This window comes from Leucopleurus acutus (assembly GCF_964270905.1).
Source record: "Leucopleurus acutus genome assembly, chromosome: 14".
In the NCBI taxonomy this organism is placed as follows: Eukaryota; Metazoa; Chordata; class Mammalia; order Artiodactyla; family Delphinidae; genus Leucopleurus; species Leucopleurus acutus.
Genome location: NC_139156.1, coordinates 25,774,767 through 25,881,060, shown reverse-complemented (window position 1 = coordinate 25,881,060; position 106,294 = coordinate 25,774,767). Strand labels below are relative to the sequence as shown.

The 106,294-nt window shown below is 45.0% G+C and overlaps 4 protein-coding genes across 12 annotated transcripts; 2 read left to right on the top strand and 2 right to left on the bottom strand.

Moving 5' to 3' along the window:
* Positions 1-1,173: 1,173 nt before the first annotated feature.
* Positions 1,174-60,147, top strand: WBP1L (WW domain binding protein 1 like). Of its 9 annotated transcripts, none has more exons than XM_082854864.1 (8): positions 1,252-1,355; positions 8,169-8,389; positions 8,483-8,534; positions 9,327-12,648; positions 13,954-14,015; positions 46,040-46,142; positions 54,656-54,817; positions 56,236-60,147. In XM_082854864.1, exons 4-8 carry the CDS (start codon positions 12,573-12,575, stop codon positions 56,970-56,972), a joined length of 1,140 nt encoding a protein of 379 aa, XP_082710990.1. In that variant the 5' UTR covers positions 1,252-1,355; positions 8,169-8,389; positions 8,483-8,534; positions 9,327-12,572; the 3' UTR covers positions 56,973-60,147. The 9 variants fall into 9 exon arrangements, with proteins under 9 accessions (XP_082710991.1, XP_082710990.1, XP_082710993.1 ...); XM_082854867.1 differs by having other exon boundaries at positions 12,604-12,648; positions 56,236-60,146; XM_082854866.1 differs by having other exon boundaries at positions 9,327-9,360; positions 56,236-60,146.
* Positions 60,148-66,447: 6,300 nt separating this feature from the next.
* Positions 66,448-71,966, bottom strand: CYP17A1 (cytochrome P450 family 17 subfamily A member 1; the record flags this gene model as incomplete). The annotated part of the gene is made up of 8 exons (XM_082854187.1): positions 66,448-66,734; positions 67,241-67,344; positions 67,852-68,021; positions 68,345-68,560; positions 68,950-69,036; positions 69,631-69,860; positions 70,065-70,203; positions 71,670-71,966. 8 exons carry the CDS (start codon positions 71,964-71,966, stop codon positions 66,448-66,450), a joined length of 1,530 nt encoding a protein of 509 aa, XP_082710313.1.
* Positions 71,967-80,767: 8,801 nt separating this feature from the next.
* LOC309971815 (ester hydrolase C11orf54 homolog) lies at positions 80,768-81,944 on the bottom strand (the record flags this gene model as incomplete). The annotated part of the gene is given in 4 exon segments (XM_082855201.1): positions 80,768-81,064; positions 81,067-81,120; positions 81,341-81,724; positions 81,726-81,944. Coding segments are annotated over 4 exon segments (954 nt in total).
* Positions 81,945-96,160: 14,216 nt separating this feature from the next.
* BORCS7 (BLOC-1 related complex subunit 7) lies at positions 96,161-106,017 on the top strand. Its single transcript, XM_082853857.1, has 5 exons — positions 96,161-96,588; positions 102,838-102,900; positions 103,008-103,051; positions 104,019-104,039; positions 104,812-106,017. The coding sequence occupies exons 1-5, from the start codon at positions 96,292-96,294 to the stop codon at positions 104,861-104,863; spliced, it is 477 nt and encodes a 158-aa protein (XP_082709983.1). The 5' UTR covers positions 96,161-96,291; the 3' UTR covers positions 104,864-106,017.
* The last annotated feature ends 277 nt before the right edge of the window (positions 106,018-106,294 follow it).

Sequence of the window (106,294 nt, the reverse complement as noted above, 5' to 3'; positions counted from 1 at the left end):
AGCACAGTTCATTGGGGATCTCTTAACTGTTGGGTGTGAGCAGAATGTGTGGGAAATGTAGTGGCAGTAGGTGAGATAAAGAAGTATGCAGGTGTGAAAAAAAATACGCAGGGACGAGGACGCAGAAAGGACCACCATATTGATAAGTTTGGACAATAAATCCTGTAGGTAGTTGAAGTATTTTGAGAGGGGAAGCCCTGAGACGATAATATTTGGTTTTAGGTGGTAGAACACCCCTGCTGTGACATGTGAGAGAAATTCAAGAGGGAAGAATTAGCAACTGGCAGGACAGCAGGGAGACCGTTTGTATTTAGCCAGAAAATGAGAACATGGATTGAAGCAGTGGGGGTGGATTTCAGAGCTATTTCTGAGGAAGAGTCAGTAGAATTTCATCCCTCGAACTTGGGGTGACAAAGCACTGTGCTTCAGGTAAAGATACTATCTCATAGGAATTCAAAGTGACCGAAGATACTGCTTGAGCAGTTGAGAGGGACTCTGGTACTGGGGCTGTGCTTAAAGACAAAAGACATCAAAAGCTTTTTAGATTGCAGTTGTCTTTTTTGTTTTTACTTTTTACTTTTTGGCAGTGCCACCCACACAGGACGTGGGATCCTAGGTCCCTGACCAGGGATCAAACCGGGTCCCTTGCATTGGCAGCGTGGAGTCTTAACCACTGGACCACCAGGGAAGTCTCTGCAGTTGTCTTTTTTAAGAGTGCCAGGTTACTTTACAAAAGTAACTTATTTTCCAACACCCTTTGGAATTACCATACCCCTTTCCTTTTCTTTGCTAAACTGTGGAAATCTAGTACTTCCGCCACATTCAAGATGGTGGCACCAGAATTAGACTTTTCAACACACGTCTTGGATGGCCCCGCCCCTGATCAGAGCTGCTTCCGCCACTCTCTGCGCAGCGGGACGCATTTACGCCGCCTCGTAGCACTCAAGATGGCCCGGGTTCCTCCTACTTTCCATTGGCTGGATTTCTCCAGTTTTCCGTCTTCGCGAGGGGGCGGGACTTCTATTTGATCGACATCTTTCTTGACCAATGGACGAAGGGCAAGGGCCAATGACGCGCTGGAATTGGAGAACCATCCAAGTGTCTGGGAGGGCGTTTGGGCTGGGGCGGGGTGGAGCGGAGCCGGAAGCGGGAGGGGAGAGTGAAACAGGAAAAGAAGGGAAGAAGGAAGAAGAGGGAAGAGGAGGAGAGGGAGGAGGAGGAGGGAGGTGGCGGCGCCGTGGCGGAGGAGCAGGAGCAGGAGGGGGATGGAGAGGAGAAGGCTCCTGGGTGGCATGGCGCTCCTGCTCCTCCAGGCGCTGCCCAGCCCCCTGTCAGCCAGGGCTGAACCCCCGCAGGTAAGGGGGAGGGGGTGTCCGGGCCAGGCTGGGGCCTGGGGGGCGTCGAGGCCTGGCTGGAGGGGGCTGAAGGAATGTTGTTGCCAAGAGTTGCGGGGTCCCGAGAGGGGCACCCATGCCTGGAGTGGACAGGGTCTAAGGGGGCGTCGGTGTTTAGCTGAGGGACACCTGTGACGGTTTTGGTATCACGGAGGTGGCAGAGGCATGGTGCCAAGAGAGTGAGGGGCCTTTGAGACGGCAGTTAGGTCAGGTGGGCTGGCATGACTGTGACCGGATAGTGGCGCAAGCGGGGTCATGTGGGGTGCATTCGTGTCTTCCAGTGGAGCAGGTCTCCAAGGCAGCGATGCCGCGTGTATGTCTGTGCGGGTAGGGGTACGTGGGTTATTGAGCGGGCCTGAGAGGGAGGAGGGGCTGGCTGAGAGGATATCTATTTCAAGCTGGACCTGGGAAAGTTGTAGGGGCCTCTTGGCTCCATTTTTACTGGTGTTGGAGGCAGGACTCTTGGAAGGCAAGTGAGATGAAGTAGACTGGGACCGCTCAGCAGCAGGGCACACTTGAGCTGTAACAAGCTCTTACTATCAGGTTGGCTGGCCTGGGGAGCCGGTCACTGATGCTGATCTGGGCCAGCTGCGGGTTTTGAGCAAAGGGTCGTGCTGATGCCAATACGGGCAACAAATGGAGCACCCCAGCTTTTCTTGCTAAGTGGCTTGTGCTGATTTTAGCGCCGCTGGCACTTCGAAACCCAAATGGGAGCGTTACTCCTGGCGCCAGGTTGGGTGGGGTGCAGTAGGGGGGAATCACCCCTCCTTCCCTTCCTTGCATTTGGCAAGGCTTTACCATTCTATTTTCTTCAGTTTCTGTTCCCTTCAGTGTCTTTTCAGAAGGGCATATACAGACACACACAGAGCAAGATGGCAGACTCTATACAGCTTAGCACTTGAACTTTGTGTTGTGGTCAAGAGTAGAAGCAGAATGCCAGCAAAAAGCCTTATCATTTTTCCTAGGAGTTTATGAGCATCATGTTATGCCCATTAGTATCCTCTATATAAAACATTAATTTTTCAGGTGAGATGAACTTTATATAAACTGTTTAAAACCGTTTAACCATTTTAAAGTGAACAATTCAGTGGTGTTTAGTGCATTCGCAATATTGAGCAACCACTGCCTCTGTCGAGTTCCAAAACATTTTATCACCTGGGGAGAAAACCCTGTACAAGCAGTTCCTCCCTGTTCCCCCTTCCCCCAGCCCTTGGCAACCACCAGTCTGCTTTACATGTCTATGGATTTATCTATTGAGGATATTTCATATAAATGGAATCTTACAATACCTTTTGTATCTGGCTTTTTTTTTGTTTTTTAACCTTTTGTATCTGGTGTCTCTCCCTTAGCATAATGTTCTCAAGGTTTATCCATGTTGTAGCATGTAATTCATTCCTTTTTATGGCTGAATAATACTCCGTTGTGTTCCATAATTTGTTTATTCATTTATCTGTGGACGTATCATCTGCTTTTCCCAAAGAATATATTTATGTTTATTGGAAATAACATGTGAAAGGAATAGAGCTCATTTTCTGTCCCAGTACATTCCTTTTTCTAGGGCTGGGGCTCTTCTGTTTTAGGCTTTGTTGAGGTTCTTTGTTTTCTCAGTTAAAATCATGAAGTGGCAAGAGAAATAAATTTCCTTTATTAGAAAAGTTACAAAGCTAAGATATAGATGTTGAGAGAATAAAATATAGAACAAACTGTTGCTTTTCCTTTGCACCTGCGCCTTTCTGTAAGTATCTTTAAAGGCTGTTTCCAATAACCAGTAATTAACATTGCTAGGGGGTTGATTTAGGAACGGTGCAGGCTTTGGAGCCTTTTGAGGTGGGTGCCCTGGGCCTGTGGACTACATCTCCCCATTGGAGAGCAGTGGTGGGAACCAGATCCATTTCTTTAGCAGGAAGAAGGATGGAAAGTGGAGGTTCCTTCCCAGGTCTTGGAAGCCTGGGACGTGGAGAGAAGGTTTGGGTGGGGATCTTCAGTGTCATGCCCTAATTGCAGCTTGTGGATCACAGACCGTTTTGTTATCATTTCTCTGGCACTTCCGATACTTACTTGGGGGACAGGGTGGCTTTTGTACTTTGGTCCATTTGAATGGATGCTAGCACTGGCCAGCAGCTATTATGTGGTTACAGTTCCTGCAGAGAAGGTTAAGTTTTTAAAATGAGTAGGCTCTCTCCTTCTAACCCCCTTCCCCCTAACACTCCTAACCCCATCTCATAGCCTGTCTCTTTCTCTAGCCGAGTCTCAGTATCTATAGTGAGAATTGTGTTTTGAATTTTAACCTTTGGAATGGAAGTTACTCTATAATTATTAACTCTGAATCCGCCACAATTTAGTCAATTTAGTTTTTGTTTTGTTTTTGTTTTTGTTGATTTTTGGCTTGCAGAAATCAGTGAAGGAAAAAATATTTAGAGACCATTTTGGCTTAGAATGTACTTCAGGTACTCACTGTCCGTATTTCAACAAGTGGCTTCTAGCTAGCTCCGAATTGAGGAGGACTCTCTGTACTCCGTCTGTATTGAAAATTGTATGGGTACCTCACTGCATTTTTTTCCCTTGAAATGTCTCTATCAAGTACAGTCTTTTTTTTTTTTTTTTTTTTTTTTGTGGTACACGGGCCTCTCACTGTTGTGCCCTCTCCCGTTGCGGAGCACAGGCTCTGGATGCGCAGGCTCAGCGGCCATGGCTCACGGACCCATCCGCTCCGCGGCATGTGGGATCTTCCCGGACTGAGGCACGAACCCGTGTCCCCTGCATCGGCAGGCGGACTCTCAACCACTGCGCCACCAGGGAAGCCCAGTCTTTTTTTTTTTTAATTAAAGTATAGTTAATTTACAATGTGTTAATTTCTGGTGTACAGCAAAGTGATTCAGTTTTATATATATGTATATATGTATGTATATACATATATTCTTTTTCATAATACAATCTTTTTTTTACACATGCATTTAATATCAAATATATGATATTAGGCAGCTTGCTTTCCCTGGTTCCAGCTCTGCACTGGAACAGTCTTTTCTTGCCATCCTGACCCAAATAATTTCATCAGTTTAACTCCATTCTGTGATTAGGAACTTAGACTTAATTCTCCTATGGGTCATTGCAACTCAGATGTGATTCCTTGAATCCATAGAGAATAAAAAAGCAATAGAGTCTCCAAACAGTAAGGCCTTGGCATTTGTCTCTTCCAGTTAAATTATGATGGGATATGCGGAGTTTCTTTCTTTCTCTTGTTGGTTAGATTCAACAGAAAAATCTGACTGTAGTATTTAAAGTAAAGTTTTAGGAGAAATGTCTTTTTCAATAAAGTGATCCAGCCGATGGGCTGGGCGCAAATCTGTAGAGATGCAGTCCTTGCCCTTCCTCTTCCATGCTTAAAACTTTGAGTTGGAAGGGGGCCCTGGTTCATGATATTTTTTCTTCCCCCCACACCCTCCAATAGTATACCCCTTCCGCCCCACCTTTACTCTCCTCCATTGCCCCAGTTTTCAGTCCAGAAGCCCTGCTCCACTCTTCTTTCCTAAATATGGCATTTCATTGTGACCACCCTCATTCCTTGTAGAATAGTGGGATATGAGACTTTCAGATTCTTACCCTCTTTCTTTCACTTTCTTAGTCTGTTTTATACACCAAAGTGAGCAATTGTCTAAAGTTAACACCATGAGTTGCTGTAAATCCTTTGAGTAGAATCCAACAAACGTTTACCAAAATGTTCATTCTTTGCAGCAGGCTATTATTATTCCTAGGCACTGGGAACCCTCAAACAAGTAGCAGAATCCCTGTCTTCAAGGAGCTAATAATCCTGTGGGAAAGACAGATAATATCCACTGATATGTAATCTGGAGGGATCAGCGCTGTAATGGAAGTGCAAGCAAAGGATGGTGGGAACAACGGCTAGGGCTGGGGGAAGGTGGCGATTTAGGGAAGGTTTCATAGAGGGAGAGGCATTTGGACAGGGCTTTCAAGGTTGATAAAGATAGGTAGGATGTCTGTGGACTAGGAAGGGGGAAAGTTTATTCCGGCATGAAAGAGTGAAAATGGAGCTTTTAGAAGTGGCACATAGTCTGTGGTGGAAGCTTTGCCTGTGGGTGTGCAGAGGACTGTGAGAATAGCTTGAGACTTGAAAGGTGAGCTGCAATTAGACGATAAGGAGGGCTTTTATCCATTTGTCGAAATTCTACTGCTGACAGTAGAACTTTCTGTGATGTTGGAAATCATCTATATCTATGCTGTCCATTTTGTAGCCACGTAGCCACATGTGGCTATTGAGTCCTTGAAATGTGGCTAGGATAACTAAGGAACCGAATTTTAAATTAATTAATTAATTAAATTTTGGCTGCGTCAGGTCTTATTGCAACATGCAGGATCGTTTGTTGCGGTGCTGGGCTCTTCCTTGCTGCACGTGGGCTTCTCTCTAGTTGTGGTGCGTGGGCTCAGTAGTAGCCCCTTGGCATGTGGGATCTTAGTTCCCCGACCAGGGATTGAACCCACGTCCCCTGCATTGGAAGGCGGATTCTTAACCACTGGATCACCAGGAAACTGAATTTTTAATGGCATTTAATTTTTTGTGTCACCTTTATTGAGTTATAATTCACATGCCAAAAGATTCATCCTCTTAAAGTGTACAGAAAATGTTTTTTTAGTGAGTCAGAGGGTTGTGTGACCATCACCACTATCTGATTTTAGAACATTTTCATCACCCCACAAAGAAACCCCATAGCCATTAGCAGCCCTTCCCCATTACACCCCCTCCTCCCCCAGCCCCTACAATCACTAATCTACTTTCTGTCTCTTTGGATTTGCCCATTCTGGACATTCTGTATAAATGGAATCATACACCATGTGGTCCTTTGTAACTGGCTTCTTTCACTTAGCATAATGTTTTCAAGATTCTTCCATGTTGATGTATTTGTGTATCATCACATGTATCAGTATTTCATTCCTTTTTATGGCCGGTTAATATTCAGTTGCATGAATGTACCACATTTTATTTATCCATTCATCAGTTGATGGACATTTGAGCTGTGTTCCCTTTTGGGCTATTGTGAATAATACTGCTATGGACATGTGTGTACAAGTTTTTGTGTACACATGTATGTTTTCATTTCTCTTGGATATATACCTAATGGTGGAATTGCTGGGTCATATGATAACTCTATGTGTAACCTTTTGAGGAACTGCCAGACTGTTTTCCAAAGTGGTATGATATTCAGTTTTTAATTTAAAGTAAATAGCTACATGTGACTACTGACTACCTGTTAGACAATGTAGATCTAACAGTTTTCCAGCGTGGAGGTGGAATATAGTCTAATGTAGTGGTGAGGTCATGGGCTCTGGGGGCAGATTACCTGAGTTCCAAACTTGATTCTTCCACTTACTATCCTTGAGCAAGTTACTTTAACCTCTTTGTGCCTCAGTTTCCTCATCTATAAAATGGGAATAATAATAGCACATACTTTAGGGACTTCCCTGGTGGCCCAGTGGTTAAGAATCCACCTGCCAATGCAGGGGACATGGGTTCGAGCCCTGGTCTGGGAAGATCCCACATGCCGCGGAGCAACTGAGCCCGTGCATCGCAACTACTGAGCTAGTGCTCTAGAGCCCACGAGCCACAACTACAGAGCCCACATGCCACAAATACTGAAGCCCGCACACCTAGAACCCATGCTCCACAGCAAGAGAAGCCACCGCCTAGAGAAGCCTGATGCGCCACAACAAAGAGTAGCCCCCACTCGCCGCAACTAGAGAAAGCCTGAACGCAGCAATGAAGACCCAACGCAGCCTAAATAAATAAGTAAATAAATAAATAAATAAAGTAGCACGTACTTTATAGGTTTGTTGGGACCTGAAAAGATATATATGTAAAGCTTTTGGAATATACTTCATGGTTATTAAATATAATAATACTTATCACTGCTATTCTTATTGGTGATCCTCAAGAGTGCATTGTGGTTGGTAAGTTAGTGTCAACTCTCAAACTAGGTTCAGAAACTGAGATTTGGGGAGTTTGGAAGTGACTTCCTTGATGCTGTTCTATATCTGAGTTTAGGTTTGTCCCTGTGATCCTTTACCTATGTAGGTAACTCTTCACGGTGAACCTATGTAGAATAGTGGTTCTCAATTGGAGACAATTTTGCCCCTGCCTGAGGACATTTGTCAGTGTCTGGAAACATTTTTGATTGTCGTAACTCAGGAGCACTACTGGCATCTGTTGTATGAAGGCCAGGGGTGCTGCTAAATGTCCTCAGGGTAGTCCCCCACAACAAAGAATTGTCCTCCCCAAAATGTCAGTAGCGCCAAGGTGGAGAAACCCTTGTGTGGTACTTGCTGTCCCCTTACCAGCTCCTGACCAGTATCGTGGGATTTGAGGTCAGCCTTCCTATGAAAAGATGTGTGTGAAATAAGCGCTGATGACAAATTTCAGGTGGGACAGTTTAAAGCTTTAGTGTCCTGAATCCTGATGTCGCTCAGATTTGTTGACATGTGTTACCAGTTAGCTCATCATCATCAGCCAACATCAACTGTTTTGACAAAAGCACATTTTTTTAGTCTGTGGTTCAGTAAGCAGGTGAGCCTCCCTAAGTCACCCCATCTTAAACCTTCTTTCCTCTCACTTTGGTCTGCCTTTGTGGTTTCACTTTAAGAACGTTTGTCTTCATCCCAGTGAAAGCCTGAGGGCCAGTCACTTTCTTTTCTGTGTCCTCCATGGTCCCACCACCAATCTGAACTGAGTCATGTTCTTAGAACTTTTTCCTTTCCTCATTCCAGATCTTGGCTCTCCTCTCATTTTCGGCCTCACGAATGTTAGTTTGTTCTCACGCACGCTCAGCCTGCAGAAACCGTTAGATGTTCCCAGGTCGCCACGAGGGAAGCTGACGGTCCTGGACCTTACCAGAGCTGTGTCTGGAGGAGAGCCCTCTCTTCCAGGTCCAGGATGTCCCTCATCTGTGGGTGCTGGGCACAAGCTGGCTACTCTGTGGGTGCTGTGGGTAAGTTAGATGGCTTTGGATTCAGAATTCCAACAGCCTTTTGAATGCCTGGCCATCCGTACACCTGAGGGCCTCTTTCTTTCTTGCCTTAAGTTGCTGGACTGACGTTTGAGGGACCATCAGGACCAGGTGGAGCAATGACCAGGTGGGTTCATTCCTTGCCCTGCCACCCCAACTGTGGGCCCTGCTGGGGCCACCGACCCCACTATAACCGTACAGACAGAGCAGCCACTGGGTGACAGGGAACGGCGACAGCGGGTCTTGGTGACCTGTCCACTCAGCTGCATACAACAGGCTGAGGTCTGCCAGTGGGCATCTCCCTTTTGGCCCATCCTTTGAAGTTCCACTAGGTGGAGCAAAGTCTGGCCAAAAACCCACATGCAAATGTGGAAACCACAAACAAAGAAATACAAATAAATCCAGAACATTGCAACATGGGAGGTAAAGAAAAGGGAAACAAGTCTCATTCTATTGAATTCTGCAGCTTGTTGATACAATTCTGGGCTTTCCCAGTGTGGGAATTAAAATAGGTCATCCTCTCAGACTTGTCAGTCTTGCCTGGATGGGGTTTTTGGGGTTTGGGGGATACTTTCGCTTACTCAGCTACATTCCCATAGCTGGATTTATTTACTTTTGGTTTTCATCTTTCCATACTTTTTTCTGTGGGAAAGCAGATGAGCTGTATATCTTCTGTTCCTGGTGCCATCATCACCCTCATAGAGCCACGGCTCAGTTTTGATTCACCATCTTAGGTGTTTTAAAGAATTTAAACTTGTTTTGGAAGAGATGAGAGTGAATGTAAGACGTTACAAGAATATTTGTGGTTTGGAAAGGTGGATCCTAGAGTGAAGTTATCAAAACATTTCTGTTTTGATTTTTAAATATGGAGCAAGACAGATCTTACATTGTAACACTGTTTTGTTACACATTCTTGCAGATCAGAGACACGCGCGGTGCATGGAGAAAATGTGGTGCGTGGAGAAAATAATCATATTTTTCAAAATTGTACATACTGCTTTTTGTTCGCCGTTTAAAAATTAATCTTCCTCATCTAAAATTCCACCTGGCAGTTTCACTCCAATCGTATCAAAACCCAACCAAACACAGACACAATGAAAAACACCATAGCTTAGTTTATTGATCAGATTTACACTTTTGTGGTTTATTTGGGAGAGAAAGTTAATATTTGTCTTTCTACACTAGGATGTTGGAGCACGGTAGCTCTTTGGGACTTGAATATAGAGTCGAACAGTGTGAGAAGTTCATCCTGTGTACTTCTTTCTTTTTTTCTTGAGTCCCTTGTCTTTAATTATGCAAATCCCCTTGCTGCTGTTGCTGTGGGTGGGAGCTGGGAGTGGAACACCTGCACCGGCCTGATTTCTCATAAGGACCAATCTGGCTGTCTCTCGAATCCCTTTCTTAGACCCGATTGCTGCCTTTCTTTGGGCTTTGAGGTACCTTTTACCTTTTCACATCAGTTTTTAATTATACAAAAATAACACACGCTCATAACAATGGTAAATAATAGAGAAATACAAAAATACTTAGAGGAAAAAGTGAAAGTTTGTGGTTTGTTGTGTATTTTTGGTTTTTCTGCTTATGCTGCAAATTTATAGATATAGTAATATAACTCCTATGTATAAACTTATATCCATACACATATAAAATACATAAAGTTGTTGGTATGGGTAGGGTTCTTTATTTTCTTTTATTTGTTTTTAAAGCAAAAATGGGATAATTTATATGTAGTACTTTAACAACATGCACCTTTTTTAAAACCTTAATATATTGTAGACTTCTTTTCATATTGCATATATGCCTCTGATTTTTTTTTAATGCCTGTAATTACTTTAGACCATGATTTATTTGACTACCCCTCCATAAATTAACGTACACTGTGTCCAAGGTATTGCCATTTCAAGCTGTGCAGCAGTGAACATTGTTGCACTTATTTCTTTCTGCAGTTTGCTAGGTTCCTAGAAGTGGAACTGGGGACTATGGGATTATAGGGTATGTACATTTGGAATTTGGGGCCAATAGTGCCGAGTTGCTCCCCAAAACGGCTTTATCAGTTCACATTCCCATCAGTAGCGCATGCAAGGGCTCACTTCCCCACACACATGTGAACATCATTTCTTCACCTGCACCCTCTGTTTATCCTTGGAGATGTGCCTTCTGACTCTTAACACGGGCACCTGGGGAACATTTCAGTTTACTTTCTCAAAAGCCTATAGGTCTCTAATTGGCTTAGCTTCCAGTCTCCCTGTCTGCAAACTGGTTGCTCCCTTTGCTGTGGAGTAGGATTCACACAAGGGCAGTGAGCCTCTAGCCAGAGGAGGGTAGAAATGCCTGCCCATGTGCTGAAGGAAGTGGTTTGTGGTCCCTGGAAGATGTCAAGCAGGTGGCCTGGAGCTGTTGGCCAATTGCTGTGTGGTACACAAGTCTAATTTCATGCCCGAACTACCACCCCTCCGTGGTGGCCATCCCAGAAGAGACGCCTGGAAGTGGCATTGCTGAGAGTGCAGACTCTGGAGCCAGACTGCCTCCATATAACCTTGGACTAGTTAGTTAACTCAGTATCCTCATCTGTAAAATGGGTTAATAGCACCTAGCCTGTAGGGTTATTGTGAGGGTTAACTGAATTAATACTTGTAAAGCACTTAGAGCAGTGCCTGCCACATAGTAATTACTTGGCAAATGTTAGCCTTTGTTGTTGTTGTTGTTATTAATTATTTTAGGTCTGGGGAACTTTAAGACTTCCCTCTTCCCTTACTGACCCAAGGTTTGTTTTCAGTGGAGGAATTTAAGAATATATTTTGGTTCACTCCTTGTCCAAAATGCACGTGAATCACTTTCCATATCATCAGCCTTGGTGATCAGATGAGAGGTGTTTTTTCAACAACTATTTTCTAATAATAAGATATGAAATCATTTATTCTTAGAGCAGGTAAGTTAGGATATATGCTATTTTTCCGATACACGCACCACTGCAGCCTCTTGAGTGAGGAAAAGAGTGGGGGTTGTGGTTAGTCGTTCATTCTGACCACAGTGCTGCCACACGCAGATCTGTCTGCTCTCAGCACACAGTGGATTGTACCGAGCTGAGGGACTCCCTCGGGCTTCTTGACACCTGTCCCCAACCTCCATTTGGTACTTCCTGTTCTGAGGTGAGGATGGTTTCTTTTTTTTTTTCTTTTTTGTAATACAGCTTTATTGAGATATAATTCACATACCATAAAATTCGCTCTTTTAGAGTATACAATTTAGTGGGTTCTAGTGTATTCACAAGCTTGGACCACCTCACCACTAGGTAATTTCAGAACGTTTTCATCACCCCCAAAAGAAATGCTGTATCAGCGGTCATTCCCCCTCTCCCTGCCCCATCCCCCAAGTCGCTGGCAACCAATAATCTGCTTTCTGTCTCTATTTGTCCATTATGGACATTTCATGTAAATGGAATCATATACCATGTGCTATTTTGTGAGTGCCTTCTTTCACTTAGCATAGTATTTTCAAGGTTCATCCATGTTATAACATGTATCACTATGTCATTCCTTTTTATGGCCGATAAATATTCCTCTGTTTGGTTGTAACACATTTAGTCCTCAATTGATGGATATTTGGGCTTTTTTCACTTTGGGGCTATTATGAATAATGCTGCTTTGAACATGAATATACAGTTTTTGAGTGGACATATGTTTTCATTCTCATGAGTATACGCTTAGAAGTAGAATTGCTGGGTCATATCGTCACTCTATGTTTAACTTTTGAGGAACTGCCAGACTGTTTTCCATAGTGGCTGCACCATTATATATCTCCGCTAGCGATGTATGAGGGTTTCAGTTTCTCCACATCCTCGTCAATACTGTCTTTTTTAAAATCATAACCATCCTAGTGGGTGTGAAGTAGTATCCCACTGTGGTTTTGATTTGTATTTCCCTAATAACTAGTAATGTTGAACATCTTTTTTTGTTTGTTTTTTGGTGGTTTTTTTTTTTTTTGGTTTGTTTGTTTGTTTTTTGGTTTTATTGGCCATGCCATGCGGCATGTAGGATCTTAGTTCCCCGACCAGGGATTGAACCCCTGCCCCCTGCATTGGAAGCTCAGAGTCTTAACCACTGGACTGCCAGGGGAGTCCCCTTTTTGTGTTCTTACTGGCCATTTGTATATATTCTTTGGAGAAATGCCTATTCAATCCTTTGTTTGTTTTAAAGGCCCTTATCTGACTGACAGGACAGTGGTCTTCCCACGGAATCCCAGTGAGTGACTGTCCAAGGGGAGGTTTTCCTTTAAACTAGACTTTGTCAGAGCTCTGGCACTCTAGACCTAGCCATGCTAACATCTCTTCTCATGACCCTGGACCAATTACTTTACCTCTCTGAGCCTTCATTACTTCTATCAGCATCTCCCAGAGACGGGTCCGAGGCAGCCATTTCTGCTGTAAGAGGAAGAGGCCCTCGTGGTCCCAGAAGTCTACCATTTCTCGTGGAGATTCATGGTGCACATGCTTTACAGTTAAGCCTCTGAAGAGTCTCACAGTCAAGAGACGTATATAAATCCCTTATCAGATAAATGATTTGCAAATATTTCCTCCCAATCTGTCTTTTTTTTCACTTTCTTGATGGTGTCCTTTGAAGTACAACTGTTTTTAATTTTGATGAATTCCAGTTTATCTGTGTTTTTCTTTCGTTGCTTGAGCTTTTGGTGTTCCCTATTTGTTTTAAGGGCTCTGTAAAACTTAATATTATTTAGGGTCAAAAATGGACATTATTCAGAATAGAATCCTTTAATTTTTTTTTATTATGGAGTATTTTAAACATTTACAAAAAAAAAGAGAATGGTATAATGAACCAGCATGTACCCATCTCCCAACCTCAGCGATTTAGTGTCTTGGCCAGTCTTGTTTTATCTATACTGTATCCACTTTCACTTCCATTTATCCCCAGTGAAATTATTTTGAAGCAGATTTCAGACTTCATATCATCTCAACCATAAATAGTTCTGTTTGAATCTCTAAAAGATAAAAGGACTATGTTCCCGAACATAACCACCCTCCCATATCACACCCTAAAAAATTGACAATAATTCCTTAATGTTACAGGAGAGGATCTTGTGTGTGAGAATTTAATTTGGATCTAGGGGTAAAAATACTATTAGAAAATTCAGCTAATTATGATAGTTCTTCAGTTTTCATGAGTAATTAACCCTGTGTCACACTACTTTAAAAAAGTTACTCCCCAGTGACACGCTTCAATCCTATGAGTATCAAAAGTGCTCTTCCAACCACAGCTTTTTCTTTTTTACTTGAACAGGTCTAGTGGTGAAGTTTTAATCATAGCAGCCCGCTCCCCCCTTTCTCCCTCTCAAAACTTTTTTTTTTGGACACATATCCATTTCCAACCTCTTCCCAGTATATAAAGTGAAAGATTAACTTATGACTTTTGCCCTCAATTTCTAGTGTAGGGAGAATTTTTGGAAAAATCCTGTTCTTATCTGAGATTGCACAAATGTTCAGAGAAACCTAGGAAAATGAGGAGACCCTGTTTGCGTATCTTCTCTTTCAGCTCTCCAGGGCCTAGGCTGGGTGTCCCCATCCCGTGTCTGGCTGACCATGCCCACCCTCAAGGTACAGTACTGGCGGCGGGGGTGGGGGTGGGGGGGTGTCTCATGGCTAATGAGCAATGCTGCTGAGGGAGAGGTGGAACGTAGAATTTGGAGGCAAAGAAAGACACCGTAGAGATAATGATGCTATGAACAGATGTTTGGTAAGAGAGGCCGTGCCGTTTGAAATGTAGGAGATTTAGGGTTGAACAGGCTTCTTAATTGTGGGACCCTTCAGAGGCTTAACCGTAAAACACAGGCATCGTGAATCTCCAAAAGGGTCGGTCAACTTCTTTAACCATGTGAGCCTCTTATCGCAGAAATGGCTGCCTCGGAGCGGTCTCTGGGTGATGCTGATAAAAGTACTGAAGGCTCAGAGAGGTGAAGTAATTGGCCCGGGGTCATGAGAATAGGTGGTAGCATGGTAGAGTGCCAGAGCCCTGACAGAGTCTAGCTTAAAGGAAAATCTGCCCCTAGGCAGTCAATTACTGGGGTTCCATGGGAAGACCTCTGCCTCTTCAGTCAGAAACCCTAGGTCTAGTCCTAGGTCAACTCACACTCCAGACCAGTGTACTGCCCGGCAAGTGGGGATGGTAACTGCCTGGCCCTATCACCAGCTGATATAAGGAACAATGAAAAGGGATATGAAAGTAGTTTATAAACCTGAGATCTCTGCAAGGATGATGCTTTATTGTGTCTCTCATTGGTTAGTGCCACCTTTTCTATAATACTGGGAATTCCCTGGTAGTCCAGTGGTTAGGACCCTGTGCTCCTACTTTCAAGGGCCTGGGTTCAATCCCTGGTCGGGGAACTAAGATCCCACAAGCTGCATGGTGTGGCCGAAAAAAAAATGTAATTCTCAATAATACTGAGCACATCTTGCCAAGAAGGTGCATCTTGAGAAAAGTGAAGGACTTTGGAATGTTGGATATAAAATATCAGATATTGGCACCTGCTACTTCTTTTCAGGGAGGGAGAGTGACTTGTGCTGACTTCTTGCTGTGATGGGGGATGCTTTCTCAAAGGCCTTCCAGCGTTTTCCCCCTAAGTTTTCTACTTATAGAGTAGGGTCTTCCTGCCCACTTCTGCGTTGCTGTAGTGCTTTCTTCACGATTTGGACTCCGGTCAAGGTGTTTTTGCAAGTGCTGTCATCCTGTGTTGCCTCACTCTCTGCGGCCTGGGAATCCAGGGTTCAGGTGTGGCCTGTGGTTGGGTGTAATGTGACGGAAGGTCCAGCATCCCTGCATCTGGTGTGATTCCCTCTCCAGTTTCACCACCTTCAGTCATCATTTTACTTGGGGTGTGGACGTGCATGTTCCAGAAGTTTCCCCACTCCCTACAGCTTATGGGAGGGATAAGTTTTCATAAAGTTTTCCGCTGGTATTTTTGACCATGAAATCTTAGACCTGGAGTAGATTTGGTTACCGAACAGCCTAAGGAAGGAGGAGGTAGTATTTGATATACATAAGATCCAGGAACTGAGGGAAGGCCTAGTGCCAGGAGCTGTGTTTCCAACTAGGCCTTCCTTTTTTTTTTTTTTTTTTTTTTTTTTTTTTGCGGTACGCGGGCCTCTCAACTGTTGTGGCCTCTCCCATTGCGGAGCACAGGCTCCGGACACGCAGGCTCAGCGGCCATGGCTCATGGGCCCAGCCGCTCCGCGGCATGTGGGATCTTCCCGGACCGGGGCACGAACCCGTGTCCCCTGCATCGGCAGGCGGACTCTCAACCTCTCTGCCACCAGGGAAGCCCCCAACTAGGGGCTTATTAAGTTTCACAATCCTTTAAGCAAAAAAGGCAACTTCCAAGTGTTGCTAATGGAGTTTCTGGTGAACGGGAGGCAAAACCAGAAGCCGCTTCATCCCATTCCCCATAAAGGAAAAACTGTCATGGGGGCGTTAGATCACGTCCCAGCTCTGCCTGGAGGAAGGCAGTTTTGCTTTTGAGATGGCTTAAGTGCTTTAAATTCCTCAGCTGAGAAATTAGATAGCCAGAGGGTTTCGCAATCCCTTCATCAAGCCTCCTGAGCTCAGAGTACCATCCAGGTGCACTCCTTATCTCTTAGCTGTTTTTCAGGTTTCTGTGACCAGAAAAAGTCACCTGCCCAAATGTTTGGGGATTTAGGTGCATTAGCTTCATTTTTACCATCTTCTCTTTAGTCATCAATTCTCTTCATCCATGTAACCAGTTTTTCTTGAGGGCCTGCTTTGTGTGAGGCATTACTTGGTATTGTGAGGGACCAAGAAATGAAAGTTACCCATCTTGCCCTTAAGTTGCTTATACTATAGAAGAGGAGATAGGCCTGAGAATAAATAACTTTGCTGAATTTATGAGCACGTGAAAAAGGGAGTGGTACTACCAAATGTAAAATAGATAGCTAGTGGGAAGCAGCCGCATAGCACAGGGAGATCAGCTCCCTGTTTTGTGACCACCTAGAGGGGTGGGATAGGGAGGGTGGGAGGGAGATGCAAGAGGGAGGAGATATGGGGATATATGTATATGTATAACTGATTCACTTCGTTATAAAGCAGAAACTAACCATTGTAAAGCAATTATACTCCAATAAAGATGTTAAAAAAAAAAGAATGGATTTTCCTATAAAATCACAACCAAGATGATCTCTCGCTGGAGAGTGTGCATACTTGCTCTTATGGCTTTGCATCCAGGGGGCCCGGAGCTGCTTCCAGGGACTTAGAGTTGAGGTACCTTTAATAAAATGACCATGATGTTAGCCCTTTCCTTGGGCCTACCACCATTGCACCAAAAGTGGAGTCTCTCTCTACCCTGCCCTAAATTTAAATATAAGTGAAAGATGAAATCAGATTTAGTGGGGACCTTGAAGACTAATTTTCCTAAATGGAATTCTCTTTCCAAGTTACATGTGAGAGTGTATCATGTAGTTGGTGTGACCTAGGTCCCCCCCCCCCCTTTTTTTCTTATTCCGATCTTTGGTTTAGAGAGCAATTTGTGAGGAGACATGAAATGTTTCTGGGGACAGCCCTGAGTTGTAGCTTGCTGATATTCATGTAATTCTTGGCTACTTGACAGTTTGGTGAACTGTTTTCAGGGCAGGAAAAATGAACCTAGCATTTTGGTATAAAAACAAACAAGGCTGCTGTTGTACTTGGTAAAGCTGAAGTTGCCGATCCAGCAACAGCACACTAACCATCAGTGACAGCCCCCTGTCAGTGGTGAGTTTCGGAGACCCCTGGACTCTCCAGAGAGGGCAGTAAATGTTTATCCACGAAGGTGGTAAATATCAGAGGGGTGATTGATTGTCAGCAGGAAAGGATTTTCTTGTTAGGGGGCAGAGAAGCAAGAGGCAGAAGCCTTAGGAAGCTGTTGTAAACTGGTTTCAGCTTCCGCTACTTTGATTTTTCTCTCTTTTTATTTTAAAAAGTTTTTTTTAAAGTTTATTTGTTGTGATTGTTTATGAGCTATTTCTATATATATATTTTATTTCATTTATTTTTGGCTGTGTTGGGTCTTCATTGCTGTGCACGGGCTTTCTCTAGTTGCAGCGAGCGGGGGCTACTCTTTGCTGCAGTGCGAGGGCTTCTCACTGTGGTGGCTTCTCTTGTTGTGGAGCACGGGCTCTAGGCACGTGAGCTTCAGTAGTTGCGGTGCGTGGGCACCTAGTTGTGGCTCACGGGCTCCAGAGTGCAGGCTTAGTAGTTGTGGCACACGGGCTTAGTTGGTCAGTGGCATGTGAGATCTTCCGGACCAGGGCTCGAACCCGTGTTCCCTGCATTGGCAGGCGGATTCTTAACCACTGCGCCACCAGGATTTTTCTCTCTTTTTAAAGGGCTAAGGCTGTACCATTGCCATGGATGTCTTCTCTCCACCTCCCACATCCCCCCCCCCAAAGTCCACTTCAAGATTTATCATATTTTAGTAGTAGTCATCAGAAAGAAAAGGTATGCTGGTTACAGGTACTCAGTAAATACACACATGTATGCATTGTACCTCCAGCTGATCTTTGCCCATCGTCTGCCTTTCTCAGATGCCCCGTGTGCCCTTGTTTCCATGCTTTCAGTCATGCTTGGCCCTGCTTAATGTGTTCACCTTCTCCCCGCAAACCCTACATGATTTTTAGTTAGCCATCTCTTGGTAAAACTTTCTTTGGCCATTTTATCCCTCAATAGCTTCCTTTCTTCAAGCCCTTCGTGCATTTACTGCCTCTACTCCTCCCCTCCCATTTGTTGTAGGGTGCCTACGTTTGTCTCTGTGTCTGCCGTCTTTTCTCTCTAACTGTGTAATCGAATAAATCAGTCCTCCAGGGCCAGACCAGTTCATCCAGTGTTGCATCCTTCTCATCTCCATGGTATATCCTGGGTGGCTGGATGCGACTGTGACTGTCATGTCACAGAAGAGGGGGAAGTGACGGGTATAATATCAAAATACTGTCTCCATGCGTGTTCAAGCCATTCTGGAGCCACACAGACCTGGTTGTAATGCTGGCTCCACTACTTACTAGCTGTGTGTCCTTGAATGATTACCTAACGTCACTGAAGCTCATGTTTTTCATCTGTAAAATATGAGATATCAGCGTAGGTTAAGATCCTCCCTCTCTGAAATGTATCATTTGATGTTTAGCAAGTGATTGCAATTGAGGGCTGTTTGCCCAGACAACTTCTGGGAAGACTCAGTACAATAGCAGGAGAGCATCCACAGGTTTTCATGGACGCCTTGTAGAAGAAACAAGCCCTGTGACTTGTAGAACTCCTTGTCCTGCTCGGAGCCCAGGAGAGGTGTGTTTTCTTGCCTCGGCAGGCTTGCTACATGTCTGCCTTTGTCCAGCCCCAGGACACAGATAATCTAGTGTTCTTGGTTTCTGGCAGCTGAGCAGTCCTTAACATTTCTACTTGGCAAGGTTCTGCAAATCTTTGTTCTGGGCTTGGAATTCTTCCTATGGCATTCCCCAAAATAATTACTTCAGGATCCTTTTATTGATGCCAAGCCTGGCATTCATGACATGACGATATCTTGGTTTGACTTTGATTTTGGCGCTCCCATTGGTTTGGGGTTTGGGTTAGTATTCATTTCTGTGTTTTTTGAGTCAGAACTCTAGGGCAATTAAATGTGCTTGTGCACAACCCGAGAAAGATAAGAAAGGTCTTTTATTTTTATCTTAGATGTTCTGTGTCGACCTAGCAGCCTCTACTCAAAACTCCTGGAAATAAAAAGGCTTTAGGTCTGGAGATTATCTCCTGCCCTAGAAGCCTGGCAGTTGTCCTGTTCTGACAAAACCCTCTTTCTTCAGATTCCTTGATTGCGAAATGAGAAACTCGGGGGCCCTCAACCCTAGTCTCCTTTAGCCTCCACTGGCCAGATGACAAGCACTTCACCAGGTTAGTTGAGATCCAAGGCACGGAAGACCTTCCATGCCAGCTTGCTCCTTGTGTGGGGACCCATTGTGTGTTGGGAACATATGAGAACTTCAGGACTTCCCCAGTCATTACTTCACAGAGCTCAGCCCCAGAGTGGGTCAGAATGGGAGTCCTGGGGCCCCAGCGCCCTGACTCCACCCTTGGGAACACCACTGTCAGATCCGGTATAAGTGACAGTCTTATAGACAGGATTCCGGAGCACAGACCAGGGACATGCATGTCTGCTCAGCGTTCGACTGACCCTCAATTCTGGTTTTTGCCTTATTGGTAACTTCTGGTTTAATATCATGACTCCTGTATTATTGTAAAGGAAAGAGTCTTTGGAGCCAGAGACTTCATTCAAATCCTTGCTCTTCCTCTGCCTACTTCCTCTGCTCTTCCTTGGGCAAGGTCTCCATATGCTTCAGTTTCTGCAACTGAACAATAAAGATAATAATACCTACATCATGGGATTGTTGTCACATTAAGTGAGATGTTGGTTAAATGAAGTCCTAGCACAGAGGCTGGCTTATTGTCAGTAATAAATAACTGTCTCTCCCCGCCTCCTTCCCAGAATTTAAAGATTATAAATGCATAGGCTGCTTAGAAAACGTTGCCAAAAGATTCTTAAATGAAGTACAGTGAAGGAATGAATTCTACTAGCCATGAACATATATGCTTTGCAGTATGTCTTCTTTTTTTTTTTTTGGTATTAATTTATTTATTTTGGCTGCGTTGGGTCTTTGTTGCTGTGCGTGGGCTTTCTCTAGTCGCGGTGAGTGGGGGCTACGCTTCTTTGCGGTGTGCGGGCTTCTCATTGTGGTGGCTTCTCTTGTTGCGGAGCACAGGCTCTAGGTGCGTGGGCTTCAGTAGTTGTGGCACGTGGGCTCAGTAGTTGTGGCTTGCGGGCTCTAGAGCTCAGGCTCAGTAGTTGTGGCTCGCGGGCTTAGTTGCTCTGCGGCATGTGGGATCTTCCCGGACCAGGGCTCGAACCTGTGTGCCCTGCATTGGCAGGAGGATTCTTAACCACTGCGCCACCAGGGAAGCCCCGAACCCTGTCTTCTTAAATAATAAGTTAATCCAAAGGATTTCCAGCATTACTATCTTTGTGAGTTCTCTGAACTGGGAAAGAGAGCTCTGGGTCAGTGGAAGGATGTCTCAGACATTGCTTGGGGCCATAAACAGTTGTTAAACTGAAACTTTTTTTTTTTTGAATTTTATTTTATATTTTTATACAGCAGGTTCTTATTATCTATTTTGTACATATTAGTGTATACATGTCAATCCCAATCTCCCAGTTCCCCCCCAGTTCCCCCCCCCCCCAGTTCATCCCCCTTGGTGTCCATACGTTTGTTCTCTACATTTGTGTCTATATTTCTGCCTTGCAAACCGGTTTATCTGTTCCATTTTTCTAGATTCCACATATATGCGTTAATATACGATATTTGTTTTTCTCTTTCTGACTTACTTCACTCTGTATGACAGTCTCTAGGCCCATCCACATGTCTACAAATGACCCAATTTCGTTCCTTTTTATGGCTGAGTAACATTCCATTGTATATATGTACCACATCTTCTTTATCCATTCATCTGTCGATGGACATTTAGGTTGCTTCCATGACCCGGCTATTGTAAATAGTGCTGCAGTGAACATTGGTGTGCATGTGTCTTTTTTGAATTATGGTTTTCTCTGGGTATATGCCCAGTAGTGGGATTAAATTGCAACATTTTGACAACATGATCCTGCTCCATCCCAGTTTAGTGTGACTCTTCCTTTTTTTTTTTTTTTTTTAAATTGGTGAATTCAGCATTGAATTAAATTCTGCATTGTCAGGCAGATGACCAAAACGTTTGAAGAAGGATTTGACTTAGCTTTGGTCCACCATGTATGAACCTGGATCACTTACATAAAAGAACCCTTTTTTCTCAGACTAGCAGAAACTGCTGATTATTCTCTTGCCTCTTAAATCCCCAAATTGACTGCTGTGTCCCTGGGTTATAATATTTGTAGAGCATGGAGAAAAGTGAACTCGCCTTCCTGGGAATGCCTGCATTTGCCAATTCAGCTTCTTTTTCTCCTCATCCCCCAAATCTTAGCGCTCAGTGAGGGTTGGTCAGGGACTAGGGGCAAGGAAAAGTAGATCAGTGAGAAAGAAGCCATTCTTAGTGATCACTTTGTTAGAGTATATGGTGTTGTGCTCGGTGTAATGTTTTGGGTTTAATGCTGCCTTGCACAAGGAACTTACAGTCTTATAAGGAGATAAAAGTAGGCAGATGCTGATTAGAAACGCTGTCTTGAGTAGCATCCATAAAAGGATGATTCATTAGGTTGGGAGGAAATTGGGCAGCCTATGTTGCAATTTTGATAATTTAGCTTGAACTTTCACAAGATTATTTTTGGATTTCTAATAATTTTGTTGCAGTTCCACTTATTCAGAGATGACTGCTGATAAATATTATTTGGAAATGTGGAATGTTTCCTTTGCCCATTAAAGCAAGGGTTCTTGATTGTTTTGCTCATGGCAGTACCTCCAGCACCTAGACCAGTGCCCTGGCACGCTGTGGGCATTCAATAGGTGTGGAATGAATGAATGAATAAGTACACTTATGCCATGTACTCTTTCTGTAGAGCTGCAGGTGTCACCTAACTCTCTCTTGTTAGGTAGGTTCAGACCAGAGTTGCCCAGGAGGGGCTGAGGATGCCCCTTCCTCCAGTTTGATTGTCAAAGTTAATAATGCTGCATGTGTTTTGGGATGGTCGGCGGTTGCCAGGGAACTGAGGAAATGAAAGGAGGGCGTTGGAAGCAGCCTCTTCTTTCTTGTGCCTCGACGTCCAGGCCCGCCTGTCTGGCAGTTCGGCCTGTATGTGAGGGTAGCTGCAAGGCATGGGATAGACTGGATGACCGTGTCTTGAGAATACATATTTGCTGAAGAATGGCTCCCTAGTCCCCAAACACCTGCAGCAGCAGAAGCCACTTCACCCCTCTTCCCTTCTGCAAAGCAATGAGGCTGTGAGTCATTTTTCTGTGAGCCTCCAGGATATGGCCCAGCTGGCTTGGCTCATTCGTTTCCTTGTCAGGAAAGTCGATGTGACCTTGACCGTCAGTAGACCTGCAACAAGCACATTTTGTGTCTGGCTGGATTCACTAAGTACTTTTGGCAACTTACCTTGCTGTAAGTGTTACGTACTGCTAATTTATTGTCCTAGGTGGAGGTGAAAGATACTAATTTGCAAGAATCATTTCTGACTTACCTGGGTCTGCTCAGCACAGTGCCAGTCCCATGGGGGCCTTTGATAAGTATCACTGAAAGAAAATTGTTGCAGAAAGTAAAAAGAAAGGAGATATACTTGCTTTGAGTGACAGAAATATAATTATTAGAAAGTAACTTTGGGTTCATAAAGTTCCTCTGAAGATTGTTCTCCTTGAGAGTCATTTCTGCAAGTCCAAATCCAAACACGGACCTTAGCTAGTGTTGTTCTTGGTGGAGGATTCAGGACTGGAGGGAGCGACTGTGACCTGCTGTTGAGGGAACAGTGGCCAGACGAGAGTTGGCTTATACCACTGACTGGGAGAAGTCAGATGAGGACGCCAACCTTATAGAGAGCCGTTTTCTCCATAAACTGAGCTTAGAGAAGAAAGCCTGACAAACCTAAGGTGGTGAACTTTTCAGAAGCAAGAGTTGGTTTAAATATAGATGATCTGCTTCACTGGCAACTTGGAGGCAGCCGTGGGACTTGTTGTACCTTTTGTAAGACAAGTGAGGAAAGATGTTGGCACCTGTACACACAGTTTGTTTATGAAATATAAACTCTCCTGTCGAAGCGAGGGCTTGAGAGGTCAGCGCCCAAGGTAGCAGGTCCTGCCTTCACTGGGGGAGGGGTGCCTCTCCAACCTGTCTCTGAATTGCATCCATCCCTAGAGAAAGTTGAAACAACCAGGCCAGAGTGCACTTTTATTGAGCACCAGCTCTGGCAGGGGTGGGGGGAGGAAAAGTTTCTGTGAAACTGACAGCCCCTGGCCTCCTTTTCTTTCCCAAGGAGGAGAAACAAGACCTTGGGAGCTATTAGAATCTAGTCGTTATTCAGAGAAGTGTAGCTCTGTTCAGCCTTAGAGTCTTGATTTATGTACAGCCCAGCCTGCTCAGAGCCGATGGGAGCGGGCAGCGGGCAGCAGCCCCCATCCTCCTCCTGCTGTGGGCTCCAGCCCTAGGTGGGTCCAGGGCAGGCCTTCGTAGGTTTGCAGCACATCCTTCTCAGTATTCCACAGCAGCAGCTGTCTGGAGTTTTTTCTGCCGTGCCTGAACTGATGTCATTTCCCCCTTGGCAGACAGCTTCAGCTTTGCTGCGTCTGAGATATGTCACGAGAAAGTGGGGGTGGGTCGGAGCCAGGCGGGGGGGTGGGAGGCTGGTGGGGGGAAGCAGTGAGGAGAGCAGGAGGCAGAGTGCCTGCTTGGTCCCAGGAGTCTGTTTACTTTCTCTTCTTTGCTAAGGAAGGCCGGTTAACCGGGACTGCTGAGTACCAGGCCCACCAGGGAAAATGCTCATTCCAAGACCTTAACTTTTAAAAAGCCCTTTTTTCCCAACGTTAGTGTGGACGATGCTCTTGCAGGATGCCTTTCCTTTTGGGTCTTAGACAGGTAATGGAACGGGTGGTCCGTGGATCGGGTTCGGGAAGGGAAGAAGGGTGGGAGTTTATCATCCTGCTGCTTTGGGCGGAGGGAACCTTTTAGAAAATGTCTTGCAGTTAAAACAGGCCAACTCCCACAGAATTTTCCAGTCTTCCTTTCCTGCCTGCTAGTTGCTCCTTATTCCCAGAGCCACCGTGTCTTAACCCCCTACCTCACCGAGGTCTCTCTGGGGCCCTCCGTTCTGATTTTCCATTAGCACCATAAAACCGTTACCAAAGCCTTAGGGAGGAAACAGTTGAGTGAGGCTGGGGAGGGGGAGAGGCAGAGCGGGATTCTTGATCAAAACCCCTTTTATTCCTTCTCCATTTTGATTTGGCTAGTTAGCAGAGATTTCTTCACAGTTCCCTGGTTCTGAAGAGATTCTGAGTTGGGGTCGGGGCCTTCTTTTACAGGGTAGGGCGCCCGGAGGCTTTCTCCTCCTCAGCGTGTGGTCCGGGCTGTGTGACTGAGGGACAGCCTGAATGCCTCAGAGGGGTGGGGGTGGCACTGACCACATTTTGGCCTTCCTGACCGATTTTTCAAAGCCAGCAGACCCCTGTGGCAGAAACTCGATTGCTTTGCGCGCGGCTGTTTGAAGTAGGGGCACTGAATTATAGCCGATAACCTGGTGTGGAATGAGAAAACAGTAGCGAGCGACCAACCGCGGTCTTCTGAGAACACAGCTGTTGCCAACTATTTGTTCCAGGGCTTCTGAGAGCTGGCCACCCCTGCCCCCTCTTTGGTCTGAGAGGCACGTCTGTATCGGAATGTGTAACTGTAACCAGTGGCGGCTGTAAGAGGGGGTGGGGACAGACACACACCCTCTACTGCCTGTTCTTGGGGGAGGAAAAGCCACAGATGTGATCAAACCAGAAGCCTTAGCAAAGAAAGTCACTGCTAGGGACTGCTGGTTTAACCTCACTCTTAGAAAAGTGCTAGTCTCCCTTGGATTGCCTGAAATTCTTTTAAAAGTAAGCTTTTCTGAAAAGCTCCGCACGTTCCATTACTGCCCTTGTTAATCTTCAGAGTTCCTTTGATGCAGCTGATAGGCAGAGCGTTGGGGGCCCTTTTTGAGCACCTCCTCTGCCCCTCAAGAAAGGCTGTCCTTTTAACCCATGGGCAGAGTAAGCCCTGGCAAGGATTTTGAGCAGCGTTGGAAATAGGATGGATGAAGCATCCCATGTTATGTCAGCAGGCAGGGGATAGCGGCTGGAAACTGCCTGATACAGTGGAAAGAGCAGGGCTGGGGAACCAGAAAGACCCAAGTCTATGTCCTGGCTCCCCACCTGGGTCTCAGAGGCTGCTTAACTGCTCTGAACCTCATCTTTGAAATGGAAACAATAAAACCTACTGGAAGAGTCATTGGGAAGATTTCACAAAAGAATATTTAAAACACTAGCACCTTGGCTGACTGAGAATAGGCATTTAGCAAAAAACGTAAGGAAACAAGAAGCTAGAGGACTGGTTCCTTTACAGAGATGAAGCATATAGTAGGCAGGAGCTCTTGCCCTGGGATTTGGTCATTGTGCATTGACTGAGACTTGGGAGGCCACTACTTACTGTACCAGTGTAATTTACTATCAGTCTTGCTCGTGTCCAGTAACCTCTGCTCAGTTAAGTGAAAGGATGCAGAGGTAGGTGGAGTGAAGAACTGGGTTGGTTGTGGGGAGCATCTCAGAGGATCCACAGCAGGTGAATCTTTGTTCTTGTTTCTGAACGGGTTCCTGATAGAGGGCCGAACTAGAGGACCTCTTGAGGCCCTTTCTGCCTTAGGCTTCTGTGATTCAAACTTTGCCTGTAAAAACCCTGAGTATTTTTGGTAACATAATTTTGTATATTTCTAGCATTTCTGTGTCTGACAGTGTAACTGTTTTTTATTGGAGCTATGTAAAAGCCAGCCTTCTAAAGATTACTTGGTGATAATTCTGTTTTTAAGAAAATGGCACAAAACATATATGCTGTTAGTCTTTATCATACACAATATATATATGTGCTTTCATATATTATTTCCCTCTTAATCCACATAACACCCCTGTCTTACGTGGTAGTGTGATTCTGTTTCTACAGAAGTGCATCCTGAGGCTTACAGTAGGTAAGCTACTTGTCCAGAGTTGCTCAGCTAGCTAGGGAAATGGTCATCGAAGTTCTGTTTGTTTGTTTTAAACCCAGGTTTTTTAATTACAAAGCCTGGTGTTTTTCTCACTACCTATCAGTGTCTGTGAAAGTGGAATTGGATTAATGCCTTGTTCCAGTTGGGGCGTGTTTTCGGAAGGTTGTTTCTAGGAGGCCCAGGTACCAGATGAGACATTTGTCTCTGAGTGCCCTTTTACATTTTACCCTGTGGAAGATTCTTATGCATGCAGCATCTACTGAATAATGCCTCTGCACTTAATGAATGTGAACCTGGCACAAAGGATAAATAAAGCACAATCCTTACTTCCAAGGAGCTCATACTCTAATGCAGTAGTTCTCAAAATGCATAAAAATCACCTGGGAGTGGGGCTTATTAAAATGTAGATTCCGTAGGTGTGGTCCCAGGGCCCAGGAATCTGCATTTCTGTTGTGTTCCCCAGGTGACCCGGACCCAGGCAGTGTCTGGCCCCACTCTGAGCAAACCCCACCCCCACCTGCACTTTAGTAGCTGGGAAATAATTACATGACAATGTGCTAAAGCCCGGAACAGAGGATCCCCAGGGACTAGGACAGCAGAGGGTGGGAAAGCATCTAAATCAGGCTTGGGGAGGGGGGTGGGCACAGAAGGCTTTCCTGAGAAGGTGATATCTGATCTGAGTCTCAGAGGATGAGTAGGAGTTTACCAGACATATGAGCTGGGGAAAGAGCATTCCAGACAGATCAGGTTGGGAGTGTTGTTTTTGTTTTCTCCTGCAGATGAGAAGGGAAACTCATCTGTGAGTCTTGGTATTAAGTATGCCTGAGACAAAACAAAGACCTCGGTTCATCGAGTATTGGTGTCCTTTATGACACTGAGAAAGAGGGAGGCATGAGGGACCTTCAATCTAATAATGAGTGTGGCATGAATTCAGTGTCTGTGAAGGGCAGATAGGCCTCAAGGCTGTATTAGTTCTTCCAGTCAAGGGACAGTTAAGACAGCCCCCTGGAAGCTACAGTGTTGTCTAGAGAACAGTCTTTTGTGCTTAATGGGGCTGAAGTTTGGAAGAGAGTCAGCTACTGAACTTTTGGGCTACGGCACCACGTGCCAGATTTTAGATACAACACGCAGTTGAGCGTGCCATCCCTTCGTTATCTGGCAAGATTAGAAAATGAGTTTTCTGGTTAAGAGGGAATCCATCCTGTATACCTAACAGATGGATCACTGATTTTCAGAGAACAAGATTGCAACAGAATGTTCTTGGTCTGCTGATTTGAATGAATTCTATTTCATGTTTAATTCAGAAGGTATTGATTTTTTAATGCTGAAGGATTCTTACGACTAACTTCTATATCTGAAAAGTATTGAGCACCTGTTCTACTCAAAGCACGTTGTGGATACAAAGAGGTATCAATAGAAACTATCCATGCCCTCACAGTCAGGCAGGTGGTGTAGAACAAGCACGCAGGTGATGGAACGTTAGGCAGGTGGCGGTGGGCGAGTGACATTAGGAATGGAGTGGTACAGTTCAGAGTTGTGGAAAGGAGGCTTTTGCAGGTGGTCCTTTCCACAGTCCAGTGGTCTCAGTTGTTGCACTGTAGGTATGTGGAAGGACCAGTTGATGGCAAGTTCTAGTTGCTGGGATGCAGGCTAGATCCATCAAGACAGGAATTTATATCCTGTACCTCGAATGTTGCCTTTCTCTGTGGGAAAATTATCCCCCAAATTGCCCTCACTGATGAAGTGAGATGATCCCTGATACTGAAATGAGTAGCCTCCAGTGAAAGTGGGGTGGGTCTGGGGCCCGCTCAGGCAGTGTGCCCTTGCCCAGGTTGGAATGTACGGGTAGAGGCACAGGGGGCTGTTTGTATTCTTGAAAAGGCCCCTGCTTGGCCTGGTGCTGAATGTGACAGGGCAGCCAGAGTGTTGAACCCCAGTTACTCCCTGGACACAGGGAAGGCAGCCTGGAGCTGCAAGCGCGGGAGCCGTGCACAGGGAGAGGGCAGATGGAATTTTCCAACTTCCAATTTAACCCCTACACTGCTGAATATCAGCCAACGTTGACATGATACTTTGATTAATGTCACGACAGCCACCCATCAGGTAGGAGGTCTTATCTCCTTTCACCTGTGAGGCAGCGGAAAGTCAAGAAATTATCTATTTGAGATCACAGAGCTAACGTGTGGCAGCGGTAGCTCTGGAGGCCACGTCTCCTCAGTGCTGTCCTGCTGTTGCACATCGCTGGTAGGGTTCCCGCACCAAACCTGCTGCCAGACCTTCTCCCTGTGGCCCTGTTCTCTGCACGGGACTGAGTGTCCCAGTCACCATTACCCTCCTATGTGTGCTGATTTTAATTAGCCTCTCTACCAGGTTCAGGACAAAGTAAGCAAGACCCTGCTGGAAGGGAACTGGCTGTATATAAATGCAGCAAACACCAAGTAACACTTGTTTGTACTACCAGAGGTGTACTGATTTGGAACTGATTTGTAAAAATCAGTGAAAACTACGAGCGACAGCTCCGTAGAACACCTCAGTTCCCTATAGTCACCTAACAGAAAGGATGGTTCCCGTCCAAGCCCTTTCAGGTGACTTTTTAAACACCGCCCCCCCGCAACCATCTCTGTTGCAAGAAGCTGCTTTTTTAAGAGGAATGTGCTTGTTTTTCATCACATTCTTGTTATCAAAGCAAAGAGAAGCCAGTGGACTGGACAGTAACTTGGTGGAAAAGAAGACTGTATCTGCTGATTTTGAAACTTTTATCCAGGATGGAGCCAAAGAAAACATTCACTTCCTCCAGTAATATCCCATGAGTTTGATCCACCCCCTCCCACCCCTTTTCCTTGAAGAGGTAAATTTTAGTCCAGGAAAACAATAATTTGGGACTACTTGGAGGAAAAAAACCCCAAAAACTGTGCTATAAAATTCCTTCCCCTGCCCTGACTCCCCAGCAGCTGGATACCAGTTCCTCCCTGGCACTTCTTGACTCTATTTGTTGCTAATTTGTAGCAACAGTGAGTTGAAACAGCCCTGCATTTGACCTGGTTTAGCCATTTTTGTGCCCCCTCTGTAGCCATTGCTGCTGTGGGCAGGGCTCAACTGGACTTGAACGTGGACCTCACAAGAGGCATCTGTTGCTAAAAATGGTGATTCAATTCTAGGTGACTTGCTTGACCTGTCTTGTTCTTTTAACTGAAAGAGAGGAGGGGCAGTGGCAGAAAGCTGTATACATCTCAGTAGAGAGGGAGACAGGCTTTGAGAACGGCTGGCCGGAGTGTGACACAGTGACTTATTTTCCTGCAAGTGGCGTATATTTTGCTGGGACTGTGTCTCACAGAAGACATTGGTTCCCTTGGGCATTGCATGAAGGGGGACAGAATATTCTTTATTGTTTGGTTCTCTTGCTTAACATACATGCTCACAGGAGCTTCCACTGAACTGTGACACATGGTCTCATTCTTTTTTTTTTAACATCTTTATTGGAGTATAATTGCTTTACAATGGTGTGTCAGTTTCTGCTTTATAACAAAGTGAATCAGATATACATACACATATGTCCCCATATCTCTTCCCTCTTGCATCTCCCTCCCTCCCACCCTCCCTATCCCACTCCTCTAGGTGGTCACAAAGCTCCGAGCTGATCTCCCCGTGCTATGCGGCTGCTTCCCACTAGCTATCTGTTTTACGTTTGGTAGTGTATATATGTCCATGCCACTCTCTCACTTTGTCCCAGCTTACCCTTCCCCCTCCCTGTATCTCAAGTCCATTCTCTAGTAAGTCTGTGTCTTTATTCCCGTCTTGCCCCTAGGTTCTTCATGACCATTTTTTTTCTGTTGTTTTTTAGATTCCATATATATGTGTTGGCATACGGTATTTGTTTTTCTCTTTCTGACTTACTTCACTCTGTATGACAGACTCTAGGTCCATCCACCTCACTACAAATAACTCAATTTTGTTTCTTTTTATGGCTGAGTAATATTCCACTGTATATATGTGCCACATCTTCTTTATCCATTCATCTGTTGATGGACACTTAGGTTGCTTCCATGTCCTGGCTATTGTAAATAGAACTGCCATGAACATTGTGGTACATGACTCTTTTTGAATTATGGTTTTCTCAGGGTATATGCCCAGTAGTGGGATTGCTGGGTCGTATAGTAGTTCTGTTTTTAGTTTTTTAAGGAACCTCCGTACTGTTCTCCATAGTGGCTGTATCAGTTTACATTCCCACCAACAGTGCAAGAGGGTTCCGTTTTCTCCACACCCTCTCCAGCATTTATTGTTTGTAGATTTTTTGATGATGGCTATTCTGACTGGTGTGGGATGATATCTCATTGTAGTTTTGATTTGCATTTCTCTAATGATTAATGATGTTGAGCATTCTTTCATGTATTTGTTGGCAATCTGTATATCTTCTTTGGAGAAATGTCTATTTAGGTCTTCTGCCCATTTTTGGATTGGGTTGTTTGTTTTTTTGTAATTGAGCTGCATGAGCTGCTTGTAAATTTTGGAGATTAATCCTTTGTCACTTGCTTCATTTACAAATATTTTCTCCCATTCTTAGGGTTGCCTTTTCGTCTTGTTTATGGTTTCCTTTGCTGTGCAAAAGCTTTTAAATTTCATTAGGTCCCATTTGTTTATTTTTGTTTTTATTTCCATTTCTCTAGGAGGTGGGTCAAAAAGGATCTTGCTGTGATTTATTCCATAGAGTGTTCTGCCTATGTTTTCCTCTAAAAGTTTGATAGTGTCTGGCCTTACATTTAGGTCTTTAATCCATTTTGAGTTTATTTTTGTTGTATGGTGTTAGGCAGTGTTCTAATTTCATTCTTTTACATGTAGCTGTCCAGTTTTCCCAACACCACTTATTGAAGAGGCAGTCTTTTCTCCATTGTATATTCTTGCCTCCTTGATCAAAGATAAGGTGACCATATGCGTGTTTATCTCTGGGCTTTCTATCCTGTTCCATTGATCTATATTTCTGTTTTTGTGCCAGTACCATACTGTCTTGATTACTGTAGCTTTGTAGTATAGTCTGAAGTCCAGGAGCCTGATTCCTCCAGCTCCGTTTTTCTTTCTCAAGATTGCTTTGGCTATTCGGGGTCTTTCGTGTTTCCATACAAATTGTGAAATTTTTTGTTCTAGTTCTGTGAAATATGCCAGTGGTAGTTTGATAGGGATTGCATTGAATCTGTAGGTTGCTTTGGGTAGTATAGTCATTTTCACAATGTTGATTCTTCCAATCCAAGAACATGGTATATCTCTCTGTTTGTATCATCTTTAATTTCTTTCATCAGTGTCTTATAATTTTCTGCACACAGGTCGTTTGTCTCCTTACGTAGGTTTATTCCTAGGTATTTTATTCTTTTTGTTGCAATGGTAAATCGGAGTGTTTTCTTAATTTCATTTTCAGATTTTTCATCATTAGTGTATAGGAATGCAAGAGGTTTCTGCACATTAATTTTGTATTCTGCTACTTTACCAAATTCATTGATTAGCTCTAGTAGTTTTCTGGTAACATCTTTAGGATTCTCTATGTATAGTATCATGTCATCTGCAAACAGTGACAGCTTTACTTCTTCTTTTCCGATTTGGATTCCTTTTATTTCTTTTTCTTCTCTGATTGCTGTGGCTAAAACTTCCAAAACTGTGTTGAGTAATTGTGGTGAGAGTGGGCAACCTTGTCTTGTTCCTGATCTTAGTGGAAATGGTTTCAGTTTTTCACCATTGAGGATGATGTTGGCTGTGGGTTTGTCATGTATGGCCTCTATTATGTTGAGGTAAGTTCCCTCTATGCCTACTTTTTGGAGGGTTTTTATCATAAATCGGTGTTGACTTTTGTCGAAAGCTTTCCCTGCATCTATTGAGATAATCATATGGTTTTTCTCCTTCAATTTGTTAATATGGTATTATCACATTCATTGATTTGCATATAGTGAAGAATCCTTGCATTCCTGGGATAAACCCCACTTGATCATGGTGTATGATCCTTTTAATGTGCTGTTGGATTGTTTGCTAGTATTTTGTTGAGGATTTTTGCATCTATGTTCATTAGTGATATTGGCCTGTAGTTTTCTTTCTTTGTGATATCCTTGTCTCGTTTTGGTATCAGGGTGATGGTGGCCTTGTAGAATGAGTTTGGGAGTGTTCCTCCCTCAGCTATACTTTGGAGGAGTTTGATAAGGATAGGTGTTAGCTCTTCTCTACATGTTTGATAGAATTCACCTGTGAAGCTATCTGGTCCTGGGCTTTTGTTTGTTGGAAGACTTTTTTTTCTTTAATTAATTAATTAATTAATTTATGGCTGTGCTGGGTCCTCGTTTCTGTGCGAGGGCTTTCTCTAGTTGCATCAAGTGGGGGCCACTCTTCATCGCAGTGCGTGGGGCTCTCACTATCGTGGCCTCTCTTGTTGCGGAGCACAGGCTCCAGACGCGCAGGCTCAGTAATTGTGGCTCACGGGCCTAGTTGCTCTGCGGCATGTGGGATCTTCCCAGACCAGGGCTCGAACCCGTGTCCCCTGCATTGGCAGGCAGACTCTCAACCACTGCGCCACCAGGGAAGCCCCTGGAAGACTTTTAATCACAGTTTTAATTTCAGTGCTTGTGATTGGTCTGTTTATATTTTCTATTTCTTCTTGGTTCAGTCTCGGAAGGTTGTGCATTTCTAAGAATTTGTCCATTTCTTCATGGTCTCATTCTTGGTTTCAAATACTGCCCAGCCTATCCTGTGGTTTTCTTCAAGGATTTAGAAATCCCTGGTTACCCCCGGCAGTGGTGTGAATACCTGTGACCTCCTGCTCCTCGGGGTGTGGCTCTGGAGTGTGGTGCGGAGGCCCAGGATAGGTTGGGACCGGCTGCCAACGAAAATAGAATGTGCAGTCACTCTCCTGCCTCAGGAGTAAAGTTTCGGGTTGATGGGCCAGGCTCAGATTGTGCTGGGTTACTGTAAACCTATCATGGCCAGAGAGCCTTTGGTACGTTCTTCAGTCATCATGTGAAATCACATCGCCACAGCCCTGACCTAACTCTTGGAGGATCCCTTCATGTTGCTGTTTGTAGGGCGTACTGAAGAGTCACAAGGAGCGTGCAGGAGGACTAGCCTTTGGGGTTACTTGACCGTCAGTCACCAGGATTAGTACTTTCTGAAGGTTTTTGCATGTCTGATCCTTTGCTAGGGTAGGTTCATTTATGAGATTGACTTCATCCTTGTCCCAGGGAATTTACAGAGTGGTTGGGGAGCCCAGGGGACAATCAGGTGACAGTACTGGGTGGAACACAATTCTGCACTAAGTTGTATGGTTCAGTTTGGCTGGAATGGTGGTTCGAAACTGGAGGCAATTTTGCCTCCCTCCCCAAGGGACATTTGACAATGTTTGGACATTGTTGGTTGTCACATCTAGGGGGTTGGGTGGGGTGTTGCTACTGGCATCTAGTGAGTAGAGGCCAGGGATGCTGCTAAACATCCTACAAAGCACAGGACAGTCCCCATGACAAAGAATTATCTGGCTCCAAATGTCAATACAGTTGTCCCTCAGTATTCACAGGGGTTTGGTTCCACAAGCTCCACGGATAGCAAAATCCGAGGATGTTCAAGTCTCTTATGTAAAATGACTAAGTCCACTTGGCCCTCCTGCATCTGTGGGTTCCGCATCTGTGATTCAGCTGGCCTGGGATTGACTCTGTGGATACCAAGGGCCGACTGTCATGCCAGGGTGGAGACACTCTGGGCTGAAAACTACTGCTGCCTAGTGCATGGCACTCTGCTCAGGAGGCAGTCACAAGCCACAGGCCTCAGGAAGGGTGGACTGACATGTTTTAATAAAGGGGAAATGGGTATACTTTTCCCTGCTGCTTTCTAAGCAATAGGTACTTTTTGTCCAGAGATTTAGAATCTTGACATCTTGGTTGCCCCTAATCAGCAGGAACTATGCCTTGTCAAGGACAGGTATAAAGATAATTTTTTATGGCCAGTAGATAAGATCAAGCCCTTCTGGAACTGACATTTTATCTCTTGCTCTGAAAAATCTGGATAACCACCCCCCAGAAGGTAGGATCTCAGAAGTGCTCAAATAACTTTATACAACTTAAAGAACAATTAGGCTACAGTTGTTTTAATAACAGGCCATATTCCAAGCCCGGTCCCTGTTGCTGTGGCCTGTGTTTATTGTAATCTATTTCCGATAACACATAGAAAAGGAGGATACTAAATTTCCCCTCTTCTAAATCATGTGGCGTCTCTTTTAATTCTAAGGTGTAAGATCTTAAAATACAGAAAGTTCTTTAAAGTTATTCAAGTCTTTTGGAGAGAGCGTCTGGATCCGAAGATGTTTTTAAATCTTGTTTCTCTTCTCGGGGAGACCATTTTTAATGTAACCCTTTGTTGAGGTAGAAGCAGATGGTTTCCTTGAACAGCGTGGAACTTTTTACTGGCAATAAATCTCTGGTAGTAGTCTCTAGACAGGCAAGCATACAAGACAAGTCCTGTTATTATTTCTTTTGCTCCCAACAAAAGCCTGCTGCAGTGGGATGGAACTGCTGAGGGAAAAAACGAGGTTCAAGTTAGAACTTTGCTTAAAGTGAGGAAGGTCTCTGAGACACCCCACGTGTTCTTCACCGTCCAGTGAAACTGTGGTGAATCTCTTTTAAAGCACAACAGACAGCAGCAACTTAACCTGTACCTTCAGTATTTCAGATCCTTTTGAAAACTGTACCTCTTTCTAGGCAAAGAAGTGATTATTTTTTTTGATCAAGAGCCATTTTCAGGATATAACAAAGACTTTGATGAGCTGGAACCCAGTCATAGAAAGAATACTGAACCAAAAGTCAGAAGACCAGGGTTTTGACAGTCCTGATTCTGTCAATCAGCAGCCTTAGGCTAAGTGTCAGTTTCTTATCCGTAAGATGAGGGTGGTAGCACTTCTGATCTCTTGTAGGGTGCTGGCTGGCAGGCTCAAATGTGAGGCTGGCTGTTGAAGTTTGAAAAGCTTGAGAGTCCTATATAAATGTGTATTATATAAACTGATTAGATACATGTGTGTGTTGTGTATATACCATCATTGCTCCAAATTATGACCATGAGGCTTTGCCACATTATAAATTGTTAAAAAAAAAAAAAGAATGAATTCTGTTGATTAGACTATACTTATTAATTAAGGCACAGAAGGAACCTGAATATTTCAGGAAGGTTTTCTGCAACCAGAACTAAGACATAAACTTTTTTTTTAACCTAACAGTTTAGTAATTACAGAGTTCCTCAAAGGCAAAGTCCTTATCTTATCTGTCATTTTTGTGCCTGTCAGCATCTATCATGAAAGTTAGGATAACCCCTAAGCATCCTGTTCCTTCCACTAAAATTCGGGCTTTAGATCCAGAAAAGATGTTCTAGCTGGGTAATCACTCTGAACCTCAGTTTCCTGGTTTCCTGTAAAAAGAGAGGAATACATAACATGGGTAAAAATGCCTAGCTAAATGCTCGATAAACACAGGCACTGGGCAGAACTTGGTTCTCTGTCGCATTTCCTGAGTGTTGTGGCCGTAGGTTTTCCTGATTCGCTAGAGGTGTTCTCCTCATCCAGTGAAGAGGGGCCCTCCTTTTTGTCTAGGTGCCTATTTTATATGGTGTGTGTAAGATGTTGCTGGAGCCTCAGTGTAGAGAGTTCAGATGTCTGCCATTTATATTTGGCCCTCTGCAGTAGGCCTTAACCTCAGGGTGAGGGGATGAACGGAGTATTACTGAACTTGAGAGCAGGAGGAGCTAATCAGATGTCCACAGGGGCCAGGCAGTGACACACCTGAGTCAAGCAGATGGGGTTACTGGCCAGGAGGGAATTCAGGGAGGCTGCGTTGGAGCCAGAGCACATACACGTCTGTGGCCCTGCCTAATAGGGCCCCGAGGGAATGTGGGCCCTGGATTTCCAGAAGCTGGAAATCTGAATTTCTCTATGAATCCTTCTCATTTTACGATGTTGACAGTTAATTCCATTTTTTTAAAAAGTTGTAAAAAAAATTTTAAAAAGGTACCGTGTGGGCATAGAACTCATTAGTGGGCCCACTGTGGCCCACGGGCCAGCAGTTTGCAATCCCTGCTCTCAAGCAGGAGGAGCAGTGATAAAGCTAATGCGAAGGGAGGGACTTGCCCTCATGACCAACTGTGGACACAAAATAGCAGAATTGCCATCCTGCTCTGCTCGAGTGCCACCTGCTCTGTTGCATGCTACTGCTATTGTATCCCTTGGCTCCCTGCACCATCCCTTGCTGAAGATGCCATACTTCTCAGTGCATTTATTCTGTGGCAGAAGTCAGTGATGAGGGATTGCCGCGGTACCTCCAGGTAGAACTGTTTTTCCTTGTAAGTGTCCAGGGGTGAAAGAGTGGCAGGTTAACCCAATGTCCTGAGCTGCTGCAGCCGGCCAGGTCCCGCAGACCTGCATGCACTGGGACAAGTAGCCTTTAATAAAACCATGGGATATGTTGCAACTTCCGATCTTTGCTCTGGGATTTTCCTACCACGATCAAGTGGCTTTTTCTGAGTTTGTTACTCAGGTTCCTAATAGCAACACAGGAAATGGGTTTTAATTTCTTTGCTGGCTGCTCTGTTTGGGGGCTATTTAATGAGGATCCAGTTGCAGTGCAGCTTTGGCTGTAGCAGTACTGGTATGGATAGAAGCATACATAACTAACGTGTCACATTTTAAAAAATTTAAGTTATGATCTGTTATTTGTATTTTTTTATGGAATGAGGCAGAGAGAGTATAAATAATTTTATGTGCCTTGATTCTAAGTGGCAATTCTTGAGGGTAACTATTGGGATGTGTTCAAGATTATAGAAATAGAATGTAAGACTATTCCACTTCTGGAGGGCCAGAACTGTGTATATTGTATTTTTTTAACATCTTTATTGGAGTATAATTGCTTTACAATGGTATGTTAGTTTCTGCTTTATAACAAAGTGAATCAACTATACATATACGTATATCCCCATATCTCCTCCCTTTTGCATCTCCCTCCCATCCTCCCTATATTGTATGTTTGTTATAAATCTAGGGCAGTTGTTGTCAAATTTGAATATATGTGAGCATAACCAGGGGAATATGTATTAAATTGCAATTCTTCAGTCTCTGCCCCCAGAGGTTCTCAATCTACATTCTTTTTTTTTTTTTTTTTTTTTTGCGGTACGTGGGCCTCTCACTGTTGTGGCCTCTCCCGTTGCGGAGCACAGGCTCAGCGGCCATGGCTCACGGGCCGAGCCGCTCCGCAGCATGTGGGATCTTCCCAGACTGGGGCACTAACCCGTGTTACCTGCATCGGCAGGCGGACTCTCAACCACTGCGCCACCAGGGAAGCCCTCAATCTACACTCTTAACAAATACCCCAGGTGATTTGGGGCCTATGGACCATACTTTGGGAAATGCATCTCTGTTTTGTTGCCTTTGTTGTCTAAATGTGTTCATTGCCACTTGAGGGCGAATTCACTCATATGTGAGATGCCTTGATTTGTTCTGATTCACTGTGTTACTCTTCCTCGGATTCTTAGAGAGTGTCAGTCTTCTAGAGTCCCCAGAGAGAATTATTCCAGGGGACCCTCACAGGTGGAAGTAAAGGGACCAAGTCCCTCCTATAGCAGGGGTCCCAGGGACTCCCCTTCAGCAGCACACACTGCAGCCAAATCTTGAAGCAGCAGCTCCCCCCATTGGTTCTAGGCTTTTCTCAAGTGTGTCACTAGTTCCAGGTTTTGGCTTTACCCTTTAAAGTACTTTGCAGCTGGAGGATGGGAGACTGGGTGCTCCTGAGCCCAGGGAGCTGGAGCCTAGAGCCCTTAAGGGGTAAAGTACACTATCAAATCTGAGGGGTGAGCCTGAATCTTACCAGACTGGATTTATTGGCTTGGTTAGGGGAACATGCCGAGGCTATTTGTCCTTTCGGGAAATTATTGAACCCAACAAAACAGCATAAAAATTCTTTCCTAGTATCTGGTTGCATACAAAGCAGAATCTTGGTTCACTTCTTAGCAGGGGCTTGCCCTTTATCAGAAAGGAAGAAACTGGGCTCTTTTAGCTAGTAAAGCTTAAAGGAGTATTTGTCATGTGTAGTATATACTGGGAGGGATGCAAAAGTAGAATGTGACGATCCCTACCATCAAAGAAAGGGAGATTAGAATAACACCTAGGGAACAATGGGTCAGGACTCCTGTGGAATCATCCCTCTGCCTCAGTTTACTTTCCTTCATCCCCAACTCTTCTGTAATGGCCTCCCACATTTCAAGATGTGTACCCTTGGGACTTCCATGGCAGTCCAGTGATCAAGACTCCGTGCTTCCACTGCAGGGGGTATGGGTTCGATCCCTGGTTGGGGAACTAAGATCTCGCATACCACCCAGTGCACCCCAAAAAAATGTGTACCCTTGAACAATTATACTTACTTCCTGGAGCTCTTCAAACAGCCTTAAAACCGTTAGTAGGGGAAAAGTGACTTTAACTTTCTTATTGTAAAAATAGAGGTAAATCCACAAAACTTTTAAGAGTGTATTTTATGACCACCTACAAATCATTTTCTAAGGATCTGAACCTGAAAGTGTAGCATTTTCAGAATTTAAAGATGCTGTCTAGGATAGAACAAAAATAGCTGATTCTGAGTTAAAGTTGCTTGCCTGTTGTACAAGGCCTATGAGGTATGGCCTCTTTCTGAATTCTCAGTTCTTCCTTTCACATTATTCTTTCTTAGATTCACTGTACTCAGCCACACTAGCCTTCTTTCTTTTCCTAGAGCACACCAGGTTCATTCCTGCATTGGTGTCTTTGCATACACTTGACAGTCCCTCTGCCTGGAACACTGTTCCTACAGGTCTGCTGTCTCCTTCTCATCATTCAGGGCACAACTCAGACATCACCCTCTCAGGGAGGCCTTTCCTGACTGCCCCATGTAAAACCCTTTGTCCTATTATACTGTTTTATTATCCTTGTGAAGCTTATTACTACGTTAAATTCTAATTTCACTTGTTAATTTTCAGTCTTCACCCACTGGAATGTATTTAAGATCTTTTTGTCTTTGTTGTTCTCCAGTTTCAAACAATGTGCCCAGGTGTGAGTTTATTATTGTCTGAAAATTCCCTATCTTTAATCAGTTCTGGAAATTTTTCAGTTATCTCTTTAAATATTGACTCTCCTCCATTTTCCTCTTTCCTTCTTGAGCTTCTTATTTCTCATTTTCCATTTCTATGTTTTCTCTTAATTGGTAGAAGCTGGTTGCTGGGTGATTTTCTCAGCTCTGCTTTCCAGTTCACTAATTCTCTCTTTAACATGGTCTAATCTCTGTGTAACCCACCTGTTGAGTTTTTAATTTTAATAACTATTTTTTCTGCAAGTTTTGTTTATTCCTGAAATCCATTTGGTCACTGTCTCTTTTTTAGTATGTTCTTTTCTCATGTTTTTCTTTTTGGCTTTAATCATTTGAAACATGTATATATATTACAGTTTATCTGATCATTCTATTAAGTTTTTTTGGAGAGTCTTATCCACCTATTTGTTGAATTTCCCACATCTTGTTTGTGATGGATTATTTTTACATAAGTTTTTATATTTTGTGTGAGCTCATCTTCAACAGAGCTTTATCTGTGGGCATCTTTCATGCCCTGATGGAGGGTAGGTCTCTTTAGAGTTTTACGTTTCTTCTACCACATGTCCCATTCTGGGACTACTTTTTTTTTTTTTTTTGACTGCATTGGGTCTTCATTGCTGCTCATGGCCTTTCTCTAGTTGTGGTGAGTGGGGGCTACTCAGCTACTCTGTTGTGGTGAGCTTGCTTCTCATTGCAGTGGCTTCTGTTGTTGCGGAACACAGGCTCTAGGCACACGACCTTCAGTAGTTGTGGCATGAGGGCTCAGTAGTTGTGGCTCATGGGCTCTAGAGTGCAAGCTCAGTAGTTGCGGCGCACCAGATTAGGTGCTCTGTGGCATGTGGGAATCTTCCCGGACCAGGGATTGAACCCATGTCCCCTGTACTGGCAGGCGGATTCTGAACCACTGCACCACCAGGCAAGTCCTGGGATTACTTTTTGTGTTAAAATTTTGGCTTGGGGATTCTCAGACTATGTAGTAGCACAATTCAGATCTCAAATTAGCTCGCGGAAAAGCCGATGGTTACAGATTATTAGAAGAGATACTTTTTCCCTCTCAATTCAGACCTTTCTTATTGTCACTGTGTGCCAAAGGGCTAATTTTTTTCTAGTCTGCTCTGTCTCTTTGAAGGGTCTTCACCTGATATTGGGACTCAGTTCCAATTCCCTGTTTTAGGTGGACCCAAGAAAACAAACAGCCCTTCTTTCCACGGCAGCTGGGAAGGCCAGATTTCATTTAACACTGTAGTTTCTAGTTCCCCACCCCCAACATTTTTGGTCCGAGGGCTCTTCCTTGCTTTATTGCAAGCTCAGCTGTGTAATTAAAATAATATATATATTTATATATATAAATTAATTTGTTATAATATTGCTTCTGTTTTACGTTTTGGTTTTTTTGGCCGTGAGGCATGTGGGATCTTAGCTCCCCGACCAGGGATCGAATCCGCACCCCCTGCATTAGAAGGTGAAGTCTTAACCACCGGACCGCCAGGGGAGTCCCAAAAGAATATTATCATATTTTTAAAGTTACCTACCCAGCTACATTGCTAGAAGCAAGATCTTTTCCTCTAGAATCTCTTGCTCAATGTGGTAGCTGTAGCATCCAACACAGTGCCTGGCAAGTGGGGAAAGGGTATCAATACATATTTGTTATTTGATTTGTAGAAATGGATGTTTCCATTCCTTTCCCCTGTAGAGAAGGCCAGAGATGGTGCTCCAAATTCATGCATATCCAGCAGCCAAGAGATTTAGCATCTGTGCTTTAACATCCTGTGAAGGATTTCAATTTTCCTATTTTTCACTTTTAAACTTTAAAACTTCACCGCTTTCCTAAGGGCATGAAGGTGCTGTTGCCAGTTGCTAGCAGGGTTTTCCAGCCCCATAAATTGGCAAATTAAAAGCATGCCCGGGGAATCATTACTGCCCAGTGTCTTTTTATGCTGGCACTTTGAAAGTTCTTACACTGATCAAATTGACCTTTACAGTGGCTCAGTAAGAATAGCAACTCTAAGACATTGAAACTCTTAAGGAAAATGATGTTAGTCCCATAGTTTATGCTGCTGCCAAAGAGACGAGGTAACTTTTTGCATATGTGCAAAAGGCATACTATTCATCCTCTTCCACTGTAAATGTTCTTTCCAGGGCAGTGTTGGTCTTGCTTCCTGCTTCTTCACACCTGTGCTTTTTGTTTGGTGACCATATGTGCCCCGTTTCTTGGAACTGGTCACCGCAGTACCAGAGCTGAAGGTACACGTTTAACAAATGAGGATCTTGATGGTCATCATCACAGTCTCATTCTGAGGTGAAAGACCTCAGCGTAAGAGCATGTGTTATTCACCCAAAGTTTCTTTATGACAGGTCTACGTTTCTAGCATATTTGGGCCAGGAGTTTGTGCAAATGAAAACATTGCCTGGGAAAAAAGTATCTTTAAAATGCAGATCTCATCTTGTCCCTGCTTACCTAACTTCCTTACCTATTTGTTCAGCCGTTTCCTAGCTAAAGGGCTTTTCTCGTACCATTTCCTTTTCCTGGAATGTTCTTCCCATCCCTCTTCCCTAGTTACTAACTTTCTAACCATCCTGGCAATCTCAGTTCAAGCTTACCCTCCTCACAGCTCTCTAGACCTCCTTGACTAGTTCCTAGTTCTTAATTATTGTAAGCTTTCACCAAATCACATACTTTTCCTTCCTACAGTTTTATCTGTATGATTACTTTATCATCTTTCATTGGACTTTAAGCTCCATGAGGGTAAAGTGCGTGACTGCTTTGGCCTTTTATGTTTCCATTGTGTTCCCCACCACTAGTTCAGTGCTGGTGCAGGGTAGGTACTCAGTAAATGTTGAAGGAAGGAGTGAAGGCCCTGTGTTCCCCAATGGGACAACCACCATTCTGCTTTTCAGAAAATCAGTATGTGAAAATAATGACCTTTCAAACAAAGAAGAGAGGAAGCCCAAGCATGTTGCCCCTCCTCACTGCCAAGCAGAAGATGTTCCCAAAGTCAAAGAGCTCCACAAGGGCAGGGCCCTTATCTTTTCCCTCAAAGACGAAATATTGATTTTGTTTGGTTTGGGGCTTTTAAGTGGATTTATTTAAGCATCTGAAGTGTAAAAAGCAAGTGAAGAAGTATAACTTAAACCAAGGAGGCTGTAGCTTAATAGTTAAAAGCTCAGGCTCTGGAGTTGGATGAATTAGATTGGACTGCTTCCTAGCTGTGTGGCCTCCAGCAAGTGACTTAGCCTCTGTTGACCTCAATTCTCTTATACTACCCTCTTCATAGTGGTGCTTTCAAGTTTAGATGAAGGAAGACTTGTAAGGCATTTAGAACAGTGCCTGGAACATAGCAGGTACTCAGTATACACTAGCCGTATTATTCACCCCAGCTCATTCTGCCTTCACAGAGGCTGCATAGCCATTGTTTCATTCAGCAAACCTTTGTGTGCCAAGCACTGTGCTCATTCTTGGAGTTGGGGAGGGGGATTAAGGAGACAGAGCTCCTGCCCATAGGGAGTGCACGATATAACTCTTGTTCACTCTTGAGAAGGGGGTGTGGGGTGGGATATTAACTTCCCACTCTTCAAGACTTGGCCTGAACAACATAATGTCGTAGTGCTTGGAGATGCTTGGAAGAAAAGCAAAGGGTGCTCATAAAGAGTGCTGAGAATTTTTCATGTTTGAACTTGCCATTGCATTCTCTCTACCTTTTTCTATTCTTCATGTGTCTGAAGCAGCCCACATTGCCAGTGAACTTTACTCTTCTGAGAAATAGTTCTGAGTGAATGCAGAGTGCTGTGTATTGAATAGTCTTTCATGCCCAACAATAATGGCTCGTAGAATAACGTTGATATTGAGTGCTCAGAGAAGTTAAGTCATTTACCCAAGTTACACTGTAATAAGCATAGTGTGAGAACTGGGCTTTGAACCCAGATCTGACTGAATCTTTACCGTTTGTATCTTGAGCTGCCTGGAGATCCTTGAAAGTCCTCTGGGTGACTTCCTCATACAGGGAAGGGTGGAAGAGCACCAAGCAACATTTGCACACCTCTGTTCTTTGCTTTGACTGAGAGGAGGCATAGGTTACAGGAGCTCTTGCATTGGCTCGAGGCTGCTGTCAAAGGGAATGGGTGGTGGGTAGGCTAATAAACCCTTTGGGTTTAAGGAGACATGAGTGAGCATCTTAACCAGCTCTAGGGCCATTGAATAACTTGTCCAGAGTGCCATTCCTCTGTAATGGCAGAGCTAGGGCCAAACACAAGGCTTCTGGATTTTCCTTTCATACCAGAAGGTCTCTTTCTCTGGAGGAGCTCATGACACTCACATCTCGCTACCTTCTTAATCCTTCATGTCTTCCTTGCTAAAGGTCCATGAACCCACATCTTGTCTTCTTAACCTGCCTACCTGCTTTCCTTCCTTCTGCAGCAGAAAATGACAGTTCCCATAACCAAGATCATCTCAGGCAACTTGGGGACTCTACTTGCGGGGAGGAAAGCAAGGGATGAGATACACTGGGTAAAAAGTATTTGAGGGGCTTCCCTGGTGGCGCAGTGGTTGAGAGTCCGCCTGCCGATGCAGGGGGCACGGGTTCGTGCCCCGGTCTGGGAAGATCCTACATGCTGCGGAGTGGCTGGGCCCGTGAGCCGTGGCCGCTGAGCCTGTGCGTCTGGAGCCTGTGCTCCGCAACGGGAGAGGCCACAGCAGTGAGAGGCCCGCGTACAGAAAAAAAAAAAAAAAAGTATTTGAGGAACTGAGTTAAGTGATGCTGCCACAGTCTGCTGTCCCTGGGAAAGTGGAGGCAGAGCAGGGAAAAAGAGTGGGGTTCTGTTTACACTGGGCTTCCTGCCTCGGGGGATGGGAGAGCCAAGAGAAAAGCTGACACCAGTAGGTCATGAGGATGCCACTTGTTTAGATTTCAGACACGTTCCATTTCATGCCTCACAGAGGACCAGTTGGCTGCCCTGTGGTCCGAGCCTGGACCTCATCTGGTGAATTTTCTTGAGGCAGAAGTGTCCCTGGATTCTTTCATGTGTCAGAGTGTAGGCAGCGCGGCCTCTTTTAGAAACTATGTGGACAGTTTGAACTGTGCTCTTGTGAGCCAGGCCAGAAGAATGGCATTTCAGGGCCTGGTAAACTTGGGAGAAACTTTTTGATGTCCTTAGGAAAGCAGTGTTTTGCTCTGAAGTCAAGAGGGAGAGGGTGGGTTCTAGCAAAAGCAACGAACACAGATCTGCTTTCTCCACGTGCATCAGGCCTCAGAGGAGATGTCCCACTGGACAGCCACCTGCTAGGTGTGCCATTTTACTTATGGCGGACACAGGAAGGCAAAGATAGGAAGAACTCTGCAATACTATTGTGAAACCCTCATTGTCAGAGTCGACAAATGCCTTTCCCATGTTTCCTTCTTCCTAAACCCCTTTATACCAGGGTGTAAGACTCTTAAAGACCAGGAAACACCTGAGGATGTGGTGGAAATACACACTGAGCCAGGGATCTGGGTTGTAGCCATGCCCTTTCTTTTGTCCTCGTGGCTTCAGGTGCCCAGCCTCTAGCCCTGTGGACAGTCGCTGGAGTGCTTTGTTTGTACCCTTGGCCAAACAGACAGCGTAGTATAAAGCAAGACCCAGAGAACAGGAACCGACCCTGTGACTTGAGTTTCCACTGGCAGACGTCCGCCCGGATGTACACTCTGGGCAGGGTCAGCCTGAGTAGCAGCACATATAATACTGTGGTTTTAGTTTCTTTGCTGAGCAGGGTTTTTTCCCTTCCTAGCTCTGTGCCTCTTGAGGTTAGGGACAATTTCTTATTCATCGTTGTATCCCTTGTACCCAACCCGGTGCTTGGCACAAAGACTGTGTCCAGTCACTGCATGTGTTACTTCTTTAGAACAAAGAAATGTTGAAAGCCAGATCTTCTAGGTCTCATCATATGCACTGTGACCCAGAGGACATTTGAGGCTGAAGTTTAGGTCAGCCGGTGGGGTATTTCATATCTTAACTACGAAATATAAAAAAACCTTTCCACCTCCATCCCCATCCACCAGTGCTGTGAATAGAATTTGGCAAAATGCTAGATGGTTACTCAGCGGTGCCCTTTCTGTAGCTGTCCCTGACAAGGGACAGTGTGAATCCTAGATCCAGTCAAGATTATTAAGAGATCATTTGGTAAGCAAAAAAAGATCTAGCAAATTAAAATTGGATTAGGTCACCTGAGCAAGTCACCCCTTTTCTTAAGATTGAAAGAATTTTAGTAGCAAGATTTTTAGCCTTCTTTTGAATCACACTGTAATTAACCTTGGAGATATGTGTTTTGAAGGGAAGATGGACTGACTGACCAGATGCCAATCCTAGAATACGTGCTGCCTTCATTATTCTGGGAACTTTCACAGAGAAACCGGATTTATTTAAAATATACAGCCTATTACAGGAGAATCACCACCTTCTTACTGGCTGAGTTTAGGACCAGAACGTGGAGTGTTTCTGCTTAGATATAAAGAAAGCAAGGAGGAGAACTCTGCTCTTTACCAGTCGGCTTTGTGTACTGAATCCTCTTCCCCCTTTAATAAACCATATTATTTTTCTTAAATCTGCTGTTGTTGTGTGGTTCTTTCCTTTCTCTCTCTCTCCCTCCCTCCCTTCCTTTCTCTCTCTGTTTCTTTCTCTCTCTCTCTCTTTCTTTTCTTTCAATAAACATTTGTACAAACCGTTTTGGTGGAAGGTGGGCAGGCGATCAGTAAGAGGAGGATGAAAAGAAAAGTAGTGTTTAAAAGCTATAATTTAATATGCTACAGTGTTTTTTTATTTCTTTTAGGATAAGGAAACCTGCGTGGGTACCAACAATCAAAGCTACATCTGTGACACAGGACACTGCTGTGGACAGTCTCAGTGCTGCAACTACTACTATGAACTCTGGTGTAAGTCCTTGCCTGGGGATGTCTTGGCATCCCAGGTTCTCGGTTACTGCCTCTGCTCATTGGGAAACCATAGGCCGGTCAGCCCTTTTCTTATTCTCTTGGTGGCAGTGTTGGTGAGCAGAATCTGCTTCCAGGTTCTAGAAGCGATCTCTCTGCAGAGGAGGAGAGCTCTGGTGCTCTTCGGACACCATGCGCTAACGACCGGATAACATGGTCCTGAGCCTTCTTAAGAAGCCGTGGTTAGCAGGTCTGCTGCAGAATCTCCTGAATGGGGTTCTCTTTGATGCCCTCTCCTGAGTGTGCCGAGCAGTGACAACAACTTACATCCTCTCATGGGCCAGCCCAGGTGCCCAGGCTCGTCATCTTTGCAAAGAGAGGTTTGCAGCAGCCAAGCTGCTGTGAATGCTGGGCTGTTCTCTGTGGATGGCTGTAATGCCATTTTCTTGTAAGAAGCACCAGGGCTTCCAGAATTCCCCAGAGATCATCAAGGAGCTACCTCTGTTTCTGAGGGTCCCTCTCAAAGGGATAATCTTTTCCTAGGTCCTTGCCGACAGAGCCCTCCTGGAGAGAATGAGTCTATAGGTTCAGCCCCTTTTCTTCCTTCCCCAGATCACAAACTGAAGTGTCTAGAGGCTTCTCCAGTCTACCTAACCTGTTACTGTCAGCTCACTGCCATGTGGAGATAATCCTCGTCTTGCCACTGCTTGGTGGCAGCCAGGACTGCTTGCACCTTCCAGAGTTGCACAAGGGTGGAGACAGTGCTGTGGTCGTCAGGGAGTGACCCAGGCTTGGAGAGGTCACTAAAGCCCTTTGTACTCTAATCTTCTTGGAACTCAGACGAGACACTGTAGGATGCTGGACAAAGAAGGGGAGAATGGGAGGGTCCTAAGGGCAGAGAGTTGCCAGGTGACCAGCATGCAGTGGTTCTCATAACTGTCTGTTGCTAGAGGAAACGCTAACTGTTTCCCCAGAGAATTCTAAGCCCCCATCACTCCCTCCATTTGGAAACAAACTTTATGCTTGCTGGTCAGCCATGCCCTTACCATCACCACCATCTCTTCCCTTTTTCCCCTTCTCCTTTCTGATCTCCCCATTCCCCCCACATCAGTGATATGGTCAGAAAGCAGCTAGAAGGGCTATTGTTTGAAATGCAAAGGAAATTAGACTACTGGCTGGGAAGCCTCTCCCTCTAAATGCAAATGGATCTTGTAGCCAGTGGGAGTGGGTCCTACAAACAGGACCTCTCCTCACTCTTGTCCTTTCCTTTTGAGGACGGGCTCAGGGGTGGTTAAGGGCAGACTCCTCCCCAAGGAGAGAACAGGGTTCAAGATGTCCCCACCAGTCCTGCAAGCATTATATAAGCAGCAGCAAAGGCAGGCCTGGAGTTGTTGGTGCTATTTTAGAAGGGGTGGGGCTGAGGGACTCACTAGAGAAACACAAAGTGCCAGGCAGGTGGACAGTCTGTGTTTAAATGTTTCAAAATGCAGATAACCGCAGGGCTCAAATTCTCCCTCCCACCCCTTGTTAAAACAAAAGTTGAAGCTGGGCTGCCAAAAAAGCCACAGAGCTGCAGCTTGTTTTTCTGGGGCCCGGCCCAGGCGGCATCAGTTGCGGAAAGAATGGAGTTGCTGATGGCCCCCATCTCAGATTGACAGAGCCTCCTGGGCTGTTGGCAGAGCAGACTCAGTAGCCACCAGAATTGGGTCACCAAAGCCAGGGCTGGGGGTGGGGCAGCTGGGACAGGGAGGCCCAGGTGGCAGGGTGGCAGGCAGTCTGGGAACCAGGCACTTCGTCCCGAGGGCCTGAAGAAAGCCAGGGGAAGAGCTACACAGTGGCTCATCACCTCTCCAGTTGTGGTCAGCCGGGGAAAGGAGAAGGTCAGATGGAGACCAGAGTCTGGACAGGGAGGAAAGACTCACCCCTGTACAAGTTGGCCCATGCTTTCCAAGCTCTGGGGGGACGGAGACTGTAAAAGCCAAACTTCCTCTTGTCTGTGCCCAGAAATGGCTTTTTGGTCAGAAGATGCCCAGTGAGTGTTCCACCCCTCTCGGAATTCTTTGGTTTTCCTCCTTCTTAGGGGCCTGGCCTCGGCCTGATGTGTAGAGGAGGGAGGTTGAGCGTAGGAATGAGCCCTTTCAGTTCTCATCAGAACTGTGCTTTTTGCGCTTTGAACCCTGTTCCCTCTAATTGCCTCTGAACTTTGCCTGAAATGTGAAAGTAATGGGCTTTGCATTATTCTTTTTGTCTCTTTCCTTTGGAAGGAAAAAAATCTCAGCCAGGAAATCCTTGGCAGGGTTTTTGTCAAAGTACCTCTTTAACCATAGTTGCCTACAGGGAAGGCCTCACGGAAAAACAAATGCCATTTCTGCCAACCCTCATACCACTACTTAGCTGAATTTTCCTGTGTGCTGAGGACTGTCTCACACACACACATACACACACAGAGCCCACTTTACACAGACACACAAGCACACACAGACCTTAAGCTTCAGCCAGCGCCCTTACTCCCGTGTCTTTTCAGTCTCTTGTAACGTTAAGCCAGGGGTCATTCCTGGGTCTGCATCAGTCTGGAAGTGAGGGTCCTGTTTACCACTGCCGTGGCTGAGGCTATAAGAACCTGGCCATTATTATTATTATCATCCCATGCATTTTCATGGCACTTGTACTTTCATCATTCAATCATCTATTCAGCAAACTCTTATTCCAGTGGTTTCAGACTTTGGCAAGCATCTGCATTTCCTGGAGGGCTTATTAAAGCACGGATTTCTGGGCCCCAGTCCCAGAGTTTTTGATTCAATAGGTCTGAGGTGGACCTGAGAATTTGCAATTCTAACAAGTTCCTACTGGATGCTGTGGCCTCTTCTGTGTTAGAGCGTGTGGGGAGACAGAATCCTTGCCATCAAGAAGGGAGTCTGAGCAGAGAGAGGAGATAAGACAACGTGCCTCACTAGTGATGCAAAGTAGAGAGTGGAGTGTACGTGCAAGGACTGCGATGTATGTGCCAGGAGAGTTTGCTTTAGCTGGACAGGATTCAGGCAGGCTGCATGGAGGAGGTGGCATTTGAGGTAGGCCTTAAAGCGTGGATAGGATTTAATCACATGGAGAAGGGTAGAATGACTTCCCAGGCCAAAGAATACCAAACACCATAGGTCAAGACCTCATGGGAAAGAAGAGAGCATGCATCTCATTAACCTTTCCCCTGTGGCCATGGGGCTGGGCTGTGGGGCTCGACCAGGGGAGATGAGGGTGCTGACGTGCATAGAACTCTGCTGTGTGCCTGGTACTCATTAAGGTCTTCACACACGTTAGCTCAGCCCGCCCCAAATACAACCCTGCCAGGTACACATATCCCGTTTCTCAGGACCAGGGGCGTTAAGTAGCCAGTCAGTTGGTCGCAGCTGAGTAGTGAGGTCAGTGTGCCTCACACAAAGCTACCCCCTTCCTGAACTCTTCAGTGCCAGGCTGGAAGGGTGGTGGGCCCAGGTCGTGAAAGGTCTCGAATGTGCACGCTTGAGTACTCTGCATACAGATACTAACTCGGTAATCCTCACAAGGTAGAAACCATTATTCTCTCCATTTTACAGATGAGGGAAGTAAAGACAAAATGATCAAGGCCACAAAGCTAGGAAATGAAACTTGTCCAGTCTTTCCGATGAAGTTGCAAGTCCTCTAAAGTCTTCATTTCCCAAATTCAGTCCTTTTTCCACAGCGGCAGTGTCAGGAGCTCCTGCTAAGAGCTATCAGGGGCCAGGGAGGTCACCCACCATCCTGTGGGGTAGAAGGAGAGCTAGTTGACAGTATACTTTGGCTTCCTAATGAGGAATTTCCTGCCAGTTGGGGAGTGGTGTTTTCCCAAGTTTATAGTGAGCTCTGGGGCACGTGACTCAGTGATTGTTTTTAAAAACATGTTTTCCACTTTGCTTAGCATGACAAATGCATCCCACCATGAGGTCACAGCTTTCAAAGGTCAGTGGGGAATATAATCTGTGGTAGATGTGTGTTTGGGGAGGAGGGCATGCTTCTGTCTTTCTCTGTTTGGCTCTTTCAGTAGGTTTTCCTTTTTAAAACTTTCCTCCTTGTTTGTGAAATCTAGTGAAAAGATCAAAAGTTTGTACAACTCCATAGGTACTAGTCTGGACGGTCCCCCTTTTAAAGCTGATGGGACACGGCTTTGACTAGAATAGCTACCAATAGCATCCGTTTTGTGAGGGTCAAACCAAGAATGCCTTCTGTCTTCCCACATTAACTCCATCAAGTTGGACCAGTCCTTAGGGGCCTTTTCTGGACCTGTGCTAATGCCTCATTACCCCACTAGGCCCCTTCTGCTCCCAAGTTAGTTTTCTCCTAGTTTTGATCCACACTATCACTTTGTGATACTATATTAGAAATGCAAAACTCAGTTTGAGATTTTATATCACGTCATATAAGTGGTACGTGGTAGAGAGAGTTTTTCTGCCCATGATACCACATGAACAGATGCAGCTGATGGAATTTCAGTAAACATGTGAGTTTTCTGGTGCTCTTCAATATAACTGGGGTAACTCTGCCAAGGGCACGCCTTCCTCTTGTCTCATTTCTTCCCCCAGCCTCTTTCTACCCTGCCTCATTTTTCCTTAAAAAAAAAAAAAAGATCTATTTTTTCTATTATATTTCTAGTTCAATAGAACTCAGGCTTTTTCTGGAATAAGGATTCTCTTAAGAATCTGATGAACATTTTAAATCCTTTCCCCCAGAAAAACCTACAAAGATACTGCATCAGTCAGGATAGGCGAGAGGTTATGCTCAGTAATAAACAAGTCCAAACTCCTAGTGGCCCTAAAACAACAGGTTTATTACTCACACTGTATGTCCATCACAGGTTGGACGAGAACTTTGTTCCTACTTCTTTATCCCCTGGGGCCAGACTGACCCTGAAGTCACTATCTGGAATGTTACGGCTTGCCATGGCAGAAGGGAGACTAACAGAGGGTCTCACATCAGCAAGAAATATTCTGGCCTCTAAGTGACACCTGTCACTTCCAATCTCAATTTATTAGTTAGAAGCTGCCCCAAAGTGTCACAATCATAAGGGCACCAGGAAGTTCAAGCTTACCCACATGCCAGGATGGGGGAGAAACAGAAATATTTGGTCAACATAAAAACCAGTGCCTGAGATTTTTCTTATTAAAAGCCTATATTATAGGGCTTCCCTGGTGGTGCAGTGGTTGAGAATCCACCTGCCAATGCAGGGAACATGGGTTCGAGCCCTGGTCTGGGAAGATCCCACATGCTGCAGAGCAGCTAAGCCCGAGTGCCACAGCTACTGAGCCTGCGCTCTAGAGCCCACGAGCCACAACTACTGAGCCCATGTGCCACAGCTACTGAAGTTTGCACGCCTAGAGACTGCCCCACAACAAGAGAAGCCACCGCAATGAGAAGCCTGCGCACCGCAGGGAAGAGTAGCCCCTGCTTGCTGCAACTAAAAAGAAAGCCCACACGCAGCAACAAAGACCCAATGCAGCAATAAATAAATAAATAAATAACTTTATTTTTTTTTAAAGGCCATCATAATATAGCTGAGAAGTTTTGCCTTATATCATATATATATTGCAGCATTAAGGTTAAAAGTTAATTTACCTTTAGGTAAGAAAATTGAAAAAATGACTTGGGAGGTAAAAAATTGTAGAGTTTGGTGCTGATTATCTCATGGGAGAATGTACTTTGAAAATTATAAAGTAACACCGAAGTATAAAGGATTGTGAGATGATGCTGGGTAGTATAAAAAAGTGGTTAGCCGAGAATCTTTTGACTTGACTCTAAAATACACTTGGAGTCAGGCTCTTCAGCAGAATGCATTGTGCTTATTTGTGCCGCTTCCTTCGGGTGTGACCCCACCCCGGGAGGCTGGGAGCTGAACAGATCGTAGGGGCTGGAGGGGACGTTACAGGACCGCAGCGGGAAGCCAGTTCACTCCCAGAGCTCCTTTCTGGCCTCAAAACTGTTCCCTGAGGGCTCCTCTTACAGTGTCCAGTCTCCAGTTGGCAAGCATTGGAAGGAGAGAAGTGCCAAGTTAAGTTAAGCAAATGTCAGCAGCGACTCCGGGAAGGACCACAAGGGAGACTTCTGACTTCAACTTACATTTATGAACTCTGGTTAGGAATGGGGTTTTTCTGTCTGCTGATGGGAAATGGGGAAGAGATTCTCTGCCCATTGTCCTCCACCTGCTGTCCCGTTGCTAGACCTCAGAGGAAGGTTCAGTTGAACACCGACACGTGCTGAAAACGCAAAGGTGTTACACAGTGGTGTTGCCAACCTGCCAGGGCTGGAAGGCTGTACTGCTGTCCTGCCTTACCCCATAGGGGTGGCTCTGTGGGGAGATTCAGCCCGGACACCCCTGGAGGACAAAAGGAAACACACTGGGTGTTGCTAGAGGCCACACCCTAAATGTCAGTGGGATCTTTCAGAATATTGTGTTCTGGTACAAACAGGAAAAAAAATCAGGGGTTTATTCATTTACAAATCTGTTTGCTGGGAGAGGGAAGCCTTTTTTTTTTTTTTTTTAATGAAATTAACTCATTCTGACAAGAGATGTAGAAATACATAACACATTCTAAACACAAATTTATAATTACAAAGCAGACAATAAAAAATATACATAACGTTTGTAGTGGGAAAAACTTGAAGTTCTTCAGGAACAGAGAACAAATGAAAAATAATATCTATTCTCATTTAATAAAAACTCACCTTAAAATTATTCCTCAGATTTTTTTTTTTTTTTGCGGTACGCGGGCCTCTCACTGTTGTGGCCTCTCCTGTTGCGGAGCACAGGCTCCGGATGCTCAGGCTCAGCGGCCATGGCTCACGGGCCCAGCCGCTCCGCGGCATGTGGGATCTTCCCGGACCAGGGCATGAACCTGTGTCCCCTGCATCGGCAGGCGGACTCTCAACCACTGTGCCACCAGGGAAGCCCCAGATTATTTTTTTATTGAGAAAAAATATTCTTTTTTATTTCAAAGAAGTACATGTTCATCTTATCGGCAATAAGCAAAGAACAAGAGCTGGTACCAGAAAATCTTCTGTCCTATTGTCCAGGAATAACCTCATGACTAACTTCCTGATCATCCCTCTGGACATTTATATATACTTTTTTCTTAAGCAAAAATTGGGGTCATATTTTATGCTGTTTCGTAATCTTTTATTTTCATTTAATATTAGAAACATCTTTATATGTCAAATATAGTATTCTGTGAATAATTTTTTAATGATTCATATCATTTCATTGTATGAAGACATTCCCAGAGGAATTTTAAAACCTATTCAGAAATATGTTAATTTTTTTAAAGCCAGCAAAAATAAAATTAGTCACAGATATTTTTAAGTTTTAACTTACTTTGTTTCCAGTTTTATAATTTGAAAGAAGAAAAATAATTGGGAGAAGAAAATTAAAATTTCTTCTCATAATCCCACGACTTAAAATGTCACTATTTTTTCCTTCCAGTCTTTTTTTCTCTCTCTGTCTCTCTCTATATTTTTTAAAGCAAAATTGCTCATTCATTAAAAAAAAAAATTAGAAGCCTTTTCTGTATACATGTGAAGATTGGAGAGGGGGTCTTATACTGCAGTTTGCCAGGGTTCTCTGAGTATGATCCAAGAGAACACAGTGGGAAATGAGAAGAAACAATCTGCCGGGGAAGAGGGCAGTAGGCTTCTCCCCTGCTCCTTTACCCCTCTCTGGAGCCAGGAGGAAGAAGGGGAGGCCGCTGATGGTCCCGAGTCTAATGCAGCTGCAGGCCAAAGCGAGGTGGGAGTGGATTGTTTGTGATGGTGGGAGATGGAATTGTACCGGATTATGGCAAGAGCAGAGGAAGTTGTTTACACTCTCCAGGGAAGAAATGGGCCTGAGGAAATTAGAATTTTTCCACCTCTAACTTCAGTGACTCTTGCATGACGGAGGCAACATGGTAGAGAAAAAAATTTTATCAGGTAGCCCCTCCGAGGCCCCCGGCAACCACGCATCTGCTGAGATGTGGGGATTCTGAGGGGCTCTTCGCTCTTGGTGGGGAGCCTGGGAGCTGTCCTTGTGGGCCTGAGCAGGGCTGGAGTGGGGAGGTGGGCACAAGAGAGGCTGAAGCATTTTCTCAGCGATCTCTTAAGATAGGAAGGGCACGTTGTCCTAAAAGGTAAGCATACTTAATGCCCCCCAAACCTAAAATATGGGAGGACCAGCAGTGCTGCACAGATGCCTTGGCATTCTTCCCTTCCCCCAGGAGCCCTGGAGGCGCCCTGGAGTGGGTGACCTCTTTTTTGGTCACCATTCTTACATTTCTGCCCTCTTCCGCCCCACGTGTCTTTCACTCTGGTACAAACATGAAAATTGATCACAGGTTCTAAATGTAACTTCACCAGGCAAGGGCCAACAGTGCCAGCTTCGACCAGGTGCGCAGTGTCCACGGGCCTCCTTGTGCCGAGAGCAGTCCCTCCAGCTGGCATTCATGGTGTGCCCACTCCTCTCTGTCTCGCCTCCCTGCCCCCAGGGTTCTGGCTCGTGTGGACCATCATCATTATCCTGAGTTGCTGCTGCGTGTGCCACCACCGCCGAGCCAAGCACCGCCTTCAGGCCCAACAGCGGCAACATGAAATCAACCTGATCGCCTACCGGGAAGCCCACAATTACTCAGCGCTGCCATTTTATTTCAGTACGTACACCAAACCCCACCCTTGGGGCCCAGGACACATAGACTGTGGGCACAGGGGGTTGGCCTCCTTGACCCGCACAGAGCAGGGTCTCACAAGTGTGGGAACAAGGGGGTGCGCACCTTTAGCGCCAAGGAGCCAGTGCAGTGGATGCAGCCCCTGGCAGCCACCGGGCCGTTCCAGTCCACACCAGCCGGGTTCTGACTACATCTCTGCTCCTTTAGTTTAGGCAGATTTTTTTAGGCAGGTGGTTGTATGGTGTATGATGTGAATGAATTGAGATTTAGAGGTCAGTGGCCTGAAATCCCCCCATTTTGCTTCCTGCCATGTGATATGCCTTAGCAGAGGCTGCTACAAAAGGGGCAGCGGTGGGGGGTAGCATTGGGACTTCCTGAGAACCAAGAAACTCAGTGACCCACTGAAGGGCACACTCACCTGACTTCCCTGGGGTTCCTTTTTTTTTTTTTTTTTTTTGCCATGCTGTGGGATCTTAGTTCCCTGATCAGGGATTGAACCCGGGCCCTTGTCAGTGAGAATGCCAAGTCCTAACCACTGGACCGCCAGGGAAGCCCCTCCCTGGGGTTCCTTACACTGATCTCTCAAGTGGTCGGTGGAGGCCCAGAAGTACAGCCTGTCCAAAGCCATTCTGCTGTGTGTTCTACAGACTAAAGTAGTCATAAATTTGGAATTCCACACCTAGAAGAGTTAAGTGCTTAGCACAGTGCCTGGCATATAGTAAGTGCTCAATAAATGCTAGCAATTACTGTTATAATTAGGTCATCTGTGCCTCAAAGCAAAAGATAACTCCCCTGGCATGTTCTTAACAAGCCTTGATGACAGGCCCCTCACCCTTTACTGGTAAGCCACCCGCTTTCGATGCGAATCAGGATGAGGTTTGGTGTGTATTTCCAGACCACCTCCTGCCACACTAGGGTGAGAGGCAACACAGTTTTCCAGCCTCCCAGAAAAAGGCTCTCTTCATGATATACATCTGGAAAGTCTTAACTTAGGGTCCCTGACCCTGAGGCCTATGGGATGCAGATGGAGGACACAGTCTGAGCTAGAAACATGAGACTTGCGTGCATGTGGAAAACAGGTCCCTTCCAGACAGAACTCTCTTGGCCATTCACCACATTTGCTGAACCCTCTGCCTTAACTCTAGACAAGTAGAAGTCCTTGCCTGTGAAGCAGCTTTAGGGGCTCTCAGATTTCCAGAAGCTACAATCTGTCACTCCCAATCTACCCCCCTTTCTCTGCAAAGTTGTTCACAGCCCTGTGCCCCACCTGTACCTGAGAGCTGTAGCTGTCCCTCGGTGGGTATGCTGGGGGTGGGACGAGACATATGCTTAGTGTGAGCCTGCAGTCTGTCCTAGAACAATTGCCAGTGCAGTAATTTCTCCTCCCTACCTCCCCATTTTAGGGTTTTTGCCAAACTATTTACTACCTCCTTATGAGGAAGTGGTGAACCGACCTCCAACTCCTCCCCCACCATACAGTGCCTTCCAGCTCCAGCAGCAGCTGCCTGCACAGTGTGGCCCTACAGGCGGCAGCCCCCCGGGCGCCGACCCCACCAGGGGCTCCCAGGGGGCTCAGAGCAGCCCCTTGTCCGGGCCCAGCAGAAGCAGCACGCGACCCCCGAGCATCGCTGACCCTGAGCCCTCTGACGTGCCAGCAGACCCAGCAGCCACCAAAGCCCCCGGGATGGAGCCCAGTGGCTCTGTGGCCGGCCTGGGGGAGGTGGACCCTGGGGCCTTCCTGGACAAGGATTCCGAATGTAAGGAGGAGCTGCTAAAAGAGTACAGCTCCGAGCAGGGCGGCGCCCTCCCTGACAGCAAAGACAAGACGCCCGGCAGACGTCGCCGCTTCACAGGTGACTCGGGCATCGAGGTGTGTGTGTGCAACCGGGGCCACCATGATGACGACCTCAAAGAGTTCAACGCGCTCATCGACGATGCTCTGGACGGGCCCCTGGACTTCTGCGACAGCTGCCACGTGCGGCCCCCTGGCGACGAGGAGGAAGGGCTCTGCCAGCCCTCCGAGGAGCAGGCCCGGGAGCCCGGGCACCCTCACCTGCCGCGGCTGCCTGCCTGCCTGCTGCTGAACACCATCAACGAGCAGGACTCCCCAAACTCCCAGAGCAGCAGCTCCCCAAGCTAGAGCAGGCCCTGCCTGCGCCCGAGAACTTGGCGACGCAACCAGGGTAGGGGAGAACCATGAGAGAAGCATTAAGTGACTGCGTTCCTTTTTTTTTCCCCTCTGCTCCTGCGTTTTCCTGCATCTCCAGGTACAGTTTGGGGTGTGGGTGCCTTGCCTCCCATAGATACAGTGTCACGGAGGGCTGAGAAGTTGTCCTGTGACTCATTCCTCATATCCCACCCCGTCCCCCTTTACCTCTTTTCAAGTCACGTGTCACTACCTGCTTGGGTCAGAGAGATGTGCGTTTCAGAAGCCCCCAAGGAGGGGATGAGACTGTGCCCTGAGGTGACTCTTGGTGGTGGAGTGGATTCATGTTCTGGTGTGAGTTGATGAGAACCTTGCTGCGTCTCAGTCTGAGAGAGGTGGCAGGTCTCAGCCCTGGATGAAGCCCCAGTGGTCTGGGGATTGTCGCCCCTCGCTGCCAGTGTCTCCGGAGCCGGAATTGGGCTCCTCCTGTGGGAAGATGAGAGCTGACCGGCGGTTGCGTGGCGGGTTGGTAAAGGGCTTGTGCTCTCAAATTCCAGGTGACGAGATCGAGGTGGCACGATGCATCCTGGAGGGGCCCCTTCCCAGCAGGTCCTGGCTGGCCGCAGACTGGTTCAAGTGTGGAAGATTATACCTGCCTTCTCTTTGGTTTTTTTCTTTAAAAAAAAAAAACAACAACAGAAGTGAGCTGAAAATAAGAACTTGACCAGTGGGCAGGCAAGAATTCTGTTTTGGAAAAGGAAAATTTGCGGCTTTTTCCCAACTTGGCCTTCAAAGAGTCCTGGCTGCAGTTGAGCCAGAAGGAGAAGTTTTGTGTGCAGGCTTGGGTGGGGGCTATCTCTGGAACTTCTGCGGGTGAGCAGAAGGCCCTGCGCTGTGGCAGTGGATAGAGGTGCAGCTTTCTGCATCTCTGCCCTTTTGATCTGTGTCCACAGGTGATAAGTACCCTCCCCCAATCCCAAGTACACGTCTGCCGGCCTTCACGTCTCACTGTTCTCTATGAACAAATGAGGAGGCTGTGGGACCTGAGAAAGGGCGGTCCCGCAGCCTGACTCTCACACAGTATTTTCTCTTGATTCTGAGTAAGTTGTTTTGTTTATTTGTTTGTTTTTTCAAACTGACCATTTGGAAAAAATGCCTTGGTTATCTGTGGTTTTCGTGCCCTTTCCCTGCTCCACCCCGCCTTGAGTGGGGTAACTAATTTTTGTAGCCTATGTCAAGTGTCTAAGTGGCCCAGGTAGGAGGGCGAAGGCAGCCATCCTGAAGGACCACAGGATCCTTATTATTGTAGTTTGGCTTCAAAAACCAGTTGAGCTTTGATAGGAATAATCTGAATGGAGAAAGCAAACTGCTGAAACTAACATTCCCTGTCCAGCCCTGTTCATATGAAGAGTTTGGTTCTTCCCCCACTCTTGAACGATGACATTCAGACTAGGCATTGATGTTATGGTAAGAAAGGAAGGTATATATATGTATATATATGAATACACACGTATATATGTGTATGTGTGTGTATATATGTATATATATACACACACACACACAAAATAGACAAACCCAAGGCTGTGAGGTGAACGAGTGTCTGAGTTTGGAGTCCACAAAACCAAAATCCATGTTGAACAAAGTGCAGTCCGTATACAGTGACTTTTTGGATAACCTGTGTGTGTCTGTCCGTCGTGTGTGAGCCCCCAGCCCTGTTTTCCTGTGAATACACTTTGAACGGCAGCCACTCTGCTCACGTTACCCACGCGTTTGGAGCAGGCGCAGCCCTCTCAAGGTAATTTGTTTTACGCATTTACTGTTTGCTGAGCACATGTCTGGCTGTGCGCTTGGGTGTGCTCAGCAGCGCTGTCGGCGGCAGTCCCCGCGTTTGCCAGAGATGCTGTGCTCCAAGTAGAGGTTTCACTCTACCCATCACTGCAATTTGCACATTGCTCCGTGGACACTCGGAGGCCTGTGTTCTGCTCCCTGTAAACGGAAACGTGCTCTGAGCCTGTCTGCCTCCCTCGGCTGCTCCTGGCCCTCGGCCTCAGCCTCCGGGGGTGTCCACCACCAATTGGGACAGAAGGCCAGGGTGGAACCTCAGACAGAAGCTGGACTGGATCTTCAGTGTCAAGCTCGGACTGGCTGTGGCCCAGACGTCAGCCCTGCCCAGAATTGCCAGGAGGGTTTGGCGGCCACCACAGTGCCATAGGGCTTACCTCCCTGTGCTGACGTCCAGCACGTGGCCGATGTGTGGCGAGAGTGGGCAGAAGTGTGCCACAGCCCTCAGATGCCTTTCCTGCCACCTTTTGGTTTTTGTTTTTTGTTTTTGTCTCAAACAACTCACTGAAGTGTCTCAAAGGAGATCAAGTTTTACCAAAATGAACCCTGCTTGAGTTAACTGGTCGAAGGGATGGATTCTGGCCCTCTCAGGATTCCTTCTCCAGTCAGAGTGGGGAACTGGTCCACGTGTTTACTGCTGGGTTCACTGCAGCATCCAACCCAAAAGGCACGAGAAGAAGAAAACGCAACGGGTGGAGCTGGGCTTGAGTCCAGCATCACGGTCTGGCCCCTGCTACACGAGGCTGCCCTGCGTGACGAAAGGCGGAAGTAGGGAGCTGAAGGACTCGGGAGGGGGCCGGGGAGATGTGAGGGAGTCTGGTGTACCAGGTGAACGAGAAGAAAGGGGTTGGTCGAGGGTTTGGTGCTACAGTCGGAAGATTTGCAAATGCTAACACATTCCCGTGTGAGGCACATCACCTTTTGTCAGTTATTGTGAATATGTGTATTTTAAGCAATAAGATTCAGCTGGTCAGACTTTTCTGGGCAGTCTCGGTGACGCATTTCCTGTGCTGTGATTGTTCTGAAGACGGAGTGGCTCTAACCACTGTGAGAAGCCCAAATAAAATCGATCCCCGAAACTCGACTGCTCTTTTTCCTTGCAGCGCTTGATCCTTTTTCCTCCTCCTCAGACTTCAGGGAGTCACACCTTGAGATTCCTCACTGCAAGTGCTCTTCCCTTCTTCCCACAGAGGCTGAGAGAAGTTGAGGACAGGCTCCTGGGCTGAGGGCAAGCTGGGTAATGGCTGCCGCGGGCACTCTCTGTCCTGAGGCATTTCCACCCAAACCCTCTCCCTGCCAAGAGGATATTTCTGAGTACTTTGTAAAGTCCCACAGACAGGTTAAAATCAGAGCCCCCAAAACAGAAACAAGTTTTGTCAGAGACTCCAAAGCTAAGACATGACATTTTAAAGGAAGCAAGCCCTCCTGGAGATCTTTTATTGATAAGATAGAACTGTGGATGGGCACTTGGCCTTGGAACTTAACACACGAAATACTTGTTTTGGAGTCCCCTCTTGGTGCCCAGTACTGTGCTGGATGCTGAGGAGAATGTGGAAGAAATGTGTAAGACAAGGCCCCTGCCCTCTAGAAGTTAAATTATAGTGGAGAGGACAAAACAAACTCATGTGAAATAGCTAACCGGCAGTGTGAGGCAGGTTGAGACGAAGTGAGCAGTACTGTTTCAGAGAAGCTTGAGGAGTCGGGGGTGGCAGTGTAGGGCTTGCATTCTAGGCAGGCGCCTCAGAACTGATTTTTAGGTGATGTGGGAGCCAACGGTGTGCCAACATCTGCCATCGTGGGCCCGTGAGCCTTTCCTAAGACTCATTGTCATTTTAGCCTCTGCTTAAGACTGTTCTCTTAGCACTTTGAGTCAGGTGTTAGGTCCCCGCTCCAAGGCTGTGGGAAGGAACAGCCTTGTGCCTCTACCCAGGAAGCGGAACCCCCACCCAGCAAGACTTCTCTTTGGGCGGCGTGCAGGTGGGCAAAGCAGAATGATGAGCATCCTCAGAACCCTCCCGTGAGGAGTTCTTGCCTCCCCAGGTGGAGTGCTCACTGATGGGCCAGGGGACGCTGGCAGAAAGCATTGTCTTCTCTAGCCCTCGGGTTTGCCCAGCAGTCAGCCCTGTGGTGTCTGAGAGTCCCGTGTAAGCCAGGCGTGAGCCCACCCCCATCTGACCCTGGGCCAGAGGACACAGCCGCAGCCCTTCAGTGACTCCAGTGGGATGGTTTCTGCCTAGTTCCTTCTAAACTGTTGGGCTCCTCTAGGCAACCCCAGGGGAGCCATATTAGCATCTAGAAAGACAGTTCTAAAGGACAGTTCTGTTCTAAAGCCACAGGAAAGAACTGGTAGAGTACCTCATTCTTACCTTCTTTAAGCTAATGTCTGAGTGGCACAAAAACAAGATGGTACAACTCTTACAAGCTGCATACCAGAGGCTGTATGTGTGCGTTTACTGCCTAGGTCTGAGGGCCCACCTCAAGCTCCTGAGTCACTGAGTTCCTGATTTCTCTAACAAGGTACAGCATTTGCTGTCTCTACTGCCCTAGGTGACCAGGAGGTGGAGACAGTACCAATGCCTTGAAGCACGAACAGTAGCTTTGATGAACAGGAATTTCAAGAAACTCCCCCTCCTCCAGTTTCCTCTATTTTCAGCCAGGGGGCAGAAACCAAGGTTTAACTCAGGAGAAGGAGCAGGAAGTGGGTTTGGCTGACTGTTGACTGAACTTTCTGGAAACCTGAAGCTGCTGGGAAGGGTAGTGGGTCTTGGGAGGTGTTTGGGATGCAGTTTGCATCTGGGACAGGTGGCTGGCCTTAGAGCTGAGCATTTATGGAGCACCTACTGTGTGCCAAGTGTTGGGGATGCAAATATGCCTTAGACCTGGCCCCTCTTTAGAAGAGCTAATAATGCTCTAGTGAGGAAGAATGAACAGTTTTAGTAGCACATGGTAAATACCATGAAGCATGTGTGTACAGGATGCTGTGGAAGAGAATGTAGCCCACCTGGGGGTTCAGGGCAGCCTTCCTGGAGCAGGGACTGCTAAACTGAGCTTGCCAGGTGGAGAAAGGTGTAAAGGGAATTCCAGGCAAACGTTCGATTGGCAGATTATTGAGTGCCTACTGTGTGAGAAGCACAAAAAAGCGTAGGATGCCTAAAACGGGAGAGTGCGGTGTCATGTCTAAATCTGTGAGCAATTTAATCCCTCTAGGTAACTGCATTCTGGGAGGTGACAGGAGATGAAGCTGGAGAGGTAAGCTGGTAATAAAAAGATTTTAATTTGTCCTTATTTTATTTATTGACTGTTTATATAACACCAGGTCTCGTATAAGCATCTTACCTACGTTTTCTCATTTTAGCCTCAAAGCAGCCCTCTGAAGTATGGACTGTAATTATTCCCGCTTTATTAATGGGGATGAAGCATTCAGAGGAGTTAATTAACTAGTCCAAGGTCACACAGCTGGTGGAGCTGTGGTAGAGCCAAGGATTAAAACCCACATCTGTTGACTCCAAAGCCCATGCAATTAACTAGCTGGCCAGACTAGTGAAGAGTTGTACTGTTGGTGCTCACAAGCCCCGTGAAGAGCTTTTCATTTCTTTTCAAAGGTGAGAGGGAACCAGAGAAGGGTACGCTGAGCCAGGGGAGTAACATGGTGGCAGGTAAAGCAGACACTGTTTTCTCAGGAGCTGTTGTGCTTTATCCCCTCTTCACCCCTCTCCCCTTGCCTCATCATGAGCCCCCCAGAGGCCCTGCACCCAGCCAGCTGTTACCTACCAGAGCCCCTCAGTGCTGAAATGGGAGGTGGTACCTGCTTCAGATCAGTGCTAACCTCCACAGCGAGGGTGTAACCCCTTGGAAACATTGTAAAATAATGAGTTATTTGGACCTTCTTTGTGTCTTTTCCTTGCAAGAGTGTTTTGCTCTTCCTCAGAGGAGACTTTTTAAAAAAGAGTTTTTGTGGCTTGTGAGGGGGAGAAGAGGATTTTTGCTTGATCTGAAGTTTCTCCTCACTGTATAACCTGCTCCTCACCACAGTTTAACCTTCCACTGCATGTCTTCTCACCAAGAAGTCTCAAGAAACCCAATCCCACTGGAAAATGTTACAAAGCACCCTGGTGTTGGAACCCTGAAAAATTTGTCTTTGGGGTCTCCACCCACTTCCCAGCTGCCAGCCTGCCCTGGCTCCGGAGAGAAAGAGGGGACAACCGGCAGGGCCATCTGGAGCTGCAAGAGGGGCATCCCTGGTGGTACTGTCCTGCAGATGGACCCATCCGGATATACCTGCTCTCCTTCCTGACCAAGCTGGTGGCCTTTGGGAGGTTTGTGTAAAACCCTTATAGAGGGACTTATTTTGTGGGTCTGGATATAGGCAATGATAATAAAGCCAGTATTTATCAAGGCACTGAACACAACATATAGGTCCATATTTTGTTCTCAGCAATGCTCTGGGTTGCTGGTGCTATTTCTACACACATCTCAGCCACCCATATTACAGATGAGAAAACCGAGGTTTGAGAAGGCTAAGTAAGTTGCCTACGCTCACTCCGTCTGTAAATGACAGAAAGAAAGAAAACTTGCTCCCGCAGCCTGACCTCTCATCTTCTGTAACTCCCAACAGTGTGGAACTCTCCTGCTCACACAGCCCTTTCTACTTTTCATCCTCACCAGAACCTCAGATGATGGCAGCACAGGTGGTAAGTTACCCCACTTTACAAATGAGAAGCTAGCAGTGAGCTTAAGATCCAGAGCTAGGAAACTGGGGAGCCTGGGGCCCAGAACCTGGGGCCTCCTCCTGCAGGCCTCTCCCCACGTGCCTCTAGCCTCTGTGATTGGGTTCCTGTCCTGAGATGGGTGTTTATCCCTCTGAGCATGACTGGAGAGAGGGCTCCTCATTTGCTGCAGGCTTTGTGGCCACCAGAGGCCAACCAGAACATTCATGGTGGGAGTGTTTACACCACAGTGATCAGCAAACACTACAAATCAAGGCTGTTCCCTACCACCAGCACCAGAGAACTGGTTCAGTATTTATTTACCATTACACCATTGCCCTGGTTGAGGGCAGTCTGAGGCTCAAAAGGTGACTGTGGGGTCTTGATGAAGACCTTTCAGCTTTGCCAAAGATCTGGAATTCCTTCTGCATAAGGAGTGAGAGTTCTTTTACCACTGGACCAATTAGCCAAGTGATTTAGAGCATGTGACTCACTCCTCTTGTGTGTGTAACCTACTTGTCAGGTTGATGTGCAGCCAAAAGAACACAAGAGGGCTCAGTCTTGAATTCCAGAGATGCAGGGGTGGCAGCATCCCTGGGGGTCACCACACCCATTTGCAGCCCAGGCAGGTGCTCAGGCGCATGTGCGATTCCACACCAATGAACAGAAGCTGAGGGCTAAAAGGATTTAGGTCGGTGGGAAAAGGCCTTCCAGGCAGGGGAAGGGCAGTTTGGGCAGGCGTCAGAGTTCACGAGGTCATTTCCTGGAAGGATGCTCAGCTTTGTACTCTCCCCAGCCAGACACTCGGGCCCTTCTGCACAGACGCGGAAGAGCTGTGAGAGAGCACGCTGGCTCCACATCTTGCATCCCTGAAATCCCGGGTTCTGGTCCCAGCCCTGCTGCTAGGCCGCTGGGTGACTTAGGGCAAGTCACCCCACACACACCTGCCCCCAGTGGCCCTCAGGTTTCTCATCTTCAAAATGAAGGGTTAGCCTCTCATTTCCCTGCCATTCAATGGTCTGAATCAAGGAGAGTGGATGTTTCCTTCCCAGTTACACTCATGCACTGCTTCTACAGGGGATGTTGTTTATCTCTTCCCCACTAGTCCGCAAAATGCCTTTCAGATTCTGAGCAAATTTGGAGAAAGTAACTCTCCTCCAGCCGGTCAGCTCCCCTCTGCTCTGAGCTGAGGGTAGCTTGGCTCTAGACCAGCGAGCAGCTGGTGGGGACAGAGGAACCCGGGAGAAGGAGGGAGCCGCCTCCAGTTTAACCCCTTTCTCATCAGCTCACTGTGGTGGCAGCATCTCTCTAGGCTCCCCATGATGGAGGCTGGGGTCAGCCACAGCTGCCCACCGACTCCTCTGGGCTCTTTAGCAAGGCCTTAGGGTCACGGGCCAGTGAAGGCCAGCACTGAGTTGGGGGGCAGTGGGGAATGGTCGACTACCCCTGGATTAGCAAAGCTCTTTGAAGGAAGAAGAGGCTGCTGTGGTGGAAAGCTTCGGCCCTCCCTCCTTGCGGGGGCTCCCTTGATTTCTTCTCCCTGGGACTTGGCCAGGCGGAGTCTCAGGCTTGCCCTGTCGGCCCGTCCAGAGCCCTCCTCCAGTCAGAAGGGAAGGACCAGGTCGCTGATGATCTGACCCTGGTCTGGCTGGCGCCAGGGAGCTGGGGTTGAGGCCTCTCTCTATTCTAAAGGGCAAGGGTCAGTTTCTCCCAGGGCGTCTCAGGACACCTTTCATTTGCGGACTGGCCAGCAGCCAAGGTTTAAAGATGTCGGTTTTAAGGTTTGAAGAAGTCTGGGCTCCATTTTCTAGTGAGGCATTTACAGACTTCCTGGGGTTTGGGGGTGGGGGGCAGGGGCAGAGCCTGAGCACTTGAGCGGGAGGCTGCCGTGAAAGCCCTTTCCTGGCGGTGTTTACCCCAGTACAGAATGAGGAAAAGGAGACCTGCCAGTCTTTGGGGACCAAGACGAGAGGAATGGGTAGTTGTGGGTTGAGTTTATGGATTATAGACACTTCCCCAAAGCCAAAGCTTTGAGATGCATGCAGCGATGAGTGGATCAAAGCAAACATGATCTGCTTTGCTTTCAAAATGTAAACTCAATCCCACCACTTCTTGCCATCTCCACTGCTGTCGCCAGGGTCTAAGCCACCAGCATCCTTCTGTCCGGGACCAGCACAACCTCCTCCCCAGGGCCCCCACTTTCATCCCTCTGCAGACCAGTGTCTACTCAGCAACTCGAATGATCTTTTAAAAATATTAACCAGACCTTTCCACTTGAATGTGTAAACCTCCTGTGACTTCCTCTCATACTTGGAATAGAAACCCAAACTCCTTCCTGCTACTTAGAAAGACTCCATGGGACCTGACCCTGCCTGCAGTCTGACCTCATCAGGGACCACTCTTCCCTTCATTGGCTCTGCTCTAGACTGAATGACCTCTCCTACCTCGAGAACTGCTCACCTGCTGCTCCCTCAGCATGGGACACCTTCCCCCCGCCATCTTCACGCCTTCCCCAATCAGTCATTCACAGTGGCCGCCCCCCACCTCTGCCATTCCCCTCATATCACCAGCACCTAGTATAATTGACTCCAGAGCACTTATGAGTCTCTGAAATGCTCATTTGTCAGCCCTCACTAGAATGTAAGCTTCATGTAAGACCAAGGAGCCTGAGGGTCCAGGGACAGTGAGTGAGTGGTACATAGTAGGTGCTCAATAAAATACTCTCTGAAAGAATGAGTGAACAAACAAATGAATGCGCTGCTCAGGGACCTTCTGAAAAAAAAACCACAACTGTTTATGCACAGCACTGCCAGGGCTGCAGGCTGGAAAAGAAGGCAGAGTGGGTGGGGAGGAGGGAGGAATGGTTGGGGAAGGTGGGGGAGCTCCTCTAATTCCGTGCTGTGGGGTCACACAGGGCGGAGTCACGAGGTGCTACCCTCGGCCTGGGCTTCCTTCCAGGCCTGGCGCACCTTGATCTTCACTTTGAAAGGATCGATCTGTAAGACTAAACCGGGGTTGCCCTCCAGAGAGGGTAGCTTCCCATCATCCGGGATCTCCAGGTCGAACCTCTGCAGCAACCAGGTCATGAAGAGGAAGAGCTCCTGGCGGGCTAGCATCTCACCTATGCAGGAGCGGGGTCCTGCTCCGAAGGGCAAGTAGCTTAACGATGGCGAGATGAGCTTGGTCCCCGTGGGGTCCAAGAAGCGCTCTGTGGACATGGGGAGGTGTCAGTCAGGGCCCAGGGCAGGAGTAAGCAGAGGAGGGGGGGCAACATGGTCCTGCCCAGGGGACCCCACCCTGAGAAGATGGACCACCTTACTTGGGGGAGGGGGGCCCAGTCTGAGGAGAGATACAGCCCTGCTCTCTGGTAGCCCTTAATCACACAGAGGAGATGGAATGTTCAGGACAGATGGAAAGAAGGCGTATTAACAGATGCAAATGCCACCATCCTAGGGGAGAGGGGGCTGACTTCATGGGAGACATATGCCTAGAGGGCTTCTTAGAGGAGGAGATTTGCAGTTGGTGGAAGGAGAAGGTGGGAACCCAGCTGTGAAGAATCTGGCTAAGTCTAGCGTAGGATGGGGGTGTCAACAGGTCCACGTAGTTGGAGTCAGGAGTTTGCTAGTGGCAAGCTCAGCAGAGGGGAAGTGGTGCTGGAAAGGTGGGCAGAGAGGTGGCTGTGTGGCCAGGGAGCAGGACAGAACAGGGACTCACCGGGCATGAACAGGTCGGGCCGGTGCCACTCCTTCTCACTGTGATGCAGTGCCCACAAATTGACCACAACATCTGTGCCCTTGTCAATGGTAAGGTCACCAATGCTGCCCCAGGGAGGGAGAGGAAAAGAGGGTCTGGAATATTGCCCTTCCCCACCTGCTCAGCCCCAAGCCTCTGTGGTCCCCCACTTTGGGGAAAAGAGCCCTTTACTCCCTCATGTCCACTCCCTCATCTTTTCCTCAGCTTCTACCAGGTGGACTATGAATCCAGCCCTCTCCTCCTGCCAAGCACTTATGTATCAACACTTGTGGGCCTGTCAGGGCCCACGGGTATGCATGTTGAGCTGGTGCCTGTGAGTATGTATGTGTGTTGCGGCTATTGGATTGGGTAGGAGCATCCCACACCACATGTCTCCATGTGGCAGCAGGCAGCTTCTGAGGGAGGTCAGGTAGATCTGTGGATTAGTCAGTGGGTGTCAGTGGGTGGTAGACACATTGGTCAATAGGGTCATGGGTAGGATGAGTGGTAGTGGTTGACTGTAGCCAGCTGGGGGTGTGGGGTGATGGAGGAGGGACCAGGTGGGCTGGATGTTACTGGGAAGGAAGGCACACCTGGAGTCAACGATAGCCTTGTGGGGGATGAGCGTGGGGGACACAGGCCGGATTCGAAGCACCTCTCGGATGGTGGCCTCCAGCAGGACAAGGCGGTTCCGGTCACTGATAGTTGGTGTGCGATTGAAACCTATATTCTGGTCGACATCATCCTGGATCCTCTTCTTCAACTGAGGGCCAGAACAGGGTGGATGTTACCAGGGTGTTTAAGCCCAGGAGAAGCAAGGGCTTAGAAGAATCCTACTGTCACATCCAGAAGAACTGGCCCAGACCCTTCCCAGTGATGGCTCTGCGAGCCCAGGCTCTGTTTCCAGAAGACGGGGCAGTTCCACCCAAGGGCCAGAGCCAACCACTGCTTGGGTAAGGGGTGCGGCAGCCCATTCATCCTGCAAAGAAGTCCTGAGGGTATAGTCTCTTCCTCCCTCTCTGGAGCAGAGGTGAGTCTGGCTGGGGTCAAGAGTGGTTGGGAAGGCTGGGGTAGGGAGAAGCTCACTGGAGGATAATGTAGCAGGAAGGCCACAATCCACTTTATCACAGAGGTGGTGGTTTCCACGCCGGCCCCGAAGATGTCCCCTATGGTGGTGAGCATGTGTCTGTCTGAAAGCAGCTTTGAATCCTGGTCTGGTCCAGCATTGTTATTGTCTGCGTTCATCTTGGCTTGGATCAGTATGTCCAGCAAGTTAGTGATGGAGTCACTGGTGAAGTTCTCCTGGTTGGGTGAGATTGGGAGAGTGATGAGGAAGAAACCCCATCTGCAACCCCTGCCATACTCTCACCCCAGACTGTAGATACAAAGGCTTCTCCCACTTGGAAGTGAGGGAGTGGAGTGAGGCTAGTCAGGACCCATGAGCTTGTGGAAGTAGGAGGAAGCGCTAGGCCCTCTTTAAATTTGGGGGGTAGACAAGTCCCTTCTAGGATCCTCTTCAATTCCTCACTTCTCCACACCTATTCATTAGTTGAGTCAGTTTTTATTGAGCACTTACTATATGCCAGGCTCTCTGCTAGGTGCAGGAGATCCTACAGTGTCCAAAATGGACCCAACCCTGCTCTCATGATGCTTTCCACCTAACTCATCACCTCTTATGCTCCATCACCTACCTTACTTTTTTCAAGGATTTCACTCAGCAATTCGTTTCGCATTCGAACACAACTCTTTATCTTTTCCAGGGCTTTGCTGGGGAAAATCTGCAAAGTAGAAATGTCAAATCCTATCTTTCTGACTCTGGAGAGTTCCCACTCTAACCCCAAACATCAGCCAGAATGGAAGGCAGGATACGGACCCAGAATGGGACCATCAGTGACAACTAGGACAATTCCAAACAAGGGAGAAAGGAGTCACCTCCACGTCTCCTTCCCCATTCAATCAAACATCCAGCACTGATTCAGGGTTTACCCAGTAGTAAGATAGACTTGAGTCTCAAGCCTTGGTTAAGTTCCTTAACTGCTTGAAGCCTGTATTCTCAACTGTATGGGGATAATAAAACCCACTTCCAAGGGAAATGCATGATTAATGCTTGTGGAGTGCTGGTACTGGCACATGGCAATTGGTGAATAAACGAGAGCCATTATCATGAGTATTCAAATGCATAATTTAAAAGCTAAACCGATTTCTGTAGAGGAGCAGCAAGGTTTTAAGAGTCAGAGGAGGTAGAGGTCACTGTGGCTGAGGTGGTCAGAAAAAAAAGGTGGGTCTGGAGTTGAACTGAAAGAGGAAAGAAGAACTGGGGGTGCTGTCAGGGTCTGCTGAGATCTGACAGTGGGGCCCGGCCTCATCCTCACCTTAAACCCAGGGAATATGTCTGACAAAATCTCCTTGCCCTGAGCCTCCAGGATGCCATCATTGAACTTGTATATGGCCTTCAGGGCAGGATCCTCATTCTTGAAGGAGAAGTTGAAGCAGATAAAGCTGATTATGTTGGTCACCGCCAAAGAGAGATGCTCCGACAAATTTATGGACTCTCCATGCCGGGTGGCCAGGGAGTCGCAGAGTAAACTGACTTCCCGATTAACTGAGGAGAGAGAGGGGCATGAGGGTGGGGAATTGAGCCGCCCCTCACCCCCTCTCTACCAGTTCCATCTTAGTCAAGGACAGAGAGCAGATGTCCAGTAGATGGCAGCGGTAGCCAAGAAAATGCTAGATGGAATCATCCAGAACCCTCTCCCCTCCCAAACCTCTTCTCCCTCCAGCAGCCCAGGGCTGGCTGGGCACTCACTGATCTTCTCTAGCTTCAGGTTGCCATCCTTGAACAGGGCAAAGGCGTTCTGTGCCAACTTCCGATGCAGCTGCCAGACGGCACCATGGTCGGCGAAGGCGATGCCCTTTTGGTTGTCTGACAGGATGTCTAGAGTCAACTTTGGAAAGCAGGAAAGGACATAGGAATCAGACACCATCCACCGGTCCTAGCCCTGGGGAAGAAGGCAGGTACCTGCCGTTCCGCCTCCGTGTGGGACCTCCCTGCTCCACTCCGTCATGACTGTAAGGCCTTGGTAGGACAGAACCTATGACCTCACACTCCCAACTCCATCAGAGAGACAGAGCGAGGAGAAAAAGAACACTGAATTAGAATGCAGCGGTCCTGGGGTTCAGGTCAGTGACAGGTGACCTCTGAGCCTCTTTTTCTCATCAGTTTCTGACCAGGGGAAAGCAGCTGTGGATGGGATGAACTCTCTAAATTGTGCCTGTCCCGGGAACAGGGGCAGAGACCAAGGACAGCCCAAACCCCTGCCTTTCCCTGGGCCCTCTGGGGGCAGAGGCTGCCAAAGGCACAGCAGCTCAGCCGCCCTTAGTTTACCCTTCCATTGCCAGGCTGTGTGCCCACCCCAGGGCCGCATCTGGAGAGTGCAGATTTCTTGTCCACCCAGTCTGGACTTGGGCCAAGCTGCCTCTTCTCAGAGGCACCCCCCAAACCATAAAGCTCCCAAACCTCCCCTCTTCTATCCCCTGACCTGCAAACCCCATCTGACTGGCCTCCTCCTTCCTCTTTGCTCTGGAGAGAAGAGCTCAGCAGAGTTGGAAGGGGGATAGTTGGCCCGCAGACCTGACTGACTGGTCCAAGGTAAAAAGAGTCAACCCTTGGTCTGATCAAAGATGAGCAGCCAGGGGGCCTTGCCCGGGATGTTCAAGGGAGTTCTCAGCAGCCGGGTGCTGCAGTGGGGGGCTGGCAGTGTTGTTAGATGGTTAACTCCCACTCCCCTCTGCCCCCCAGGAGCAAAACAGAAAGCTCAATAGGCTGGCTCATCCGCATCCTCCCTCAAAGTGCTCCCATGGGTCAGTTCCCTGCGGCTGGAGCAGCTGGAGAAAGCTCCAGGAATACAGCAATCCCAGCCCTCCAAGAGCCAGGGTTTTTCTCCCTCACAACTTTCCACGGAGGACAGCAATCACTCCCCCCCCTTTTCCGTGTGAAGAACAGCATTCATCAAGGCTGTTTATTGAGCACTTCCTGCACTGGGCACTGGGCTAAGTGCTCTATATGCACTCTCTCAGTTCATTATGGAAGTCTAAGCTCAGAGAGATCATCATCCAGTTCATGGGCGAGATGACTGTTTTAAGGGCTCCCTGACGCCCTCAGACCACCACTCCCACCCCACCCCACCTCCTGGGAAGCCCAGAAAATGAAATCTTCCTTTAATTCTTCCTGCCTAGTTTAGAGACTGGATGGGGTCCAAGGGGTCACTTCCCACCCACAGCCCCGGCAGTCTGTTTTTGGAAGAATCACAGGTTGTTGGAGCTGGAAGTGTCATTCCAGGCATGGCCTTGCCTGGAGAACTGAACATCCCCAGGGAGTGGTGAGAGAAGAGGGATGATAGGTACTGCTTACCACTTTGGACCGCCCGGAGAATTCCTTGCCCTTCTTGAGAAGCACCTCCCTGGCCAGCTGGTAGTGGCCAATCATCACAGTAGTCTTGGAACCCAGACGAAAGGAATAGATGGGGCCATATTTTTCCTGCAGCTTGAAGAAGTTCACGTGCTGGTGGCCACGTCTGGGGAGGAACGGCAGGCTGCCCACCAGGGGCAGGGATGGGAGGCTCTTGGGGTACTTGGCACCAGAGCCCGTGGTCTTGGGCCAAAATAAATAGGCGAGGGTGAGCAGCAAGAGAGCCAAGAGCACCCACATGGTGGCCGGGCGGCGGCAGGCAGGACAAACAGCTGTGGAGTGGCGTCAGCCACGTTAGGGTGCAAGGAGGCCTTTTTAAGGGCTGCCCTGATCTTCACCTTGACTTTATGTTATTGCTCGCCTTGTGGAAGTTTATCCTGGAGCACAGCCAGGCCCGATCCCTCTCCTAGAATGGGGAGAGGAGTGGAGGCCTTCTTCAAGAGCTGGCTCGACTCCAGGGCAAACCCCTAGGGGAGGGGCTAGGTAAGGGGTGGACAGCCGGTCCCTCTCCCTCGCTCCCTGTCCATCAGTGTCTCCAGAGTGCGCCAGAAGCAAGTGATATCTAGGTCAGGAGTCAAGGCTTGGGATTTTCCATGCTGTAAAATCACAATCAATGCATAGCTGACACTGTCAGGACTGTTACGACCAGCAGGGATTGTCAAAGCTATTCAGTCTTATCATTTAACAGCTGGGGAAAGTGAGGCCTTGGAAGATCAGGCTTGTATAAGGTCACACAGATGGTGATGACAAGAATCCAGCCCTCCTGGCTCCCGGTTGGCTGCTTTTTCTAGAGGGAGTAAAACTCTTGGATTGAGAGCATGGGCCCTAGAGTCAGAAAGGTTTGGGCTCAAATTCTAGCTTGACCACTTTCTAGCTCTATGACTTAAAAAAAAAAAGTTTTATTATGTTAAAATATACATAACATAAAATTTACCATTTTAAGTGTACAATTTAGTAGCATTGAATATACTCACAATGTTGTACAGCCATCACCACTATCTACTTCTAAAACTGTTTTCATCACCCCAAACAGAAGGTGTACCAATGAAGCAATAACTCCCCTTTTCCCCCTCCCCTCAGCCCCTGGTAACCTCTAATCTAACTTGTCTCTATGAATTATGCCTATTGCACATAAGTGGAATCATATAACATTTGGTCTTTTGTGACTGACTTATTTCACTTAGCATAATGTGTTCGAGGTTCATGTGCTTTGTAGCATATATCAGAACTTCATTCTTTTTTATGACTGAATAATATTCTATTATATGGCTATACCACATTTTGTTGGTCCATTAGTCATGGACACTTTGGTTGTTTCCACCTTTGGCTACTGTGAATAATGCTGCTATGGACATGGGTGTACAACAGGGGTCCTCAACCCCCTGTTAGGAACCGGGCCGCACAGCAGGAGGTGAGTGGCGGGCAAGTGAGCAAAGCTTCATCTGCCGCTCCCCATCGCTCCCCATCGCTCACATTACTGCCTGACCCATCCCCTCACCACCCCGCCGTCTGTGGAAAAATTGTCTCCCACGAAAGCAGTTCCTGCTGCCAAAAAGGTTGGGGACCGCTGGTGTACAAGTATCTGTTTGGGTCCCTGTTTTCAATTTTGGGGGGTATATACCTAGGAGTGGAATTGCTGGGTCATATAGTAATTTTATGGTTACTTAGCTGTTCAAAGTTTCAGTTTCCTCCTCTATAATGGGGATAAGAGTGGAATGTACTTATTTTTTATTTATTTATTTATTTTTTGCGGTACACGGGCCTCTCACTGCTGTGGCCTCTCCCGTTGCGGAGCACAGGCTCCGGACTCGCAGGCTCAGCCGCCATGGCTCACGGGCCCAGCCGCTCCGCGGCATGTGGGATCTTCCCGGACTGGGGCACGAACCCGTGTCCCCTGCATCAGCAGGCGGACTCTCAACGACTGCGCCACCAGGGAAGCCCTGGAATATACTTCTTAAGGCTGTTGTGACTCAGTGAGATAATGCATGTAAAAGTGCTGCCTGGCACGGAGTAAGTACTCATTCGATATTTACTCTTAACTTTGTGATACCAAAATGGCCTTCCTACTTTTTCTGAACTCTTATTAGTGGATCTTCCTAACAGACAAAATCCTCATTTTCTGCTGCAAACCTTCAGTGGCTGTTAGTATTTATCAATGATTTGATAATACCAGGTAAGGTCACAGTCCCAAGACAGTGTCAGTCATCACCAGTGTGACTTCTGGTGTCAGTCATCGTAGAGGAGGTGGGTCCTCAGGCAGGCAACCAGGACTCACTGAGTGAGACTCACAAAGGTGAGAGATGGAATTTCTGCCCCTCTCGGGGGGTGATCTGTCAATGTCTGTACTTTGAGGAGAATGGACTGGTGTGAGGGCTGCTGGGATTAGGCAGGAAGGCAGCAGGGTGGGGACCTCATGATGAAGATGAATCCTCAAGTCCTTGTAAACCAGACTTCGCCCACTACTTCAACAGTTCAAATGTTGTTCAGACTTGTAGGCCCATTTGCGGTCAGAGGTATGAGCTGGGGTAGTCTTCATGAAAGAAAGGGGATTTGAGCTAAGCCTTGAAGGAGAGTTGGGACTATTTATTAGGCAGCGGCATGGGGTGGGGGGAGGAGGGGCACGGCTGGAAGGGAGAGCAGCAGAGTCAAATATGTGGAGGCCAGAAGGGGCACGATGTGTGTGGGATGGTGATGGTCCTGACTACAGACGTGAAGGGGGTGTACTGTGGGGCGTCCCTGAGAAGTAAGATCTGACAGGTACATTGAATCAGGCTCTGGAGCCCTGAATTGGAAAGCTAGGGAGGGTGGGGAGCTATTGAAAGTTCTGCGGCAGGGAAGTGACAGGTACAGTGGTATTTGAGGAGGGTGAATCTGGCATCAGTGCTGGGGTAGACTGGGTGAGATCTTGTGTAAAGTTTGACAGCTGGGTGAGAAGTGGGGAGGCCTGTGATCCAGGCTGGGCCCTAAGTGGGATCAACCAGCTGGTAGAGAAATACGAATGAGTACTTTCTGTTCCTAAAGTGAATGCCAAGGTGATTCTCTGACATTTCACCCCCAATCACAAACAAGAAACAGGAATTTAAAAAAGTGGTTGCTTCACATCCTTATCACTATATTGGAGAAGTTATACATGATAATTGCAAAAAATCTGGAGAATGCAGATAGCTAAAACTAAAAATTTGAAACGTATTTTTTAACCTACCTGAGGCCATATTGCAGTTTTTTAGCATGGATATTTTTCTATGTTATTAAAATACTTTTCTACAACATTATTATTATTTATTTTATTTTTTTTGTGGTACGTGGGCCTCTCACTGTTGCGGCGCACAGGCTCCGGACGTGCAGGCTCAGCAGCCATGGCTCACAGGCCCAGCCTCTCCGCGGCATGTGGGATCCTCCCGGACCGGGGCACAAACCTGTGTCCCCTGCATCGGCAGGCAGACTCTCAACCACTGCGCCACCAGGGAAGCCCTACAACATTATTTTTAATGGCTTCATATTATTTCATTGTCATAGGTTATTTCATATGTATGTAGAGGATAGGTTAGCTGACCCTGTATTGTGTTCTTTCTGTTTTTGTCTTTGTTGTTGATATAAACAACACTAAGGAATAGCCTTGTGGTGAAAGCTTTGTGCATAACTTATATTTTCTTAGGATAGAATCCTAAAAGTGGAGTTGTTGGTCAGAGGCTTTGTATACATATTTTAAAGATTTCTGACAAATACTGAATTATTTATGAGATGCATTATACTGGTAGATTTCTTGGTATCCCACCATTCCTAGAATAATACTAACTTATCCAGAGTGTCTTCTTTTAATACAGAATTGGATTCTCTTTGCAATTTACTTAGGATTTTCTTTCTTTTGCATCTTTAGTCATATGAAAAAATGGGTTGAAGTTTTCTTATTTATGCCTTGTTAAGTTTTGGTATTATGATTTTGTTAGTTATGTAAAGTTATTGGAGAAACTTTCCATCTTTTTCTATGTCCTAAACCAGATTAAATAGCATGGGAATTATCTATTCTTTGAAGCACTAAAGAAAGGTGACCATGAGAAGTGTCAGGTCCTAGTGCTTTTTTTGGAGAGAGAATTCTCTAACGTAATTTTCCGGTTTCTTCAATCATTATTAGTCTCCTCAACTCTTCTGAGTCTTCCTGAGTCCGTTTTGGCAATTAATATTTCTTAAAATTTTATGTTTTCTATTTTTTTCTTGACTTGTCAGAAGTTTTATTAATCTTTTCAGTGAATCTCCCCTTGGGTTTATTCATCCAGTCTTTTATTGTTGTGGTTTTATTTCATTCTCAGTATTGATAAATGATCATTGCAAAACATCTTGTATAACTTTATACTAGAATTCGGGCTGAAAGCTTGTATGAATTCCACTTCCGCTGCATCCCTGTTTTCCTTGTTCCTTGTCAAAACATAAGACCCGTTATCTACTAGAGCTGAACCTATGACCTGGGAACTCTATTCTTAGGTGTATAACCAACAGAGTGTGTACATATGTTCACCAAAAGGCATGTGCAAGAGTACTTACAACAGCACTATTTGTAACAGTCCCAAACCCAGATATTTATGGATCGTAGAATGGATAAACTGTCATACATCATACAGTGGGATATGATACAGACATGAGAATGAATGAACTGCAACTCCATGCACCAACATGGATGAACCACCCAAACGTAATATTGAGTAAAGAAACCGGACTTATAAGAATGCCTCATTATGATTTTATTTATATAAAATTCAAAAACAGATCAAACTAGTCTATGGTTATAGAAGTCAGGATATCGGTTACCCTTGCGGGATGGTTAGTGACTGAAAGAGGACTCAGGGCGGGGATTCGGAGGAGCAGGTGATGTTCTGCTTCTTGATCTGGTTTTTGGTAACATAGGGAAGTTCACTTTCAGTGGGAAACCAATTATTTGCATGTATATTATACTTCAATAAAAAGTTTACTTTAAAAACAACGTTGTAAATCAACTATACCCCAATATAAAATAAAAATTAAAAAATATAAAATACACATGAAGAAAAGTATTTACCTTAAAAAGTTGGGGGGACTCCCCTGGTGGTCCAGTGGGTAAGACTCTGCACTCCCAGTGCGGAGTTCAATCCCTGGTCGAACCCTGGTGGCGGAACTAGATCCCGCATGCATGCCGCAACTAAGAGTCTGCATGCCGCAGCTAAGAAGTCCACATGCCGCCACTAAAAAACATGCTGTAACAAAGATCTCACGTGCTGCAACTAAGACCTGGCACAGCCAAAATAAATAAATAAATATTTTTAAAAATTAAAAATGTTGGGTGTCCATGGAGTTTGTGACCTACCTGAGATTGCATGCAACATTTGCATGTATGTATAAATATATTTTTTTCTGGAGAGAGGATCCATAGCTTGCATCAGCTTCTCACAACAGTGACTTCACCGTTGACTCAAGGTTCCCTGTATCTTCACTTATTCCCATCCCCATCTTTCTTTGTTATTCTTCTGCTCCACGCATCCAATTGCTTTTCTCCTTCTCTCCAAAACCTTTCCCCTGACCCCTCTGGTATTCTCTGTTTCTAGAACAAGCATACTTCCTTTCTTTAACAAATAGATGCTATTTTAAAATTTATTTATTTGGCTGCGCTGGGTCTTAGTTGTGGCATGAGGGATCTTCATTGCAGCATGCGGGATCTTTAGTTGCAGCGTGTACACTCTTAGTTGCAGCATGTAGGATCTAGTACTCTGACCAGGGATCGAACCCAGGCCCCCTGCACTGGGAGCGCAGAGTCTTAGCCACTGGACCACCAGGGAAGTCCAAGCATACTTCCTTATTTTCCTTATCTGGCTATAGAATGTTCTCTCTACTTCCTGCCTTACCTAAACTGGACTCTTCTTCGGACAGCATTTCCCCCATTTGTCCTTTTGTTTTCTTCCAATTTTATTGAGATATAATTGACATACAGTACTGTATAAGTTTAAGGTGTACCGGTTTGGCTTCATATGTCATGAAATTATTATCACAATAAGTTTCGTGAACATCCATCACCTCACGTAGATACAAATTAAAGAAATAGAAAAAAAAATGTTTTCCTTGTGATGAGAACTCTTAGGATTTACTCTCTTAACAACTTTCTTTTTTTAAACAACTTTTATATATAACTTACAGCAGTGTTAATTATATGTGTCATGTTGTACATTACATCCTAATATTGGGTTGGCCAAAAAGTTCGTTTGGATTTTTCCGTAACAGCTTACAGAAAAACCTGAATGAAATTTTTTGGCCAACCCAATATTTATTTATTTATGTATTTATTTATTTATATTTATTTTTGGCTGCATTGGGTCTTCGTTGCTGTGCGCAGGCTTTCTCTAGTTGCGGCGAGTGGGGGCTACTCTTCGATGCAGTGCGCGGGCTTCTCATTGCGGTGGCTTCTCTTGTTGCGGAGCACAGGCTCTAGCGCACGGGCTTCAGTAGTTGTGACACAAGGGCTCAGTAGTTGTGGCTTGCAGGCTCTAGAGCGCAGACTCAGTAGCTGTGGCACTCGGGCTTAGCGGCTCCGCAGCATGTGGGATCTTCCCGGACCAGGGATCGAACCCATGTCCCCTGCACTGACAGGCGGATTCTTTTTTTTTTTTTTGGTCTATAAGTCCTCATCAAGCACTATTTTTTTTAAATAAATTTATTTATTTATTTTTTACTTTTGGCTACGTTGGGTCTTCATTGCTGTGCGCGGGCCTTCTCTAATTGCAGTGAGCGTGGGCTACTCTTTGGTGAGGTGCGCGGGCTTCTCATTGCGGTGGCTTCTCTTGTTGCGGAGCACAGGCTCTAGGCACCCGGGCTTCAGTAGTTATGGCACACGGGCCCAGTAGTTATGGCTCGTGGGCTCTAGAGCGCAGGCTCAGTAGTGACGCACGGGCTTAGTTTCTCCTTGGCGTCAGGTGGATTCTTAACCACCGTGCCACCAGGAAAGTCCGCAACCCAATATTTATTTATCTTATAACTGGAACTTGTACTTTTTAACTACCTTCATCTAATTCCCCCTCCTTCTACCCTTTCCTCTGGTGACCTCAAATTTGATCTCTTTTTCTATGAGTTTGTTTGTTTTGAAGTATAATTGATCTACAACACTATGTTAGTTCCTGTTACACAATATAGTGATTGGATATTTCTAGACATTTCAAAATGATCACCACGGTAAGTCTAATTATGGTAAGCCTATCACCATACAAAGATATTACATAATTATTGCCTAAATTCCCCCCACTGTACATTTCATACCTGTGACTCATGTATTTTGCAACTGGAAGTTTATACCTCTTAATCTCCCCCATCTATTTCTTTCCTCCTCCTAGCTCCCTCCCCTCTGGCAACCACCTGTTTGTTCTCTGTATCTATGACTGTTTCTGTTTTGTTATGTTTGTTCATTTGTTTCATTTTTTAGGCACATGTATAAGTGGTGTAGTACCGTATTTGTCTTTCTCTGTCTGATTACTTCCCTTGGCATAATACCCACTTGGTCCATCCATTTTGTTGCAAATGGCAAGATTTTATTCTTTTTTCATGGCTTAGTAGTATTCCTTGTATATATATACCACATCTTCTTTGTCCATTCATCTATTGATGGGCACTTAGGTTGCTTCCATATCTTGGCTATTGTAAATAATGCTGCAATGAACATAGGGGTGCATATATCTTTTCTAATTAGTGCTTTTGTTTTCTTCAGATAAATTCCCAGGAGTGAAATTGCATATGATAGTTCTATATTTAATTTTTTGAGGAACCTCCATACTGTTTTCCATAGTGGCTGCACCAGTTTACATTCCCACTAACAGTTCACAAGGGTTTCCTTTTCTCCACTAACATTTGTTATTTGTTGTCTTTTTGATAACAGCCATTCTAACAGGTGTGAGTTGATACCTCTGCTGTCCTTTTGAATGAAGACACCTGATGTCCTTGTAAGGCAATGGAATCGACATTCTCTTCATTCCCCACAGCCTCCAGACTACCACTCCTCCACCTTTGAATTCTTGCTCCTTTGCAGTTTCTTTTTTTTTTATGAATGTAAAATTTTTATTCATTTCTTTTGGTACAAACTAGTGTTTATTAAAAAAATATTTAGGAATTTATACTCACAGGACATGTTATAGTTAACATCCAAAGACAAAAAATATTTCTTGACAATTTATTATATGCTTAGTACTAAAAAGCTCCTAAATCAGTGTTGGCATCACAAGATTAGAGAGTTGTTTTTGGCTCATGATTGTTATAGAAAAACACTGAGGAAAATTTCAATCATTACAATTGGTAAAAGTATAATTTTACATTTCATGAAGGATAGTAGTCATATTTGGCAATAGCCTCATTTATAAATTGAAGTATACTCACTTCGAGATTGTATTTTGATGCTGTTTCTTTTCACTTCTCGCAAATAACCAACAAGGCAAAAACTGCTTCCAATTGACAGTCCAAACGAAGGAGGAATCATGGCTAACCGTCTGGTTGCTAATATTTGTTAAAGGCAAATTGCAAACTTCGGAGTATGGTTCAACATCACCAGAAGGAGTAAAGTTGCTCCCTCTGACCACCTTATTCCATGAAAAAAGTGTACTTTGACTTCTAAAATGGATTTCAAAAATTCAGTAGAAAGATTTAACAACTATCAACATTTCCAGCACTGATTTTTCTAATACCCAGAAACATCCACTTAGCAGTTGTAAGACTAACTTGAAAAACTGAATATACAGATGTAAATTATTGCCATTAGCTAGTAGGAATCATCACTTGATTCTTAGCCCTGTTTATATTTAATTATAAACATAAGACTGATTTTTTAGAATAAAAAGAATGAAGAACATCTCCATCACGTGTCTTTGTTCCCAATAATCCCTTTCAGATAGATCTGTGAAGTAATACAGAGTACAGTGTCGACATACCTTTCATTTCAAAGGCCAAAAAAAATAGGGCTTATTAAGTAGTGAGATCATTTCTATTAGGCTTTATATTAGTATCAATTAATGAATTAATCAGTCAAACGAGTATCAGTTGATTTAATCTTGCCCAAATGAATGGGTCTCTGTTGGTTGATCAATGCTATAGAGAAACTCTGCAGGTAAGAAGTATCCAAGATATTCCACTATATCTAGGGTGGTGTCATAATGGTAGTGTCCCCCTTCTCCATGATGACTAAAACAATGAGTGTGCTCCAACCGCAAATCAAACCCTGGGTCTCTGGAGATAAAAACTGGCAGGCAAACCAAAGGAGCCTTCATCTCATAAAAACGTAACCATTTATTCACGTCTTCATCAGAGTTCAATGGGCAGGAAGAAAATTCTGCCGGCATAATATATGAGTCTTCACTTTTCCCTTCTGAATCACGAAAGTACCTCCCATTCCTACAGGCTTATCTCCATAATGTTTTTTTTGTTTGTTTTTTTTTTTCCGGTACGCGGGCCTCTCACTGTTGTGGCCTCTCCCGCTGCGGAGCACAGGCCCCGGACGCGCAGGCTCAGCGGCCATGGCTCACGGGCCCAGCTGCTCCACGGCATGTGGGATCCTCCCGGACTGGGGCACGAATCCGTGTCCCCTGCATCAGCAGGTGGACTCTCAACCACTGCACCACCAGGGAAGCCCCTCCATAATGTTTTTCAAGAGTCTGTCTCATACAAGTCACAAAGTTAAGTTTTCCAGGTCTTCTTTTGGATTTCACCTCAATGACCTTTCCAGGTTGGCCTTCACTGGCAAAAAGATTAGCCAGTAATGCAAACCCCAAATCATGATATTTCTCACTGTATTTCTCCAGTAGGCACCCTCCATCTGCAGAGTTAACATGAGCAAAGTAACTTCCATTCACAGGAGGTTTGTGTTCACTTTCTGTTTGAACAACTGGCATAAACTCAGAATTGAATCCAAGAGTCGGAAATGGTCCTGCTCCTGCTCCAAGAACAAAAGCTCCAGGAAGCTGGATTTCTTTTGTGATTTTATTTAGATCATAAACTTTTTTTTTTATTTATAAGAGGCAATAAGTAAGGCACACCTCCTACTTCTGCAATTCTAGTTTTCCCACAGATACCTTTTACGGGAAAGGTAAATGGCTCCTTGGTCAAATTAGGGCAATCAACTACAGAGACCTGGACATCAGCAAAGTTATCCATTAGCCCCTTCCGCAGAACTCCAACAAGCTCCTCTAGACTTGGCACATGAAAAGAATACTCAGCACAAGACATCTCCTTTCTCGAGTGCACAGGTGATGAGGTGTGCAAGCAGAGAGAGTTAAATAAAATCGCTCTTTTGCAGTTTCTAACCTCTGTTATTGCAATTCTTTACTGACCTCATGTTGCTCATTTTCATTGAAGATTCATTTTAAGATTTTGGGCACCAAGCTTACAACTTTCCTCTCTTCTTGCCGTCATCGTGCATGACGTTATAGTCCTTGGGGGATGATCATCCCACATCCCAGCCTTGCAGTTCCTTCACCTCAAATCCAAAGATTGTCACCCTTACTTCCATTTCAATTACTCCTGTAATTGAATTACACCCTTAATGGACTCTGAGACCATTAAGTTGTATCTCTCTTAATTTCCACTTTATCACTTCCTTTCCCTCCACCTTAAAGATAAAGAATTGGTACTCCTCATTCTAATCAATCTAACAATTTGGCAAAATAATAATAACTTTATTGAGCATTTGCTATGTATAACATGTACTATTTTATTTAATCCTTATTAAGGTAGGTGCTATTATTATCAACATCTCCATTTTACAGATGAGGAAACAGACACAAGGACTTGCCCAAGGCTGTAAAACTAGTCAGCGATGAAGCTGGAATTAAAGCAATCTAGAGCTCTTAGCCCTTAACTGCAATGCTATTCTGCTTCTCATGATATAGATTGAAATTTTCTGTGTACATACCTTTTGAACCAATTATTCCAGTTATAAGAATTTATTCTGCAGATGTCTCACAGTTCAGTGTACAAAAACAAATCATTTCTTCAGTGTTTACAGTTGCTAGCAGTACATCTCCCATCAATAGGAGACTGGAATAAAATGCAGTTCGAAAAAGGAGGAAACACTTTATATGCTTATTATAGAAATATTTCCCAAATATATTGTTAGGTTTAAAAAACAAAAATAAGAATGATGTGTATTGAATGCCCCCATTTGTGTAAAAAAAGGAGAATGTATTTTTTTTTGTTTGTATTGCTCGTATATGCATAAAGTATCTCTGGAAGGACACACAAGAAGCTCATGAGGAACTTCCCAGGTGGCACTGTGGTTAAGAATCCGCCTGCCAACACAGGGGACACAGGTTCCATCCCTGGTCTGGGAAGATCCCACATGCCACGGAGCAACTAAGCCCGTGCGCCACAGCTACTGAGCCTGCGCTCTAGAGCCCGAGAGCCACAACTGCTGAAGCCCGTGTGCCTACAGCCCGTGCTCTCCAACAAGAGAAGCCACCGCAATGAGAAGCCCGCGCACCGCAGTAAAGAGTAGCCCCCAGTCGCCGCAACTAGAGAAAGCCTGCGTGCAGCAACGACGGGTAAGCTGGGATGAAGTGAGAGAGTGGCATGGACATATATATACTACCAAATGTAAAAGAGATAGCTAGTGTGAAGCAGCCGCACAGCACAGGGAGATCAGCTCTGTGCTTTGTGACCACCTAGAGGGGTGGGTTAGGGAGGGTGGGAGGGAGACACAAGAGGGAGGAGATATGGGGGTATATGTATACGTATAGTTGATTCACTTTGTTATATAGCAGAAACTAACACAACATTGTAAAGCAATTATACTCCAATAAATATGTTGGAAAAAACCCCCAATGCAGCCATAAATAAATAAATAAATAAATAAATAAATTCATTAAAAAAATAAAAGACAGTCATGAATTTGGTTGTTAATGGAAAGAACTAAGAAGCTGCCGCTAGGGTGGTGGTGGTGGGAAGAGGTTTTTGGATCTTTTAAAGCATTTAATCATGTGAATGCATTACGCATTTCAAAGTTGAGTTAAACTCTAAAAAAAAAAAAGAAAAAAGGAAGAGAAGACTAGAAATAGAAACTGTATTAATGACTGTGTTAATTTATTTTTTAAAAAATCGAGGCCTCCACCTATACTCTCGACACTGTTTCCTCAGACCTCTCACAGATACTTGTTTCATTCATCATCTTCCTCCTGCATCTTCAACTCACCCTCTCTGTTGGCTTCTTCTCCTCAGCTGACAAATACGCTCAAGACTTTTATCCCGTACAAAATTTTAAAATCCTCCACTGATGCTGTGTTCCCTGTTCCCTTCTAATTTTCCTTTAATTTCTCTCCTTCCGTGTTCAGACTTCTTGGTAGAATAATATGATGAACACTTGTGTCTCTATCTTATTCCACATTCCTTGTACACTCATTGTAGTTTGACCTCTGACCCCACCACACTGAGAAATCCATTGGATGTCTTTCAGACCTTCTTTTATTTATTTATTTATTTATTTATTTATTACTGAGATATAGTTGATATTATATTAGTTTCAGTCTTATAACGTGATACAAATTTTTTAAAGGTTATACTCCGTTTACAGTTATTATAGAATATTGGCTATATTCTCTGTGCTGTACAACATATCCTTGTAGCTTCTTTTATACGTAGTAGTTTGTACTTCTTAACCTCTTACCCCTATCTTGCCCCTCCCTGCTTCCCTCTCCACACTGGTAACCACTAGTTTGTTTTCTTTTTTTTTTTTTTTGTGGTATGCGGGCCTCTCACTGTTGTGGCCTCTCCCGTTGCGGAGCACAGGCTCCGGACACGCAGGCTCAGCGGCCATGGCTTACGGGCCCAGCCGCTCCGCGGCATGTGGGATCTTCCTGGACCGGGACACGAACCCGTGTCCCCTGCATTGGCAGGCGGACTCTCAACCACTGCGCCACCAGGGAAGCCCCAATAGTTTGTTTTCTATACCTGCAAATCTGTTTCTTTTTTGTTATATTCACTAGTTTGTTTTATTTTTTAGATTCCACATATAAGTGATATCATACAGCATTTGTTCTTCTCTGTCTGACTTATTTCACTTAGCATAATACCCTCCAAGTCCATCCATGTTGCTGCAAATGGCAAAATTTTCATTCTTTTTTTTGTTCTTTTTTTGGGCTTAATAGTATTCCATTGCGTGTTTGTGTATTCATCCATTGATGGGCACATGGGTTGCTTCCATATCTTGACTATTGTAAATAATGCTGCTGTGAACATTGGGGTGCATGTACCTTTTTGAATTAGTGTTTTCCTTTTTTTTTCAGATATATACCCAGGATTGGAATTGCTGTGTCATATGGTAGTTCTATTTTTAGTTGTTTTTTTTTTTTGGCTGCTTTGGGTTTTCATTGCTGCATGCAGGCTTTCTTTAGTTGCGGTGAGTGGGGGCTAGTCTTCCTTGCGGTACGCGGGCTTCTCATTGCGGTGGCTTCTCTTGTTGTGGAGCACGGGCTCTAGGTGCATGGGCTTCAGTAGTTGCAGCACGTGGCCTCAGTAGTTGTGGCGCATGGGCTTAGTTGCTCCGTGGCATGTGGGATCTTCCCAGACCAGGGCTCGAACCCGTGTCCCCTGCATTGGCAGGCAGATTCTTAACCACTGTGCCACCAGGGAAGTCCCTATTTTTAGTTTTTTGAGAGAAACCTCCATACTCTTTTTCACAGTGACTGCACCAATTTACATTCCCACCAACAGTGCACAAGGGTTCCCTTTTATCCACATCCTTGCCAACATTTGTTATTTGTGATCTTTTTGGTGATACCCATTCTGACAGGTGTGAGGTGATACCTCATTGTGGTTTTAATTTTCAGTTCCCTGATGGTTAACAGTGTTGAGCATCTTTTCATGTGCCAGTTGGCCATCTTTATGTCTTCTTTGGAAAAAATGTCTATTCAGGTCTTCTGCCCAATTTTTAATTGGGTTGTTTGTTTTTTTGATGTTGAGTTGTATGAGCTGTTTATATATTTTGGATATTAATGCCTTATTGGTCATATCATTTGCAAATATTTTCTCCCATTCAGTAGGCTGTCTTTCTGTTTTGTTGATCGTTTCCTTGGCTGTGCAAAAGCTTTTAAGTTTAATTAAGCCCCATTTGTTTATTTTTGCTTTTGTTTCCTTTGCCTTAGGAGACAGATCCAAAAGAATATTGCTACTGAAAGAGTGTTCAGCCTATGTTTTCTTCTAGGAATTTTATGGTTTCCAGTCTTACATTTAGGTATTTAATCCATTTTGAGTTTTTTTTAATATGGTATTAGAAAATGTTCTAATTTCGTCCTTTTACATGTAACTGCTTTCGTCCTTTTACCTGTAGCTGCTTTTTTAAGGATTTTTTCATCTTCTTTAAACCCTCTCATATGAAATATCACATAGCTCTGGATTCTTGGTAATTCTTTTGTTCCTCTTCTTGTTCCCTCTGTCCTCTCATGGATGTCAAGGTTCCCTAGTCGCCTGTCCTTGGCCCTTCTCCATCTACATTCTCCCTGGATGATTTCACCGTTCTCAAGGTTTAATCTATCACCGATTCAATCTTTTTTTATGGTCATTTTTTTTACTAATGGTCAACATTTAACAAATAGATACTGTTCTTGACCCTCATAGAGTTTAGAAATGGATGGCTCCTGTACTAGAGATGTCAATCATTGCCTCCTATACTCACGTGACTTCACCCACAGTTTGTGCCTTTGTGTCTTGTGACTCTGATTGGAATAGCAGCATACGGCAGAAGGGGAATCAGTTCTCAGACTGAGGTAAGCTAATGACATTCTTTTTGAGAACTTGACCCTGCACCGTCATGAACCATGCGGGCAGTGGTTTCAGATGCTGATTTAACAGCCCTAGTCACAATGTGGTCTGGCTGTACATTTTACTTTTCATCCTTCGATATCTATGATACCTCTATCATCTGATTGTTGAAAAATCTTAGTTTATTGAAACATTTACATTTTAATTAACTTGTAAAAAATAAAGCTACCATTTCAAAATTAAAACAAAAATCCCGCCAAACCGTAGTCTATCCATATCCACGGGGTATTGGTTCCAAGACCCCCATGGATACCAAAATTTGTGGATGCTCAAGTCCCTTATATAAAATGGCATAGTATTTGCCACTATCAAAAATCCCTCTTAAGGAAAAAAAAAAAAAAATCCCTCTTAGGGACTTCCCTGGCGGTCCAGTGGTTAAGACTTCACCTTCCAGTGCGGGGGGTGCAGGTTCAATTCCTGGTCAGGGAGCTAAGATCCCACGTGCCTCGAGGCCAAAAAACCAAACCATAAAGCAGAAGCAATATTGTAACAAATTCAATAAAGACTTTAAAAATGGTCCACATTAAAAAAAAAAAAATCTCTCCTTGAGTGCACGTACCTGGTGAGGATGTTTATGACTCCCATTTTCTAGATCAGGGAACTGAAGCTTAGAGAGATTAATTAGAACTGTTCAAAGTAGATTCCACAGCTGGAAAATGAGAGTGCCAAGGTTCAAATTCAGGGCCTGTGCTATTAACTACTGTGATTATGATGTGGCAGGCAAGAGAATCAGGAACGGGCAAGGAATCACACTCCCACTCACAAGTATGTAGACAGTGCACAGCTCAACCTCCCAGCCTTCCCCCGACACATACTCCCCCCTCCCATTCATTAGCACCCAAACAGAAAGGCAGAAAGGAATTGGAGCTGCTCCTCATAAAGGATGCCCCCAACTGAGGCAGGTACCAGAACACAGTCTTTGGCAGATATGTTTACTTTGGAAGAAGAATGCCAAGGGACACGATTCCTGCCCTCAGAAAACTTAGTCTAGTTTATACGCAAAGATCATTTCCTCAATTTGTCCACAAATGTGTGGTGTGCTCAGGGATTGTAATACATGTGCACATACACATCACTGTGTGTAGTAGATGTAATAGTCATGTAAATGCACGTGTATATGGAGAGCACTGTAGATTCTCTAGAAAAAAAGTCCTAGTAGTGCCACTCTACTTATTAATAATGTAATACCTCATAGAGCTGAGCTAAATGTACTTTCATCCTAGCTATGAGAAAAAAAAATGTTTACTAAATATGAGTACAACCTAGACTTTAAGGATTATTGTTTAAACTATTAGGGAATCTTTCAAAGTAGGCTCAAGCACTTAGAAGTATCCATTTACATGCAAAACCAAGGCTCAGGTAATTGCAAATTCCTTAAGGAGCATGCTAGGTAACACGTGATTTAAGTTATATATATATATATATATATATATATGTAAATAAATAAATAAATAAATATACACACACACACACACACAAATGATAATATAACATTCCTTCAAAAATACTGTATTTAAGATTTTAAGCTAATTTAAACTGGAATTCCCTCTACTTCCTGAAATATTCCAAGCTAGTATGGCTTTATTACACATGAAGAAATAAAGTAATGAAAATTCTAAGAGCTAAGCAAACCAGTTATGAAAAGGTGAGAGATCAGTGTAATGAAGAAAATTAGTTGTCACAGCTCAAATTCTAAGATCATATACTGCAATTTAAAATGGAAGTGAGGAAGTAATCCAAAATAAATAATAAAAACAAATATCCATTTTAATCAATGTCTTATTTTCTTCCATTAATTATTTCCATCCCGTTTTAGCTAGAAGGATTTCATGAGGGAGACAAAGTGAAGAAAAGGGAAACACTCTTTAAAAATTATAAATTTCCTAGGACCACAGTAGAAAATACAAAAATTGGATCTGTAGGGGTTCAGAACAAGCCTCCCCCAAATGGGCTGCTTTTGCATGAGGCTCATTTTGAACTAAATGCAATTGAGACCCTGCGGGTCCAGGAGAAACTCACTGCCCCTCTCTTAACTATCTAGAAGAATTTAAATTGGGGATTTTTCCTAGAAAAGGTAATTACCAGAGATAAAATTTATCTTAGGGGCACCATCTACATGGCAGAACAAACATCTAATTATCAAGCATCTGCTCTCCTTAATGTCCTGTGAATGACCCTCCTGTCCTTGGAAGACCCAGACCCCTGCCCCATTCCTTAGCTCATGATGGTGTATATACCTCATTTTACCTTTCTGTCTCTGAACCTCTTGTGTATGTGGGGCCTTTGACCCTCTTTTGTGTGTGGATTCTCATACAAAGTTAAATTTGATTTTCTCCTGTTTATCTGTCTCATGTCGACTTAATACTTAGAGCAGCAAGAAGAACCTAGAAGGATAGAAGAGAGTTTTCCTCCTTCCTGACAAGGGCTCAGTCTTGAAGGGAGAGATCTCGTCTTAATCTCCCACAATAATGCAGATTCTCCATTTGGTTGGAGGACGGGATAAAAGAAATGAGAAGGTACATTTCTGTGATCTTTAAAGTTCCACACCCTCAAGTAACCATTCAAGGCACTGCCCATTAAGGAGGGGACTAAGACACTCCCCTCATACCTCACAAATCAAAAAGGGGGAAGAGGTCCAAGATTACACTAATGATTGCTCTTCTGCATTATAAAACCCAGTATGAAGTTTCAGTAAGGAGTGTTCTAGATTAGGAATTGGGCGTGTTCTCTGCTCACGCCCCTCACTGGCCTTGTGCCCCATCTACTTGAAAGCTCAATGGATATGAAATGTAAGGGGCTGTGATGACTGTTATTATAAATGACACTGTTCCTACCAACACTAATTACCTTCAATGAACCAGGAACCCTAGAGTTCAACAAATGAGTGAAGAGGACACTAAAAAAACCCCAAAGTGTTTTTAGTGTTTCATCTTCTTAGTGTAGTTAGTCACGACTCACTTCAAATAAGAACACACATAAAACAAATTATTTTTTCTTCCCTGGCCTAACAGGCAAGCCTCAATTAAAAAAACAAAACAAAACAGAACATGTTTTGCTGAAGTAGCCTCAGGGAAAAAAGGGAAGAAGAAAGAAGACCACAGCTAAGTTTTTAGGTAAGACAAAAGTTACTCACTGAAGGAAGAGAAATTTTCTTCAGGAGCTGTTCAAGTTGATTGCAAAGATAATGGAAGTTTCCCCTGCTCATCCCGACATGTTGCCAGGGCTTTGGTGACAGTGGTTTGCTTGTCTCCATGGACAGAAGTGACTCAGGGGAGGGGAACTTTAAAATTACTCCTGTTTACCTAATAGAACTCAATGTTCAGAATTAAAATTGGGCCTGTCTAGTATATGAAAAAACCAAGGGAACAAGAAAAGAGTTGAACTACACCAAATGAGCAGAATCTTATTGTAAAGCCAATGTAATTTGACAACCAGGGTTACTATATGCTATTTCTTATTCTAAATCGTCTACCCAGGACCTCTGATCTGCTTAAATTTGTAGGAGTCAAAATCATCCCCTTCGAAAGGACTTGTTCACAGATGACTCCTGGAGCAACTGAGGAGAAAAAGTAAGTCAGTCACAAAAGTTATTAAAACCTCCCTCCCTGGAGAACAATCTCATTGATCAAAGTACCATCATGGTTTCCATGCTGGACTCAAGAGTCTTGTCTCTAATTATGGATGGAATTATTACTTTTCTTCATGCTATTTTTAGGTATAGCTTAAAGCTGCCTGAAAGATGTGGAGAATTTTATGATGGAAGATAATTTCAGTTCCTTCAAGCGACCTTGGTGAAGTCAGCAAAGAATGAGCTGAATTCACTGGATGCGGTAGGTGGGCTGCAGAACCTAGATCCTCCCTACAGTTGTATGCTGGGTTGTGTGTATGCATATGTGCATTCTTCTAGGGAAAAGGGCCATACTTTTGATAGAATTCTCAGAAGGACATGTAAACAAAACTTTTTAAAGAGCTGCAGACCTAGAGGCTCCTTTGTGGTCGAATGAAAACACTTTCAATGAACGTGTGTCATTAACTTCCATTTGCGCCTGTGAACGTCCACAGGTTTCCATCCAAAGGTATTAATACCCACTGACTACAGTAAGGGTTTGGCGGCCTGTTTGTACAACACTTTCCAATTTTCAAAATCAAGTTATCTAGTACACACAGTGGGTTCCTAACAACAGGTCTCTAAAATTATCTCCAGCGATAGTTCAGGCCTTCACATTGAGGCCTCACAGAGAAGCCCATGGACTCTGATCTTTGGCTCCTGTCTTAGTCTCTCTGGAGCCTTAGTGTCTTCTAATTTAGGGAAAATAATGATAATACTGGCACCAAACATTCATATAATTGTTCGGAGTTGAACCAGTGTTGAACCAAAGAAGCTAATGTTCCTATTGGACTGGGCCATCTTGATGTCAGTTTCAGCACACCAATTAACACTGTCAACACCTTGTCCCTGCAAAACAAACAAACAAAAGTTAAATAACAAACAACCCTAGCACTTTCTTCTAGGAGGTTTCTTATGCAAGTATAACAACTGAGGGCACCAGTACCTAGAAATGCCCTTCATACATCACCATCACCTGAGGTCCTGCCGCTCAAGGATAGAGCCATGGATTTCTTCCCCCAGTTCCACTCCAACTAACCTGCCTTATCCTCTCTCTGTCAGCTTTTGTTCTCCTAGAGAAAAACACTCATCTCACTCCTTTATCCACCTCCTCTCCTGGTTTACTCACTGCAAGCAAGGGCTGAGATCACTTCCCCGGGCAGAAGGAGGGAGAGAAGGAAGATACTACTACATCCTACTACATATATTTTTGCTTTTCATCCAGACATATACATATGGCAATGATCTTTGTAAACTTCTAAAACATAAAACTACAGTAAGGTGAAACATCACTGTCAATTACCTCACCAATCCTGAAAATGAATGGCCTTCCTCAACACTCTCCTTATCACTGATGCAAAAATTTTGCCCGAAATAATCAGAAGCTGTCTCAAATCTAGTTTTCATCACATAACTCACATGTTTAAGGACTTAGAGGGGGAGATCCTTATCATTTATCTCATAAATACATCCTACAGGTGACTGTTTTCAAGCCTCTGGAAAATTTTCAGTCACGTGCATACCCCATAACCATCATTTTTAATGGTGTCTTCAGGTCAGTTTCAGTCACACTCACCTTACTCAGTCCCATCCGAACACGCCCACACTGAAGCCTCCCACTGTCATCCCAAGAAGACCCCTCTCTTTTCTATGATTTAGCACATGTCATACACTGTGATGTTGGGATCCCCTTCCTCAAGGGAAGGTCTCTTACTTCCCCCTCACATCTGGCACGGGCGGGCCTCAATGTTGCGGAACAGTGAATAAGCACTGTGTCCCCACCTCTGAGACACTGATTCACGTCCATCACTCTTTTCGCAAACTTGGCGGCAGGTTCACGTTGTCTCTGCAGCCTTCTCTGATGGACCTGTTCTACACCAACCCTTCTGCTACTACCATCACCATCAAGCAGTCCTTCCTGCAACAGATACTCACTGAGCCTCTATCACAAGCCAGGCACTGCTCTCAGGCTGGAAACGAAGCAATGGACCAAACAGATAAAACTCCCTGCCCGCCTGGAGCATACATTCTAATAGGGGAGAAGGGGGGTGCCCTGGAAATCTCACATTCAGTTTGAACTTCATTATAATTGAGTTGTTTTGAGTCTATATCGAGTCAAGCGACTGTCTAGACTCCAGTCGGAGATCTTCTGCAAAGATGGGTACCAACAACTCCTCCTAAACCTGCAGACATAGGACTACTCTTCCTGTCAGGAGGTAGACTCTTATTTCCTCTCTACCTGAACCTGAGCTGCCCTGTGACTTGATCAGCAGAATCATCAGAAGTGACTGCTGCGCCAGTTCAGGGCCTGGGCCCTAAGAGGCCTGACAGCTCCCGCTGCCTGGGAAACCAGGTACCATGTGAAGAAGCTCAGCCTATCCTGCCAGAGAGAAGGCCATGCGGAGAGAAGGCCCCGAGGATGAGAACCGTGGCACTCCGGGTGACAGCCAGCGTGAGGCCGCAGACACGTGAGTGAGGCCACCTCAGACCCTCCAGCCACCAAGTGAACGCAGCCCCGTGAGTGAGCCCAGCAAACACCACTGGAGAGAGATCACCACCCATGATAAATTCCTGAACTTCCGCATCACGGCCAATACAATGGGGGTTGTTTCAAGCCACTAAATTTGGAGGGCCGGGAGGGGGAGTTGTTGTTAGGCAGCAACAGCTTAGCCTTAACAAGACAGTGCTCTTAACCAGAGCCAGGGGTGGCATCTTCTGCATGTTTCTAAGCCTTCATTATGTCCATTATGGTTAGGCAAAAAGGAAACATCCAGTCAAAATCTGACGAGGGAATATTTATAAAACTAAATGGGGGAGGGGATTCTGGGAAGACGCCGCAGTATGAAGCACCAGGACTCTATCTCCCACCTAGACAACAACTGCATTGGTAGAATCTGTCTCATCCAACCATTTTGGAACTTTGAAGGCTTGCAACTTCCACGGGAAGACTTAGATGGTAAATTGTGGTGAATGTCAGTCAATTTGGGCTCTTAGCACAGTAGGAGCTACCCATCCTCCATCCCCAACCCCTTGGCAGACAACTGTGCATGTTTTCCTGGAACCACTGCCCACAGCTTGTGTGAACTAGGGTGGGCAAAAAGGACCCTGTCCTCCAAATATCGGCATCTCTGCTCTGAGTGCTGCTTCTGATCACAGAGCGCAGACAAGAAGGTGGGCGGCCACTGTCACTGTGCCTCCCTGACCCTATTGCAGCCCCTTCCCTCTGGCTGAAATGACTTCCAGGGGGATTAAAAGGCAAGACCCCTTCTCCTTCCACCCCTGGTCGTTTTTCTTTTTTTTTTTTTGGCCACGCCACGCAGCTTGTGGGATTTTAGTTTCCTGACCAGGGATTGAACCTGCATCCTCAGCAGTGAAAGACTGGAGTCATAACCACTGGACTGATAGGGAATTCCCACCCCCTGGTCAGTTTTTACATTTCCCACTTTCTGGGGCCAGACATTAAGGACTGGGACATTCAAAAACAACTGCATGTATGGAGAAAATTAGAAAGTGACTGTGTGTGCTCAGGGAAAGGCTCAGAAAAGACTGGGAAGACCTTCAGCTTACACTTTGGCTGGTCCTCAGCAAAGAGACTGCGTACCACAGTTAAAAACAATAACAAACAATAAGGAAGACAAGCAAATCCTGAGAAAGGGGAAAATCTGGTTTCCAGAGTTATCACATTATTAAATTCAAAAGTCCAGTGTTCTTAAAAAAAAATCACAAGGCATACAAAGGAACAGCAAAGTATGGCCCACTCAAAGGAATAAAACAAATCAGTAGAAACTGTCCCTGAAAAAAACCTAATGTCTGATATACTAGACAAAGATTTCAAAGTAACTGTCTTAAAGATGCCCAAAAGACTAAAGGGAGATATGGAGAAAGTCAAGAAAACAGTGTGTAAACAAAATGGAAATATCAATAAAGAGAAAACTTATAAAGAACCAAAAAGAAATTCTGGAGCTGGAAAGTATAATTGAAATGAAAAATTTATTAGAGAGATTCAAAGGAGATTTAAGCAGACAAAAGACTCAGTGAACTTGAAGATAGGACAATGGATAGACCCTGATTGCTTGGTTTGCAAAAGGAATTCACTGAGGTGAGTTGTCATTGACTGAACGTATTTCAAACAAGTTCTGGTGGTTTATTAGTTTTCTATTGTGTGTAACAATATTACCACAAATGTAGTGGTTTAAAACAACACATATTTATTATCTTATTATTTCTGTGGTCAAGAATCCAAGAACAGCTTTTCTGAGCCATGTACTTAGAGTCTCAGAGGGCTGCAATCAAGGTGTGGGCCAGATTCTCATCTGGAGGCTCGATAGGGGAAGGATCTGCTTCTCCACTTGCCTGGTTGTTAGTAGCAATCAGTTCCTTTTGGTTGTTTGACTGAGAGCCTCATTTTTTTTCTGGCTGTCAGCTGGAGCTCAGCCCTCAGTGACTAGATGACTCTTGTAGTTCCTTGCCACATGGAGTTGTCCAATATGGCCACTTGCTTCCTCACAGCTAGAAAGGGAGAGACTCCAGCAAGATGAGCCTTACAGTCTTATGTAATGTAATTACATAATCACTTACATATAATCACATATCTCCCATCACCTACGCATATACTATTGGTTAGAAGCAAGTCACATGTCCCACCTACAAGTAAGAGAGGTGGAATACACAAGGGCGTGAACACCAGGAGATAGGAATCATGGAAGCCAGCTGTCAGTGGCCAATCTGTCTACTACAGGTGGCTACTTGTTACCATGGCTCTACCATGGCTCAACCTTTTCCTAAGTTTATGGGTGTACAGCAACTGGAGTCTCTTACACTGCTGTTCGGAATGCAGTGGTAAACTTTGAGAAATGGTTTGGCAGCTTCTTGAAAAGTTAAAGACTTACCATATGACCCAGCCATTCCACTGCCAGATATTACTCAAGATAAATGTAAACAAACTCACATAAAGACTTGTATATGAATGTTCATAGCAGCTTTATTCATAAAACCCCCAAATGGAAACAACCCAAATGCTCATCAAAAGGTGAGTGGATTGACAAAATAAGATATATCCATACAATGGACTATTTCTCAGCAATAAAAAAGGAACATACTAGCGATATACACAACTAAGTGAATGACTCTCAGGATGTTATGCTGAGAGAAAGAAGCCAGACCAAAAAAGGTACTTCCTGTATGATTCCATTTATATAAAATTCTAGAAACCCAAATTAATCTATAGTGCTACAAAGCAGATCCGTTGTTGCCTGGAGTGAGGGATAGATGGTCTACAAAGGGGCACTTGGAAACTTGTGGGGGTGATGAAAATGTTCTGTATCTTAATAGTGGTGGTAATTCACAGGTGTACACATCCATCACACTCATCAAATTGTATGCTTTAAAAGAATGTAGTTATTGAACATAAATTATACCTCAATAAATTTGATTAAGAATAAGAATTAAATGAAAGAATCAGAGACATGAAACTAGACACTTAGAAGAGAAAGTAATGTTGATACTGAGTATAGGTGATTTTAAACATAATTCGCCAATTTACCATTGTCATCTCTCTCGTGCATTAGCTAAAAAAAAAAAATAGAGCTACATGAAACACTTCAGATACTAATTCTTTTCAAGGTGATAATCAGTTTGCTTTAAATACAACAAAGGGGTCATTTATCACTAAAAATTACTAGAGATGTAAAACATTTGTCATACCTGTTGACTATCTTATTTACTTTTTTAACTGCCTGTTTGTGAACTTTGCCAATTTTTCTATTAGCTTGTTCTTCCCGGTTCTTCTGTTTGTTTACATGCCTCCTCAGCCTGGGAGCTCACTGGAGACAAGGACTGCATCTCTTCTCTTTCTTTACCTCAGCCCAGCAGTATTTGGTATTTCGTTCATGAAATGTTTGCTAAAATTGAATTGATCTTAATTCATTCTCATACACTTTGGAGAATTTAACTTTATTACTTCTGTTTTTACAGATGAGGAACACAAGATGCTGCAGAGGCTGAATAATTTGCAGTCACACAACTGAACGGCAGAATTGGGACTGTAATCCAGGCCTTCTGATTTTAAACCATGGGTTTATTGAAATTGTATTCCATCCCCTCCATTGATGTTTGCCTGGGCCCTGTCTTCTTCAGGATATCAACTGAGTATTTTAAATGAATTTAAAGTTAGCAAAGCTCACCCTCCGCTACGCGCATGCGTCCCTTCCTTTTCCCATGGTAGGAAAAAAAAGACACCGCCTCCTTTCGCTTTGCTCATCTTTTGGCCCCTGCGACTCGCCATCGCCCGTGGGGAGGCGTTCACTGGTTGAAGTGATGGCGACTGGGGCCCCGGATTCGCAAGCGCGATTCGGTCAGTCTGTGAAGGGGCTTCTCACGGAGAAGGTGAACACCTGTGGTACTGACGTGATCGCGCTCACCAAGCAGGTGCTGAAGGGCTCCCGGAGCTCCGAGGTGAGCTGGGAGTGGACTCTCCGGGCTTAATACCGGGAGACTCGACTTCCATAGCCGTGGGAAGAGGGTCGTGTTGCATCCTGGGAATTGTAGTCCGTGAACTAGTGGCGAAGGGAGAAGACCTCGTTCCGGAGGGCGCGTGTTGCATTCTGGGGTGTGTAGTCTCTGGGTAGGACTAGCGGTCCTGTGAGCCGGGGGGGAATGGAGGCGGTGGGGGAAGAAACGAAATGATGGGAATCGGTGCTTCAAAGCAGAGATCGCCGCAGACGACGGATGAGATAGTGGTCCTAACGAGTTCCTCATTTGTTTCTCAGAGTTGTCTCTAGTGAAGATCTGTCTCTTTCGGCCCCTAAATTCCGCGTGGTTTTGCCCTCAACGTTCCAGATTCCTTCCACACTTTTATGCATCGTCTGTCCACAGATTTATTCTTTTCTGACTTGTCTTTCTGGCCACATTCTTGGTTTTCTGTTTCTTAGATTAGCTTTCTCCTTTGCCGTGATTTTCCCCTCATCATCCTCTGGCTGATTCCGTGTATGGGATTATTTGATAGCTTGTCACACCAGCAAGCTTTATATGTGTACACTGTCTCTCTCCAAAAAAGGACCTATCCATTGTATCCTGAGGTATTCACCCAAGTGAAATGAAAATATATGTCCACACAAAGATTTGAACATGTTCATAGCACATTTATCCATAATAGCACCAAACTGGAGACAATCCAAGTGCCCACGAGGCAGGTGATTGCACAAACAAAATGGGTCTAATGACCCAGGCTTTCAACTTCTAGGAGAAAAGAAAACATATACATCATTTTGTTACATAAACCAGCCATGCACATAATGTGTCATCTAAGATGTCCAGGTTTGGTGTCTTTAAAGTGGAAAACATCTTGAATACACTTGTAAAACAATCTGGGGACAGAGTCTTTAGATTTCTATGACTTTCTCCTGTAGGCCCATTGTTTTGCTCATAATTAACTCAGTAGCAGTATATCTTAGCTACTTATTTTCAAGAAGTATTTTTGATTTTCAAGTTAGTTTTCATAACAGTAGCACCTCTTTCTCTCCCACTCTTTTTTTACTCATGTTTCATCACTTATTATTTCATTGTTATGTAGTTGCATTAGCAAACATAATATGTTTGCAAGCCTTCACATTTGTATATGAATGTTCAAAGCAGCTTTATTTATATTAGTTTAAGGTCCAGTAGAATTATCCTTACAAAATTAGCTTTCATGTTATGTCCTTAGCTTCTATCGATAGTGGCTGCAAGAAACAGCTGAATGAAAAAAGTGTTTGCGGGACTTCCCTGGTGGCGCAGTGGGTAAGAATCTGCCTGCCAATGCAGGGAACACGGGTTTGAGCCCTGGTCCGGGAAGATCCCACATGCCACGGAGCAACTAAGCCCGTGTGCCACAACTACTGAGCCTGTGCTCTAGAGCCTGCGAGCCACAATTACTGGGCCCACATGCCACAACTACTGAAGCCTGTGTGCCTAGAGCCCATGCTCCGCAACAAGAGAAGCCATCACAATGAGAAGCCCACACACCACAACGAAGAGTAGCCCCCGCTCGCTGCAACGAGAGAAAGTCCGTGCACAGCAACAAAGACCCAACGCAGCCAAAAATAAATAAATTAATTAATTAAAGAAAACCAAAAAGTGTTTGCGTTTACCATAATACTATTGTTGAAGTCACTGATCTGATGATCCCAGATATGCTTTGTATGAGGTCTACATGGTATACTCATTTTAGGATTCAGTATCAGAGGAAAGTTTATCTTTTTTGAAGAATTGTTGTGTTGCCTTTTACCAAATAAGAATTACGCAACTTATTGTGTTTCACTTTTTGCCTTGGTTGCACAGAAGTTGCTTTGTCAGTTTTAGTGGTAGACATACCTGCTTCCTTCTCCTTTTCATGATTTTTAGATTCTATTTCAGCTTTTCAAAAAAAAAATGTGTGTGTTTTATGTCGTTTAATTCATTAAGTCTTCACAATCACTAATAAAGGAGGTACTTTTCTTACAGAGGGGAATTTCACTTGTCCAGGGTCCCACAGTAGCTAGGAAGGGGTAGAGCTAGGATTCAAACCTAGGCAGACAGGTTCTAAGCCCATACTCTATGACGTCACTTCTCACGGCCGCTAGCTGGATGAAGTGGCCAAAAAGCCACAGTGCCACCATTGACTGCCCTGATATGGCTTGCTGCTTCCCGTTCCTGCTCCTCGTGTATTTTTCATGAGGGCTTCTTCTGTAGTAGATTTAGACAGGGTGCTCAGTAAGCGGTGTGGATTGAGTTAAGCTGAAGCCAGTCCAACTTTCTGGGACAGAGTTGACACATATTTCAAGTCTAAACTTTTTCTTTTTTACTGGATCTCTTATATGACACTTACCACATACCATATTGTATTTTTCTGTAGTTATGTATTTTTGCCATTTCCTTTACTAGGCTCTGAGGTTATGGGAGTGTCTTACTGATTTTCAATCCTTCTTAGCCCACAGAGCATTGCTTCTCTCTTCAGCAGTCTCCAGATAGCTATTTTGTTTGAGAAACTGACAATTTGCATGTGTAAAACACTCATTTCACAGCATCCACTTAACACATATTTACAGAGTGTCTGCTATGTGCCAGGAACTGTTCTAGGTACAAGGGAGACGTTGGTACACAAAACTAAGTCCCTGTACTTAGAAAACTTCCATTTTAGTGAAGAGACAGACAAAAAAATGAAACACAAAAAAGGTGGTAGTAAATGCTATGAAGAAAAATAAAGCTGGGAACAGAGAGTGCTGAAAGGGTTTTCCCTAAATAGGGTGGTCAGGGAAGGGCTCTCTGAGGAGGTAGCATTCGAGCAGCTGCTTGAATGAAGTGAGGGAGCAAACCATATGGACATCTGGAGGCAGAGAGTTCCACGTCGAGGACATGGCAAATGCAGAGGCCTTGAGATGGGAATGTACGTAAGGAATGCAGGGAGGCTGGTGTGACTGGAGCACAAAGTGAGGAAATCATACCAACTTATGTCCATGGCACAAAGAATGCTTGTGCCTAATACGCTCCTCTTGTGCACACCTGCGCTTCTGCTCCTCCAGGTGAATTGTGTGCTTGGTAAGGGTTCATTGTGGTTTTTTCCTAAGCCTGTGTAAGGCACTTGTGCTTGCTATTGCAACTACATTGTTTCATGGGATGTTGTGGGAAATGATGAAATATGAGTGCAGAAAAAAAGAGGGTTGCTGTTGCTATGAAAACTAAGTTGAAAATTAGCAATACTTGTTGAAGAGAAGTACCAAGACAAACTGGTATTGAGTTAATTATGAGCAAGACAGTGGTCCAAGCCTGGGAGGAAGTTCACTGAAATCTAAAAAGATTCTGTACTCAGGTGGTTTTACAGGTGTATTTAAGATGTTCCACTTTAAGGAAACCGAAACTGGAAATCTTAGGTGATACGTTACGTGTGTGGTTGGTTTATGTAAGAAAATGATGCACAATGTCAATGACTTCATCTGTCATCACAGAAAAGGCCTTGGCCCTACATTCCGACAGCCCCTGCATTCCAGGCCATCACAAGTCCCGTCAAGCCTATCTTCTAAATCCCTCTCAAGCCCCCCGTGCCCCCTTTTTTAACTGCCACTTCTGTGGTTCAGGTCACTCTCATTGCTCGCCTGGAATACTGCAGTGTTCTCCTAACCTGTCTCTCTGCCTTTAGTCCCCTGTCTAGTCCATCCTGTTTATCACATTCTAAAACAGTAAATCTGATCATGCCACTTTTTTGTAACATTATATTACTTCGGAATTCTAAACAGCAGCCGTTAGGTCTCAGAAGTCACTTCTTTTAGGAAGCCTTCCCTGAGCACCTAGCCAGTAATGGGTTAATCACTCCTGCCCCCCCCCCCCCCCGAACTCCCAGGTCATTCAGTGCTTCCCCCTCAGCACTTACCACAAGGTATTGTAGTACCTTTGTCTTCTTTGTCATCCCAGCCTGTGAGCCCTGTAAGGATGGGGGCTATGTCTCTTACTGGCTCATAAGCACTTAGTAACTATTTGTTGACTGAATGAGGAAGATTCTGTTAGAACTCTTTCTTTTCTGCCATCGGTTTGTCAGTCACCATCCATAGGAGTTTGGAGTTTGTCACTTAAAAGTGGCCACAAGGAAAAAAAAAAAAAAAAAGTGGCCACAAGGAGGGAACAGGAACTCTCATACCTGGTGGGTGGGAATGCAAAATGGTATAACCTTAATGGGGGGTGGGTGGCAATATGTAGCAAAATTAAAACCCTCTGATCCAGCAGTCACAATCAAGATTCTGAGTCTATCCAAAGACATGATGGCAAAAAGATACAAAGAACTATGAGGTATTTTTTGTAGCACTACTTCCAATAGCAAAAGACTGGAAACAGCCCCAAAGTCTATAGCGGAGGACTGGTTGAATAACCTTATGAGACATCTATTCAGTGGAGTGCTCAGCAGCCCTGGAAGAACAAGGTGGAGATTCAGTATATACTGCTGCAGATCCATCTCAGTAGATATTATCAAGTGAAAAGAGCAGGGTGCAGAAGAGCGCATATGGTAGGTTACATTTTATGTAAAGGGGGCAGAATATATACATATGTCCATTGTTTGTAAAGGAACAATGGAAAGATAAACTAAAAACTAATTTAAAAAATATTTATGCATAGGGGAGAGATACCGGGGAGGGGAAGAGGCTGGATAGGTCTTATTTTATTGTTTTGCCTTTAGAAGCATGTAAAGTTTTATTTTTTTATTTTTATTTTGTACATTTATTTATCTTTATTTATTTATTTTTGGCTGCATTGGGTCTTTGTTGCCCTGTGCGGGCTTTCTCTACTTGTGGCGAGCGGGGGCTACTCTTGGTTGCGGTGTGCGTGCTTCTCTTTGTGGTGGCTTGTTGCAGAGCACGGGCTCTAGGCACGTGGGCTTCCGTAGTTGTGGCATGAGGGCTCAGTAGTTGTGGTGCATGGGCTTAGTTGCTCCACAGCATGTGGGATCTTCCCAGACCAGGGCTTGAACCCATGTACCCTGCATTGTCAGGTGGATTCTTGTTTTTGTTTTTTGTTTTTGTTTTTGCGGTACGCGGGCCTCTTACTGTTGTGGCCTCTCCCATTGCGGAGCACAGGCTCTGGACGCGCAGGCTCAGCGGCCATAGCTCACGGGCCCAGCTGCTCCGCGGCATGTGGGATCTTTCCGGACCGGGGCACGAACCCGTGTCCCCTGCATTGGCAGGCGGACTCTCAACCACTGCGCCACTAGGGAAGCCCTGTCAGGTGGATTCTTAACCACTGCGCCACCAGGGAAGTCCCAAGTTGTGTTAATTTTTAAAGTTAAAAAGAAAAATAAATAAAAGTTGCTGTGAGGGAAGGAATCTGGAGGCTGGAACAGTGCTGGTGTCCTGGTTAATTTGAAGTCATCTGTCCCCCTTTCACCAGAATCTCTCTGACCCAAGGGAACAGGGAGGGTTGGTAGGACACACATAACAGTAGCTCCCTTTACATGGTTGGACTGCATGTCTGCCAGGAACAGGGTGCCACAGGAGGCGAGAAACCTCTGTTGATCTCTTCTTGCCTCTCTGTGAGGAGGCAGATCTGCTGCGCGCAGGCCACCCAGCTGAAACAGAACTCACTCAGCCTTTGTCTCTTGGCCTCAGGGCCCAGGTATCAGGGAACTCATCAAAGTCTGCTACCGCACTTCTTTCTTTCTCTTCCCCATCTCCATCTGTCCATCCTTTACACGGTGGTTTCCCACTTGAAAGCCCAAGCTTCTCCCCAGGCCTTTTTACCCCCTCTGTGTCTCTCATTCCATTTCTCAACAGCTACCTTCCTTCTGTCCTTTAAAGCCCTATCCTAACTCCTGCCCTCTCACTCCTCTCAAACCATCCCAAATCTCAAGTTTGCCTTTAAAGAATCAGAAGTTAGGTTCTCACCGGGCTTGTGGAGCCAGGGTTTGTTTTCTCAGCCTTTGCCTCTCAGCACTTGATTAATAAACTCAGCAGTTATGGAGGACTTGATTTCTCAGGCTGTGGCCTTCAGAACAGATGTCGAGCCCATGCCAGAACTGCCGTAGTGACAGTGAAATGGATTTTCAACATGACCAAATGGGAAATTATCCTCCTTTACATTTGGAGGGTTTATATTTGTATGGGGTGGGGGGGTGGGCACGGAGAAAGGGTGGTGGTATAACAGCTGCAGAGAGATTACAGGAAGTTTGGAAGTTTTGATTATTACCATTTTATTTTTGTCTTCCAGCTGCTAGGTCAGGCTGCTCGAAATATGGTACTACAGGAAGATGCCATCTTACACTCAGAAGATGTAAGAAACAATTTCTATTATGATTTGGGTTTTATATGCACAGTTTGTTTGGCTTCAGGGAAGTGGAATGTTCTATTTCTCTGTTTTTCTTTTTTTTTTTAATGCAGAGTTTAAGAAAAATGGCAATAATAACAACACATCTTCAATACCAGTGAGTATTCCCTCTCCAGTGCCTACTGTACTTATTAAGCAATCATTTTCTGCAGGCTGTTTCTTGTGGCCTTTGTGTTTCAGCACATTTTCCTGTGGAGGCAGGAGCTGGGAGTAAAGGAGGGGTTAGTCAAGGATGTGTTCCCTCTGGAAGAGATGCTTGAGACTGCATAAGAATTTGGGGTATGGAGTGTGATCAGAGTGGGCACCACCTTTGTGAACCTCTCTGATAATTTGAGGGCTTCTCAGAAGGAGAGACTGCAAACCCCATAGGGCAGGGCCCATCCAGGACCACACACATGCACAGAGCTTGGCACCCAGTAGGCACTTAACCAGTATCTGTCCACTGTCTGTGCCTGAGGTCTTTCCTGGAGCATCTGCACCTTCCCTGGAGAATCAAGTATAACTATGTTCTTTATCTTACATTCCCATATATAACCCAACCCTAACTACATATAAATCATCCAGGAGATTTTGAAATATAGAGACCCCTTTTGGACAAAATTATAATTTAATTAACTTTTCATCTTATTTCATTTTGCTTTTTATTTTATGTAGTTGACATTATACTTATGTATCTATTAGAAATATCTGACTGGGAATTTAATTCTTGATATCTAAATAGCTAAATACTCATTTTTTGGGGTGTGTACATATCAGGTATGTGACCATTTGGCTCCACATACCCAGACTGAATTTGAGCCATACTTGTAGTTTGTTAGACGACATCCCTCACTCTGATAGAATATTATTACAGCTTTAGGTTTAGAATCATCTTTTCAGCAACTCTGCACTCAGATATTGAACCTCTGTTCAATAGCACAATCTTAGGATAGGATGGACAGAAATATAAAATGTGACAAGCTGGAAATTTGTTCTGCCTATATATACATATCTGACCAAAAATAACTTTTACTAGTTCGCTGCATTTTCTTATGTTTATTTTCCTCTTTCCTTTTCTGATTTAGGCAAGAAGCTATTCAGAAGAAGTAAGTAACCCCAAAGGTAGAGGAGTGGGGGGCCAACTAACTGTAGCAGGCTGGGGGGAATTATGCTGCTGGGCCTAGGATCAGTACAAAACTCTGGTTCACAGAGGCCCTTAAGTTGCCATGTGTTCTAGGATAGCTAATTGGGAATATAAAGAATATTTCAAAGGCATGCAGTAAGTCAATTCACTGCTAGCAAAGGCTTTCTAAAAGTTATAGAGTGTAGAGACCAACTCTGAGGGTAGGAAACCTTTTACATTGGTAATATTCATTAAGTAAAGTAAATGTGCTAAAGTCATTGAACAGCCTTGTTTTTGTTTTAAGTGGATTAAATCTGTCCCTTGCAATGTTGTTTACACTACTAGTTGGCTTTACAGATCTTTTCTTCATAGTTTAAACATGTCTGGGACCCTAGTGGACCAATAGAAATTTTGATTTAGTTCAACAGAACTATGCATATAATATACTTTGTGCAAATCATTTGCACAATGAGATGTCCTTTTTTTTTAACATTGATCGCATTTTTTTTTTTTTTCAGTATCTAGTCCTCCATTTTTTCCAGGGAGAACATATGAAATTGGACTTGCAGGGACAGGAAACCATTGCATACAAAGAATGTAGAGGAATACCCCTATCTCTGCATCCAACCATGGATGTGACCCCATCAATAGCCCCCACATTTAAAGCCAAAAGAAAGTACTATTGCATAGAGAGGGTTGCTATGACAATGAGATGCTCATTCTAGATAAACCTTTTTCTCTATTCTAATTTGTAGTGTTGAACAGTCTTCAAACCTACAGGACCAGTTAAATCATCTGTTGAAGTAGAACGTGTTATGAGAGGGCAAAAGCACTTTGCCTGACACTGAGGAGGAAATATCTTACATAACCACTGTGCTATGGGTGTGATTTTCCATTTTCTTCTCCAAAGTTAAGTTAGAATAAGATCCGTGATGATGAACAGTTTCTCCTGAAAGGAAGTTAAGTGATTGAATTTTTTTTTTGTTGTTTGGCGGTGCGCGGGCCTCTCACTGCTGTGGCCTCTCCCGTTGTGGAGCACAGGCTCCAGATGCGCAGGCTGAGCGGCCATGGCTCACAGGCCCAGCTGCTCCGCGGCATGTGGGATCTTCCTGGTCTGGGGCACGAACCCGTGTCCCCTGAATCGGCAGGCAGGCTCTCAACCACTGCGCCACCCGGGAAGCCCCTAAGTGATTGAATTTTGAAAGCACTTATTGAATCAAACCAACCCATGCTCTTATTGAATTTTTAAGTTGCTCTGTTAATTTGATATTAAAGCAAAATTAAAAGATGTCTTAGTTTTTCTCATAGAACTTTAATATGTCAAAAGCCATATTGTCTAAATGTGTTTCTTAAGCAAATACTGAGTAGTGTTTTAAATTCAGACTTAAGAGCTTCTATTGTGAATGTATAAGAATGATTAATACTGTTTTTAAAGACTTTTTTCTTTTAATCATACATTCAGGAAATATTTTAATTTCATGGTCACAGAATGGTGATTAAGTAATACCTGTTGTTTTCTTTTCTTTTCTAGTAACTAAGAGGAGATAGTTATTTTATTTGTTGTAGCAAATTCCTACATGAAAATTAGGCAAATGGTATCATATCTGGCCAGCTGCAACCTCCTGCCTTGACCTTCATTCCTAGGGTTTCTTTGTTGTTGTGACTCTTGATTAAGTGGCCTTGGGTTCATTTTGTAATTTTGCTAGTCATCAGCAAATTCACTTGTATGACATTATTGTCAAGTGAGAATGCAGTTGAGTTACTGTGATTCCGGTATAGGGTTGTGCCATGTAGAAAACCTTACGTTTATTGACATTTACCTATGTTCATTGAATTTATCTCATTAAATGTCATTACCGTTGTCTGTTGTCAAGTCTGAATGTCTATGCTTTATTTGAATTTAAAATGGGACTTCCAACCTGTTTTAGCTCAGTTCTTAATTCACTAAGGTACTGGGAGAAAGCTGACATAAGAAAATGGTGTTTTTACTGAAAGAAAAAAGGCAAATATGAGTCCAATTTAATTCATATTCTATTATCATCAAGTTGACTAATCATATCAGATTACATTTATTCCTCATTTTATATATATATACATTAACTTAAAGTAAAAAAACAGTATGAAGGAATTCACTTATACATTCATTCTATAAATGTTTATTACAATTATTAAATATAAACAGGCTCAACTTACCTTAAAAAGAAGGCTTGCAAACTTACAGCAATTGTCATATTAGTA

Excerpts from the sequence above, each read along its gene's own strand:
- WBP1L (XM_082854861.1), top strand. The coding sequence starts at position 9,273 with ATGGAGCAAGACAGATCTTACATTGTAACACTGTTTTGTTACACATTC. Across the intron at positions 9,361-13,953 it reads CGGTGCATGGAGAAAATGTG|CTCTCCAGGGCCTAGGCTGG; the intron begins GTGCGTGGAGAA and ends CTTCTCTTTCAG. Across the intron at positions 54,818-56,235 it reads AGCGCTGCCATTTTATTTCA|GGTTTTTGCCAAACTATTTA; the intron begins GTACGTACACCA and ends TCCCCATTTTAG.
- BORCS7 (XM_082853857.1), top strand. The coding sequence starts at position 96,292 with ATGAATTTAAAGTTAGCAAAGCTCACCCTCCGCTACGCGCATGCGTCC. Across the intron at positions 96,589-102,837 it reads AGGGCTCCCGGAGCTCCGAG|CTGCTAGGTCAGGCTGCTCG; the intron begins GTGAGCTGGGAG and ends TTTGTCTTCCAG. Across the intron at positions 104,040-104,811 it reads CAAGAAGCTATTCAGAAGAA|TGTTGAACAGTCTTCAAACC; the intron begins GTAAGTAACCCC and ends TCTAATTTGTAG.